The 144179-nt window shown below is 37.2% G+C and overlaps 7 protein-coding genes across 9 annotated transcripts; 3 read left to right on the forward strand and 4 right to left on the reverse strand.

The window, feature by feature from the left end:
- Positions 1–27625: 27625 nt before the first annotated feature.
- LOC140887502 (pentatricopeptide repeat-containing protein At1g71210, mitochondrial) lies at positions 27626–32384 on the reverse strand. Of its 3 annotated transcripts, none has more exons than XM_073294764.1 (4): positions 29636–32384; positions 28518–28850; positions 28020–28425; positions 27626–27919 (listed from the first exon to the last, which is right to left on the reverse strand). In XM_073294764.1, exon 1 carries the CDS (start codon positions 32332–32334, stop codon positions 29683–29685), a length of 2652 nt encoding a protein of 883 aa, XP_073150865.1. In that variant the 5' UTR covers positions 32335–32384; the 3' UTR covers positions 27626–27919; positions 28020–28425; positions 28518–28850; positions 29636–29682. The 3 variants fall into 3 exon arrangements, with proteins under 3 accessions (XP_073150865.1, XP_073150866.1, XP_073150864.1); XM_073294765.1 differs by having other exon boundaries at positions 27626–27924; XM_073294763.1 differs by having other exon boundaries at positions 27626–28425.
- A 2852-nt stretch (positions 32385–35236) lies between these two features.
- LOC140892150 (protein LAZ1 homolog 2) lies at positions 35237–39990 on the reverse strand. Its single transcript, XM_073300916.1, has 9 exons — positions 39764–39990; positions 38512–38719; positions 38375–38431; positions 37306–37414; positions 36829–37010; positions 36665–36753; positions 36243–36492; positions 35879–36112; positions 35237–35664 (listed from the first exon to the last, which is right to left on the reverse strand). Exons 2-9 carry the CDS (start codon positions 38659–38661, stop codon positions 35488–35490), a joined length of 1248 nt encoding a protein of 415 aa, XP_073157017.1. The 5' UTR covers positions 38662–38719; positions 39764–39990; the 3' UTR covers positions 35237–35487.
- Positions 39991–52294: 12304 nt separating this feature from the next.
- Positions 52295–54681, reverse strand: LOC140890913 (pollen receptor-like kinase 3). Its single transcript, XM_073299069.1, has 2 exons — positions 53065–54681; positions 52295–52955 (listed from the first exon to the last, which is right to left on the reverse strand). The coding sequence occupies exons 1-2, from the start codon at positions 54389–54391 to the stop codon at positions 52387–52389; spliced, it is 1896 nt and encodes a 631-aa protein (XP_073155170.1). The 5' UTR covers positions 54392–54681; the 3' UTR covers positions 52295–52386.
- Positions 54682–54939: 258 nt separating this feature from the next.
- Positions 54940–57394, reverse strand: LOC140890914 (photosystem I chlorophyll a/b-binding protein 6, chloroplastic). The gene is made up of 6 exons (XM_073299070.1): positions 57348–57394; positions 57080–57226; positions 56007–56162; positions 55851–55888; positions 55239–55753; positions 54940–55120 (listed from the first exon to the last, which is right to left on the reverse strand). The coding sequence occupies exons 1-6, from the start codon at positions 57392–57394 to the stop codon at positions 55103–55105; spliced, it is 921 nt and encodes a 306-aa protein (XP_073155171.1). The 3' UTR covers positions 54940–55102.
- A 10162-nt stretch (positions 57395–67556) lies between these two features.
- LOC140887030 (probable polygalacturonase) lies at positions 67557–72525 on the forward strand. Its single transcript, XM_073294034.1, has 5 exons — positions 67557–68284; positions 70440–70560; positions 70731–70979; positions 71348–71501; positions 71833–72525. Exons 1-5 carry the CDS (start codon positions 67811–67813, stop codon positions 72356–72358), a joined length of 1524 nt encoding a protein of 507 aa, XP_073150135.1. The 5' UTR covers positions 67557–67810; the 3' UTR covers positions 72359–72525.
- Positions 72526–78913: 6388 nt separating this feature from the next.
- LOC140888254 (uncharacterized) lies at positions 78914–80646 on the forward strand. Its single transcript, XM_073295942.1, has 2 exons — positions 78914–79272; positions 79386–80646. Exons 1-2 carry the CDS (start codon positions 78914–78916, stop codon positions 80644–80646), a joined length of 1620 nt encoding a protein of 539 aa, XP_073152043.1.
- A 45621-nt stretch (positions 80647–126267) lies between these two features.
- LOC140892779 (histone-lysine N-methyltransferase, H3 lysine-9 specific SUVH5-like) lies at positions 126268–129284 on the forward strand. The gene is made up of 3 exons (XM_073301773.1): positions 126268–126275; positions 126367–126767; positions 126843–129284. Exons 2-3 carry the CDS (start codon positions 126416–126418, stop codon positions 129260–129262), a joined length of 2772 nt encoding a protein of 923 aa, XP_073157874.1. The 5' UTR covers positions 126268–126275; positions 126367–126415; the 3' UTR covers positions 129263–129284.
- Positions 129285–144179: the final 14895 nt, after the last annotated feature.

Genomic DNA, 144179 nt, shown 5'->3' on the forward strand with positions numbered 1-144179 from the left:
CGCCCGAGCGGCATAAAACTACCGCCCGCGCGCAGCCTGGTGCTCAGCCTACTGTTTTGGAAAAAAACAGGGGCGCCCGCACGGCAGTTTTTGATCGCCCGCACGCACCCCTTTTTGAAAAAAAAAAAAATTCTTGATCCTTATTCTTTCATTATTATATGAATGATGCTTATTCATTAATTGCCCCTTAAGATTTGAGATTAGCAACCCGAGGCCCCACACCCACGGCTTACCCTTCGAGTTATCGCCAAAAATAATCTTAGGCCCTTTGTAATGTATGATATCGGATAGTAAATCTTTGTTTTCAGTCATGTGTCTGGAGCATCCGCTATCAAGATACCACGTTGACCTTTCTGTTGCACTATTCTTCTCAACTGATTATACTGATAGTACCTATAAGAAGAATGTACAACCATGGTACCCTTATCTATTTGGGTCCAAATTGGATTAGACCTTTTGGAACCCACACCTGAATTACTCTAACGGTTTTACCCGTGTGAGTGTTTACAAAGTGAGTCGGTCGAGGTACACGATGTGAATTTGTGTGTGATATAGGCTTTACAGTGTACTGTTTGAACTTCTGATCTGTGTTATTCAGTCTATATCGTTTTTGAATAGGTTTACAATTGATGTGTTGGTTATGTGTCACTCGATGATTCCTGTACTTCAGTTGACTTGGTTCAAACCTTGATTGTTTAAACTTAGTTTGGTTTCCCATTCTTTGTTCATTCAATCTTGGTTTATTCCATGTCTCTTCTTTCCTTGGGATCTTAGGTTTCACATATCCTATTCCTTCATGCTTACCTTTACCATAGCGACTTGGCTGTTTAACATCTATATCTGGTTCAGCGTGTTCATATATCGTATTAGATCGAACAAATCTCATCATATTGGGATTGTTCCCACTAGAGTACGATTGAGTATTTTCTTTTGAGCCAGTACATTCATTTGATCCATATCCAAGACCGGTTTTATCACCTGCTTGTTTCTGGTTCTCATGTATCTTATCCAAAGAGACAAAAGCCTTATTCCACGCATTGATTGTTTTAAACAACTTTTTATTTTCAAATAAAGTAGCTTGGAATACTCGTTTCATAATATCATTCTCAGTAGCTAACAGATTTAGCTTAGTCTTTAGACCGTCAAGTTCTTTTTGCTGTAAACAGCTAGATTCCATTGATTTATCAATTAGACATGCTTTTCCTATTTTTGCTTCCTCGAATGATATAGAAAGCTTCTTATACTCAGTGACCATCTCATTCAGTGCCTGAATGAGTTCCTCTTGTGTAAAGTCAGATGAGTTAAAGTCAAATACCTCAGTGTCATCTTCTTCATGTATGGAGTTAGCCATGAGACATTGAACTCTCTCTTCTTCGCTTTCCTCGGATGAGCTATCTGTATCGGTTGAGTCAGATTTTGTTTCAGCCCATTTGCTTTTCCCTTCGTCTGCAACTAGTACCTTTTGCTCTTTCTTCTTTCGATATGTTCTTCTTCCTTCTTTACCTTTCTTCTTCTCATAGTGCTTCTTTCTTTCTTCATTCTTGGGTTTAGTACAATCTGCAATAAAATGGCCTTGCTTGCCATAGTTAAAGCATGCGGGACCATCCTCTGTATGGTCTTGTTTGTAGTAAGGTTTAAATTTTTTTATTATTACGCATAAATTTCCCAAACCTTTTGATAAAGAGAGACATAGCTTCTCCACTCATTTGTTCAGCTGTCTTCTTTGTTGTATCCTCGATCAGTTCAGATAGGATAGTTGTCGTTAGTGCCTTGGTGGGGTTTGAAACTGATGGTTCTTCCTCTGTTTGGATTCCAAGTTCAAACTCATATGCTTTGAGATCTGCAAACAGATCATGAAGCTCTAGCTTGTTCAGATCTTATGATTCCCTCATGGCTATGGTCTTGACATCCCATTCTCTGGGTAGTGCTCGCATAACCTTCAAAGCAATTTCACGATTAGTGTATATCTTTCCAAGAGCAATTTCTCTGGTTTCATCTTGACGTTGTCAAACATCTGTATTGCTACACTGAGTTTGTTTTCTTTGGTTTGGTCATTCCCTTCGCACAGTTGAGTGAGTTTCTCCCAAATTTCTTTGGCAGTTGAGCACGCCTTTTTTTTTCTAAACATATTTTTGTCCAGCGTTTTGTACAGCTTATCTTTGGCTACGTTATCAAGATTTGCTTTCTTTTTATCCTCATTAGTCCGCTCCATTCTGGGTTTCTCGATCATCTGTGATTCTCCTCCAGTTATGGCTACAACATTGTTGACTTTGAGAATCTTCATGGGTCCGTCAGTGATAACGTACCACATATCATCATCTTGAGCAGAAAGATGTGCATGCATACGAATTTTCCAGTCAACATAATCTTCTTTAGAGAACATAGAAATTTTATTTAAAGAAGTCATAATGAATATCAGTAGCTAAATAGAAAAACCCTCTCTGATACCACTTGTTAGGATCGATATAGTGTGTAGAGGGGGGGCGGGGGTGAATACACAATAATGATAGTCTTTAAAATCTAATGCAATATGGTTGAGTAGATGTTAGTTCACTCGACCGATTTTCTTTTAGCCTGCTAGAAATATAAGAGCAACTATGATTAGTGGGGAAATAGCTCCCAATATGCTAGATGATATCCATGGAATGATGCAATGCAATAACGTAAGTAGACACAGATATGTTTCTTGGATGTTCGGAGATTAATCTCCTACGTCACCCCTTCTTCCACCTCGGAAGGATTCACTAGAAGACTTTGGTTATTACAACATCTTGCAATACACCCGATCCAAGTTAGGACTTATCCAATGCCTAATATGGAACTCCTAGATTCACATTGATAAGATTTAAAGCTCATATCAAGCTTTTCTTCAGATGGTGATGATGATTGTCTTAGTCTCTCGAGGACTTAAGACTTCTCAAATCCTTGCATCAGGTAGCGTTCTTCAAACGATATCTGGATTTGAGCAACCCTTGAAAAAGATCTCTTTGAAGATCGGATAAGGCTGTTAAAGCTAAGGGTTTTCTCTTTGAGCGGTTGAGTATTCAAGATGGGTTCGAGAGCTCAGATAGACAGATTTTCAATAAGCGTTGTGTTGTGTTCTGTCGTATATTCTATCTAGAGAGGCTTTGATATATATAGCCTTAGTCTTCAACGCCTTTATTCTTTGTCCAACGGTAGGATTTCCCTACTGACAAAGCTTTCTGAATATTTCGTACTGGGAGCGCCTTTAATTGTCTATTCAATGTGTCGCTCACATTAAATGTTATTTAAGGCTTTCTCACTTTATCAGATGAATCCTTAAATGCTTTGTCCTTTTGCTTTTCAGTTGTCTTGTCACTTTCTAAGATCTGGGAAACTGTAACTTCGAGATGTAGCGTATAGCTTTCTGTATTTGAAGTTCGGTAGATATCTCAGTCGGTAGATATGTCTTTGTTCCGTTTGACATACAACTGCTTTGCATTTTTCGTTGGTTGATAAGCTTTAGCTGACGTCGGTAGATGTGTACTTTGTTCGGTTGTCGTACAACTGCTTTTCATACTTTGGCTGCCGTCGGTAGATGTATCTTTGTTCGGTTGACATAGCTGCTTTGCATGCTTTGGCTGACGTCGATAGATATGTCTTTGTTCGGTTGACGAAGCTGCTTATACAAATAAATGGCGGTCGACTAAACAATAAAGTATTATTTTGTTATCACCAAAAGTCAGGATTCAACACATTGAAACGTTTGTGAAATCATTTGAAATCTGAGCATGGCCTAGTAGACGTAGGTCTTTTGACTGAACTACGTTAAAAATCTCGTCTTCTTATTTTTATTCTTCTGCTACATATTTTTTATTGTATACTCCATATAAAGTAAACAACTGCAATCATAACATATATTTCAAAACATAGAGGGTGTTTGGGAGAGCTTATAAGCTCTTGAAAACAGCTTATAAGCTGTTTCAGAGCTTATAAACCCTTTAAGTTTGTTTGGCAAATTTTTTGTCAAACAGTTTAAAAGCTGTCAAAATAAGTTGTTTGACAGATTATAAGTTGTTTTTAAAAAATTAAGGGGGAGGGTATTTTTTTTCAAAAAGATTTTATTTTGATATTTTACTTCATCATATTATACTTATATATTTTATTAAATTCTCACAACGTCCTCTGTCCATTTTTAATACATAATTTATCAAATTTTTTTCTAAATTAAAATTAAAAATATTTTTTATTTTTTTTAATATATGTTTAATATTTATAATAAATTTAAAACTATTTTTAAATGTATGTTACTATTTAAATTATTTTTATAGTATGTTACCTTTTTTCGTAATTTTAACAATAAAAAGATCTTATAATACCAAACACATCAACATCTTTAAGTTGTTTAAAATAAGTTCTTCCAAACACTTTAACAACTTATTTTTAAAATAAGACCTGACATGTTATAAGCTCCCAAAACAACTTATAAGCTCCTGGAGCTTATAAGCTGTTTTTAATAAGTTTAACCAAGCACCCTCTTATTATCCAAAAAAACAAATCCCCTCAACCACCAAACCAACTAGTAACTGATAATTTTGTTTTGTTTTTCCTTTTCATTGTATTTTTCAAATGGGATAAATTATAAAAAGAAATTATGACTTGGGAACCCGCAGTCGTTATCATTTGAAGTGTGCTGGGTAAATTTTAGAACTAACGCAATATCCTGCAAACAACATTAATCAGGTAAATCACACTGATCAAATATTGTGCGACAGACTCATTCGAGAAAAGATAAATTACATATTTGGTATTGTAGCATGCACGTTCGTTTTTGTCTTATTAGGTACCGTTTGGTTTCGATGGTAGCATAAATAATATAGAAATAATTAATATAATGTGATAAAAAATATATAAGAAATGATTGTTGGTATAATATTTGATTTGATTGATAAATTATAGTTTGTTTGATTTGATTGATTAAATTTTATATAAAATGATAAAATGACCATTTCGTCCTTTTAATAAATTAATAAAATATGAATAATATTATTTATAAAGAGTAATATAGTACTTTAAATTCAATGATTTGATTGATGCAAAAAAAAATAATTAATGATTTGATTGATGTAAAATAAATAATTAATATATGGATAAATAATATGACAAGAAGAACATGGGACTGGATGAGATAAATTATGCACAAATTAATAATACAGGTAACCAAACGGTGCCTTAGAGTCAATTCATGGCTTTAGTCCACTTGCACTTTTTTAACAAATTTTTATCCTTTTTTATCACCAAAATATTGATGTAACAATTTTTTATGTCAAGTCGTGATTTCTCAGCAGTATATCAACACTCGTATAAAGAAGACTTAAAATAAGAAAATAATGCAAATAAGCACACAAATACCGTTTGGTTCGAATGATGAGATAAATAATACATAGACAAGTAATATAACGTAATAAAAAATAAATAAAAAATTATAGTTAATATAGTATTTGTGGTATAAGTGTCTTCAAAATTGACTTATTCATTGACTCATGAAAGTAGTTAGTTGTTAGGTGAACAGTTGATGGCCACAGTTAGAATCTTGATTATTCAACTGCTTCATGAGTTAGGAATTGAGTAAGGGCAACCGGGAGCATCAAGTATCAAGTTTGAAAGGAAACTGGTGCATACATATATGGAGACTGGTCTCATAAGTCTGGATAGAAGTAAGGAACCATGAGAGAAATTGAAAGAAAGCAAAAGAGAGGATTGAGGAAATCAGTGAGCTTAGTGTGTCTTTCTGATCTAGAAATTCCATTCTTGTAAAGCTTGTATATTGTTTTGTGGTTGATTCAATAAAGATCATTTCCCTCCCGTGGATGTAGGCTACTATAGTCGAACCACGTAAATTTGTGTGTTTTGCTCTTGAATTACTTTCATCTTGTTTGCTATATTGCTTGAGAGAGTTTTTGATTGATGCTCTTGTCCATCGTGCGTGAGACTGAGTGAAGAACATTTTCATAATTTCAAGAGAAATCAAGTTCATTTAAATTGAGTTCTTAAAGTCTTCATTTATACATCACACAAGTAATCCAACAAGTGGCGCCGTCTGTGGGAAGATCGAATTGCAAGATGGGAACAATGAAGTATGACATCGATAAGTTCAATGATAGAAATGATTTCGGATTATGGAGAATCAAGATGAGAGCAATCTTGATCCAACAAGGCCTCATTGAAGATCTGGAGAAAGACGATGGCTCATCTGGTTCAAAGAAGGATGAGGATCAGGGAAAAGAAAAGGCAAAGATTGATATACAAGAAAAGGCACTGAGTGCGATCATCTTATGCCTTGGAGACAAGCCATTGCGAGAAGTGTCAAAGGAAAGAACAGCAGCTGCTACGTGGCTCAAGCTCGAGAACCTGTACATGACAAAATCTTTGGCCAATCGTCTTTATATGAAACAGAGATTATATTCATTCAAAATACGAGAAGAAAATAATCTGATAGATCAGATTGATGAGTTCATCAAGATATTAGACGATCTTGAGAATATTGAAGTAAAATAGGAAGAGGAAGACAAAGCCTTGATATTACTCAATTATCTTCCTAAATTGTATGAAAACTTCAAGGGTGCAATGTTGTACGACAGAGAACAGTCAATCACCCTAGAGGAAGTGCAATCTGTTATCCAAGCTAAGGAGCTGCAGAGGAAAATCCTCAGTCAAACTGAATCTCAAGGTGATATATTGACTGTGAGAGGCAGGACAGAAAAAAGAACACAAAATTTTAGGAGGGGCAAATCCAAATCCAAGAGCCGTACAAAGTTTAAATGTTTCCAATGCCATAAAGAAGGTCACTTCAAAAGGGATTACCCTGAAAAAAGGAAGAATCCAAATGAAAAACCAAGAGAAAATGCTGAGGTAGCAATTGTCTCTGAAAGTTATGACTCAGCAGAAGCTTTGGTATTGTCTAACCAAGACTCAGAAACTGAGTGGATATTGGACACAGACTGCACATTTCATATGTGTCCCAATAAATCCTGGTTTGAAGGGCTAAATGAATCTGATGAAGGGCTGGTTCTCATGGGAAACAAAAGATCCTGCAAGGTGAAAGGAATTGGATCCATCATATTAAGAACACATGATGGAGTGGATCGAGTCCTACATGAAGTCCGGTACATTCCTGAACTTAAAAGAAACTTAATATCTCTTGGCATGTTAGAATCAAATGGTTATGCTTTTAAATCTGAAAATGGATTTATTAAGGTGTCCAAGGGGTTTTTAGTTGTCTTGAAAGAAGTTAGAAAAAGATGCTTTGTATGTTCTTTTAGGAACTACTGTTGTAGGTGGAGCCTCTTTGTTACAAAACACGGATGAAAAATTCATGTTATGGCATTTAAGGCCAGGTCATGTAGGTGAAAAAGGGCTGCATGAACTAGATAAACAAAACCTACTGTGTGGGGATAAATTACAGGGGATTGATCTTTGTTAAACTTGCATTCTAGGAAAGTCTAAGATAGTACATTTCACAGATAGTAAACACACTACCAAAGCACCTTTTGACTATGTACACTCTGATCTATGGGGACCCTCAAAAACAACAACTCAATGAGAGGGATGATATTTCATATCAATCATAGATGATTATTCTAGAAAGGTGTGAGTTTATGTAGTTAAAACAAAAGATCAAGCCTTTGATAAATTTAAAGAATGGCTCATTACAACAGAAAATAAACGAGGAAGGAAACTAAAGCATTTGAGGACTGACAATGGCCTGAAATATTTTTTCAGAGCAATTTCAAGAACTTTGCAGGTCTCGTGGAATCACAAGACACAAAACAGTACATGGAACCTCTCAACAAAATGGGATAGCTAAGAGAATGAACCGCACGCTCTTAGAGAGGGTAAGATGTATGATTATAAATGCAAATATGTCTAAGTGTTTTTAGGGTGAAGCAGTAACTACAACAGCTTACTTAATCAATAGATGCCCCTCAAGGGCAATTGATTTTAAGACACCAATAGAAAGTTGGAGTGGGAAACCTACTGAATACAAAAACCTTGGAGTGTTTTGTGAGGACCTCGGTTCTAATCCTCTAATCTCGAATAAATACAAACATACATCGGGAAATAAAGGTCCAAAGAAATAAAGAAGAACCATAAAAAAAAATTTATTTACTCAGCCACAGGCCTCGCTCGATCGATAAAGTCTTATCGATCGAGCGAGCAAAACCCTGCCCAAGCTGTCCAAGACCTCTCGCTCGATCGGTAAAACTACACCAATCGAGCGAACAAAACTCTACCAAAATAAAAAAAATGCAGTACAGGCATCCTCGCTCGATCGATAAAACTCAACCGATTGAGCGAGAACAAGTCTGTACAAAACCCAGAACTGCTCTAGTGCTCATTTCCAATATAACAACAACTCAACATGCACGACTCACTTCAATAAACATGCATAAACCAATACAAGATATTTCTAGAGTTATACAATCTCAAAACTAGCAGAACATGCTTCAGTCTAGCTTATTCAATACAATACATCACAAGTTCGAATACAATCTAAGTTCGATTGAATAAACAACTTCTAAAACACCAAGGTCCTCACTTTATCTTCACATCCCAACTATCCATGCAATCTCTTACTCGGTCCTGCCCCACCTGTTTCCAAGCACACATACAAAGACAAGAAAACAGCCGGATAAATCCGATAAGAATAATATTCCCAGTAAAAGAGACAAACATGATATAACAAATATGCATCTCATAATAAAATACATCAACTTCCAGGTATTCAAATGAGAGTAAATGAATCCATGACTTCAAAAGTCTAGATTATCAATCCGAATAATCAAAAGATAAATCGGTTCCACGATTCTTTGGTTGGGATCCTGAGGATGAAATATCACAACAATCACACCGACTTCCACTTTCGAGGTGGACGATGTATACATCAATCCTCTAGACTCTGAGACATTCAATAGAGAGTTAATCGGCCACTGTAGTAAATCGCCCACCAGTGCCACTTGACTATAATCCCCATATCGTCTACTTCAAATGAAACGAAACATTTGGCTCAATATGAATGCATATGAAAACTAAAGCATTCAATCATATAGTTCAATTAATTCAAATAGACATGCAAGTATGTGATTTCTCCAGGACACTCGAATCAATTCGGATTCGAGTTAATCGTCCTATTCCATCCAATGTCGTCTTATACCTTTCTTGATTCAAATGTTTCTCCAAACTGGATTGCTAAAAAGACAAGAATTCCCATCACAATCCAGACGAATATCAATTCAACGAAAAAGGTAAACTCGATAGCAAAACTCAATCGACTCTTCAACGATTCGAACTCTAAGAACTCCGGGTCCAACGATGCTCAAACAAGTCTGAAAAGAGATAATTAAGAACATCAACATCCATCAATCCAAAACCAATCCAAAATTTACAACAAATTCCCCAAACTCTATAATCTCAAACTGGCGGCATAACGGCTAAATTCTGATCAAACCGAAAATGCAAACAGCAGTATAATATCGATACCAACTCAAATCAATACCAAATCATCAATAAAGACTCAAACCCATCAAATCTCAAAACTCCCAATTTTTGAATTATGCTTCAAAAAATCATAACAATTCCGAACGACGTTCTATTTGTGATCTGGCTGAGAATAAAAGATAAGAACTAGTTCAAGAACATCATACCCAAAAAGAATCGAATACCAATTACCTTCAAAAAATAAAATATATCTGATCGAAGAAATACTTACGATAGAACGTAGCTCTCGCAGCCGTGATCGCGAATATGCCTTCAGATTTAATTCTACCGGACGGATCGACAAAACTGGAGAAATCCAAAGCTTGAAGAAACGTTTTCTTGCTTCAATGGAGGGGAGGATACATTGAGGAAGATGGATTGAAGGAGAAGGAGTCAAACTATGCCTAAATATCTAATTAAGTCTAAATTTGCATTTTAGTCCCTGAAAATTCCGAAAATTGCAAAATAGACTCTGATCAAAATCAAATCGATCCTCGAATTCTATAATCTCCAATTATCTCGAATAAACTCAATTAAGATAAATTTGGAGCGTTACAATTCTCCCCCTCTAAGAATAGATTTCGTCCTCGAAATCACTTAAAATCAACACATAAGATAGAGAATAAAGAATCAAGAAACTGAATAAGGACTCACTTCAGATAAATAAGTTTGGACAGTCTCATATCATATTCTGTCTCCCAAGTCGCTTCCTCGACTCCATGATGACTCTACTGAACTTTCACCAACAGAATCGACTTGGTTCTAAGCTGTTTTTCCTTCCGATCAAGAATCCGAATAGGTCGCTCAAAGTGGCTCAGCGACTCGTCAAGCTCGGCCTCGTCAGGCTGAAGATTATGAGAAGGATCGGGATGATACTTTCGCAATATAGAGACGTGAAAGACGTCGTGAATACCAGATAAAAAAAGAGGAAGACCTAATCTTTAGGCAAGATCGCTTATCTTCTCCAGAATCTCATACGGTCCAATGAACCTCGGAGACAACTTAACTTGCTTCTTGAATCGAACAGTGCCTCTGAAAGGAGAAATTTTAAGAAAAACTGGGTCTCCCTGATCAAAATCCAGAGGTCTGCGTCTGATATTCGCATACTTTGCATGTCTGTCTTGTGCCATCTTCATTCTCAATCGAATAATCTTTACCTGCTCAAACATGTCACGAATCATATCTGGTCCCAAGTCAGGAAACTCAGAAATCTCATCCCAGTACAGAGGAGATCTGCACTTCTTTCCGTACAATGCTTCGAAAGGTGCCATGACAATACTCGTCTGAAAGCTGTTGTTGTACGAAAATTCGACCAAAGGCAACAAATCCTGCCAACTGGTGCCAAAATCAAGCACCACCGCTCAGAGAATATCCTCCAGAGTCTGAATCGTATGCTCTGACTGACCGTCGGTCTGAGGATGATACGCCATACTCAAGTGTAAATGAGTACCAAGAGCCTCCTGTAAACTGTGCCAGAAATGAGAAGTAAACCGAGGATCTCGGTAAGAAACAATCGACCTTGGTTCACCGTGCAATCTAAAAATCTATCTGGCATACAACTCGGTCATCTGATCATGACGATAAATCATTTTGTATGAAATAAAAAAGACAGATTTCGTCAGTCGGTCAATCACTACCTATATAGAATCACATCCATGGACTGATCGCGGTAGCTTTGTGACGAAATCCATCGAAATGTGATCCCACTTCCACTCCGGAACGGATAAATTGTGCAACAGACCACCTGGTCGTTTCCTCTCCGCTTTCACCTGCTGACAGTTCAAACATTGGGATACAAACTTCGTAACATCGCTTTTCATCTTCTTCCACCAGAACTGACTCCTCAGATGTTATACATCTTCCATCCACCAGGATGAACACTGAATCGACTTCAATGTGCCTCTCACAGGATACGCTGTCTCAACTCAGAAATATCAGGCACAACAATGCGATTATCCACAAACAAGATATCATCCCTGACCTGAAACTCAGACTGATGTCCCGATCTGACTTTCTCTATCGAATTATGGATACTCGCATTGGATTTCTGTGCTTTTTTTTATCAAAACAAATAATTCTGGCTCGGCTTGGATATCACAAACTCTGATAGACCTCCTATCTGATTCAAATTCCAAACCAGAGTGCAACAGTCCTCGATCAAGTGAGAAACACTGATATTAGAAAGAGATAAAGAATAAATTTTTCGGCTCAAAGCATCAGCAGCAGCATTTGAATTTTCCGGATAATACTTGATTTCACAGTCAAAGTCCTTCAACAAATCTAACCATCTCCTCTGTCTCATATTCAGTTCGGACTATGAAAACAAATATTTCAGGCTCTTGTGATCAGAAAAAATCTTGAAGGACTCACCATAAAGATATTGACGTCAGATCTTCAATGCAAACACAATCGCAGCGAGCTCAAGATCATGAATCAGTTATCGAGTCTCGTGCGGCTTCAGCTGCCTCAATGCATACGCTATCACATGTTCCTTTGCATAAGAATACATCCAAGACCTAGAAGAGAAGCATCGCAATGAATGGTAAAACCTCCAGTGCCTGATGGAATAGAAAGAATCGGAGCACTGGTCAATCTCTTCTTTAGCTCAATAAAACTGGCCTCACACTCTTCAGTCCAAACAAAAGGTGCATTCTTTTGAGTCAGCTGGGTAATCAGCTTCGCAATAGAAGAGAAACCCTGTATGAATCTACGATAGTAACCCGCTAAACCCATGAAACTTCGGATCTCAGGCACAGAAGTCGGCCTACGCCAGTTCATAACCGCTTCGATCTTGCTGGGATCAACAGAAATTCCATCTCGAGAGATAATGTGACCGAGAAAGATGACTCGGTCCAACCAGAACTTGCATTTTGACAACTTGGCATACAATTGCTCAGTTCTCAAAACCTGTAAGACGATTCTCAAGTGCTCTGCATGGTCAGTACGGCTCTTTGAATAGATAAGGATATCATCAATGAAAATAATAACAAACTCATCCAAATAACTCTGAAAGATACGGTTCATCAAACCCATAAAGACTGCTGGAGCGTTTGTCAAACCGAACGGCATGACAATGAACTCAAAGTGGCCATACCTCGTTCTAAACGCAGTCTTAGAAAATTCCTCATCACGATCCCTCAGCTAATGATATCCGGACTTCAAATCAATCTTCGAATAAACACAAGAACCCTACAGTTGATCAAAGAGGTCATCTATTCGAGGTAAATGATACATGTTCTTTACCGTCGCTTGATTCAGTTAGAGGTAGTCGATGCAGAGTCTCATAGAACCATCTTTCTTTCGAACAAAAAGTACCAGAGCACCCCAGGGCGATACACTAGATCGGATGTACCCCTTGGAAATCAAGTCCTTCAACTGCTCCTTCAATTCCTTCAATTCGATTGGAGTCATTCGATATGGAGCCTTGGAAATTGGCTAAGTACCTGACAACAGTTCTATACAGAATTCTACCTCACGAATAAGCGGTAATCCAGGAATCTCATCCGAAAATATGTTAGGAAACTCTCTAACCACTGGTATATCAGTCAACCCAAGGCTAGACTTCAAAACATCCATTGCATAAATCAGAAATCCCTATGCTCCTCTCTGTAACAGTCGAGTCATAGACAAAACAGATATTAAAGGAATTTTGGATCGAGAACCCTTACCAAAGAATTTCCACACCTCTCCCATCTCCGGTCTGAATCTGACTACCTTCTGAAAACAATCGACTGTAGCCCTGTACTTGGTCAAAGCATTTATACCAACAATGCAATCGAAACCAGATAACCCAAGTACAATACAATCAAATTCAATCGCATTCCCATCAAAAAGCAGTTCACAGTTCCTGACTAACCTCACAGAAACAATTCCTCCACCCAAAGGTGAAGTAACAAAAACTACAGCAGGCAAAGGCTCGCAAGGCAAGGCATGCATCAAAACAAATTTCTCAAAAATAAAAGAGTGAGATGCACCCGTATCAATCAAAACATGAGCAGGATAACCAATATCAAACAGTTACTTGCTATAACGTCATGAGGTGCTGCCTGAGCCTGATTCTCATTCAAAGCAAAAACTCTAGCCTGCTGTCTAGGAGGCTGACTCGCGTTCTGTCCACCTCCCTGTCGACTCTGCTGTGGTGGCTGAAAGTAATGTACAGCAGATGCCTGCCTCTCGGGCCGAGCTGACTGTCTCGACGAACTTCCACCATGTGATCTCTCAGGAACATGCTGAGGACAGAATCTCGCGTAGTGCCCAGACTGTTGACAGATATAACAACTCCCAGACACACCTTTACACTGATCACTGGAGTGGCGACCTCCACACTTGTTACAAGCCACTCCCGAGAATCCTGAACTCTGTCCTGAACTATACTACTTCGAGCCACCTGAACTCAAAGAACTGCTCCCAGAATTCTTAAACTTTTTCCCTTGGGACGAAAGTAGTCCTTCTTATTGTCTCCACTGCTACCACCCTCTGATCTCTGAGGTTGGTTCTGATAATGATATGGTTGTGCCTGAAACTATCTCTTCTGTTGCTGAGGTGCAAACTGATTCCCTCTCTGCCTCATCAGTCCTGCCTCAGCACCCTTGGCCTGATCCATTGCATTCGTAAAATTATTGGGCCTCCCAGTATTCACAAGAGTAAAGATATCAGGATTCAAGCCGTTGATGAACTGATCGGCTTTAGCTTCTTCGTTGTCGGCAATGTGAGGTGCGAACCTTAATAAGCTTTCAAACTTGGCAACATAATCCTCAATATTCAAGTTCCCTTGTTTCAGATTAGCGAATTCAGCACCCTTATCTTTTCGGTACAAAACTGGGAAAAATCGCTTATATAAAACTCAGATTTGAAAAGATTCCAGTTAATAGTTGAACCTCGATTTTCAATGGCTCTTTTAGTCGAGATCCACCAGTTCTTAGCAACACCCCGCAGCTGATGAATAACCAACCTGGTTCTAAGGTTGTCAGAATAGTCGAAAGAATCAAAAAGCTGATCTATGTCGTCCAACCAACTCTCGCAGTCAACTGGATTCTTCGTACCCTTCAGAATCGGGGGTCGGAAAGATTGGAACCTCTTTAGTAAGTTCTCCATTGGCGTAGATGTGGCATCCATCTGATCTCTCACTGTACTGCCCTGTTCGTTCAGAGGAGTGAATGCAGGAGGATTCTAATTCGGAAGAATAACTGGTGGTAGGTTCCTATTCAACATTCTTCGAGGACCCATAATCTGATAATCAAGAGTTAGGACACAGATAATCCAATTCCATCAATTCCATTTGGTGCTCAATACCTCTTTCTCGAATAATTCAACCATTTCGAGAAGATTCGAACTCGATCCAGGAATCCAAGAAATTGATATCTCAAGTAAATCATGCTTTATAAATTTAAATCACATAATCATGTAATTCAAATAATTCTCAATTAATAAAGCATGCTCGCATGGTACTTAATAAATCAATTAAATAACTCAAACACATGCGAGAAATCAGTTCAAGCGGACTCAATCTACCCCGCTCACTCTAATTCAGTCCAAGAAACTTATCGCTCTGATACCACTTAATGTGAGGACCTCGATTCTAATCCTCTAATCTCGAATAAATACAAACATACATCGGAAAATAAAGGTCCAAAGAAATAAAGAAGAACCATAAAAAAAATTTATTTACTCAGCCACAGGCCTCGCTCGATCGGTAAAGTCTTATTGACCGAGTGAGCAAAACCCTGCCCAAGCTGTCCAGGACCTCTCGCTCGATCGATAAAACTTTACCGATCGAGCGGATAAAACTCTTCCAAAATAAAAAGGGCAGTACAGGGATCCTCGCTCGATCGGTAAAACTCAACCGATCGAGCGAGAACAAGTCTGTACAAAACCCATAATTGCTCTAGTGCCCATTTCCAATATAACAACTCAACATGCACGACTCACTCCAATAAACATGCATAAACCAATACAAGGTAGTTCTAGAGTTATACAATCTCAAAACTAGCAGAACATGCTTCAGTCTAGATTATTCAATACAATACATCACGAGTTAGAATACAATCTAAGTTCGATTGAATAAACGACTTCTAAAACACCAAGTCCTCACTCTATCTTCACATCCCAACTATCCATGCGATCTCTGACTCGGTCCTGCCCCACCTGTTGCCAATCACACATACAAAGACAAGACAACAGCCGGATAAATCCGGTGAGAATAATATTCCCAGTAAAAGAGACAAACATGATATAACAAATAGGCATCTCATAATGAAATACATCAACTTCCAGGTATTCAAATGAGAGTAAATGAATGCATGACTTCAAAAATATAAATTATCAATTCAAATAATCAAAAGATAAATCGGTTCCACGATTCTTTGGTTGGGATCCCGAGGATGAAATATCACAACAATCACACCGACTTCCCTTTTCGAGGTGGACGATGTATACATCAATCCTCCAGAATCTGAGGCATTCAATAGAGAGTTGATCGGCCACTGTAGTAAATCGTCTACCAGTGCCACTCGACTATAATCCCCAGATCGTCTACTTCAAATGAAACGAAACGTTTGGCTCAATATGAATGCATATGAAAACTAAAACATTCAATCATATAGTTCAATTAATTCAAATAGACATGCAAGTATGTGATTTTCCAGGACACTCGAATCAATCCGAATTCGAGTTAATCGTCCTATTACATCCAATGTCGTCTTATATCTTTCTCTATTCAAATGTTGCTCCAAACTGGATTGCTAAAAAGACAAGAATTCCCATCACAATCCAGACGAATATCAATTTAACAAAAAAGGTAAACTCGATACCAAACCTCGATCGAATCTTCGACAATTCAAACTCTAAGAACTCCGGGTCCAACGATGCTCAAACAAGTCTGAAAAGAGATAATTAAGAACATCAACATCCATCAATCCAAACCAATCCAAAATTCACAACAAATTCCCAAAACTCTATAGTCACAAACCGGCGGCATAACGGTTATATTCTGATCAAACCGGAAATGCAAACAACAGTATAATATCGATACCAACTCAAATCAATACCAAATCATCAATAAAGATTCAAACTCATCAAATCTCAAAACTCCAAATTTTTGAATTATGCTTCAAAAAATCATAACAATTCCGAACGACGTTCTATTTCTGATTAGACTGAGAATAAACGATAAAAACTAGTTCAAGAACATCATACCCAAAAAGAATCGAATTCCAACTACCTCCGAAAAATTAAATATATCTGGTCGAAGAAATACTTACGATAGAACGTAGCTCTCGCAGCCATGATCGCAAATATGCCTTCAGATTTAATTTCTACCGGACGGATCGACAAAATCGGAGAAATCCAAAGCTTGAAGAAACATTTTCTTGCTTCAATGGAGGGGAGAAGACATTGAGGAATATGGAGTGAAGGAGAAGGAGTCAAACTATGCTTAAATATCTAATTAAGTACAAATTTTCATTTTAGTCCCTGAAAATTCCAAAAATTACAAAATAGACCCTGATCAAAATCAAATTGATCCTCGAATTCTATAATCTCTGATTATCTTGAATAAACTAATTAAGATAAATTCGGGGCGTTACATGTTTGGATGCTTAACTTATGCTTATTTCAAGCGAGATAAGCTAGATACTAGAGCATTGAGATGTGTTTTCATAGGCTATCCAGAAGGAGTTAAGGAGTACAAGATATGGAATTTGTAGGCTTATGGTCCAAAGTGTTTTAACATAAGAGATATCACATTTGTTGAAAACAAGACAGGTTTTTCTCAAGAAAAATCTGATCAAATGAGACAGAGTCTGCACAATGATGAGTCTCAAATTGAGGTGGAGTCTCAAGAAAATAGTATGAGCAAAGGAAAGGAAACTAACCCTGACCCTGTTGATGCAAAAAATTATAATACAAGTGAACAACAGAGTGGGGATGATCATAGCACATATATTTTAGGAAGAGATAGGCAAAGAAGAGAAATAAGAGTTCTAAAATGGTTGGCACAAACAGATTTGGTCTCATATGCACTTTTGACATCTGAGCAGATGGATCTTGCAGAACCAACAAGCTACAATGAGGGAGTGACTTGTAAACAAAAGAAACACTGGTATGGAGATATGCAGGAGGAAATGAACTCTTTAATAAAGAAAAATACATGGAAGCTGGTGAAGAAACCTATAGGTCAAAAAATATTGGGATGCAAGTGGATCTACAAGATAAAACATGAGAATGCTAAGGTCAAGGACATTAAATACAAACCAAGGTTAGTTGCTAAGGGGTACCTGCAAATAGAAGGAGTGGTTTTTAATGAGATCTACTCACCGGTTGTTACATTGTTCTATAAGGATGATGCTCGTATTAGTGACCCAACTAGATCTTGAACTAGAAAAATTAGATGTCAAGGCAGCTTTTCTTGATGGTGAAATTTAAGAAACAATTTTCATGGAGTAAGCTCAAGGTTTCATAACCAGGAAGTGAAGGAAAAGTATGTAAACTGAGAAAATCACTTTACGGGTTAAAACAAAGTCCTAGGCAGTGGTACAAGAGATTTGATGATTTTATGTTGGAAATTCAGTTCACAAGAAGTCAATTTGACAGTTGCGTGTACATGAAAAAGGTGGGAGATCAAATACTTTTCTCCTATTGTACGTTGATGATATGTTGATAGCTAATGCCAACAAAACTGAACTCGAGATGTTAAAGAAATATCTTAATTCTGATTTGGAGATGAAGGACTTGGGAGAAGCCAAGAAGATTCTCAGAATGGAAATCTACAGGGACAAAAATTCCAAGAGCTTGTTTCTAAGCCAAGACACTTACATTAAGAAGGTGTTGGGTCGATCAATCAGATGATATATTATTGATATTATGTTTCAGTAATTTCAATTAAATTTAGAGTGCAATCTTATTCTTTTAGTGGAATAGAATAAGATTAATTGGAATCCTATTTTATGAGATTATTGGAATCACATAAAATTAATTCTTGTGATTCGATTTTCTCAGTCTTGGCTAACATATGGTATCAGAGCCAAAGGTTTTGATATTGTTTTGCGTATTTCGAATTAATTAATTATTTTATGTATGTTTTAGTTTAAAGCAGCGTTAGATTTATGTGATTATGGTTTGAATGAATGAATTTATTTTTGAACAGTTTATGGCCCTAGTTTTTGGTGAAATTGTATTTCGGAATTATCGAGTCTGTAACCAAGGGGTGGATTACGACTCCATGTTTCCCCTTGGTGTCTTTCCGGCGAGCTCCGGCGATGATGAGATGGTGTTGGCGGCTGCTGTAGAAGATTAGGGTTGAAGCAAATAATCCGGGTCGCGGGTCGTGAGTTTTGGTCTATGGGTATTCGGGTGATGGACTACAAATCGGGTCGAGATCCATGGGTTTCTATTTTGGGCCTTGGGTCATTATTTTGGACCAAAATAGTTTGGATCATGAAGATTGGGCTGGACAATTACAATAAACATTTAAATTGAAGGATTGAGCCAGTTTGTGGTTTAATTAATTTATTTGTATTCTTGTATCTAGGATGGGTCATAAATTTGTTCTTGATTAATTATTGCTCATTGCTTTAATTATTATGTGTTTTATATGTCATTCATGTATCATGTCATGTAGATTGCATAAACACCGCTTTAGGTACTTCATTTTCATGCATAAAATTTTATTTATTTTCTATTTTTTTATGGAAAATAAATATTTTGATTAATAATTGAACTATTTTATGAGTTAAAATAGTTAGGATATTATTAATCGGATAAAACCCAAAATTATTTTTTGAAAAATATTAAGTTTGAGAGGGTTCATTTTATATGAGCTCATGGTCTTCCTTATTAGTCCATTATTAATAATTTATGTATGCCTTGTGACAATTTTATTGGTCTCCCTATAGGAGGGCTGCATTGTTTCGGTTACTTGATTGGACCCAACACGGTGATAATTTTAAAGTAAAATTAATAATGTTCATCCTATAGATGACATAATTAATTAAGTACTTGAAAAATAATCAATATAATGGTATACACTTAATTCAATGACATTGCGAGAAATTCTTATAGAATATTCTAACAATGTATTTTTGATGGCCAAAATCAAGCAATACAAAATTAATATTGCATAAGATGCTAGATATATTGAATTTAGTGGCAGGATCCCAGCCTAGCTATAAATCGTATTTATTTTTCCTAAAGAAGAGTATATTTTTATTTTGGAGTTGTCGGTCATTGTTGTGTTGTAGTAGTTTTGGGTCTACTCATGCATTTTTCATGCATAACACATGTCATTATATTATGTGTTTCTCATTTAATTTATTTTTAATTTCAGAAAAATATCTACAAATTCACTGTCCATGTTTTTAACTAAAAACCAACTAGTTGGGGAAAATTACATTGATTGGAAACACAATTTGATGATTGTCTTAACTGTGGAGAAACATAAACATGTGCTTACTAAAAAATGTCCCTCGGTGCCTATGGCGGAGTCCACGGCAGAACAAAAACAGGCTTATGATAAGTGGATCTGTTCTGATGATTTGGCTCGTTGCTACATTTGGGATCCATCTCAAACGTGTTGCAACAAAAACATCAGAATATAGAAACCGCGGTAAAGATCATGGAAAGCCTTCAGGAAATATTTGAGCATCAAGGACGCTAGGCACGTCAAGCGACCATTAGGAGCATTATGAACATGTGCATGAAACCTGGGATGCCCGTGAGGTATCATATTCTTGAATTGATCGGTCAATTCAATGTGGCTGAGGTTTTAGGAGCTAAAATCAAATCAAAGACTCAGGTTGACATGGTACTTGAGACTCTCCCTGAGATGTTCTCACAGTTCAAGGTTAGCTATAATATGAACAAGCTAAACATTTTCCTGACTGAGTTGATGAAGGAACTCCAGAATGCTGAAAGTGTTCTTAAAACTCAAAGTGGCGATGCACTTGCTGTTGCTTATATTGGGTCATCCTATTCCAAAACGAAAGGTAAAATTGGAAATAATAGGAAGAAGCCCAACAAGAAGGGTGCACAGCAAAAGGCAAATAAGTTCAAAATAGATGGCAAGCCCAAAGGAAAATATTTTCATTGTGGAGAGAAGGGTCATTGGAAGAGAAACTGCCCAGAGTACCTAGCTTCCAAAAAGCAAGGTGGTGGTGAGTTATCATTTATTGAATCTTGTTTAGTGGTTATTCTACGGATACTTGAATTGTAGATTCTTGAGCCACAAATCTTATAATATGCAATACATTGCAGGGGTTCCAAGTAACCAGAGAGCTCAGTGAAGGGGAACACACTCTTAGAGTTGGCATAGGAGCTGTGGTGTCTGCAAGAGCTGTTGGAATTGTTTATCTTTATTTTTCGAATAAGAAACATTTGGTTTTGAGAAATTGTTATTATGTTTTTGAAATTACTAGAAATTTGATTTCTGTTGCTTTATTGTTTAAACAAGGATATTTTGTCCACTTTTCACAAATGGTGGTTGATATTTTCTTGAATAAAGCTATTATATGCAAAGGACATTTGAATAATGATTTATATGTCTTAAAACCTGTTGACAGCTCATTTTATCACACTCAATCCAACAAACGAATAAAATGATCTCCCACTAATGAAACTTATTTGTGGCACTTGAGGCTTGGTCATATCAACCTTAATAGGATTCAAAAGTTGGTAAGGATAGTCCTTTAAGTGATTTAAAGGTGGAATCCTTTCCTGTATGTGAATCTTGTTTGGAGGGTAAAATGACTAAGAGATCTTTTAAATCCAAAGCATAGAGCCAATGAAGTTTTGGAATTAGTGCACACTGATGTATGTGGACAAATTAGTGTTCAAGATAGAGGCGGATTTGAGTATTTCATCACCTTCACTGATGATTACTCAAGATACGGTTATGTCTACCTAAAGTCTCACAAATCTGAAGCTCTTGAAAAGTTCAAGGAATTTAGAAATGAAGTGGAAAAAAAATTAGGTAAGAGCATAAAAATACTTCGATCAGATCGAGGCGGTGAGTACCTATCCAGTGACTTTATAAAATACTTATCATATAATGGGATTTTATCCCAATTGAGCTCACCATACACTCCTCAACAGAATGATGTCTTGGAAAGGAGAAATATTAATTTTTTGGGCATGGTTAAATCCATGCTAGGTTTCTCTAGGCTCAGTACATCCTTTTGGGGATATTCTATTCAAACTGCAATATACTTATTGAACACGGTTCCTTCTAAGTCTGTCTCTAATACACCCCTAGAATTGTGGAATGGGCGTGTGCCTAATCTAAGACATATTCGGATATGGAGATTTCCTGCGTATGTGATCTAGATCAGAAGCATGTGTGTTTGTTGGATATCCTAAGGGAACGAGAGGATATTACTTCTATAGTCCTCAGGATAAGAAGGTATTTGTGAATACAAATGCAACCTTCTTAGAGGATTGATACATAGAAGATCGTGAATCAAAGAGTGAGGTTATTTTGGAAGAGATTGACAAATCATCTACTCCAGAGATCCGCACTGAACCTACTCAGTTTGACTCCACATGTCTACCACCATTAACCATTGGTTATCGAACAACTGAAATGGTGGAAGATAGTGTTCCTATTGTTCAGTCACCTTGCCATATCTAAATAAAGATTGAGGAACATGGTGAAGAAGGAAACTCAAGGAATATTCGACAATCAACTCCAAACAACCAAGAACCTCCACAACTTAGACGTAGTGGGAGGGTCATCCGACCACCTTCAAGATACTTGCTCTATGGAGAGTCCTTAGAGGCAATCTCTATTGAACAAGAGGAGGATTCCATCACGTACAAAGAATCTATGGAGGATATAGACGATGACCAATGGAAGAGTGCTATGGACTCAGAAATGCAATCCATGTACACTAACTATGTCTGGGGTCTTGTTGATATTCTTGAAGGGGTAAAACCTATTGGGTGTAAGTGGGTCTACAAGAGAAGAGAAGAATAGATGGAAAAGTGGAAACCTTTAAGGCTAGATTGGTAGCTAAAGGTTTTAGCCAACGAGAAAGAATCGATTATGATGAAACCTTCTCACCTGTCGCTATGGTAAAGTCTATTCGGATTATCTTATCCATTGCAGCTCATTTTGATTATGAGGTGTGGCAAATGGACGTCAAGACATCATTATTCTCAATGGAAATCTTGACGAAAGAATTTATATGATGCAACCAGATGGTTTTATCCAAAACGGTCAAGAACATAAAGTATGCAAACTTAAAAGGTCTATTTATGGACTTAAGAAAGAGTCTAGATCTTGGAACATCATATTTGATCAAACTGTGAAGGATTATGGTTTCGATCAAAATATTGATGAGCCTTGTGTCTATAAAAAAGTTTTAGATGACAAGGTGATTTTTCTCGTGTTATATGTTGATGACATCCTACTGATTGAGAATGATGTGGGAGTGATGACATCTGCTAAGAAATGGTTGGCTCAATATTTTGACATGAAGGACTTGGGAGACACAAATTATGTTCTAGGTATTCAGATCCTTTAGAATAGGAAGAACAGACAAATAGCCTTATCTCAATCTTCATACATTGATAAAATATTGGTGAGGTATGCAATAGAAAATTCCAAGAAATGACAAACACCTTTTAGACATGGAATTCACTTGTCAAAAGAGAACAATCCTAACACTCAATGTGAAGTGGAATACATGAAATGAGTTCCATATGCTTCGGCTGTAGGAAGTCTCATGTATGCTATGTTATGCACTCGACCAAATATTTTTTATTTTGTTGGGATTGTTAGTAGATATCAGTCAAACCCAGGACCAGAGCATTGGATTGCTGTAAAGAATATTCTCAAGTATCTTCGTAGAACTAGAGGGTATATGCTTGTTTATTTAGCTTCTGAGTTGGCACCTGTGGGGTATACTGATTCTAAATTTCAAGTTGATAGAGACTCTCGTAAGTCTACATCAGGATCTGTGTTCACATTGGGTGGTGGTGCCATTATTTGGAGGAGTATCAAGCAATATTGTATTGTTGATTCCACTATGGAAGTGGAGTATGTGGCGGCTTGTGAAGCAGCAAAAGAAGTCGTTTGGCTGAAAAAGTTTTTGCTCAGCCTCGAGGTTGTTCCTTCTGAATCAAATGTCATTACTTTATACTGTGATAACAGTGGTGTAGTGACAAATGCAAAAGAACCCATAAATCATCAACGTGGAAAACACATTGAACGAAAGTATCACCTAGTGAGAGATATCGCTCAACGAGGAGATGTTGACAGTGTGAAAGATAGCATCTGCTGAAAATCTTTCTGATCCCTTTACTAAAAGCTTACCTGCTACAGATTTTAAGGAACATATTCAAAATATTGGTGTATTGGACATGTCTCATTTACTCTAGGGCAGGTGAGAGAAGAATGTTTAATAGTATTTTCTCATCAAGTACTTTCTTTTGTATTATGACATTTTGAAATTAGAATAATTTTTTATTTATTTATTTTTAAATAAATTTTTTTGAGCATTGCATATGTCCATTGGATTGTTGTATTATTATAAATTGAGTATTTAAGTTGTTAACACAGAAAGATTCAATTTATAATTCAATCCACATTTTTATTGTCCACGATCAGTAAATAAATAAGGATAAATTATTTTAATAAGATTGTTTCAATTTTATTGAAGTCTATCTTTGGCTTGGTAATAAAATTGGAGATACATTTTGATGTATTGGACTGGACCACGTGAGATTTAAATTTGATTTGACCATACTAATTCAAATCCACTAGGTTATCGTACATATCACCTTAATCCTAAGCGGGTAATAAACTTTGATTACTAACTTTAAGTTCTCTGAAACATCAATGAGTGAGATCGAACTATTGGTCAATATATCGATGTTTTGGGAATCAAAGTGAAATAACAAAGAACATATATTTGCAAGATGGAATCCGTCACCTACATGATCATGAACTCATGAGTTCTTCTAAAAGACAGTAAAATCTGAGCTCAATAATTCAATATTGTCTGTTGAATTAATTATGTGATGCAATCACATGTGACTGTCAAATAGAAGATGAGGGTTGAGTGGTTATGAATATCTAATAGAGGCAACATGGTCATGGTACCCTATTTTAGATGTTCTAGTGGATCGACGGGGTGATATGTTGGGTCGATCAATAAGAGAACATAATTATTGATATTATGCTTCAGTAATTTCAATTAAATTGAGAGTGTAATCTTATTATTTTATTGGAGTAGAATAAGATTAAGAAATTATCTTGATTAATCATGAGTTGATAAGATCAAATTAATTTATTGGAGCTTAATTTAATTGGGTCTGATCAGGTCCCTTCGGTGGCTCGAATATAAACTCGAATAAATTATATGATTTATAATTTATGGAATTCATAGGAATAAATTAATACTATTAGTATCATTATTTATGAAAAGTTTGAATTAAAACTTTATTGATATGATAAGATATGATACGATTTGATAATCTATTAATTTGAAATTATCTCATCTTTCTAGACTAGTTTATATAATGTAGTATGGTAGAAAGTTGTGAATACGCACAAATAATCCTACGTTCGAGTTTGAGAGAACACCGGAGAAGGCTTGAGGGTTTGAAGTTTTGAGGTGCATATCCGTTCCAGACAAGAGATCATTAAATCACGCTTCAAGGGTAATCCCTATTCTTTTGTGTGTTTAATTAATCAATTCGTGTTAAATACGTTGAACATTCATGATCCTGTTTTATGATATTATTGAAATCACATAAAATTAATTCTTGTGATTCGATTTTTTCAGTCTTGGCTAACAAAAGGTGCTTCAGAGATTTAATATGAATGAATCAAAGGCTGTAACAACACCTTTAGGACAGCACTTCAAGTTATCAAGAGAGCATTCTCCTACCACTGAAATAAAAACAGAACAGATGGCTAAACTCTCTTATGCAAGCGGTGTTGGTAGTGTCATGTATGGCATGGTATGTAGTCGTCAAGATTTGTCATATGCCATGAGTGTTATCTCTCGATTCATGACTAATCCAGGTATTAAACATTGGGAGGCTTTGAAGTGGACTTTTTCGATACTTGAAAGGGACAACAAACTTAGAATTATTTTTCAAGAGACAAGACCAAGAGTCCAAACCATTGGTAGGATATGTGGACTCAGATTTTGTAGCAAATCTGGATACGAGGAAATCATTGACAGGGTATGTGTTTACTATGTTCAGAACAACGGTTAGTTGGAAAGCAAATCTTCAGTCTGTGGTTGCATTATCCACGGCAGAGGCTGAGTATATTTCCCTCACCGAGGCTGTTAAAGAAGCTATCTGATTGAGAGGAATAACAGCAGAATTTGGTGTGGTTCAGGATCAATTGAAAATATACTTTGACAATCAAAGTGCTATACATTTATCTAAGCACCACGTCTATCACAAACGGACAAAACACATAGATTTCTTGAGAGACATCTTCTCAAAAAGAGAAATAAAAGTTGAGAAGATAGCTACTTAAAACAATCCTACAGATGTCCTCACTAAAGCATTACCTCAAAGAAAACACTCTCATTGCTTGAGGTTGGTGAGTGCTATAAAAAGGAATATAGACCCCTGAAAAAAAGGGGAAATGAGGGCAGTCATCTTTAAGACAAGGTGGTGATTTGTGGTATAAGTGTCTTCAAGATTGACTTATTCATTGACTCATGCAAGCAGTTAGTTGTTAGGTGAACGGTTGATGGCCACAACTGGAATCTTGATTACTCAACTGCTTCATGAGTTAGGATTTGAGTCAGGGAAACCGAGAGCATCACGTATCAATTTTGAAAGGAAAATGGTGCATACATATATGGAGACTGGTCTCAGAAGTCTGGATAGAAGTAAGGAACCACGAGAGCAATTGAAAGAAAGCAAAAAAGAGAGGATAGAGGAAATCAGTGAGCTTCGTGTGTCTTTCTGATCTAGAAACTTCATTCTTGTAAAGCTTGTATATTGTTTTGTGGTTGATTCAATAAAGATCATTGCCCTCCCGTGGATGTAGGCTACTATAGCCGAACCACGTAAATTCGTGTGTTTTGCTCTTGAATTACTTTCATCTTATTTGCTATATTTCGTGAGAAAGTTCTTGATTGATGTTCTTGTTTGGCTGAGTGAAGAACGTTTTCAGAATTACAGTCATTCAAATTGAGTTCTTAAAGTCTTCATTGATACATCACGCAAGTAATCTAACAATATTTGATTTGATTGATTTATTATAATTTATTTGATTTGATTGATTAAATTTTATATAAAAATAATAAATTATCATTTTATCTTTTTAATAATAAATAAAATATGAATAATATTATTTATAAGAGTAATATAGTAATTTAAATTCAATGATTTGACTTATATAAGATAAATGATTAATGATTTGATTGATGTAAAATAAATAATTAATAGATGAATAAATAGTATGACGAGAAAAAAGTAAAATTGAATAGTATAAATTATGCATAAGCTAATAATACTCGTGCCAAACCATACCAAATTGACTAATGAACGACAAAAAAAATGAAGGAAGGCGCAAGTTGCCGTACGAAAATACCACAAATGGTAATGAATATCTGGAATTATACTTATAGGCGAAATATTATTATAATACTCGTTCCTCTAATGCTCTCCAAGTCTCAACTTCATTTTCATAATATTTTATTAAATGAGCAATCTAAATTTTTGTATATGAAGAAGAACATAATATTTTCATACAACTACAAATTATATGATACGAATAGGGGATATTCACGTACCAATCTCCTTAGTAAATAGTTTCTGCCAAAGATGTGGTTGCCACCGATTTATTAAATATCATTTAATTAATATAAAAATTTACAAAAATACAATAAGATTTTAAAGAATATAGAATTCCTGTGCAATTTAAAACAATCGTAAAAAAATCACATAAAAGTGGAATATACAGGCATGTTGTGTTATTTTAAAATATCTGAAATTATTATAGCATCGTGCAGAATCTTATGTCAAAAAAACCCAACAATCTATTCAATAATAATGAGAGAATCGAAATTTGTCATTTGTAGAATTTCAATCAAAATTTGTAAGACAATTTAAACACCATCATATATAGTGGATGAAGTGTTCATTGACTACTCACAAAAAATATGAACTTCAATGCGAAATCCAATTACAAATGTTGCCCGGATTCGGCTATCGAATCACTTGAGCCCCTCATATTTTACGAGGAAGTCACACCGAAACAAATGGTTGCTTTGAACGGTCACCCAAAATAAATATAATTGTAGCTAATTAAAAAGAAACAGCACATACGGCAACGGCATTATTCGTGTTGTTATTATGTCCTTCGAGTGGCTTGATCCAAAATCGCCCCACCGGTATTTTTGCATAAGGCATATGCTTCTGTTGAGAAAGTTCTTTATTGCCATTTCTCCATCAACTGGGCTAATGCATGGAATACTTTAAACAATGCACGGGAAAAACTGTAACTGTACACATGAATTGCAGGTTGAAGAAGAGAGAGAGAAGAAGGATCTCACATTTCATCTTCTTGATCTACTTTGGAACACTTCTTTGACCCATGTTTCGGGAGCCTTGCTTGTTTTATTCCAATATTCAATCTTGGAACTGCCGTCTTACATTTGGATAGTGAGACAAAAGCATGACCAACAGCCAGAATGCCTACTGCCAAAACTCGATGCACGGATTCCATAATAAATCTTAGGAGAATGTTGAGCCCGCAATGGAAAGATCTCCCATGATCTCAATCTCCTAATCAAGTTCTAGAATTTGTTACTCGTATGTTCCACAGGCTAACTTACATACTTCTCGTCTTTAGTTGGATCAAAATCTCAATGCGACTTCACCAAGTAGCCTATCGAGAAAGATGTGGTTGGTTTCATCCACAAACATGCAATCCAGCGCATCTCAAAACTTCATTGCCAACTGTAAATGTAACAGTAAAGCAAGTATTAGTGTCCTAACACATGATTTGTTTAAGTATATAATACACACAAACAACCTTTTGCATCACTTACCCTCCATGTAAGACAAATTAACATACAAGTGTATGTGCAGATCAAACTGTTCTGCAATCTATCCACGATATCCCTCCCATGCCTTTTTGTTTTCACATCTGGGACAAACTGTAGGAAAGGACAAGACTCATTGGGTGATTTTCATGCTTAGGGATCGCATTTCATTCCTCAAAACTGCTGAGATGTTACTAAGCCAATAAACCCAACCATTCTTGCCAGAGAAAGGGGTGGTGTAAATATTCAACAAATGTAAATGCCTGCTGAAGGTCCAGTAAAGTAGGTAGCAGGCATTTTCTTCCAATAAAGCTCTCAAAACAGCCACTTAGGACCCACCTGCCATAAAAAATAAACATCACCCTCAATATTAACGAATTTCTCAGGAGTGCCATGGCCAGTATGACGTGAAAAATAAAACCTGAAAATGGGACCACTTCTAATGTGTTTATAGAATCACAGGAATGCTAGTAGAATATACAACTGAAAGGTGCAGTGGGGGTTGATTGCAAATTTAACAAAACGAGTAAGAGACTTCAAAGTAAGTTGTTAATAGCAAACGATGAAAACAACTATCGTTCTCCATAACAAAATTAGCAAGTATCTACTTCTTACAGAGACCAATAAAAGAGTGCTACAATTATTAAGTCAGCCCTTTTCCACACTGCTATTTCCCAGCAATTGCAGCACAAAATTTTATACAACAAGAAAGTATTTACAATATATCTTCACTGTACTGGCTCCTAAAAGATAGCATAAATAAACAGCTGCAGATCAGCAAAACCAAAAAAAAAAAAAGTTATTTATATAGCTTGTCATTACAAGAAATCATTTTTTTATGGATATAAGACACCAGCTAATTTTATTGGCAACAGTAACTTCACGGGGCAAATTGGCACTGATAGTGTCGTGGTGAGTTTCATGTGGACGGATATGAACAAGCCGCATATATCAATAACCACCACCTTGTTACAAAACACAAATGCTCGTTATTTATTTATTTTGGATCAAATACTGATCTTGAAAATATATCCAAGTAGCATTCAGGTATTGCCCTTGGAGAGTAACTTAAATATTATAAAACCTAAAAGTTCATTTTTCAGCTCAAATGTGAATAAATTTACCAATATTTTTTGTGGCTGAACGTCAGTGCATTGATTTTCCGATCATGTTACATCATTTTTCCGGTAATCTCGGTTAATTCAAACCCTCTATTTAGCATCTCTTCCATCCATATTCTTGCCTCTGCAGTCCGGCCAACTTTGGCTAAACCATGCACAATTATATCATAAGTCCATTTATTTGGCACATATCCTTTTTCAACTAATTTATCAAAAAATTCACAAGCACAATCCATTCCTTTCATGCTTAATCTTCTCAACAGCATATTGTTAGTATATATGTCAATAGGGAAGCATTGCTCAATCAGCTTTTCCACATCTTCGACGTCATATCTTTCTTCAGCACAGCCAGAAAAAACACCAATCACATGCCCCAACATCCAACTCACAGGTGGTAAATTTTGTTTATGACTCGCGTAAGACCAAGCATCATATAATTTCCTACCTTTCAATGCATGTAACAGAAAAACGTTACCAATAAAGGATGAAATTGGGCGACCAATTCGAGTCATATTATTGACCGTATCTACAGCTTTATCAAAATGCCCCATTTCACAAGATATCTTTATAAGTTCCTCGTAACATTCAATAGTTGGTCTTAACTTGGTTGCCAGCATCTTGTCCAATATTTGTGATGCATGCTCAGGTCTTTTGGCTTTGCAAAGACCAATAATCATGGTGTGCCACAGCTTTCTCTTTTTCCTTCTCGTGGACAAACCATGGAATAAATGGAAAGCATGAGCAATGTTTCCGTTCCTTAGATAACTATTTAACAGCAGGATCTCAGACTTGAAGTCTGGTTTAAGACCAGTTCTACCCATCAATTCATATACTTGCATAGCAAATTCAGGCTTCTTTGCTTGCCCTGCACCATAAATGAAGAAGTTGTAGATTCTCTGTCTGGATGATCCTCGATGAACCAAAAGCATCTCAAGTAGTCGGAAAAATTGCTTCTCTGGGTCATCCATTCGGCACAAGCAGCAAATGACATCTCTAACCAATTTTCTAGCTGGGCTATATCCTTTTTCTTGCATTTCAATAAGTAATCTGGCCGCAACATCTCCTCTACTTGACTTACTAAAGCCATTAATCAGGCTCTCGTAAGCACTCCTCTGAGATGGTTTATTTAATCTATTGAGCAGGCTGTGTATCAAGTATCCTTCTTCAACCCTCCTCACCCTACAAAGAGCCGATATGAACTTGCTCACAAAATTATTGGGCATTATATCCCGGTCTAATGCGAAAAGAACCAACTCCTTCATCTTATCAAGCTGCCCTTCTCTGCAAAGAGCATCACCTATAATGGATAAGGTCTTCAGCCCGGGCAAATAACCCTGTTCTACAGAATTTCTCAACACAGGATACGCTTCTTCAACACCGCCATCACCCAAGAGAGTGTTGATAAGATAATTATACGTCATACTACTAACAGACAGGCCAAACTCCTCCCTTGAATCGTACAAGCCCATCGCAATGTCCATCCTTCCCACCTTGCATAAAAAACACATGATAGCATTCATGGTGATATTATCTGGTGCAATTTCACTCTCTTTCATCTCCTCCAACAAATCGTACACTTCCTCTAGCCTATTCTCCCTCAAAAGCCTACAAATCAGTATGTTATAACGCAAAACATCCGGAACATACCCCTCAACCGCCTGTTTATCTTTCAAAAACTCTAGTGCACCATCCAACTTCCCCACACGGATAAGACTCACTATCCATGTGTCATAAGCTTGCTCCATCGATACGAAACCCATCCTTCGAAACTCCTCAACTATCAAAGCAGCCCTATCAAATTGATGATTCTTGCACAAGGCGTCTACATAGGTAGTCACAGCATCCCCATTCAATTCTGCTCTATTATCTGCAGCAAGACGACGCAAATAAGCCTCACCCTTCTCTAACTCATTCTGCTTACAGTAACTCTTTATCACGATTGAATGAGTGAACTCATTCTGATATCCCCGGGCTTTAATCTGATTTGCAATCGTCTCCACCACATCAAAATAACCCTCCTCTACAAGCGAATTCATAAGCACATGGTACGCGAAGCCATCCAAGTCATAGCCTTGGAAACGCATTCTGCCAAACAGTTGGAGGGCGGTCTCGGGTTTACCAGCTAAAGCATAACCAATCACCAACACATTAACATATCTAACTTTATAAATGTATCTCTGCTTCATATAATTCTGCAAGAAGTCTAACAATACCGACATAAGCTTGGCCTTGGACAAAATCCGGAAGATGGCATTGAAAGTGGTTCTCGTATGGTGGAACCCCGGCTGCCGACCCGCCCAATCGAACAGTTTCAAGCAAGAAAGAATGTCGTTCTTCTGGTAACTCAACAAATCAAGAAGCAGGGCCTCGGAAAGGCTTAAATTCAATCGAGAGAGGGCTGCATCAGTGGAGGCATCATCGTGGGTGCGGAGGATTTGGAATACACGGTCGAAAATGGGGTCCCTCCGGGACATGAACCAATCACGGAACTGAGAGATGATGTCGTTGGGATGTATACTCGATGGGAATCGATCAGAAGTGGTGGGATTAGAAGGGCTGACGAGATACGATGGAGATGCATAATTGGACTGCGGTTGCGCCGCCGATAGGAGAGCTGCGGGGGTCTTCTTGACGGAGGCGGACGAAGGAGAGTGGAGGAAGGCTCGCATCGCCATAGCCGGTTTCCTTCTTTTGCTCAGCATGGCTTTGGCTTTGGCTTTGGCTTTGGCACAGGGGAAATGGGAACCGAGAGCTGTTGGAGTATGAGCTCTCAATTGGATCTTCAATTAGGCTCCGATTCCCCATTTATGGTTCCGAACCGGGTCCAAGATTTAGGCCCAACTAATTTAAATTTAAAATTTATCTTATCCCTCCAATGAATTGGATCAACTCGTGAACACAAGTCAAACGTTATATAACATGTGGTCATTGGGGAGGAATTGTTCGAAAGAAACCGATGAAAATCAAACTTTCGAAAAATACCCTCGGCAAATTTAGTTTATTCTAACTAGTTTCTAGTTTTGACATTTAACCGGTGAGTTTATAACTAACGAACTATAACTCATTATTGTTTTTTTTTCCCCAAAATCGCCTATTGTGGCGGAGGCTTAGAAGTTAGATTCGACAATTCATTACATTTTGGCACAATAGCACAATTTTTTTCGGCATACGAGATATGATTTTCCATTAAAGGTTGACAAGGGAGAAAAATGAATGAATTATTTGACCGAAGTGATGGGATGAAATTACTTGGTTTTTATTCAATAGTTGATCTTGCTCCTATAATTATTTTGAATTTATAAAAGAGTTTTAAAGAATAAGGATAATATTTCTTCAATCTCCAATTTTTCCTTTAAATGTGTATGAATCATAGATGAGAAGGTAACAAAATGAATAAAATATTAAATAGTTTTTTGTCATTACTTTTAAATTCATCAAGTTCCATTTACTATATTTAAGTTTGTATTTTGTACTATCATTTTTTTTTTTTATTTTTTTGAAGTAAAAGAGGAGGTTGTTACAATTAGATCTCGAAGTCGAGACCTCGTCTGCCACTTGAGACATTGGTATCGGATGAGTTTACATATCATCGACATCATCGATCTATTATTATTAGTTCGAAAATTGTGTAAAATTGAGTTAAATATAGTATAAATAAATAAATGTTTCTAAATCTAATTAAATATGGTTTTATTTGCTAGTTGTTTTATGTTAAATATAGAATAAATTACTGTTACATTATAAAATAGTAAAATATTATGTGATATTGTCGACACAGTTTTTCATTTAAATATCAGTACATTATTATAAACTTGATATCAGCTCGATTTGGGTCGATCGGTTGAGTGGCTTTTCATAATGTTTGATCACCCTTGGAAAATGGAGCAACTTTTTTACCATTTCTGAACAAAGAAAGATTTTATGAAGACATAAAAAATAAGGGGGGAAGGTTTAAAATATGTTCAAATTTGATTGGTACTTTAGTAGAAGATGTAGCATTTGGTTTAGTAGAAGATGTAGCATGACATAAACTAAGGGAGTATTTGCAAAATATTATTTTTTTTAGAAGTGATTAAATTTATAAATTATAAAAAAAGTTAAGAAAAATCAAAAGTTGGTAGTGTTTGAAAACAAATGTGAAAATCTAAAAATCAAAGTTGGGTAGTGTTTGATAAATAAGTGCTTAAAATGATTTTAACATTGATCTTTTTATTAAAATCATTTTTGGAGGATCATATTCACAACATGACTAGTTTTTGGATTATTAAGTTAAACATAAGCTAACACATAATTTTAATTTAAAAAACACACAAAAATTATTTTTCTAAGCCAAAATCTAATAATCATTTTTTTAACAATTACAAACACTCTATAACAAAATTTTATCCCAATTTAGCGGCAACCTTTACTATTTGCAGTTGCAGGATTTTATTTTTATAATCACCATCATTTTCCTATTTTTCACTATGAAATTTTAAAGAAAATTATTTTCCTATAACGCAGCACCCGTCTAATAGAAAAAGTCAGCTTTAATTTTTAAATTTCAAAACTCCTTGACCAATTCGGTGACTTAGTCCAACGTCTTCCTTGTACAGAGGAATTAGTTTAGGAGTTTGTTTGTAATCTTTTGTATATAATTACATTATTGAAATGAGAATACAACACACAATTTCACCATTCTCTGTATCTCCCTTGTGGTATCAAAGCCATAACTTTTTTTCCTTCGTCTCATCATGGCAACCACCGATTCTACCCACAATACAATTGCTTCACAAAACAATTTAGTTAGCTTCAATGTTGCTGCCCAAACTCCATTAAAACTCACCTTCTTACCGTCTGCCCGATAGCCACTATATTAATAAATAGCATCTTTCAAAGAAAATTGTTCCATGGCATATGAGTTCTTTTATTTATTAAACATGCATCTTTATGACAACTACATGATTTGCAAAATATATGAAACTTCTTTACAGTGTGTTTGGATGTCTAAAAAATAAAATTTAGAATTGGATTTAGATTTGGAATTGGATTTGGATTTTAAAATCCATGGAATTAAAATTCCATTATGTGTTTGGCAAAAAGTTAAAATATATTTTAAAATTTGATAGTATAAATTTTGGATAAATAATATTTTAACTTTTTGAAATCCTATGAAATCTCACCAAATACCAATCCCGTTTTGAAATCTCCAGTTGCCAAACACTAAAACGATATTTTTAATTTCAAATCCCGTCCAATTCCCGTGATCCAAACACAGTGTTAATATTTTTTAAATGTCCCCGTTATCAATGTGTTCCATTTATTTTTGTGGAAAATAAAATAAAAACTCATATATGGCCTTTCATGTGAGAAAAAGATGACTCTTACCTAATTACATTTTGTGCAAAAAAAAAAAAAATTATATATAAATCTCTCTAATTGTCTCAATTTGTCAAGAAGAGCAACTCATGAAAATAAATTTTGGAACTTCAAATTTACACCTCAGAACCTAAAGAAAGGATGCACAAACATAATTTGAAACGTTATTTCAAGGCAAACACAAAAATTTATCAATCCAAAAACAGTATTCAGTTACAAGGTAAGATGTGTTTTTCTGCTGCAAATTTATAAATTTTGTCTGTAAAATTTAAAATAGTTATTTCAACAGACATTTCAAGTTAAGTTTCTAGCGCAAATATACAGCCTTTGAAACTACACTGAGGATCAACCATTTCCTTATCGCGGCCAGTTAATGCATTTAAGATTTAGAACTAAATTCCCAGAAAATGTTAATTCCTAATTCTGTTTTGAAAATTAGTAGAAAACATATTTGGTTGATTTCAGATAAACAGACCAAACAGAAAGCCGATCAAATTTCAAACTTGAGGTTCCTTGGTGATATTACGTTGGTGCTCTTCAAGAACCTGAACTCCTGGCTTTTCTTTGCCATTGCCAGATACGGCTATCTTGTGGATTCGTTCTTGAATCTTCGTCACGCCTTCATGCACAGGTTCGATGGCCTGATTTATGGTCAACACTACATCCTCAACAACCTGCAGTTCACAAATTATTAGCGTAAAAGTTTAGGTAACAGCACTTTCTATGCAGGTCATGTGACCAGTAGAAGAGCCAGAAATTTGAGTCAGCGAGGCAAAATTCATACCTTTTATCTACGTATATGCAAAGTTATTTGAATCAACTGGAAAATCTAAGAGAATCTATGTGTTCCTAGTGTTTTAGAAATTGAAGGGTGATGGAGGATCTGACCTTTTGTCCTCCTTCGACGACGATGTCCTGAACGCTCTCTTTCACGCTTGTTCCCGGGGCCTTAACCTCGGTTTCTTTCTTTTCAACAAGTGCTGGTTTTTCCTCGTCTCCTTCTTTCACCTTAACAACAGCTTTTGTTTCTTGTGTGGTAATCTTTCCATAGTCGGATGGTAGCACGACATGATATGGTTTTGCGGAGAAGACAAAGATGTGAGCAATAGCTGCAATGGCCATCTGGCCCCAGGACAAATAATGTATATTGAATCTCCCAAACAAATATATAAAATAGCAAATATGTATTCACTTGAATGTTAAATCAGATATCATATCCATATCTTGATATCTTAATTTCCATAGCTAGTACCTCTATGCATATTAGAAAATCTTGCATTCCGGTTTTAAATTTCCCGTCGTTGGGCAAAATTCTGAAAGAACATAGCAAGACAATGCCCACACCTTGCCACCATGTTGCAAATACAATAGCCTTAAAGCTAATGAATTTTGCAAGTGGTCGTATCGGCGCTAGTTTTTCATGTGCTACGTTATAAAATTGAACGAGGCAATACAATGCCCACATCTGACTGAAATTCAATACGACTGTTATATATGGATACCTGCAAGAATGAGAGAGAGTTAGGCCTGTAAACTAGGCAAAAACTAAAAAAAAAATTGAAGAGAAAAAAAAGTAAGCATAAAACAAAGTGCCCCCACAATGAGTTACATACAAGCGACTTAAAAGAACGCCAAATAAATATGATTTTATTAGAGAATGGCAAGATAGCATACCCATAGTACCACTTAAATTGCCCATCGCCATACACTCCGCATAGCTCGAGAACGATGGTCAAGAATGCACATAGAGTCTTCAAAATCATCTGTGCAAGTCGGAGACAAATATAATTATGTCAACAAGGGGAAAAAACAACTGAGAGTATGGCAGGGGCATTTACATATTGTACAAGACCAAATTTTATGATTGTGAACAGGTCTTTCCCAAGCACATGCGGTCGGCGGACAAAGTTGCAATACTTTCTCTGTTCCAGTCGAGGATCCTTTTTTCCCTCCAGCAACGGCTTGCTGATCTGTTTCTTTGCTTCATTTTCAAGAAAATCTAGGACCCTCAGTTCACCACCTATTGCATTTTATGGTGAGACGAGCAAAAGATAAATCTTCAGAGCAGAGTTCAAAATAAATTGATATATCATAACATATCGGACATAAATTTAAGGATTCATTTGATTTACAAGATTAAGTGTGCAAGTTATTTGTTAAATTCAAATAACATTAAAACACTAGCATCAAAGTCATAGAAATACAAGAATTTATGACCAGAATAAGGTAGCAGAAATCTATCAAATGCGAAAAAGGCAAGCGTATAATTCCTGAATTTTCAGAGCTCAAAACCGGTAGAACTATGCCATACTTACCAAGGCATTCAATCAAGTAGCTTCCAAAAGCATAAAGGGCAAATGCTTCATAGCAGCTTCTCAATATGTCACAAGCAAGAGATAGCTTCGGGTAGCACAATGATATGATCTAGAAAAACAGGTTATAGATTGCATAACATAATTAATCAACCAAATATGTGAATAAGCTGATAAATGTGCAAAAACAATAAAAAAATTCACCTAAACAGAATTCCAGTCATTCCATTTTTATTTGTAGTTACTTTTGGATTGAGTTTTCTTTTGGATGAAGATTTGGCTGATTGTGTTTCTGATCTCTACCATTCTTACTTGAATAATGATGATATGTTTCTGATAGTTGTATGGTTACTAGGACATTGCTTGTCAAAGGTGAAAATAGAAAATTAAAAGCAGTAATGACTTGAGTAAACATGAGGTAAGCCTGACTTAAGAAGAATTGTCACGATCCCAACACGACACACTCCTTAATGAACAATACATACGAGTTGCATGCATACATGCAGATATAAAATATAAAGATTGTTTAAACATTTATCTCGATAAACTTTATTTAATTTATTTTTATAAAAAGAAGATCTAGATTCTAGATGTATGGAGTGTAGAAAATATTTCATACTAAAAACTCAAAATTTTGTACCAGATGAACATTCACTGATTGTTAAATTTTGTGTATTAATGATTTCCAAAATTGTTTCTTGTATCATTTATTTAAAATTGAGCTCAATTCAAAAGTCCACGTTTGAGACCCCAAATTAGTTATACAGAATACGGATGTTTTTGCACCCTTGAAGTGGTGATAAATGTATGATAAACATTTGATTCTGTAATTGTACTTCATTATCTTTTTGGTCAAAGTTGGGATTGACCCGAGTTTTGAGATTATGAATTTGGAGTTCTCTTGATATATAGAGAGATATTCATAAATCTAATTACTGGAGAGAAGGAACACCGTACACAAGACTTTACAAAAAAGATGGACTTCTCTCATTCACTACACGCAGGCTTGAAGAAAATAAGAACGAAAAACCAAGTAGTATACCAATAATAGGATAAAAACAGAAAAACTCACTGATTCAGTTGCATATGCTGGGACCATAAAAATAACAGCAACGATCCATTTTTGCTCCTGCAACATAACCAACATGAGATGATGAAAATTTGAAGTAGAATTTATCATTGAAGCAAACAAGAAGGTGAAGAACTAACTGCAGGGTTGTTATATGTTCTGAGGTGTCGAAACGTCAAGAAAAGAGAAAGGATCAATGATATGAAAACAAAGAATCCAGCAATAATGATGGCCGGCACGTGAAGATGTCTATACGGATGTTCAAATGGAAACAAGTAGGTTGATTCCATGCCACATGCATCTTCTGCGGCAGTCTCTTTATACTTGTGATTTCAAGGTTACCATTACCTGGAAAAATCAATACCATTTAACCGATTAAAGAGGCAGAAACTTTTATTCAGAGAGACTCTAAGCCGATCATTGTGACACAGAATTGCTTCTAACGAATGGGCAGCAAGTAGCATATTTACATGACACGAAAAACCAAGGGCAATTGTCAGGATGGGTAAGAAAAATCATCGCATCAACCAAAAAATTCTCGACAAGGTATATTTCTCGAAAAAGTTCTGTGTATAAGACATAAACAACATCACTCATTAAAATTAAAATTCTAAATCCACAATGGAGTGAAAATTCCTCTTGTAATTTTATAATGCAGGTTTTCCCCCTGCATGTAATTCCTATATAACACAACTTCTGCTTAAAACTACATCCTCCGATAAGCAATTATGAATTCCATTTTGGAAGCTAGGCAACTATAGATTTCAGACTTTACAATGTACATAAGAAACTTCAGCTCACTACTTGATGCTGAGAAATTCCTTTATTCTCCGAGACTAGGGGTCGGAACTCATGTCGGGTCTGAATGCTAGTTTAGGACCATTCGGAATTGTCATATGGCATAGAAGCAAAGAAATGAACTGGAAACTACTAGTATCTTGAGATAACAAGCTCTAACATCATCATTGAATTAAGGATCAAGGTCTTTGGAAAAACTACTTGAGTAAAGTAAAAGGAACAGTAGACAGCAAATTTATATAGTTGGCCAAAAACTTTAAATTTTTTTGCATTTCGTCATGAAATCAACTTTAGTCCCCATCGAACTATGGATAATGTCACAATCACAGTTATTATTAAAGTTACAGGCTGAATTTATCCTACAAATTTACACTTCAAAATCATTCAACCGAGATCACATCTTAATGCAGTTAAAACACTATACATTCGCCAAAAGACCAAAATTTCTAACAGGAACCATCAACAAGCAAATAAGCCACTGATTCAGAGCGAATAACACCAAATTGAAGATTGCACGTGGTTTAGTGGCTGCTAAATCTCGATTTACGAAAGCGGAAAACACGAATCTGCCAACATAAATGTACATATACATACTGTCCCAAATTCAGGCAGTGAAATCCCAACAGCGTTCGCTCCAGAAATCTGAAATCCCCTTGATTGCGGAAACTGAGAATTTTGCAGACAGAAACGAAAGCTTGTATGGGTTTTGATCGTTGGTTGGTTGGTTGGTGGTGTCTTGCATGAAAAATCGACACGTTTCGGCAGAGGGGACACGTTGACGTTTGGGCTCCAAATCCCAAAAATGGTGTAATCGGGTCGAAATGTTCTACACAAATCCACGACCAACTCGACTAAACTCGGGACCGAATATGTTCAAATACACACGGAGTATGATCTTTGATTCCCGAATATTGTGGTCACGGGTGGGAAAAAATATTGAATTTTTGGTATATTGAGGTTATACTATCGAAAAAATATCGAATTTATCTTATTTTTTATATACAGTTTTTTTTATACGGTACGATAATGATACCAGTCTTTTAGGTAACAGTATGAAATTTGAAAATTTCGATATATACCGGTATATCGAAATATTATATAAAAATTTAAAAATATATAATATTTTTAAATAATAAATTTATAAATAAGGTTTTTTTTTTTTTTTATAAAACGGTATATACCGATACCGTATCGAAATATCGGTATATCTTAAAATTTCGGTATAATCGATACCCTAGTTATATGTACCGAAATTTTTGGTATTCCAAAATGTTCGGTACGGTATCGGTATAAAAAAATTATATATCGTAATTTTCGGTACAATATAAGATACGATATATATTTTTTGGTACGATACGATATGGTATGACACCCAATGCGTGAAAGTTAGAAGTTACAATTAGAGATGATAGTAATGATAATCATTTAGCCAGTTAAAAAAATTACATATAGAGTAACATTATAGAGATGCAATCAGGACCAAATGAAAATTTCCCGATAATTAATACAAAATGTTGAATCCGATATTTTGGTGATAACAAACAACAACTCATTGTATAGGAATGTGCTGCCAACCATTGTATTTCAGGAATCTACTACAACTTCTACCGGAAGCTTGTCAACCGCCTTTGCCCTCGACCGGCTGAAGTCACAAGCCTATCGACTGGCTATCAAAACCAGCAGAGGATAAATCTATCTACCGGAAGCTTGTCAACCGCCTTTATCTCTCGACCGGTTGAAGTCACAAGCTTATCGACTGGTTATTCAAACCAGCAGAGGACAAATATCTCTACCGGTAGAATGCCAACTGCCTATCTAGATATCTCGAGACAAGTACCTGTGAGAAGATGTTCTTTGCAGGATCCTTTATTAAAAGCAGAACCGGCGTTTCAGAAGATTTGTTGACTCCTGCAAATCAAGACAACAGGTTGTACCAAAATGGCAAAAACACAGAATGACTGCAGATAAAGCATTCGACCGTTTATTCCAGTTTTGGACCCTGGAAGTTGTCTGCAGTGTACGATCCTCATGCAGAATCATCAATGCATTTATGAGCATTAAATGTGCATTCAATGCAGCATCAGAACGTTCAAAATAAAGACGTTGATGATTGACCTATATAAAGGGAAGATTGCTCAAAAAGAGAACAACAACAAGAACAACAACAAGTGATACGAGACAACGAAGAGAGACAAGCAACTCAGAAAAATTTCAATCACTTGACTAATATCAAAAGTCCTCATCTGATATACTTGAGCACACTTACAAGATCATTCATCTGCTGCTCAAATAAACCCTCGCCTACAGTTCACATATCTGATCGTCAAGGATCATCCTAGGGTTTTCAAGCCTCTCGACCGCTCTGCAGTTTGAGAAGCTCAACTCAACTATACTCAGTGTTGAAGAGACTTGAAGCTGCTCTGAAAGCTTCCACCAGTCTGATAAGAACTGAGAATCTTATCTGTGTAAATCTAGGAGTTTCGGATTAGGCATTGGATAAGTCCTAAGTCTGAAGTGGGTGTATTACAAGACGTTGTAATAACCAAAGTCTTCTAGTGAATTCCTTCCTAAGTGGAAGAAGGGGAGACGTAGAAGGATTAAGCCTTCGAACTTCCATAAAATCGTGCTTTAGCATTTACTGCCATTTATCTTACATCCTGCTCATACATTGCATTATAAACTTTGCATCACTAAAACCTCTGAACTATTTCCGCACTATTTAAGTTGTTCAAAACGTTTTAGAAGTTGAGAAAACTGATTAAGTGAACTAAACCTCACTTGATCATTTTAAAGAAGAAGAAGAAGAAAAGTTTCAGAGTGTATTCACCCCCCCTCTACCCTCTGAACCGATCCCAACAAGTGGTATCAGAGCGGGTTCCTTTCTCAACTGCTGATCTGAAGTTTTCAAATCATGACTTCTTTCAACAGAATTCCTATGTTTTCTAAAGAAGAGTATGATGATTGGAAAATTCGCATGCAGGCACATCTTGCAGCACAGGATGATGACATGCTATATGTCATAACAGACGGTCCTATCAAAATTATGAAGGTCAACCCAGCTCTAGCCGATGGTGCAGGACAAATGATTGAGAAACCAAGAGCTGAGTGGACCACTGAGGACAAAAAGAAGGCCAATCTTGACAATGTGGCCCGGGACATCCTATACAAAACACTGGACAAGAATATGTTCAGCAAAATCAAGTCATGTTCCACAGCAAAGGAGATTTGGGAGAAGCTCACTCAGCTGTGTGAAGGGAATGACCAGACAAAGGAAAACAAGCTCACTCTGGCCATTCAAAAATATGACAACGCCAAAATGAAGCCAGGGGAAACCATGGCTGAATTTGATGAACGGTTCAGTAGTATCATCTGTGATCTTATTGCTTTAGGTAAAACTTATACTAACCGTGAAATTGCTGTGAAGGTTATGAGAGCTCTGCCCAAAGAATGGGAGATCAAGACAGTGGCCATGAGAGAGTCAAAAGACTTGAGCAAGGTTGAACTGCATGATCTCTTTGCAGATCTCAAAGCCTATGAGTTCGAGCTCAACATGAGAACAGAAGATGAACCATCTACTTCTCAACCAACCAAGGCCTTAACCTCAACCGTGATATGTCCACCGGTCGAGGAAGCTCCAAAGAGATCAGCTGAGCAAATCAGCAATGAAGCCATGACACTCTTTGTCAAGAAATTTGGTAAATTTATGCGTAAAAACAATTCTAAATTTAAAAATTATCATAAATCGGACCATACAAACGATGGTCCTACTTGTTTTAACTGTGGAAAGCAGGCCACTTCATTGCAGACTGCACCAAGCCTAAGAACAATGATCAGAAGCAATTCTCCGAAAGAAGAAGGGGTAAGGAGGATAAAAGGACGTTTAGAAAAGGAAGAGACCAAAGGGTTCTAGTAGCAGACGAAAGCAAAAGCAAGTGGGCTGAGTCTGACTCTGACAACTCCAATACCGGAAGCTCTTCAGATGACAGCGATGATGAAAAAGTGGAATGCCTTATGGCCGACATCGAAGAAGAAGCTGAGGAGGTATTTGACTTTGGCTCACCTGAATTTACTCACAGTGATTTAGTTACTGCTTTACACGAAATGGCTAATGAATACAAAGCATTATCCAAGGAGTTCGAGGAAGTAAAGGCAGAAAGAGCTGACCTAAAAGATAAGTCAAGCAAATCAAGCTGCATGCAGCAAAAAGAGCTTGATGGTCTTAAGGTCAAGCTAAGTCTGCTGGCTACTGAGAACGACACCTTGAAAAGAGTATTCCAAGCTACCTTGATTGAGAATAAAAAACTACTTGAAACCATTAAGGCTTGGAATAAATCTTCGGTAACCATTGACAAGATTCAAGAAATCCAAAGACCGGTACATGATAAAACCGGTCTAGGGTTTGGAACAAATGAACAGTCTATGGAATCCTGTATTCAGTCAAGCCTGGACAAAGGCAATCTTAACAAAATAAGATTTGTCAGGTCCAACACGATATATGAACACGATAAGTGCAGCTTTGACAAAAATCAGAAAGTATCGAACGAACGAAGCTCTAAGCATAGAGGGCTGGGATATGTGGATCCCCAGACCTCTAATCAAAGAGGAACTTGGATCAAACCAAAACCTAATGAAAGAAGAAAGGGAAACCAATCTAATTTCAAAAGGCCATGGAATGAGTCTAACTACTCTAAGAAAAGATGGTCAAAGGAGAAGCCTTACCAGTACTTTAATTGCAGGCCAGTTCAAAAGAGGTACAGGCTAACTGATGAAAATAAAAAAGGCAAGCAGCACACAGCAACCTCACAAGCACACACATTTACTGCCTATCGACCGCACAGATTTCTGGACACACACACGGGCAAACCTGTAAGGGTGTTCCAGGTGTGGGTCCCGAAAGGGCTAATCCGACCTGGACCCTACTAGATATGGGTACCAAAAGTTCTTCACTCTTTGCAGGTACTAAAAGTCCAAACGGCGAGAAAACCACTTCTATCAAGGACACTACCTGGTATTTAGATAGCGGTTGCTCACGACACATGACAGGGAATCCAGAACTTCTAACAGAAGTGGTGTTGTGCAAAGGACCAAAGATCAGCTTTGGAGACAACTCCAAAGGTAAAAACCGTGGGTAAGGGTAAGATCATCCATGGTAACATCATTATTAAAGATGTGTTACTTGTTGACAAACTATGCTATAATTTGATAAGTATTAGTCAACTATGTGACAATGATCATTCGGTCGAGTTTCACAAACACACTTGCCTCATAAAAAATGACAAAGGTGAGACTCTTATGACCGGTGTACGAGACCTAAACACCTACAAGGTAAACTGGTCTTGCTCACATATTTCTTCACCTACTTGTCTTACTGCTCATCATGATAAACATTGGTTGTGGCATAAGCGGTTAAATCATCTAAATTTTAAGTCCATTTTTAACTTGAGGAAGCATGATTTGGTTTCTGGTCTGCCCGAAGGAGATTTTATAAAAGACAAAGTTTGTCCTGCTTGTCAACTAGGAAAGCAGGTGAGAGCAACTTTTAAAAATAAAGGGTGTATGTCTTCTTCCAAATGTTTAGACTTACTTCACATGGACCTATTTGGTCCTATACCAGTAAGAAGCATAGGGGGAATGAGATATGCTCTTGTTGTTATAGATGACTTTTCTCGATTTACTTGGGTCATCTTTCTCTCTTCAAAAGATCAAACTGCACCTCACCTGATTAAGCTTTTTAAACGCTTGCAAAATGAACAATCTACTGTGATAGATAGAATCAGGAGTGATAGAGGGACTGAATTTTTAAACACCACTCTTATGACTTATCTAGATGATCAGGGAATCAAGCATGAGTTGTCAGCTGCTAGATCCCCACAGCAAAATGGGGTGGCTGAAAGAAGGAACCGTACTTTAAAAGAAGCAGCCAGAACTATGATTGCTGATTCAAATGTTTCTCAAAGACTTTGGGCAGAAGCAGTTAACACAGCTTGCTATACTCAAAACAGATCTATGATTAATAAACGATTTAACAAAACTCCATATGAGATCTGGAATGGCACAAAACCTGATATTTCTTATTTCAAAATTTTTGGGTGCAAATGCTTTATCCACAACAATGGCAAAAACCATTTGACAGCCTTCGATGCCAAAGCAGACGAAGGAACTTTTATTGGTTACTCAGCCGTTAGCAGAGCTTATCGAGTGTTCAATCAAAGATCACTAACGGTCGAGGAAACCATTCATGTTGTTTTTGATGAATCTACTCTATGTACAGAACAAACTCAAGGGAGCATAAATGATCTGAGTCACAGACTGGAAAACACAAATCTACAGGAAGAGAGTGACAGTGATCTATATCCTCCAAAGAAGGATGATCCAGTTCCCTCTACCGGGTATGATCAAACAAGGCCAGAAGTGGATCCACCGGTTGATAACAATCCTCCAGCCAATGATGATCCAGTAAACGAGGACGTTCATCAACCAATTGATGACAACCCTTTAGGGAATTATTTTAGGTGGAACAAAGATCATCCACCTGGGTTGGTCATAGGTGACCCTTCTGCTCCTCGAAAAACGCGTGGTCAAATGATTAATGAATTCTTGCATGCCGCTTTCATATCTCAGGTAGAACCCAAGAAAATAGATGAAGCTCTATCAGATGCCAGCTGGATTGAAGCTATGCAAGAAGAGTTGAATCAATTCACCCGCAACAATGTTTGGCATCTAGTTCCTCGACCGAAAAATCAAAATGTGATTGGAACTAGATGGGTGTTTCGTAACAAGCTCGATGAACATGGCACTGTTGTGCGTAACAAAGCTCGACTTGTTGCTCAAGGATTCAGACAAGAAGAAGGCATAGACTTTGAGGAATCTTTCGCGCCAGTTGCAAGACTAGAAGCAATCCGCATCTTTCTTGCTTATGCAGCCTTCAAGAATTTTAAAGTTTATCAAATGGATGTGAAGTCTGCATTCCTCAATGGTCTACTTCAAGAAGAGGTGTGCGTTGAACAACCACCAGGTTTTGTCAATCCTACTCATCCTCAATATATCTATAAACTTGACAAAGCTCTCTATGGATTAAAACAAGCACCGCGTGCTTGGTATGACACTTTGCTAAAATTTTTACTGGAACATGATTTCCAAATTGGAACGGTCGATAAGACCCTGTTTAAATTTGTAAAAGGTGATCATGTGTTACTAGTACAAATTTATGTTGATGACATTATATTTGGGTCAACTAACCCCAAGTTGTGCTCAAAGTTCTCTAAACTGATGAAGGAGAAGTTTGAAATGAGCATGATGGGCGAGCTAAACTTCTTTCTTGGACTTCAAGTAAAGCAACTTGAAACTGGAATATTCATCAATCAGTCCAAGTATGCCAAGGAATTGGTAAAGAAGTTTGGAATGGAACAATGCTCAACTGTATCTACCCCCATGAGTACATCAATTAAGCTTGATAAAGATGAAGGGGGAATTCCGGTCGAGGTAACCATGTATCGAGGCCTTATTGGTTCACTGCTCTATTTGACTGCCAGTCGACCGGATATCATGTATTCAGTTTGTTTATGTGCTAGATTTCAAGCCGCACCTAAGCAATCTCATTTCATTGCTACCAAACGAATACTTAAATATATTAAAGGAACTACTAATGTGGGTCTTTGGTATCCCAAAGATTCAAATCTTAATCTTATTGGCTATTCAGATGCAGATTATGCAGGTTGTAGAATTGATCGCAAAAGTACAAGTGGCACATGTCAATTCCTTGGAGATAGACTAATTTCGTGGTCAAGTAAGAAGCAGACATCAATTGCTACCTCGACCGCCGAAGCAGAATACCTTGCTGCTGGCAGCTGTTGTGCTCAAATACTCTGGATTCAACAGCAGCTTAATGATTATGGGATTCGGTCGAGTGAAGCTCCAATCTACTGTGACAATACAAGTGCCATAGCCATCACTCACAATCCAGTGATGCACTCTCGGACAAAGCACATTGATGTCAGGCATCACTTTATCCGAGATCATGTCTTAAAGAAGGAAATCAGGCTGGAATACATCTCTACCGATCAGCAAGCAGCAGACATATTCACCAAGCCTCTACCGGACGCTAAGTTTTCATATTTTCGAAATATTCTTGGCTTAGTAGATTTAAGTTAGTATGCATGTGTTTAGGGGGAATGATTGTCAATATGACATTAATAGATTAGCTGTTACGTTGCCATTAATATTGGCATATCATCCGCCTTTAACTAGTCTCTGACAGGCTTCGTACTAGCAGCTTGGTGCTTTGAACCAAATGACATTAATTGGGCGCCGTGATTATGCTCTTCAAAACTTTTTGAATTTCAAAAATACTTTTCATGACATCACCCTATGGCCCATAGGTTCCTATATACTTCTTTACACTCGTATATCAATCTTTCACCTTTGCTAAAAACTTTCATATTGTATTAAACGCTCCATCGAATTACTCTCAAGCTTTTGCTTACTCTTTGCTCGAGTTATTATCTACAGATATCATGTCGATCCAGAAGACTTGCCTCGCCATCAACTTTGATTCCGTTGTTAAGGCAAACAACGCAGGAATAACTGAGGTCTTCACCATGCTTGAAGCCTCTGGACTGAAGAAATTTCTGGAATGCAGCGCCATCTGCGATTTGCCTGTTCTGAAGGAGTTCTTCGCAACCGCTCAAATCGAGCATGGGACTATCAAATGCTTGATCAAGACAGAGGTCTACTCCTTCAATCAGAAGTTCTTCGCCAGCACATTTGATCTGCCCTCCAGGGGTTTGACAAAATGCACGGATCTTCCAGATGGTAACTGCTCTTATTGGTTGAAGGAGTTCTCAACTACTGATGCTCCGATCAAACTGCCGGCCCAGAAGACATCTCTCAAAGCTCCATTCAGGCTACTGACTAATATCGTGGCCAAGAATCTTCTGGCCAAGGCTGGATCTTACGACAAGGTGACGCTGGAAAAATTTCAATACATGGCTTGTATTGCTATCAACATAAACTGGTCAGACATTCTGTTCAATATTCTATGTGAAATGATCAGGGGCAAAGGGCAATCCGAGGGATTTGCTTTGCAAATCTGCCACATCTTGGGCGTCCTTGGAGTGGACTTTTCCAAGACTGAGCCTCTGCATCCCACCAAATGGCTCAACAAGTCTACGATTCTCAAATTCCTGAACAAGAAAGAGACTGCGGTCGACACCTTGCCCTCAACCGCAAAGGTTATTGCTATCCCTCAACCGCTTTCAACGGTTTCGGTCGTGGCCAAACCAGTCCATACCAAAAAGTCTGCCAAGCGTCAACTGATCATCGAATCTGACTCTGAAGATGAATCACGTGAGAATGTTCCACTGATTCAAGCTTTCAGCAGGTCATCCCCTTCGGTCTCCAAAGCAGCTGTGTCATCCACGCCTGCAGGCGAGAAGAAGAGGCAGCACAAGAAGCTAAAGTCTCTTTCTGGACTTGCTCCTACCCTGCCAACGGTCGAGACTACTACCGTTGTTGCTTCTACTGCTCCTCGTCCTACAAAAGGTGTGATAATCCGGGAAGGTGCCTCATCAGCTCCTGAGGTCACTCTAGCTGATCCCAAAGACAAAGGGAAAGGTGTGATGATCTACACACCCAAGGCTCAACCAGCAGCTACGATAGAACTCAATATGATCATCTCTCACGTGCTCCGTACTGTCAAGCGTCATCTACAACGTTTTGACAGATGGCATCACTCCCGCACTCACTTGACACTCGCTCAAATATTTCCTAAATGGAAATCTCTAAACGTCATTGAGCAGAAGATGCTTCTATTTGCTGATACTGAAGACATCGTGGAGGCTCTGGGAAGAAGACATCTCATAGACTTGAAGCTTCGAGGAAGCCTGCTATCACTGCTAATTAATGAGCGTGTCAAGAATTTCAAATCCAAGAGTCCTACCGCTGCCGATGACTTTGTGATTTTGACTGGACTACAGGATAGTCTACGTCAAATCACTCAACTACTTCAGCACTTCCAAGCTCTCAACAATGTCAAAACACCAGCTTCAGCAGCCTGTTTGCAAGCTTATGTGCTGGAAGCACAAGTGATGATGAAAACCTTTCTCACTCAAGATCAGGGTGAAGAAGACGTCTATGCTCTCCCTTCTTCAGATGGGATTCTGACCGATCTCATCACTGCTGACCTCTTTCAATCATATGCTCTAAGATCGAGTGTAGCAGCATCTTCATCGGTCGACCCCTCCTCAACCGCAGTCCAAGCAGTTACTCAACCGGAAGCAGTTGTGATTGCTCACTCCTCTCCCGTGACGACCGCTCACACTTCTCCCGGTCATTCACAAGATGTTTTAGAAGTGGTTGCACAAGAGATACCTGTCACCTCTGTGACAGAGGCTCCTTGCAGTAGTGAAGCAACAGTGCCCCCAACGGAGATATCAAGCACTATTGTATCACCTGCATCTCCAGAACAGCAAGTGACTGATGCTGATCCAGCACTTCAACCGTCTCCATCTACTGAAAAGTTTATGGAAGATCTCATTATGGATGAACCAAGTGCTGATCCTGGTACTCCACCAACCATATTGGCTGCAGTCGAAACTATTACATCTCCAACTGTACCATTATTGGAAGGTCCATCGGGTAGCTCTCCAGCAAGTTCACCCGCACCACATCATCGTGAGTCTAGCCCGGTTTCACCAAGAAATGACTCAGAAGGGCAAATGATTCAGACTGATGATTCTTTAATTGAAGCCATGGCCGCAGCTCTAGATCATACCTTGATAAATCGGCTTCATGAGCTCATGCAAACGGTTAGGTCCTTCTCTCAAGACATAACAAACTCATCCTTATCGGTCGATAATTCACGCCAGACGATGATTCGGCATTTCGAGACCGTGTCTCGAGACCTTGCTCGTCTGTCCACAGAGATCACTAATCATCATCGCACTCAAATCAACACGCTCTCTACCGTCTCCGAACAAGTTATCCGATCCGAAAATCGCCTTCATAAGCAGTTGAATGATCGGATGGACACTATGCAAGCCACTCTACTTGCTCAAATCGATGCAAAAATAGACACTATGCAAGCCTGCCTTGGCACTCAACTCACTGAGGTCATCCTTCGGCTCAACCAAGGTGATGCCAAAAAGGGGGAAGAAGAGCAACGTAGAGCAGCAGAGGCAAGAAGACGTGAAGAAGAGTCCAGAAGAAAAGAAGAAGCCGACAGAAGAAGAAGAGAAGGCGATAGGTCAGGAGGAGCCAGTTGGTTCAAAAGATGAACAACTTATCTCTTCTTTACTTATCACAGCCGCATCTTTTTTTCTGTAGGTGTAATAAAAATGTTTATTGTACTTAATGAAATTCATTCTCTCAATGAAGTTCATTTTAATGCTTTCATATTGTTCTTGGAGCACTTAAGTTTTGTCATCACCAAAAAGGGGGAAATTGTTGAATCCGATATTTTGGTGATAACAAACAACAACTCATTGTATAGGAATGTGCTGCCAACCATTGTATTTCAGGAATCTACTACAACTTCTACCGGAAGCTTGTCAACCGCCTTTGCCCTCGACCGGCTGAAGTCACAAGCCTATCGACTGGCTATCAAAACCAGCAGAGGATAAATCTATCTACCGGAAGCTTGTCAACCGCCTTTATCTCTCGACCGGTTGAAGTCACAAGCTTATCGACTGGTTACTCAAACCAGCAGAGGACAAATATCTCTACCGGTAGAATGCCAACTGCCTATCTAGATATCTCGAGACAAGTGCCTGTGACAAGATGTTCTTTGCAGGATCCTTTATTAAAAGCAGAACCGGCGTTTCAGAAGATTTGTTGACTCCTGCAAATCAAGACAACAGGTTGTACCAAAATGGCAAAAACACAGAATGACTGCAGATAAAGCATTCGACCGTTTATTCCAGTTTTGGACCCTGGAAGTTGTCTGCAGTGTACGATCCTCATGCAGAATCATCAATGCATTTATGAGCATTAAATGTGCATTCAATGCAGCATCAGAACGTTCAAAATAAAGACGTTGATGATTGACCTATATAAAGGGAAGATTGCTCAAAAAGAGAACAACAACAAGAACAACAACAAGTGATACGAGACAACGAAGAGAGACAAGAAACTCAGAAAAATTTCAATCACTTGACTAATATCAAAAGTCCTCATCTGATATACTTGAGCACACTTACAAGATCATTCATCTGCTGCTCAAATAAACCCTCGCCTACAGTTCACATATCTGATCGTCAAGGATCATCCTAGGGTTTTCAAGCCTCTCGACCGCTCTGCAGTTTGAGAAGCTCAACTCAACTATACTCAGTGTTGAAGAGACTTGAAGCTGCTCTGAAAGCTTCCACCAGTCTGATAAGAACTGAGAATCTTATCTGTGTAAATCTAGGAGTTTCGGATTAGGCATTGGATAAGTCCTAAGTCTGAAGTGGGTGTATTACAAGACGTTGTAATAACCAAAGTCTTCTAGTGAATTCCTTCCTAAGTGGAAGAAGGGGAGACGTAGAAGGATTAAGCCTTCGAACTTCCATAAAATCGTGCTTTAGCATTTACTGCCATTTATCTTACATCCTGCTCATACATTGCATTATAAACTTTGCATCACTAAAACCTCTGAACTATTTCCGCACTATTTAAGTTGTTCAAAACGTTTTAGAAGTTGAGAAAACTGATTAAGTGAACTAAACCTCACTTGATCATTTTAAAGAAGAAGAAGAAAAGTTTCAGAGTGTATTCACCCCCCCTCTACCCTCTGAACCGATCCCAACACAAAATATTATGCTGAAAAAATACAAAATATTCAAATTAAAGTGTCACCAGTTGGATACTTGGATTAATTGATTCTAGTGGAAGACTTCAGTTGAGTCGCGAGTTTATTAACCAAATTTTATCTTATTACAATAGGGAAATTATATTTTAGAATATTCGATAGAAATATAGATATTGATCACCTAAATTGAAGCACACGATAGTGAACAAATTGCAATCTGAAATATATCATGAGTAACATCTAGCTGCTAAATTCTTCAAAAAGCTGAATCAATGAATTCTTGTTCAAGCATTCATGCATCTCTCAAAATGGAAAAAGAAAATGGGATTCAGCTGTACTTTTTTTTCTAATCGAGAAAACCATTACCATTTTCTTGCTAGAATCCTCTCCTTTGGATTGAAACAAAATATGATCTATCAAGAATATATCTGCCTTAAACATGCACTTCCTCTATACTTCTTATGGCTTCCCTCATCTCGATCCTGGAATCATGATCACTTTCCGTGCAAGCTGCACCAATGCACAGCATCTTCTCCATTTGATCGACCGGAGCCGAGTCGTTCAAAATCCCGGGATCAATCAGTTCGGCCACTCTTCCCTCAGAAATAGCCTGCCTCACCCATTGCACCACATCAGTGCCACCCTTCTGGTTGTTCAAGTACTGAGAAGGGAACTTCCCACTCATCACTTCAAGAATGACTATTCCCAGGCAGTAAACGTCGTTTTTCGGGGAGAGTTGCTGGTATAGCACGGCTTCAGGGCACTTGTAAGCGAAAAGGGCTTGAACCGAGTGAGTGTTGCTGATCAACGAGTACAAGGCGTAGTCGGTGAGAAGAGGCTCGTAGGTTGATGACAGAAGAATGTTGCTAGACTTGAGGTTTCCATGTGGAAGTTCGTAGTTTGCAAACTCGGTGTGTAGGTATCCCATTCCCCGAGCCACTCCTTTAATGATTTTCAGGCGAATAGGCCAGTTTAGTTCCGAATGCACCTCGCCACGGTCGCCTAGAATTCGAGGGGATCACATTTTCAATGTCATTTGATGCTTTTGAAACCAATGTAACAATGAATCATGGATATATCAAGAAAAGATAACATATGACCTATATCTTACCATGTAGCAGGAAGAGTAAGCTGCCTTTCTCCACATACTCCGAAACCAGCAGCTTCTCTTCTTTCCTGAAATGGTAAGCCAATGGTGGCAAGACGTTGCGGTGCCTTATCCGTCCTAGTCTTCGGATCTCTGTGTCGAATGAATCTTTGTTCAGCTTATTCATGTCTCTCAATCTCTTTACGACTACAGTCACTCCAACTCCAAGATGCGCTTTGTACGCCGAGCCTAAGCCGCCACTCCCAAGTACCTCAGCAGCAGCCTTCATCAAATCTTGCAGCCCGAATACGCCTCTTTCTTCGTTGATCATCACGAGGTCACAATCGGATTTCCCTTGGTTCGAACCCCTCCTTGAGGAATGGCTTCTCGAATTGTAACTTCCAACTTTCCTACTCGAGTTAAGGTTCCTTCTGTTGCTGCTAGGTATGTGCACTTGAACTACCTCATCCATGTTTTCTTTCCCTAGTACACTGAAGTTTTCTTCTGTTTTCTTGGCCTTGAAAAGTATAGTCACCAACAAGAGGGCAACCACTACGCCTAATATCACCCATGTCGCGCTTGAGTTCGACTCTTTTGGCACCGTCGGCTGGTCTGTGCTCGTGCATTGCTTGGAGATGACTGCTCCACAGAGGTCAGGATTACCGTCGAACGCGGTTTTGAATCTTGCCATGGTTGGAGGGATTTCTCCTTGCAGCTTATTGTGTGACAAGTCTATTTGTACCAGAGTATCTTGAGCAAATGGAGGGATAGATCCTGAAAACTCGTTGTTTTGCAGCTGAAGAACCATGAGATTTTTGAGTTTGGTTAAGGATTCTGGAATTTTACCCGAAAACTTGTTTCTTGCAAGCTCAACTTTCTTGAGCAACCCCATATTGTCAAAGAATCCCAGAGGAATCTCCCCTGAAAACTGATTCCCTGATAAAAACAGAGATTTCAATGCCGTGAGGCGATTGAAATCCGGCATTGGACCCGAGAAACTATTGTTCTCCAAGCTAATGGCCCGAAGCGACTCGAGATTTCCCAACGACTCGATATCTATATCTCCAGCATCACCCGCCAGGCCAAGATTCATCAGAAATAAGCCTGACACGGTTTTATAGCCTGTTTCACTACAATCTACACCTACCCATTTCTTCGAACGGTCACACGGATTCGTGCCTCTGATCCATGTCGAATCCAGGGATGACGAAACTTTTAATTCCTCTTTGAATTCAAGAAGAGGAACATCCTCTCCTATGGAAAGAGACCGCGTATTTAAAGAGAAGATGAGGAGGGAAATGAGGAGAAAGTGAACGCCAACCATGTTCGTGTAATGGTATCGAAGAAACATTCCTGTCTAGACCTCCGGCCTGATGAGGCTCCGGCTGCTGTTTGAAGAGCCTGAAATTTTCTCTGAATATTTTTTTAGGAGGGTGTTTTTTGTGGTTTTGTTTGTTTTGGACTTTGGAATAATGTGTCATGATGACTATTAGATGCTGGTCTAGTTTTGGGTTGAAATGAACAAATAATTGGTGATGGAAAATCTTGCAACTTGTTAAGAGAGATCGAATTTGAGCTGTGAGGTACAGTGAGAGGTGAAGCTTGTGTTGACATTTTCAGATGGAGCAGAGAGATTTTCGGTACAAGTCATGCCTATTTTCACTCCTATCTTATTTATAGAAAATTTTCTTTATAAATATGACTTTTTAAGTAAATGTGATCTTATGTTCACCAATTCTCATGAAGTTAGAACACTGAATTACATATGAAGTCACATCCCGGTTGCCGGAGATGACTATATCTTGTGTGCTCGGGGCGTGACAGAACGTGGAGTCCTCGACGCAGCAATGTTTGCCATGTGCTTAAAGAAAAGAGAATTATGGATGAAACCAAGTGATGTAGAGTAAAATTTCAATGATTTTCTTCTTTTTAGATATATGAAACAATATGTTTCCACTAGAAAAAATTTACATAAAATTATTGATTCAGAATATATCCTGTTATATACCACATGAACAATCTCCTTCACCGCTGTGGCCTCAAGAAGTAGGGTATTGTTGTCCTATTGCATTCTAAAAGCCTGGAAACACGAGCAAAATTGCATCAAACACAACAATTTGGGCAAGGCCCTATACCAGTTCAAGTTGAACTGACATATATAACATAGATAATAATCTCTTAAAGGATCGAATTGGTACCGAAAAAAGGTTGCAATGACCAGGATCTGCGATGTGTGCCGCCAAGTTCTCGAGGGGGCCTTGCCCAGTATATACAGCCTGAAAACAGAAGCCGACGAAAGCCAACATTGCCAGTCTCCCATTCTTGATCTCTTTAGTCCTCAACACCATCACCGGCTCAGGCGAGCCTCTTCCCCACATAAGCGGATCGAACCACAATCCACCAGGGTATCCAACGTCAGGCTTCGGCTTAGTCTTATGTGGCAATGTCGGCTCAATGTCAACACATCCAGGGTTCAAAATATCAGCCCATCTCCGCCCCTCGGCCCACCCCATCAAGACCAACTGGACAAACAGTAAGGTTTTCTGATCCGCAAAGTATTCTCGGGCACCAGCATCATACCACGAGTAGTTCTCTATGAATCCGAGACTTCCGAGCCACTCGGGGATGAGGATTCCGGCGACTGCCAGCATCGCCCACCTACCGTGAATCAGCTCTGCTTGTGCAAACCATTTGAGCAGCTCAGGATCAGATCCTATACGGTAAACTGATCAGTCATCCACTTAGCAATAAATTAGTGATCCAGAATATTTCAAAAATATACTCCTAATCAATGTAAATGAAATGCATACCTAATCCAAGCGGATCAAAGCCAAAATCTCCTGGAAGACTACAAAAACAGATTATTCATCACAAGGGTATAGTTCAAATTATTCATATAAATTCGTTGCGAACTCGAATACTCCCGATATCCAACCAATGCATAGAAAATAAACTGAAATACATACCTTCCATCTAGCCACTCAGGAGGTGAGCTTCCAGGGAACCACAATGGCCTATCGGGAGGAAGCGGTTCGCAGACACTGGACACGCTTTTCGTAGCGTTTAAACGGCTTCCTTTCGGCTGCAAGCACGTTGCAATCTTTTCTGGGAAAGATCCTTCCCTGATACATAAATGTTGTGCAGGGATTAAGTTACATAACTTTGCCAACCCAAAGTCAGAAATGCAAGGCAAGAATTAATTAACGTAGTAAAAACTAGCAATAAAAGTTTGGGATTTGGTGACCTTTTTAGAAAGCTTGAAAACAAAGTTGAAGCAATGGATAGAGCCATGAATGAATTTCAAAATTGGTTATTTTGTAAGGCGCATGGATATAAGCAGCCTTATCTACACGATTGGGGTGCAAGTGCTAAAAAGACATATCTTGAGGTTCAAACAACAATTTTATCCAAGAAAACCATTACCCGAAAAAATAAAAAGAAATTATATCTCATGTACCTTAAAGGCTAAAACATTCATAAAATCAAATCACATGCCTATTTGGAAACTCCAAAAACTCATGAGAATACAATAAAGAAGCTTCTTGAAGTCCATAAAAAATAGGACTCACTTTTCTGTTCCTACAAGAACTAGAATGAATCAAGTTAACACTCTATACATAACCCCTTTTCTTATTTGTTAGCATCCCACAAACACATAAAGAAACCAGCATACAGTTATGTCAGCATTATGGCGATGGCAACCGAGAAATATTATTCATATTCATCAAAGAACAAAGCCAAGATCTATGCCAGTATCAAGGCGTGAAATATTATTCATATTCACCAAATCTATGATACTCCAGAAACCATAGCCCTCCGCGTCGGTGTACTCTTTGTGAATATGGTACATGGATTGAGTAATTTTATCCATTTTTTTTTATAGAGTAATGATATTTAAACTCATTCATTATTGATCCAAAAAAATAATAATAATAATTACGTGCCAATAAAATACAAGAGGCCAAGGTCAGTGTATGATCATTAATGTGATTTGTTGGTATACAATAGCTCGAATAATTCATATAAATTAACTTCATACCTTCCATGTAGCCACTCGGGGGATGAACTTCCATGGAGCCGCAGCGGTTCGCAGACGCTGGAAACGCCTTTCGTAGCGTTCAAACGGCTCTGTTTCGGCTGCAACCATGTTGCTATCTTCTCTGGGAGAGATTTTCTCCGCACTTCCCTGATATATATATATGTGTTGCGCAGAGATTAAGTTACACAAATAAATCAAATTAAAGCCAGAAATGCAATATTGCAAGAAAATGTAGTAACGCAAGGAATGTAGTTAAAGATTTGGTGACCTTTTTGGAAAGCTTGAAAATGAAGTAGAAGCAATGGACAGAGCCATGAAAGAATGAAGTTTAAAACTGGTTACTTTGAGAGGATAACAGCCTTATCTGAAAAAGGGTGCAAGTGCCAACAAAACATAATTTAAGGGTCAAACGGCAATAACTTTTTGCATGAATATGTGGTTTTTTTTTAATGTTTTTGTTCATTAAGCAGTAAGGATGCAAACGAGTCAATTTACTTGTGAGCGGCTCGATCAAAACTCGACTCGAGCTCGAGCCGAGTTTTAGTAGCTCAAACCTGTTATCGAGCTCAAGCTCGAGTTTTATATCTTTGTGTTCATGTAACTCGCGACCTACTCAATTATATATATATATATATAATTAATTTTGATATGATGTGCATTTACCGTGCCCATCGGACCATTTAAAAAAATGACATTATGTGGTCTTCAATTTTAATCAATTACTTTAATTTTTTTTTTAAGTCAATGACCTCCATTTTGATTAAAAATCCATTTATCTTAATTTAGACTTAATTAATTATTGTACTTTCTGAAAAAATAAAATAATAAAATAATAATATATTCTAATTAATATAATTAGTTAAATTCAAATATTTTTATATTTTGTCTCTTTCTCTCCTATTTTTTCTGTTGGTACATTTTTTTTCTCTTCTTCACTCCCATTGATTTCTTTTCTTCTCTTCTGATTTCATTCACCCATTGTGATTTTTTTTCTCCATTCACAAGTGAGGTATATATATGTTTTCCCTACTTTTTTTGTAAGTTTGTATGCAGATTTATGATGGTCTTCTTGTTTATAACGTTGGTCTCTTATGGTCATGTTGCTTGTCTTGTAAGTCGCTCAAAGTTTTGTGATTGTAGTGTTGGTTTTTCCATAACATGTAATAGTTAATCGTATTTAGATAATGGTTCTGTAGTTTTGTACTATGATCGGTGTGATTGTATCATGGTTTTTGTGGATGGTCTCCGTAGTTTTATAATGGTATCCCATAATTATATAATGGTCTCCTAGCCTATAATTTTTTTGGAAAAAAAATGGAGATATTCTTAACATTGATTTTGTTGTTCATGCATGATGCTCGTGATAAATATTATATGCAAATATGATGGAGGGTGAGAAATTAATGGGAATGACATTTGTAATTGGAGCATTAGATTGAATTCTCAAATAGTAACCATTACAATGGAAGAATTAAACTTGAATATTGAAGTGTTTTAGAAGTGAACAGAGATAGATATAACTCCAAGTTAAGTTATCTTCCAAATGTTCAGACATATATACAATCTGAATCCAATTTATGTACGTAACCAACCAGCATTGAGATCATATTTATTATTTGGTGATCACCTTAGTAGACCCATGCTCCACGTTGAAAGATCATATAGCAAAGATTTGAAGAAAATGATGTTTTTGCGACCAACAGAAGTACAACATGTAATGAAACGGTAAATCTTCATGTTGATATGAGATATAATGATGTTTCCCATCATGCTGATATTCATTCACCCAATGTATTGCGTGATAAATATTTTTATCGTACTTTTATCGCTGACGAGGATGTAATAATATCTCATCTATCAAATATTGAAGAAACTGATGTTGTTGGAGTGGAATTAAGTCCAATTAATTTGCACGATGAACAAACGACAGAAGATTTAATAGGTGTCGCTGGGGTGGACTTAACTCCAACTAATTTGCATGATGAACAAATGGTTGGAGATTTAGCAGGTGATGTGGTGGAACAAGAATTTATTGGTGATTATAGCAATGCTAGTTATTCTTTCGCATATGGATTAACTCTTGCTGTTGGACAGGAATTTGACAACAAACAGGAAGTGAAGAATGAGCTGATAAAGATCGTGATGACTGCATGCTTTGAGATTCGTGTTTCGAAATCTACAAAAACTCTTTATGAAGTTCGATGTGTGACCAATGCATGTAGCTGGAGAGTGAGAGTTGGACAAATGAATGATTCAACTCATTTTCGTATCAAAACTTATTACAACACACTTGCAACCTTGGTGATAGAAGATGAAGACATAGGCAAACGAGTTCTGATGTTGTTGCCAATATGTTATTGGAGAATTATGAAGGTCAATACATGACACCTACACCAAAATTGATAATGACAATGATGAAAAATAGGGTACTTGATATTTCCTACTATAAGGCATGGAAAGACAAACAAATTGCTCAAAACAAATTAAGAGGTGATTCGGATGATAATTTTATGTATATATCAGTGTATCATATTATATGTCATATATATAAATGACATATTTATATGTTATTATACATACAATATGTTATGACATGTTGTAGCATAAGTCAATATGTCATAGTATATCTACGGATGTTATGATATATGTATTTACGATATCATCTCAATATATCACAATACATATCTATTTATATGTTATTTATATTTATGTACAGTATGTTATGATACGTCTTAGTACAAGACAATATATGTCATAGTATATCTACGTATGTTATGATACTTTTTAAATTTGCTAAAATAGGTTTGTTGTAACAATTTTTATTGGATGAAATAAGGAATGTTTTTGTTCATCCGTTATATTACCAAGTTAATTACTCTAAGGGATTGATGCTTTATTATATAGTATAGATGAGTAGTATGTTTAACAATTAATTGACTAAAACAAATTTAATCGCTATTTTTTTATAATAAGTATAAATTTAATTTATATGTGTACTGTGATAAATATAATAACCCATTATAGCCCAAATAATCATAAATATATATAGACCCATAAATAACCAAGTCCACTAACAATGCATCGACCATTTTGGATGCATAGAGACCATGCGACTTTACAGAGATCATTAAGAGACCAATGTCTAAGGAACCAATGCATGGCGACCATTACAGATGTCCGACGACCATGCAACCTTCACAAAGACCATTAGACAACCTTCGCGAATATCATTAGATATTCAATGCTAAGCATCTATTTACAATTCAAGCCACCATTATGGATCCACAACAACCTTCAACATCAATATGACCATTCATGCCCAACATCTATAATTAAATCAACACGATCAACAAAAATCCTAACATAACAAAATATATAATATGTCTATTTTTACTTCAATGTCCAACAACCATTCCAAATAGATAAATTAAAGTATTTTCTAAAATCGGCAACCATCGTGTTAATACATTTATGCAAGATATCTCCAAAGCATCTAATTTGATGGCATATATACTCCACATTCTCCACTACAATATGAAAAAAGATACTAATGAGTGTGGCGATATATAATCAAAATAACTAAATTTATTTCAATAAGGTGTAATAGATGACAACTAACTTTATTGTTGCTGGGATAAAGATATAGGTTGATCAACATTTTACTTTGTTTTATTTTTAATCATTCCCAACTTTTTCATAAACACAACAATCAATGCTCCAATTGGCCTCATGAACGAGAGTATTTCAATAAGGTGTAATAAATAACAACTAACTTTATTGTTGCTAGGAGAAAGATTTAGGTTGATCAACATTCCACTTTGTGTTGTTTTTAATCATTCCCAACTTTTTCATAAACACAACAATCAATGCTCCAATTGGCCTCATGAACGAGAGTATTTTGCATCTATTGTAACAACTTTGGTACGAATAAAAAACGAGTATTTATTTTTTCCTTCACATTCACCATCAAAAGTAACCAATGATTTGATAAGCTATGAGCAAACATGATACTTTTGGAAAATAGAATTCATGGCAACTTAAGATCTTTTCCGCTCACAAGCTTTATCAATGTGTCAAGATTTTTTTTTTTTTTTTATCATCATTGAACTCGTTTATAAGCCTTTGGGAGAAATAACCATCCATAAATATGAAATATCCTGAGCAATAATTGTTGTATGATTTTTTTCGTAGAACCAGCAAACCCTTGAAATCTTCCGTAATATGCTGAAAATACATTCACCAAATTATTATATGTTATATAAAATTAAAAATTTATAAATAAATTAAGACACTCACATCATTCTCTATCCAAGATCAATGTGTGTAGAGTTTGTTGAGCTACAATTTGTTATAATCTCGCACACATCCCTTTCTTCATAGTTGTTTCCTCCATAATATTCAAATTCAACTCCAGCTGCTCGATATCCTTTTTATATTCTTTATTGTCAAACCAACCTAAAAATGGATTGAAATTCATGACAATCGGTGGAGTGGTGAAGGGTCCACTGGTGAATGGAGTCGAGAAAAACTTTGATTTTTTAACTACAAGTTTCGGGGATGATGGGGTCATCGAATCTGGTTGATCTACTAGCTCTGGACACGGTTTCCATCCGATCGAAGAACATCATCTTTATGTATTAACATATAAACAAAAAAAATATTAATAACTGCACAAAATCATTCAAAATATATAACCCAACATATTATAAAATACCAATTTGTTGTGTGGATGTATGTTGTATGTGCTCGAATATTCTCTTCAATTAAAGAACATCAACTTTATCTATTAACATATTAACAAAACATATTAGTAATTTCACAAAATATTTGGAATGTATAACCCAAAAATTACCAATATGTTGTGTAGATGTATGTTGTATGTGCATTTATCACACACAACAAATAATCAGTTGGCATAATATTTACACAATATGTTGTAGATATCCCCAAATATGAAGCATTTATTCTTAAAATCAATTGTCTTAATAGTTGATTGGAAATAAATAAATCAATAAGACAACATATTTATAATCATAAAATTGATATGCATATACTTTTTTTTTAAAATCAAGCTTGTCTTGATGATATATTATGGAAAATTTTCTCAATACATATTTTCGCAAAAAACATGTTGCGCTTCGTGGGCCCACATTATTTATTCATTCTAGATAGCATGAGGACTCTCTACCAATTTGAGCTAATGATAGTGATATCAAATTTGATAAGTCAATAAGAATTCATAAAATCTTCTGGATCTTTGATTCAAAAACCTTCATATTTATCGATCCAAAAACGTTTTGGCTTCTTCATTGATATGTTTGTGAACTATAAATAGTTTTTCAACTATTTATATTATTTGAAGGTCCAATCCAATCAAATATGCCAAACTCTTAGAGTATTTGTATTAATGATACTTTTGGAGTTTTTTAGCTCTTCTAGAAATATTGATATGTAATATAATATTTACACCAAATCAATATTAACTGAATTCAAAAATCTATATACGTCAATGTTTATCACTATTTTATAATATCAAGCACACCTTCTCCTTTTTTTTCATCTTCAATCAAATGATCTTCAAAATCTTTGAGACATTCATACCAACATACGATGAATAATTTTGGGTAGACATCAACGATATCCACAAACTTGTATATTGCTTGATAGATATCAATAAATTTTTTACGTACTTCATATACGATAAGGATACGAGATACTGATTTACATTTAGTACAATACTTGATTATGATGTGTATCTCAATATTTTGTGTCATTCATGATTCATATCTCTCTTCATATAAGATAATATACTATTCTTTGAAGAAATAATCAATAACAGTGTATCGACTGTATTCATTGGCACTGTCACATTCATTTAAAAAAATTGACCACATTAATTGAACAACTTTCATAATTGTCTTTCCTTTAACAAAATACTATAAATAAGATATTATATTAGAATAATTAAAAAAAATAGAAGTAAATTCTCAAATTCTTATATGCACCAAGTAGATTTTTTATCTTCATTAATGATATTCAATCTATCATGATTTTCATTTCACATTGAATTTTATTCCTACATTTTCAAAACATGTAAGATAATAATATGTGATAAAAAAATACTTTATCATTCATTTTAAAAGTGATAGCTTACAAAATGATTTTGAAAAAATGAAAATTTATATCCACAATCAAAATTGAGGAATTTAAAATCCATAATCAAATTTATGGAATAAACATTTAACAACCAAATATATCCTTAAACTATAAAAATTTTCAAATCAGAAAAATTATCACCAAATTTTATAATCAATATCTCATGCAATATATTGACCAATAGAATAGATTCACAAAATTTGTAGATATTATTTTATATCATCAAAATAATTTATTTGAATCAAAACAAAACACATACTAGAGTTTTTCACAATTTAGTTTTAAAAAAAACTTAATTTATAAAAAAATTAAAATAAAATGAGTTGAATTTGTCATAAATCAATTCATTGACATCATCGTCCATAGTCCACCATCAATTCATCATCGTCGTTGTCCAATATAGATGATGAATTCAACTGATTGAGTTTAATATTTATTTTCTTTCTCGGTTGAATATCAAATCACTTTTCATAAAAAATAATTTGACAAATAATACATCATGCTTTTTCTAGAACATTCACAACAAATATGGTTTGAATCGATATCAAGTCAATTGACAATTTTAGATCATATATCGATATTTTTTGAGAAATTGTAATAAATTTCTCAATTCATAAGATCTCAAAAATCAACCAACCAGAAGATCATTAAATTATATTCTGTAAGAATATTGTCAAATATTGGATCTTATATCAATATTCTTCATGAATATCAACAAATCTTTGATCTTTTGATCAATATTTCTTTATAAATATTGATATATTTTGACATAGATAGATCTATATCTTTCAATAATATTTATACACCTTGGATATCATATCAGATTATATCTTAATGAATCTCTAAGATTATTTATATTATCTCATAATTATGCAGTGTTGTAAATGACGGGAGGCGGTGGCGGGGCGGTCTGTGACCGCCTACCGCCTCTGCCGCCTAGGCAGCGCCTATGCGGTTGAATTTTTTTAGCATTTTTTTTTATATGTAATCATATATAGTAATCATCTTTATTATACAACACCTCATAATCCCAAAAAATATCATTAGACTTTGACTTAAATTATGTAAAAGTATGTTAAATATACAAAACCTAACCTAAAGGCTTACCGACGGTGGGCGGACAGCTGGCCTAGTGGTTGATGGTGGGAAGACTTGAAGCAAAAGTGGAAAACAAAAGAAAGTGGCTAGTGTTTTCAAATAACTAGGTTTTTAAAATTGGTAAACTTTGATTTGGTTTTTAAAATTGGTAGACTTTGACTAGGTTTTAAAATTTAGTTGACTTTGATCTTTGACTGAAATTTATAATTTGTTGACCGCCTTGGCCCCTTCACCCGCCTGAGCGCCCGCCACCGCCCCCTCGCCCACCGGACAGCTTGGGGCCGCCTGAAGCCAAGGTGGGGCGGTCGAGGGACGCCTACCGCCTAGGCGGCTGCCTCGACCGCCATTTAGAACACTGTAATTATGAATCTCTTTCGATATATTAAAATCATAATAATTAATCTATCGAAATTCTCAATATATTATATCATTAATTTCTTCAAATTCTCAATATAAAATTTGTTGTGCTACTTTATAGATATCAACACATTCATGATATTTCATGGACACTGATAAGTACATTTTGTATGCATTATTTCGTGATAGGTTTATGTCTATTTTGTGTGCATTCATATTATTTTTATGTGTTTTTATGTATTTTAGTGCATGTGTGTGTATTTCACTCTCTTGGTTAATTTTGTAGGATAATGGATTTTTGAAGAATGAATTACGGAGCAGCTTTATTAAAAAAATCAAATTTAATTTTAAAAAGATCCAAATCCAATCTTCACCATTCAAAATAAATTTCCAGATGTTTTAAAGCTGCTGTCCAGATTTCAGCTCGATCCAACGGCTAGAAATGAAGATATGAATTTTTTAAGAAAACTGCGCGTAGGAAAAGATGTATGCACGGACCCCGTGCAGGGATCCGAATATGGGTCCGTGCATCTTCGTAAAAAAATCTGCGTTTCCAGTTTAATGCACGGACCTAGACACGGACCATTATCCAGGGTCCGTGCATGTCGCAGAATAAAAAAAAAGAATTTTCGGGAATTAAAACTTTCAACTTCCGGGCTTTATTTCTTGGGTTTTCAAAGACATATAAATAAGAGAGTTCACAACGTGATTAAGGAGTTGGAATCACATAAGAGAGACGGCGGCTAGGAGGCTTGGAGATTGAAGAACGCTTCATTCGAGTTTTTCTTCCTTTCTTCTTTAGATTATTAAACTTTTGTTGAATATTGTTTTCGTTATTTGAGTAGTTTTTCTTCAACCAAGACCGCGAGATTGGGCCAGACAATTTTATGTTGAATATTTGGATGATTATTTAGTATTTTCGGATTTTTGTTAATATTATTGATTGTTGGATTTAAATTATGTCTTGTGAATAAACTGATCAACTATTTACTTTCTTGTTAATTGATTTCAAGTCGACAGAAGAGGAATTGATTTCGATCGCTCCAATAATTGACATATGGTTAAACCGACTAGAAATAGTATTCGGTTTCAGTATGTGGTTTTAGGTGAAAACTGAATTATCACAAATATTGAATGCATTCATGTTTGATTAGAATTATGAAAATTAATCCGTCATAACTTGAATAGGTTTAACATGTTCTAGAAATAGACTGCTAAACAAGATAGGATAATTCTCCGTGATTTAAGATTAAATCTGGATCCTGGATTTGCCACTTTTTTGCATGATTTGTTTGGCACCGTGTGTCTTGGTTGTCTCTATTTAATTGAATTTATTCTTCTTCTATTTTAATTCTTATTTTATTTTAGTAATTAAATTTTTATTTAATTTTTAGTTCTCGTTTTATTATTCTGTCTAGATTAAGCTAAATAATTAATTTTTGAAAATTGACAACAGTCCCTGTGAGATCGATACTTGGACTCTTTGTCCACTTTAATATTACTTGACCTAGTACACTTGCTAGTTGATACCGAATTAAGCGGTCAGACACCAATATATCAACAATTATCATTGTGCAACTTCTAGAGCACCAATGAATATATATCTCATAATATTGAGTATTGACAACACGTTGTGTTATTTCAATAGCATCAATAAAACGAGAAACATTGTGCTATTCTAATAGAATCAATAAAACGAGAATTATTTTTCATTCTCAATGAGATACATCATCATGCTGATAACGTGTTATAAATCATAATAAAAATAGAGAGATGAGTAGAGAAAATTCAAGAGAGTCAATAATGAGATGCAATATTTATTGAACTCAATTGCCCCTATTTATAAGGAAAATCATAGAATATAAATCTTTGCATATATTATTTTTGACATATTGATCTTGATCACAAATCTTTCACATCTAACTAAATAAGATAATCATCTAAAAAATATATATTAATAACATTATTTGATTTTTAGGTTGTATATTATATTATTATCGAACTTTGTAAAAAATTAATTAGATTGAGAATTTATTACCGATTTTATTACCTGACGAGTAATTTAACGAGTCGGACCAGTAATCACCATTGCGTGAATTGGACTCGTGTGACTCAATGAGCCCATGTCCAAAAAGTATGGGCCCAAAAGAACCAAGATCTATAATTATATTATATTATATTAAAGGTTAAAAATCCAAAATTGGGATATATATATATATATATATATATATATATATATATATAATGCCATAAAAATTATGGCAGTAATTTTTTAACAAATAAAATTATGAGTTTTTTTTTTGCGCATGAAATAGTCCATAGTTAAAGGTTCATAAAAAATTTCTAAGAAAAAAAAAAGAATGATGATATCATGTTAATATTATTTTTTTATGCAACCATGATATTTTTTTCCCAACATCACATAAATATGACCTTATATATAATTATACATGCATGAGAATTATATGGTTTTGTATCAAGGAGAGAACTATAATGTCAAAAAAGAAATGCATATGCGCGTTTAACAAATCTAAAATATTTTTTTTAAAATGTATATTTGCGTTCGAAAAAACAAATATGAAATGTTATTGAGACAACACGTGCATTTTTCATCCAATATTGTCTACAACTCAATTTTGTCTTCTTCTTATATATAATTTTATATTTATACTAGCCATCGTACATATATATTTTGCGATTAAAGTGATGAGAGTTTTTTTGGTGATAAAATATGGGAGCATATGTATATATATATGTATATATATATAAATAGAATTATGGGAGTATTGACTTGAGTGCATGAAAAAGTCCATTGTTAGAGGTTGATATAAAAATTATATAAAATTGATATTTTTAAAATCAGAATCACTACAATTTTCAAACCTCCACAACTCTTGCGCAATCTTCCCTTCCCTTGCAATCGACTATACCTCTCTGTGTTTTCGAATTTCGATCTGCACTGATCAATACCCTTTACCTTCCAATCGATTTCCCACCAAGAACACTTTTCCAATTCGTCGAAAAAACCACGTCCTTGATCCGAATCAGTCATATGCTGCATCCCATCCACCTAAATCTCTCAAAATCTCACTGCCCCATTGGAAAAGAACGCTTGATTCGATGCTGGAGACGATAACTCCCTCAGCGAGCCCGTCATGTTGGTGGGCCCCGTCGTCTCCCACCAACTACCACCGCTTCCGCGGTTGGATTCCGATTTCCTTCTCCAGCAATCTGTGTTCTACCCACAAGACTCTCTTCGCAGTCCTTTCGGTTGTTTTCTTATCCACTGTGGTTTATTGGCAGTACCACCCTGCCTCCGGAGGATTCCCGGGTTTCAGACGGGCGTTTCCGTCGCGGGAGTTCCCGACGCTCCGGCGCGTGGCTTTTAACTTGACGGATTTTGGTGGTATGGGGGATGGTGTCACTCTTAACACGGAGGCGTTTGAGAGGGCCGTGATGGCCATTTCGAAGCTTCGTGGAAAGGGTGGTGGTCAGCTCAATGTGCCGCCGGGGAATTGGCTCACCGCGCCGTTTAATCTCACGAGTCATATGACTCTGTTCCTTGCTGAGGGTGCTGTTATTCTCGGGATTGATGTGAGTGCTTCTTTAACGATTCGATTCATTCTTTTTTGGGCTAAATATTTGAACTTTTTTGGGTTTGGATTTGATATTTATTATCTTGGATTTTCGTTATTTGCATATGCTTGGTTTAAGCTTAATCGAGAATAAAAAAAGTTACGATCTTTTATGCTCTTAGCAAGGGAATAATCTTACTAGTGAATTGATTAAGAACTGAGTTTTAGATTGTGGGATCCATTTGGCAGATTACATTGGCAGTATCATTTTATGTCTTCACTCAGTCATCGCTGTATCTATTCTCTTTTGCGGTTGTCTGTTTTAGTCGAGCAAGGCTTGTTAAGCAATCGGAGAATTGTAAATTTTCGTGTAGATTGTAGACATTATGAGCTCAAACTGGTTTCCTCCAGAGTCATAGAAATTAAATATAGTTAACTTGGGCAACTTATATGGATTTTCTGGTTTGAATTTGTAATTCTGGGCATTCTTAATTTTATATACCTCAGAGAAACCTTTGTTTTATTTACGTTACAAGTGTTCATGAATGCGCTAAAATATAATATTTAGCCCCAACAAATGTGGGAGATCAATTTGAATTATGGAATCTTATCCTCTCAATTCCTTATCCTCTCCTTGCACCAGTGTGCAACATGATATGAATTGGTTAGAGTTGGGGAGAGATGCAATGTGCATGAATTTTTCTAGCTGATATCCATAATCAAGAAACTATATGAATGCTTACTTTTTTGAATATATTGTCCCGTATGTCTAGTTGTTCCTCAGTCCATGTGTTGCCACTCTTTCTAGTATCTGCTGTAGACTGACGGTAAATAAATTTTGAATGAAAATGCTTTTGATTAGCAGGGTGTTGGGAGAAACATGTGAAGCATAAAGAACTTGATTACACATTTCCATAAGCTAATGCATAGGAAATTATAGCAATTTCTAATGACAATTCATTAGCATGAGTTACCTTTAGTTGCATTGTAGTTTCATCAGAGATTTGATACATCTAAGAGAACCTGTAAGCAAAGGGTGATTATAATTAGAACCTCTTGTTTTTGTAAGCCATCTAACTATCCTCTAAATTGAAGCCATTAAAATATTAGAAAAGTTTATCTTTATCCTTATTTTCTATCAGTATAAATTGATCACTTTGTTTTCTAAACCATTCCAATGGCCCTTATTTTCGGCAAAGAAGGCACTCGAAATGCTTCGAACAAAACTTGTTCACATCTAAGCATTTTTTAATGATATTAGTTTGTTGTTGTACTTCAAAGGTATGGGTCGCTTTAAACCATAAATTAAGTAAAACTGAAAATCGTGAATTAGTTTAAGAATTGTTAATTTAATATCACTGTGTTTTGCTTCAATGCTATATGATTGATGGAAGATAATGTAACATGTTTTCACAAAATTTTTGCTGTCTGGATGATAAATATTCAAGTGATTAATCTCTTAGTTTGAATCGCACAGTATGTATCATGAACCACGATGCGAGGTGATAGGTGTCGATTGGCTATCTGGTTTTATTTTCAGTTTGTCTTCATCTTATTCCCAGATTTTTATTTTGTTAAAATATCATAGTGCTGTTAAAATATCATAGTATGTCCTAAAAGGTTGGAAAGAAGTCCTGGAAGTCTTTTGGAAGATTTGAAGTTATCTTGAGTCAATTATGCTGTCATATGTGTACAAAAGTATGGTTGATCGAGTTAATAAAATCATCATTCAATTCTCTAATTAAAAGTGTAAAAGGAGATGGTGAGGTTCTCTCTCCAACGAGATTGAACTTGCATTCTTTAAAGTAGGTTGAGAAGTTGCAAGACTTACAAAGGAGGCAGCATCAAATCCCTCAAATAACCAACAAAGCGTGCCATAAATTGATTCATAACTCGGGACCGTAACGGTATAGTAATTTATATAGTCCATTTGGTTTTCAATAGTAAGTGTAAATTTTTTCTTGGACTTTCCTAACTATATTTCTACTTATCATTACTGCACTCTTGGAGAAAAATATTGTTATACCACATTTGACATGATTTCGTAACATCTTTGAAATTTAATCATTCTGGTCTTTGTTCGAGAATTGCTAGAGCCATGTAAGTATCAACATATTATTTATCTCACACATGAAGCTGTTCTTGTCTTTTCACTTTCATTACAATATTTGTAGGATGAGAAGTATTGGCCTCTATTGCCCCCATTGCCTTCATATGGATATGGGCGAGAACACGCTGGACCACGATATGGAAGCTTGATTCATGGCCAACATCTCCAAGATATTGTAATTACAGGTCAGCATTTAGATGGAATTCTTGTTCAAATCCAAGACTAAATAGTTGTAAGATTAGGGGTATAGATTAGGACAAATTAGCTTAAAATGGAGCAAAAACCTTATTCTAATAGACATAAAGTATACCCTTTTTTTCTGAAGTCTGAACACTGGCATGTCGGATTGCAACAGGACATAATGGCACCATTAATGGTCAAGGTCAAATGTGGTGGAAGAAATACCGGCAAAAGCTTCTTAACTACACGAGAGGACCACTTGTACAGATTATGTGGTCTAGCAACATACTGATATCTAACATAACTTTACAGGATTCTCCCTTTTGGACACTTCATCCATACGATTGCAAGAATGTCACCATAAAAAATTTGACCATCCTGGCTCCTTCTTTGGGAGCTCCAAATACTGATGGCATAGATCCTGGTAAGTTTCTTCTTGTAAATTTTACTGCACGGGATTAATGGATGAGCAATATTGCTTCTTCCGACTGTTGGAAAGAAATAATTTCCCCTACTGTCATGTATGCATGCCTGTATGGTACAATGATCAAAACATGGTACTTTGGCTATTGCATGGTTTACAAAATTTGAATTATGCTGTTACTATCAGTTATACTTCTAACAATAGATCATACAGTAGCAACCTCGTGTTGGATCACAAATTTTAATTTTATGATTATGATAATTGAGGCGTAAATGGTGTTTGAGTTTCTATGTGGCCATTGATATGTTAAGTTTGCAACATTTACCTTTGATGATTTATCTTTTGGTTTGTCTGAATGGGATAATCAGATTCATGTGAAGATATGGTGATTGAGGACTGTTACATAAGCGTAGGAGATGATTGCATTGCCATAAAAAGTGGTTGGGACCAATATGGGACTGCTTATGGACGTCCTTCAAGAAATATACTCATAAGAAACCTCATTGTTCGCTCCAATGTCAGGTGAGAAAATACCATTAGTCGCTCCCTCTCCAAATATTTTTTTTAAAAAAAGATTTATGTAAAAAACCACAAATATCTTGTTTACGCATATCATTTTATGTTCTCGACGAGAAAAGGGATTGATTCACGTAAGGTTAGTACTCATGGTCCATTTCCTCGCATAGTTGCATAAACCTTTAGTGCCCACGTCTTCACATATGACCCCTTTGAATGCATCTACATTCTTGTTGTAGAAACAGTTCAAATGTACCATGTTTAGTAATTTATATTTGAAGCTACGTGTTATGTATCCAAATTTGTCTATAACACGAGATATATTTGCTTCTAACAGTGCCGGCATATCGATAGGCAGTGAGATGTCTGGTGGTGTATCAAATATCACCATAGAAAACATCCATATATGGAACTCAAGGCGTGGTGTCCGAATCAAAACAGCTCCTGGAAGAGGGGGATATGTTCGACAAATAACATATCGAAATATTACATTTGATGACCTTCGTGTTGGTATCGTCATCAAGACAGACTATAACGAGCATCCAGACATGGGATTCGATCCCAAGGCGGTCCCAATACTAGAAGACATTAGTTACACCTCAATACATGGAGAAGGTGTACGTGTGCCTGTCCGTTTACAAGGAAGTGAAGAGATCCCTGTAAGAAATGTTACGTTTCAGGATATGTCAGTAGGGTTAACATACAAAAAGAAGCATGTGTTCCAGTGTGCCTTCGTTCAAGGCCGTGTCATTGGGACGGTTTTCCCTTCTCCCTGCGAAAATCTTGATCTGTACGACGAACAAGGACACTTGGTTAAAGAATCGGTATCTCAAAATGTGTCGGATATAGATTATAGTTTTTGATATAGCTGCTGGTCTGATTTTTCCTCGGCCAACTTTCGGATTGAATCGGGCAAAATGCCATGAATGATCAGTGAATGCGTCTTGTAAACCATTTTTAACGGTATTTCCTCATAAGTTCAATTCTTGTACATAAATTATCATTTTCAGTTGATGCATCTGCTGTTTAAGTCCCGGTTACAAACTTTGTTGAAAAGAATTTTGTTTTTTTTTTTCTTTTTAAAAGTAATATTTCTAGAATAACATAAGACATATGGGCTTTAGTTGTTTTGACTTTTGTGCATTGAGCACGCAAGAACGTCAAACAATACAATGATTGATTACCAAAGTAGTTAAACGTCGAATAATGGATACACCCGTTTGATGTTATGGATGGATGATAATTAATAATGAATGATTTTTGTCAATGAACATAGATGGCTCAAACTTTATACATTCGGCATATTTCGGGTATCAAAAGATACTGATCCTTGTATTTCTTGCTAGGATTCTGGAGGTGCTTGCAATTAGCTTGGTCATTTTTTCTGCAGTAGATGAGAGCTCGGACTCGCCCTGTCGGCGGATCGAGTGGCTTGATGTAGAGTTTGAGTAACTGTCATAAGGAGTCGATCCACGGGTTGGTGACTTGGTGGTTCCATCTTCGCCAAGCCCAAGCGATCATAACTCATAAGTTTCATTGTTCAATCAATTTAAATCTGTGGGAAATGATGATGTAGATATTATATGAGTTAGTCACTCAGGTTTTTAAGTATTGACGATGATTTTAATTCTGACATATAATATTATATTCGATCTACCCTATATTAATTGAATAATGTTCGAGAAATTACACATGGTTATTAGTAGTTGTGATTAGGGGTGCAAACGAACCGAACCTGTTCGTGAGCTTTACGAGCCCGCTCGATAAATATTTGATTTGTATTCGAGCTTATCGAACTCGAGCCGAATTCGAACATGTTCGAACTTTTTTTCGAGCCGAGCTCGAGCTGAAATTACTCTGTTCGATAGTTCGCGAATAGTTCGCGAGCCATAATATTTAATTAATATAATATAATTATATAATAAATATATATACATTTCGAACTTTTTCGAACATTTCGAGCTTTTCGAACCATAATATTCGAATAGTTCACGAATAGGTTCGAATATTTCGAACCGAACTCGAACTCGAACTTCATTTCGAGCCGAGCTCGAGCCAAAATATTTTAAATTATCGAACTTCGAATCGAGCTCGAGCTCGATTATACTCTTATCGACAATGGCAGACCCATGATTTTTAGTTTACCCGGCTAAAATTCTAAGCACCCGCATCCTTTAATATTTTGAATTGAACTACTCGGGCTACCAACAAATTAAACCAAAATTATTCAAAAAATTTATATACAAAATTTAAAAAAATTTCGAGCCGACCTGGGCTGAAGCCCGGGTGGAGCTGGCCTTGGGTCCGCCCTTGCTTATCGAGCCGAATTCGAGCCTTAAAATTTTATCATTATTCAACTCGATTCAGTTCGTTTGCACCCCTAGTTGTGATGACAAGAGTGATAATAAATAGTGGTGATCACGTGTGTAATATAATAGATAAATAATAAGGTAGTATTTAAGAGAGTTTTTAAGAATTATTTATCAATTTTTTCTTTAAGCGTTACATGTTTGTAATATATTTTTATTTTTTAGATTTAAATAGCGTGATTTTCTAACTAGAAGTGATTATATATTCAATCAGATAGTGAAGATTGCACTTTTGATTTTGAAATCTTATTGTCTTTTAATTAGGGGTGTGCATTTTGACCTGACCGAACCGAATTTAACGATTTGGTTAAAAACCCAAAAATTTTGTTTTTTGTTTTAACCGAAATTTAATTTTTTATTATTTTATTATTTTTATGTTTATATTTATTATTTTATTCATACAAAAATAAAAAATGATTTAAAAAATAAAAAAGATTAAAACAATATAAAGAAAAAAATAGGTTTTCGGTTAACCAGGAGAAAAAAATGAATCGAACCAAAAAAACCAAAAATCCAAAAAACTGAACCGAATTAACGGTTCAGTTTTTGTTCAAGCGAATAGTCAATTCGGGCGGTTAACCGATCCGTGAACACTCATACTTTTAACAGTGTTCTAAAAGGCGGCGCCTAGGACCTCCTAGACGGTCGGTTGTCCACCGCCCTAATTTTTAGACAATTGAAGTTTTGAGAGTTATTACATTTGGTCGTCTAGACCACCTAATCGCCGTGTAGACTAGAGCTGTTAGATGGGCCAACCCATGGCGGGTCGGCCCACCAAAAACCCATCGTTTGGCGGGTCAAGGGCGGGCCGATCCACTAACCCGATGGGCTGAAAATCCTCAACCCAACCCAATTCAAGGTGGATTACGGGTTAGGCAGGTCAGCCCGCGGGTTGGCTCATTATAAATATAAATAAATAAATAAAAAATAAAATCATTATAATTAATTATTAATTTGATTTCATAAATAAATATTAATAGAAATATATTAATAAAATTTTTAATTATGAATTTCACACGTGTAAATTTTATATAAAGTAACTATGTAGTGTTTTCAACCTCTAAAAATAAGTTATTTTCCTTCATAATTTGTGAAGAACAAATCAATAATAAATCTTTTTTAGAGGTTGTAAACACTGCCTTAATATAATAAAAATTCACAACTTTCAATAAAAAAGACGTACATATACCACCATAGAAGTAAAAAATAATAATAATAAAATCCAGTCCCGCCGCGGGTTGGCCTGCCTAGGCCCGTGACCCGCGTGGGTTGGCCGCCCAGGCCCGCCTTTAGTTGGGTTGAAAAAAAATCAACACAACCTACTTAAATTGTGTGGCGAGCCGGGCCGACCAAGCGGGCCTAACCCAAATTAACGGATCTAGCGTAGACTCTTCAAATCCGTCTAGATTAACATATAATATTTTTTTAATTTTACTTTTAATTTTTTAATGACTCAGCGCTTGCCGCTTTACCGAAAAATATAGCTAGTTGTAGCAGTGCAACTCAAATATTTGAAATCGTACAACAACCCAAGCAACATGGTTCGATCATTCTACTCAACATGGACAATTATTGTACTTCATCACCTATCACATGTGTATAAGAGTATTAATGATTTCTTCTGTTAATCTTGAAACTTTGAATATAGAAATTATTGGTGATCACTATGAATTCTAGAATAATTAAGTGATTTTTCAGATTTATGAGCGAAGATCAAGATGAATGTCTAACAGATAGCGGTATAACACACACACATTCTTCAAAGAAATTTTTTTTGAATTAATATTAGCTGAAAATAATGTTATAAAATATCGGGTGTATAAAAAATTATTGAAGGTCATGAAAAGAGAAAAATCATTAGCAAAAGAGACAAGCCTATATATTGAAAATACACTATATGATAAAAAATCAAAGAGAAATTTTCTTACCTTTAAAGATATCCGCCGAAATGGATATCATATTGAAACATTGAATGCGAAGGATGCTGAGTCTCTTTGCATTACATATATCATATCTAGTCAAAAACAAATAAAAATAAAGATTATGTGCACTCTCTTCTGAGATGTATTACACAATAATAAAAACAATTGAGGCAAATACAATCACAAACGAGAAGTTTGTTGACAATAAAAGTTTCAAATTATGGCACACCCGACTTGGTCACCTGAGAGTTTAATGATGCGAAGAATAATAAATAATTCTTTTGGACATCATTTAAAGAACTAGAAGATTCTTTTACATGATAATTTTTCATATATGGCTTGTTCCTAAGGAAAATTAATTATAAGATCTTCCCAACAAATGTTGATATTGAAATTACAACCTTCTTGGAGAGAATTCATGAGAATATTTGTGGTCATATACACTCATCACGTGGACCATTTCGATACTTCGTGGTATTGATGTCTCTACTAAGTGGTCACATGTTAGTTTGCTGACATCTCGAAATATAGTTTTTTCTAGACTACTTGGGAAATTATTACATTACGAGCTCGGTTCATTGATCACTCAATCAAGACAATCCGCCTTAATAAAGATGCTGAATTAAAATCACAAATATTTGATGACTTTTGTGTGTCAATCGGGATTTCTGTGGAGCATTCAGTTGCTCATGTTCATACATAGAATGCTCTTTCATAATCATTTATTAAACGATTGCAATTCATTTCTAAATCACTACTTATGAAAATAAAACTACCATCTTCAGCTTGGATCCATGCTATAATCCACGTTGTATCATTAATTAGTGTGAGATAATTAAATAATTACCACCATACTCATCTTTGTAATTTGCATATTATCGAGAACCTAACGGACCAAAATGAGTCCACAACATAGACTTGAAATTTAAGTGGGATATGATTCACCATCTATCATTAGATATTTGGAACATTTAACATGTGACTTATTTAGTACAAGATTTGTAGATTGCCATATTTAGTACAAGATTTGTAGATTGCCACTTTGATGAAACTGTTTTTCAGAAATTGGGGGAAGCAAAGTTTTATCCTGAGGAAAAACAAAAAATTTATTGGAATGAGAAAATATTATCTCATTATGACCCATCAAAACAAACAGCGTGAGCAAGAAGTTGAAAAAATTATTCATTGTTTTCAAATAATTGCAAATCAATTGTCCAATGTTTTTACTAATACAAAAAAGGTGACGAAGTCATACATACAAATAGAAAACACTCCAGTGAAAATTTATGTTCCTATGTGACCATGTAATACTTTACCTGCAGATGAATCTAAAATACGTCAAAAGCATGATTGTCCAATTGGTTCTTGGGACACAATACCTAAAAAAAAGGTACAAGATAAAGAAGAAGCCACATCTCCAGAAAAAGTAACATTACATGATACAAAAACACAAATAAATGAAACACGTGTGGATAATGTGATTCATGAATAATCACATGAAAATATCGAAATTTCAACAAATTATTTGATATATTATAAAAATATAGGATCAAATTAGTACAAACACTGATGATATTTACTCACAATGTGACCCTTGATATTATGTGAGATAATGATGATCCCAAATCACATCTGTTAAAGATTTTCAACAAATAAATCACTATCCAAAATGGAAGGTAGCTATACAAGCTAAATTATATTCTCTAGAAAAACATAAAGTGTTTGGACCAGTAAATCAAACACCTAAAATGTAATCCATGTAGGATACAAATGAGTATTTGTACGAAGAAAAATGAAAGTGATGAAATTGCAATATATAAAGCCACACTTGTAGCCCAAGATTTCTCTCTGATACCTGAAATCGACTATGAGGTAACGAATTCACATGTGATGGATACCACCATTTTTCGATTCTTGATTAGCTTAGCTATGTCAGAAACATTGGACATGATAGTTATGGATGTGGTCACTGCATATTTATATGATTCACTTGATAGGTGACATATACATAAAAATCCCATAAAGATTTAAGACATCAGAAACAAGTGATACAACCCCCAATACCATGTTCTTAATAAAACAACAAAAGTATTTATACAGATTAAAGCAATCCAGTCGCATGTGGTATAATCGTCTTATTGAGTATTTGCTACAAGAAGGTTATACAAATGATGTTATTTGTCCATGCATTTTTACAAAAATACGGATGGAGGTTTTGCAATTGTTGACAGTATATGTCGATGATCTGAATCTTATAGGAACTCCCGAAGAGCTCATCAAAACTGCCAACTATTTAAAAAGTGAATGTTAGATGAAAGAATTGAGAAACAAAAAATTTTGTATTGGCTTACAAAATTGAACATTTACAAGAAAGAATATTAGGTTCATCAATCCTTATACACATAAATATATTAAAAAGATTTACATGGATAAAACATATCTAATGATGTCGAAATTTTACCTCGGGTTCGGTCTGGTAGAATAGATCCTCCAACTCATTTATGAAACAGGTCGGGTCGGGCACCACTTAGATCTGCACAAGCAACAGCTAGGTCAAGGGGCGCCGAAGGTGTTTTCGGCGTAACCCCTCCGATGCCTAAGTCAGTGGCTTGAAGGCAGAGGGTATGATTAATGCGAAAACAAGAGAATATGAGTGCGTGAATGTAAAAGTGAGAGTGAATGCGTGATGAATAATGAGTAGTAAGTAATGAATAATGAAACCATAACAGTACCTGTATTTATAGGGAAAAATAGAGTAAGTTACCTAGTCGAATTATAACATGTCCTGAAGTAGGACTCTTCATTCATTGGTCCGTCCTTGAGTTTATCCCTATCTTATTCATATTTGTGCAATGATCAAGCTTATCTTAAATGTATTTGAGTCTTACTTGAACTAAAAAACATACCAAGCCCATTGGGCCCCAGCTCGGATCGGCCCATTAACAGCAGCCCGGGTCTTGATACGCCCTAACAGGTAGGAAACTGGGCTGGACCTTATATATATAATAATAATCCAATAATTGGGCCAACCCTCTTAAACCCATAATGAACGGGTCCGGGTTAAAATAATTTCCCAGGGTATCATCAATTGGCGCCGTTGGTGGAAATTTTAAGAAAAAGAGTTTTGATGGCTAATCAGAATGGAAATCACCCAAATTTAGAGGAGTTAGTAACTCCGGCTGTTCAGAGGGCTTTGGCGGAAAGGGGTGAGGCCAATCCCCCGCACCCCGATCATAATGCCCACCTCGAAGAGATCAAAAAGTTGAAGGAAGAGATGGAGAAGGTAAGGAAGAAGCAGGCCGGGTACCTAGCTACCACAACCAGAAACATTCCTTTTACTCAGGAGATATTGGACGCCGATCTCCCCAAACAATTCAAATTGCCTCACGTCGGGGAGTATGATGGTAAAGGAGATCCTGAAGACCATTTAGCACGCTTTGAGAATGAAGCTCTGTTGCATAAATATTCTGATCAGATCAAGTGCTGGTCTTTCCTTACTACTCTTATAGGACCAGCCCAGCAATGGTTCAATATGCTACGCCCTAGGGAGATCAAGAGTTCAAGGATTTTAGCAAATCCTTTTTGCATCACTTTGCTAGCAACAAAAAGCATCCTACCACTACTTTCAGCCTCTTTGCAATCAAGCAACGAGAACATGAAAATTTGAGAACATATATCCACAGGTTTAGTGCCTTGGCTCTCGAGATACCCATGGCTACCCCAGACCTGCTCATCAGTGCCTTCATGCAAGGACTAGATACAAAGGATTTTCTCAAATCTCTAATAAAGAGGTCGCCGGAGACATACGAGGAATTACTCGCCCGAGCTGAGAAATATGTCAACATGAAAGAAATACAGATCTCGCGAGCAGCTGTGAAGAGGGAATGGCCAAAAAGTCCAAAGAATAATAGGGTTCCAAGCAATAATTTTGGGATAGGACAGTCATTCCGACCCGCACTATTGAGAGAATTCACCTCTTTCACTCCTTTGCGCATGAGCAAAGTTCGAGCTCTTCAAATTTGTGACGATTGGAAACTCACGCAAAGACCTCCATGGACTGAAAAGGGACCTCGAAATAGGGAATCAGATAAGTATTGTCACTTTCACAATGAGTATGGGCATACTACGGAGAACTATCGTCAATTAGATCAAGAGATTGAAAGGATAATACAGCAATACTCTGAATTAAAAAATATATTGACCCGTCAAGAGGGGTATCGCCCGAACAGGGGACATGGAGGAAGGTCAAGACAAAGAGCCAGGACTGTTCCTCCTCACGAAGATTTTAATCATCCAAATCAAGACCAGCCTAGGGATGATCGAGCTCATCAAAGACCGGCCCCACCTGCTCGAGGAATTATCAACATGATTTCTGGAGGCCCTACTGATGGAGATTCCAATCGAGCTAGAAAATCTAGCAACCAAAAATTGATAAATATGGAGATTGACAATCAGACTGCCAACATTGGCCCGACCCTCTCTTTTGGGCCGGAAGATTTAAAAGGGGATTCTAGCAACCATAATGATGCACTGGTAATAAGGGTCATGGTCGCAAATTACGATGTGGCCCGGATATTTGTGGATTCAGGCAGTTCTGTCAATGTTCTATTCCAAGAAGCTATCAATCAAATAGACCTGGGACAGTACAAAATGGAGCCCGTCGTTACATCACTCTTTGGTTTCACGGGTCATGCAATCCGGCCTGTTGGGTTAGTACATCTACCCCTAACTCTTGGGAAAGGCAACGGTCGCAAGACCAGGATTGTGAGCTTTATTATAGTAGAAGCTCCGTCTGCCTATAACGCCATACTGGGTAGACCTGCTATGAGACCCCGTTTCCAATCGTCTAATCTCGAATAAGCAAACAAAATCAATCACAAAGATCCGCGGAAAAACTAATCAAATTTTTTTATTTTTTTTTAAAAGGGGTCGTGCGCCCGCGCCGAGACCTCGCAAAACCAGCGCGCCCGCGCCCAAGCTTCGCAAGAGCTAGCGCGCCCGTGCCAGGAACAGCGCGCCCGCGCTCACGCCTCGCAAAACCACGGCGCCAGAAACAGTGCGCCCGCGCCGTCCATTCAAGCTGCAAAAAAACCAGGGCAAGAGCAATCTTTACAAACTCAAAATCAACAATCCAAGCCACCAAGGTTCAATCCATAGCTCATACATGAAATAAGGGATTCGAAATACCATCAAAACAATTAATAATACAAGTTCGACAACATAAATCGATCGACTAAACAAAACAATACAAGTCCAAAGGCACAACCCTACGACTCACGGTGTCTCACTTCTATCACTTCCAACTCGACCTAATCATGCAGCTTCTGACTCGATCCTGCCCCACCTGCCGTCAAGTACACATACAAACAAAACGACAGCCGGATAATCCGGTGAGAATATAATTCCCAGTAAAAGAGACAAATAAAGCAATTCCAAATAATGTAACAAATCATGCTATATAAAACCACGAGTCAATCAATTCAAAAAGGCATATCAGCACTCAACTCGAAATACATTAAAATGCAATGCATGACTTCAAAACTCGGGATTATCTAATCGGATAATCGAATATCAATAGGTATACAGTTGGGATCCCAGGGTCAAGTTTTCACGAACAAATCACCGACACAATCCATTCGGGGTGGATGTCGCTCAACTCAAACCCCTAGACTTTAGAGAAACTATAAGAAGTATTCTAGCAATTGGAAAATCTCGAAATCCAAAGCCACTTCAATATAGCTCCCTAAATTTTCTAAGTTCAAAACAAATCGAATCTTCGGCTCAAGATGTATGCAAGTAAAAAAATAAACTCATCCAAGAAAAAAAATCAAATAATTCAAATAGCATACAAGTATGTGATTTCTTTTGGGCACTCGAATTAAATCAAATTCGAGTTAATCGTCCCAATCATTCAATTGTCGTCTTCTTACCTTTTCAAGTTCTTCGGGGATTCAAATCTGAAAATAACAACGAACTCAATCAAAATCAAATCGAATCAAAACAAGCCATACAAGAAGTTCAATACTATACCGTCTTCGATCCTCGAATCGATTCAACTTCCAAGTTCGATCCAAACCCGAATCTTTCAACTCAAATCTGAAATGTGAAATACGGATTCGGTATAAATCTTCTAACTCAAACAATACCTGGAAATCAAACCGAATAAACAACCGATAATCCAAAACTCAATTTCGACGGCATAACGGCTATAAACGGTCAATCCAAAAATCAACAACATCATCAAACAACTCAAACCAATATCATATCATCTTCCAATCCATCAAAAACAACCAAAATCCAACAAAATCCAAAGACCCATTTTTGAATTTAAGCCTAAAAATTCATATAAAATCCAAACTTCGATCTTTTTCCGAACCGACTTCGAATACACGATCTATGCTAGCTCAAGAACGTATACTAAAAAATTATCAAATTCTAACAACCCAACAAAATTCAAAGTTCGTGGATCGTAGCAAAACTTACGTCAGAAAGAAGCCCTCGATGCGGTGATCGTGAAACTCAAATCGGAATCAAAATCTGACGATCGAATCGTGCGAATCAAACGGATGAAAATCTTGAGAAATCGCTTTCCATGGCTTCCGGTTCAGAACGTACGAATGGAGAGGGAAAGGAAGAGATTGAGGGAGTGATGAAAGACTTGGTCAACCAAGTTGCATGAGATAATATATATATAAAATCCAACTTTGCATTTCGGTCCCTTAAACTCCCAATTTAATTCAATTCAATCTCGGCTCAATTAAATCCCATCAATTCAATTCTAATAATTAACAAATTCCACTAATCCCAAAATAATTAATTTCAGGGCCTTACACCTGCCATGACCACTTTCATGGCTGTCGCGTCAGCTCTGCATCAGAAAATAAAGTTCCCAGTTTGTAATGAGATCGGTGAAGTGCAAGGTGATCAAGTTATTGCTCGCAAATGCTATGTGGAGGAGGTCAGAATAGAACAAAAGGTGACCAAGACGGATAGAGTTGACAGACCTGGACTTTCTAGCATGGAAAAAGTCAACCTAATAGAAGAAACAACTGTCACCGCTGAAGAAGAAATTGAGGAAATCATGATCTCCCCTCCTTCGGGGATGGTAAAAATTGCTAGCACCCTTGAAACACCGTTAAAGCAAACCTCATTGAAATGCTTGGAAAAAAATAAAGATTTTTTTGCATGGTCAGTTTCAGACCTGGTAGGGGTCCATCGAGAAGTAGCAGAGCACAAGCTCAATGTGGTAAAGGGTTGCCATCCTATTATTCAAAGGAAACGACACTTTGGTCCTGAGAAAGACGCAGTAATAAAGGAACAAGTAGACGAATTACTCAGAGCTGGACACATTGAGAAAATCTATTTCCCGACCTGGTTGTCCAATATAGTTCTGGTACCAAAGTCCTCTGGTAAATGGCGCATGTGTGTGGATTTTCGGGATCTGAACAAGGCATGCCCAAAGGACTGTTATCCGTTACCCAGAATTGATCAACTTGTCGATTCCACAGCGGGGCACGAGCTGCTCAGCTTCTTGGATGCCTATCAAGGATATCATCAAATCCCACTAGCTAAAGAGGACAAGAATAAAGTGAGTTTTGTGACGTCAACAAGAACATATTGTTACAGGGGTCATGCCATTTGGACTAAAAAATGCTGGGGCTACATACCAAAGGTTGATGGATAAAATTTTCGAGCAACAAATAGGCAAAAATATCGAGGTCTATGTAGATGATATCCTGGTCAAGACCCGAACTACGGACCAGTTCATTACCGACCTAACTCAAACTTTTCAGACTTTGAAGCACTATCAACTTAAGCTAAACCCTAGCAAGTGTACTTTCGGAGTCCGAGCTGGAAAGTTTCTTGGTTATATGGTTACGAGAAGGGGAATTGAGGCAAATCCGGAAAAGGTCCAAGCTATTATTTCTATGAGCTCGCCCAGGAATATACAGGAGGTACAAAGGTTAACAGGAAGAATCACAACATTAGCCCGGTTTATAAGCAGGTCTGCAGATAAAAGTCTATCCTTCTTTAAAGTATTAAAAAAGAACAAAACTTTCGAATGGAATGAGGAAAGTGAGAAAGCCTTCCAGGATTTGAAAGCCTATTTAAAACAATTGCCTGTGCTGAATAAGCCCACTCAAGGAGAAGAACTGTTCTTATATTTGGCGGTCACACCTCGAGCAACAAGTTCAGTCCTGGTTAGGAAAGAGGGAACAAATCATCAGCCTGTTTACTTTGTGAGTCATGCTTTGAAGGGACCCGAGCTCAATTACTTAACTCAAGAAAAGCTTGCCTTAACTCTGGTCATCACCGCAAGAAAATTACGTCCTTACTTCCTGTCACATCCCATCACCGTGCTCACCAATAGCATTCTGGGAAAAATTGCAACTAATCCAGGCGCATCGGGGAGACTTATCAGGTGGATTACACAGTTGAGTGAGTACACCATCAAATTTGAGCCTCGGACAGCCATAAAAGCTCAAGCCCTAGCAGACTTCTTAGCAGAGACGGTTCAGTTAGAACAAGAGGAGCTTTGGAAGATCTTTGTAGACGGGTCATCATGTCAATCAGGGAGCGGAGCTGGAGTCGTGATTACCTCACCTTGGGGTGAAGAAACAAATATCTCAATTAGATTGGACTTCAAAGCTTCTAACAACGAAGCAGAATATGAGACATTATTACTTGGACTTAAGGCAACACAGAATCTGGGTATTTCTCGGGCTACTCTATATTCCGATTCCCAATTAGCTATTCAGTAGAGCAAAGTAAAGTTTGAGATCAAAGATGATAAGATGAGGAAATATGCCAAGACATTAGACAAAGCCAAGGAAGGATTCACCGAATTGAACTTAGAGCTCATCCCCCGAGCTGAGAACATCAAGGCCGACCATTTGGCTCGCTTAGCCAGTGTCTTGAATGACCGACCTGATCCCATTGTTGCAGGTCGGGCGCTCGTATCTCAGCTGGAAACTCTTGATGATATGCTAACTCAAATAGCAAAAGGGGATTGGAGATATGATCTACACAAATATCTAACCGCGAAATAATTACCAATTGATAATAAAAAAGCTAAGGAGATAAAACGAAGGGCACTTTGTTTCGTCATGATAGATCAAATTCTGTTCAAAAGATCCTTCTCTCAACCTTTGTTGAAGTGTTTAGGTCCCGACAAAGCAAATTATGTATTACGGGAAATTCATGAAGGGTCTTGCGGAAGTCATCTAGGTAGTCTTGCCCTGGCTCGGAAAGCCCTTCTTGCTGGTTTCTTTTGGCCTACTATGCGGAAAGATTCTTCAAATCTGGTTCATGCATGTTATAATTTCCAGAGACATGCTAACTTATAGTGGAGACCTGCAGAATACATGAAGGCAGTGGTGGCCGCCTGTCCTTTTGATCAGTGGGGAATGGATTGTAGGACCATTCCCTGTTAGCACGGGGCAGAGAAAATTTTTGTTGGTCACGGTCGACTATTTTTCTAAATGGGTGGAGGCCGAGCCCCTAGCTAAAATTACAGAAAATGAAGTGCTCAATTTTCTATGGAAAAATATAGTGTGCCGCTTCGGGATCCCTCACAGGTTAGCATCAGACAATGGAAGACAGTTCTGTGGATCCAAAGTCCGAGCATGGTGTCATGAAATGAAGATCGAACAAGTTTTTACCTCTGTAGCATACCCTCAAGGGAATGGATAGGTCGAAGTTACTAACAGAACGATAGTCCAGGCTCTTAAGACACGACTGGATGCAGCCAAGGGCAAGTGGGCGGACAAAATCCCTTCCGTATTGTGGTCTTACCGAACTACAACTCGATCCGGTATGGGTAAAACTCCTTTCAGTATGATGTATGGGACTGAAGCTGTTCTCCCGGCAGAAATTGGACAAGAGAGTGCTAGAATAATGGCATATGGGGCAAATAATCAAGAACTGCGAGCAATGGATTTAGACTTACTTGAAGAGCACAGGTCCCGAGCTACAATTAGGCTCGCATTCTATCGCAAGAGAATGACCCAGGCCTACAACAAAAGCGTATACCCTAAGGTTTTCCAGGAGGGAGACCTGGTTATGCGAAAGATACAACATCCAGGGGAAAGAGGAAAGCTAGAGGCCAAGTATGAAGGCTCATTCAAAGTGATAGGAAAAGCTGGAATAGCTGCATATTACTTGGAAGATGCCCAAGGAAAAAAGGGTAAAAGGACATGGAATGCTCAGCACTTAAAAAAAAATATTATCCGTAGTAGCTCAGCTCAGGTCTCGTCATACTATCTTACTAAGCTGGTTCTTAACCAGCCGTCTTTTTGCGTTACAGTCAGTCCTGTTTTGTTTACATCAGGGCCAGTCCTGTTTTAGTGTCAATTTTGTTTTTTGAATGTTGCAAGAGTCAGTTCTATTTTATGGAACACCCTGTGATTTTTGGTAACATCCCTTATTCAAAGTCCACATCAGTGGAACTCAAAGCCCAGGCAGGTCTGGCACTCAAGGACCACATCGGTGGAACTCAAAGCCCAGGCAGGTCTGACACACAAAGTCAACCTCAGTGGCCCACATCAGTGGAACTCAAAGCCCAGGCAGGTCTGGCACTCAAGGACCACATTAGTGGAACTCAAAGCCCAGGCAGGTCTGGCACACAAAGTCCATCTCAGTGGCCCACATTAGTGGAACTCAAAGCTCAGGCAGGTCTGGCACTCAAGGACCACATCAGTGGAACTCAAAGCCCAGGCAGGTCTGGCACTCAAGGAGCACATCAGTGGAACTCAAAGCCTAGGCAGGTCTGGCACACAAAGTCCATCTCAGTGGCCCACATCAGTGGAACTCAAAGCCCAGGCAGGTCTGACACTCAAGGACCACATCAGTGGAACTCAAAGCCCAGGCAGGTTTGGCACTCAAGGACCACATCAGTGGAACTCAAGGCCCAGGCAGGTCTGGCACACAAAGTCCACCTCAGTGGCCCACATCAGTGGAACTCAAAGCCCAGGCAGGTCTGGCACTCAAGGACCACATTAGTGGAACTCAAAGCCCAGGTAGGTCTGGCACACAAAGTCCACCTCAGTGGCCCACGTCAGTGGAACTCAAAGCCCAGGCAGGTCTGGCACTCAAAAAATCACATTGATGGTACTTAAAAAGTTCAAGTTTGGATCGATATCAAAGACTGCAGTAAGGCTTGAATAGTTTTATTTTGGGACTCAATTGGAATTCAGCCAGTCCTGGTATATGTAGGTCGGGCCTTTAATGAGTTGCACTTAATAAATCCTTAATTAAACTTTTAGCCAGTCAGAGTACATGTAGGTCAGACTCTCAAATATTTAAATTGGCTTGATTCAATTAGTTCGGTAACATGTAGGTCGGGCTTTAATGACAACATTTATTGTTTATCCAGTCCGGGTACATGTAGTCCGGACTCTTAGTAATTTACTCGGTAAAATTTCGACTCAACTGGAATTCAGCCAGTCCGGGTATGTGTAGGTCGGGCCCTTGAATGATTTATACTTAATAAATTTTGTGGCTGGACTTGCATGCACATTTATAACAGTAAAACCATGTTAGAATATGAGAATTCTTAAAGAAACCCGAATTGGGCAAAAACATTCATGCACGAAACAGTAAACAATGTACTAGCCCGACTTGGGAAACAACCAAAATCACTGACCACGCAGGGTCTACCATTAAGATTATGTTTTTAAACAACACATACAACAAGAACAAAAATAATCAAGGAACGGAGGCATCTTGAGGCTTTGAGCTCTGGTCGGGATCTGCTAGCTTCTCCGGCTCGGCCTCCTCCGAATCCTCATCAGGCATGTCATCGAGAGCCTTGGTACAGTCTAGGAAGAGGGCGGGGTGCTCGGCCTCTGAGTACCCATTAGCCCTGAATTGGGCTAACCCCTTGAAACCCTCGTGAAAGAAGGTAGCCGCCTTCTCGGCTATAGCATTAGCAAAATCGGCGGAATTCAAGAACTCCTTTTTCCCGACCTCCTTCGCAGCCTCAAGCTCTTTGGTCAGGGCCCGCGTTTTGCTCTCCAGCTCAATCTTGTCCACCTCTAGTTCAGCAATTCTACTATTGGCAGTCTCCAGAGCAGTACGGCATGACTCAACTTCAGCACTCATCCCAACCCGTTCTTCCTCATATTCCTTCTTCATCTCACCAGATTTCCGTGTGAGTTCAGAAATCCGTATTTTATTAGTTATATAAGTATGATTTTTAAGAAAATAAATTAAATATATATTTACGGGCAAATTTTCATGAAAATAAAGAAATAAATGAGAATTTTCAAGTTCATGCATCATGTAAGAATTTTTATGATAAGTTTAAATGTATGTTAAGAAAAATATATTTTTATGGAAGTTGAAGTGAAGGTGGAAAGTGATGTGGTTGGAGGCCGGGATACCTGGGCCCAATGACCTTCCAATGATGTATAAGTATGATGAGCTTATGGATCCAGCTGAGAGGGCTGGTGAAGTGGCAGCACAGAGGTGGAAATCCCACCGCCACGTACGTTGGTTTATAGATTGATCAATCGTTTAGTATGATGCCACCGACATGGATACGACCTGTTGAGAACTAAGAAATCATGATAAGTTATTTTATGAGATTTATTAAGTATGATGATATATATTTAGCATGATGATGAAGCATTATAATTATTTATTTATGTTTATATGCATATAATTTTAAGATCATGCACGTATAATTATTATTCATGTATTTTATATGATGTGTGCTTATGTGTGGTTTCATTTTGTTATGTAAGGATAGAACGTGCTGAGTCTCTAGGCTCACTAGATTTAAATGGTGCAGGTGAGCAAAATGTCAATAAGGATAATGTGTTTCCGACTGGCGGCGAGGGCGTATGAGTATCCAAGCAGCTAGTATCCGTGACCATAGCTCATTTATGATATTGATGTTTTGAGAGTAGAACGTTTATTTCCGCATATGTTTTATTATTATAGATTTTCAGTATGTGCATGAAATTTAGATTTGAGTATTTATTTTCTAAGTTTTCATGAATTTTTGTGAAATAAATATTATTTAGAAATTTTATTATGGCATTCTTATAAATTATTATTTAGTAATTTATTTTAAGTATTTAATTGCATGCGTGTACTTTTATTGTATTTTTTTGTGTATTTGTATTTTAAATTAAGTAAAATTATTTTTAAATATGATATATATATGTATGGGCATATATATATTTATATTCATTATTTCATCGTTAGAGAGTTTAAAAAAAAAAATTCCAGTAGAAATTCTAGGACGTTTCATTTGCGCGTGCTTATGTCCTCACTCACACGCACCCTGGAAAACTTTCCAGGGGGTCACCCATCCTATAATTGCCCCAAGTAAAGCACACTTAACTTTGGAGTTTTTATGTGATATGCTCCCGAAAAGAAGATGCACCTTCTTGATATGAATAGTACATATGAAATCTTTTTAAGCCCTCCTCAACCATGTAGTCTCATACCTACACAGTCTCAGAATCCCTCTCATTCCGGCACGGGATCGGTTCATTCATGTATCCCTCCGCCTAGAAGCCTACCAGGAGCCGCTCATTGTCCGTGCAACCTCTTGGCACCGGCGATCACTCCCTGCCTTTTCAGCCCCGGGCGTCACATACCCACCAGCTTCTGCTTGGTTCGTCCCCGAACCATACCGTACTAAGAGAGGTCGTCTCTAATACCATTTGTAACGCCCCACTGTATCAAGACGTGTCTTTTCAGCGTGCTTATGTCCTCACTCACACGCACCCTGGAAAACTTCCCAGGGGGTCACCCATCGTATAATTTCCCCAAGTCAAGCACACTTAACTTTGGAGTTTTTATGTGATGAGCTCTCGAAAAGAAGATGCACCTTCTTGATATGAATAGTACATATGAAATCTTTTTAAGCTCTCCTCAACCATGTAGTCCCATACCTACACAGTCTCAGAATCCCTCTCATTCTGGAACGGGATCGGTTCATTCATGTCTCCCTCCGCCTAGAAGCCTACCAGGAGCCGCTCATTGTCCGTGCAACCTCTTGGCACCGGCGATCACTCCCTGCCTCTTCAGCCCCGGGCGTCACATGTTACATGATTTGTTCGGTACCTGCGTGTGTCTTGATTGTCTTGTTTTAATTAAATTTCCTTTCAAATATTTTAATTCTTATTTCTTAAGCAGTTTTTACTTTTAAATTCTTATTTTATTTAAATCAAATTGCTCTTTATGATTTTGTCTAGATTAAGTAAAATAATTAATTCTTGATAATTGACTGCAGTCCCCGTGGGATCGATACTTGGACTCTCTATCCACTTTACTATTACTTGACCTGGTACACTTGCCAGTAGATTTATATCATACCGATTTAGCCGGTCAACACCCCTTGTGAGACCTCGGTTCTAAACATCTAATATCGAATTAAAAAATAATTAAACATACAAGCTCCAAGATTAAAAGCAATAAAAGAATTTTTTTAAAAAAAACAGTGCCTCGCTCGATCGGTAGAACTCAACCGATCGAGCGAGCAAGTTTTCCAAAACTCACTGCCCAGCTGAAACACCAACACCGCTCGATCGGTAAGATCCAACCGATCGAGCGGGCAACTTTTCTGCAAAACAGAAACATGGCCCAAAGTCTATCGCTCGATCGGTCAAACTCTACCGATCGAGCGATGACATTACAGAATTTTAAAACAGCAGAATTCTTGCCAAAGCTCAAGTCCAATACATTCAAAACATAACAAGGTTCATAATACATGCAACGACAACATTCAATCCACAATATTTGAATAATAGAAACTACAACCATCAACCAAATTCGAGTTCTAAACATGCTTCAAAATATAGGCTAGATTGACATGCTGATTCGACTTCTAAACCGAATCTCACTTCTATCCCTTGATCTCGAAGCTAACCAAGACTCCTCTGACTTGATCCTGCCCTAAATGTTGCCAAGTACACATACAAAACAAAGCAACAGCCGGATAACTCCGGTGAGAAAGATATTCCCAGTAAAAGCAACATAACATGCAAAAACATGTTATCCAGACGACATATACAATGCTAGGACAAATGAAATGCATGTCTTTAAAATCGGGATATCAATTCTGATAAACAGGGAATTGCTGCTATGCTTTTGGGATCCCGAGGATGAGACCACGTAACAACTTAAAGACTCTCCCAATCGAGGTGGTGCCACGTATTTCATAACCCTAGAATTTGGTGCGACTATAAAGAGTATGCTGACATTAGGTGAACTTCTACAACCCAGGCCACTCGCAGTATAGCCCCCAAAACGTTTAAATAAAAAGGGTCGTTCTGCCCACTGAAATCAAAGATTTGGCTCAAGATGAATGCATAAGAAAAACATAAAGCATTTAAGCCACATAATAAAAGCTCAAACAACAAAATACAAGTCCCACATTTTAGAACAAGTATTGATGCAAGTATCTGATTTAAGGGAAACTCAAGAACCAACTGTCTCGAGTATGCTATCCCGCTAAAACGATGACGGCTTGTACCTTTCGATAAGAATAGCTCCAACTCTGGATAAGCTACAATAAAAGGTTATATCAGAAACTAAACAACCTAAACAACAACATCGCTCAAGGTAAACTCTTTATCGCTCTTCGTCCAACTCTTCTACGATCGACTGCTGCTAATTCTGGGATCGACAAACTTCAAACAAATCTATACAGAGGCAAAAGATGATCAACAACGACGAACAACCCAATTTCCAAAGTTCTACGATTCAAACGGTTCAAAATCCCAAAACTCAAACCGGCGGCACAACAACTATAAACTGATCAAACCGGAAACACAGACAGCAGTACAACATTGCAAACAACTCAAATCAATGCTAAAACAACAAAAACAAAAAATCAAATACAACACATCTCAAAATCCCCATTTTTGAAATAGGCTTCCAAAAATCATAACAATTCCGAACGACGTTCTAATTCAAAATCGACTGAGAATAAACGATAAGAACTAGTTCAAGAACAACATAACCGAAACTCAATCGATTCTAAAAACATCCAAAAATAGAAGTACAACTGATCGGAGAAATACTTACTATAGAACAAAGCTCTCGCTGCTGTGATCTCTAATCTTCTTCAAAAATAAATTCTAACGGACGAATCGATGGGAAACTGAAACCACAAAGCTTGGAGAATGGTTTGGGGAGTCTCTAATGGTGGAATCGGCCAAGGGGAGGAGATGGAATGGAGAAGACAAGTCAAAGCTCTTATAAATATCTAATAAACTTGATATTTGCATTTTAGTCCCTGAAAAATCCAAAAATTGAAAAATAGACCCTGATCAAAATCAAGTCGGCTCTTGAACTCTGTAATCTCCGATTATCTTAAATAAACTTAATTAATATAAAATTAGGGCGTTACAATTCTCCCCATCTAAGAAGAGATTTCGTCCTCGAAATCAATAAGAATCACAACTCATAAGATAGAGAAAAGAACAAAAGACAGTAAGAAGAACTCACGTCATCCGAATAACTCAGGAAAATGCTGTCTCATGTCAGATTCTGTCTCCCAAGTCGCTTCCTCGACTCCGTGACAGCTCCACTGCACTTTCACCAAAGGAATCAACTTGGTTCTAAGCTGCTTCTCCTTCCGATCAAGGATCTGAATCGGTCGCTCAAAGTAGCTTAGAGTCTTGTCAAGCTTGGCCTCGCCAGGCTGAAGAATATGAGAAGGATTTGGATGATATTTCCGCAACATAGAGACGTGAAAAACATTGTGAATACCAGATAAAGACGGAGGAAGTGCAATTCTGTAGGCAAGATCGCCTAACTTCTTGAGAATCTCGTACGGTCTGATGAATCTCGGAGATAACTTTCCTCTCTTTCCAAATCTAATAGTGCCTCTGAAAGGAAAAATCTTAAGGAAAACTCGGTCTCCCTGCTCGAAACTCAGAGGTCTACGTCTGATATTCGCATACTTTGCCTGTCTATCCTGAGCTGACTTCATTCTCGTCTGAATGATCTTTACTTGCTATGCCATATATCTAAGATATCCGGTCCCAAATCAGGTGACTCGGACACATCGTCCCAAAACAAAGGAGATCGGCACTTCTTACCGTACAAATCCTCAAAAGGCGTCATACCAATATTCGCTTGTTAACTGTTGTTGTAAGAAAACTCGACAAGAGGCAAAGAATCCTGCCAACTAGTGCCAAAGTCTAGCACTACTGCTCGAAGCATATCCTCTAACGTCTGGATAGTCTGTTCTGACTGTCCGTCGGTCTGAGGATGATACGCTGTACTCAGATGCAATCGAGTACCAAGTGCCTCCTGAAGACTGTGCCAAAAGTGCGAAGTGAATCTAGGGTCTCGGTCTGAAACAATCGACTTTGGCATACCATGCAATCTCACAACGTTGGTAACATACAACTCAGCCATCTGATCGTGATGATACGTCATCCTGTACGGAATAAAGCAAGCAGACTTCGTCAATCTGTCAATCACTACCAAAATAGCATCACATCCTCGAACATATTGCGGTAGCTTCGTGATGAAATCGATCGAAATGTGATCCCATTTCCATTCAGGAATAGATAGACTGTGCAATAGACCACCCGGTCACTTCCTTTATGATTTCACTTGCTGACAGTTCAAACATCGAGATACAAACCTCGCAACATCGCTCTTCATTCTCTTCCACCAAACTGATTCTTCAGATCGTTATACATCTTACGTCCTCCAGGATGAATACTGAACCGACTGCAATGAGCCTCTCGGAGAATACGCTGCCTCAACTTCGAAATATCAGGCACAACAATACGGTTATTCACAAACAAAAAGTCATATCTAAATTGGAATTCAGACTGATGCCCAGATCTGACTTTCTCTACTGAAATCTGAGTGCTCGGATCAGAATTCTGTGCTTCTTGGATCAAAATAAATAACTCTGGCTCGGCTTGAATAACAAATACTCTGATAGTCTTCCTATCTGTTTCAAACTCTAAACCAGAAGTGCAACAATCATCGATCAACTGAGAAAAACCGATATTATAAAGAGACAAAGAACAAAGCTTTCTGCTCAAGGCATCTGCTGAAAGAGTGGGTGCCCGGTTAGCCAACTTGTGGCTAAGGGCTTTTATGACTCTATGTAAAACAATTTTTTGTTTAATATAATTTACACTTTTATAATGGCATTGACTTTATCTTTCTTCATAACGTTATATTATGATATACTATTGTTGTTTTGATAAAGACCTTGAATATACTATAGTGTATGTAAGATATGGTAGCACATGGGGATGGCTATCATGAAACACATCTTATAGTCACTGTATATTCTAAACTGTTCCTAGTCAATTGAGCCGTCCGCAAATAAGGATAAGGATCGCTCGAGATTGAGACTAGCATTTGCGATGCCGAGTACCACGTTTCATTGGTATGGAACATAGAGATGTTCAAAGCATGCAAATGGATATTCATATGATGAATGATCGAACTACCCTATTCGGACTTTCCAAGTGGTTATCACTTATCGAGTGGATAAAGTCCGCGGTTTTGGTTGTACACCATTAGTCCTTATTACTTGAAACATCATTGAGACTCTATATGCTAGTACTGTACTTTGACTCGTTTACCGACTCTATTGGGGTCATCAGGTGTCGGGATTGGGTACAGTTACGACACATATAGGAGTCGATGCTTTGTTGTCAAGGATTCACCACATACTTGCGAGTGTGGATATCCTATGCGATCTGAGGAGATATTAGTGTGACGAATCTCTGGCCAGAGTACATGATGTGTTTTAGGTTACTCGGTTTTCCTAGTAACACATGCGATGTCACTATTTGATCTCCAAGATGTAATGCATAGTTATCGAATCTCGAACGACTCTCGATGCACCAATAGTTGTTGATTCGATCGAGATATTTGGATGAAGGGACTGTACTGTACGCTAACCAAAATCTACTGGTTCTTGCAGGAACTATCAGTAATACCTAGGGAATCATGGGGCGATGTTGCTAGGCGCTCTTACCATGATTCGATGGGTAAGTCGGAAATTGTTGTTCCGAGTCACAAGGAGTTGTGAGCCCACGGCTAGCTGTATTCCTGACCATTGAGGGTTACACAAGTAATGGATTACTAAAACCCCGTAGAGATAGTTAAATTTAAAGAGTTAAATTTAATGAAAGAGAAGTTGGACTTCTTAACTAAAGGAAATGAGATTTCCTAAAATGACATAGGATGGACATTTTTGGAAATCACTGAATTCGGATTCAGAAAAATTATCTTGACTCTAAAAGATGCAGAAATGGTTTCTGTGCACATTGGTAAAATCAGTTTATCAATCGGAGTCACGATGAATTTTATATTAATTTCTAAAACAACGGGCTTGGCTTGTTGGGCTTAAGTTATGGATTGTGGGCCCTAAGGAGTTAGAGTCCTAATGCAATTATAACTTAATCTAGTCTAAAAATTATCTATAAATATATGTACTGTGTTCGAAAATTACACAAGATTTCAATCTAGCAATTTTCGAAAATCAGTCTATATTATTCAAGAGGTTTTTCGAAAATTCCTCTGTCCCTTTTGAGAAAATTCGGACTGTGATTTTTGTGAAAAATTACAATTCGAATTAACAGATCAAATCTGTTTATTCTCTACGTAAAACTTCTGATTGATTTCTAGTGCAGTCAATCAGAGGGTTTCTGTTTTTCGTTCGTGGACCTAATTCCGGTGATTGATCGTGACGCCATCGGTTCCCGGGATTTACAAGAAGAGCAGATTAAGTTCTGTTGGTGTCCATAATCTCGCTTCGAGATTTTAAGGTAAAATATTTAATTGTGATTATTTATTTTACTTACACATATTTAATCGTAAAAGATTTGATACCCTTGATATGGAATCGTTCCATATAATAAAATAAAATTTTAAACTTCCGCTGCACCGGGTATCAATTCTTAATTGATCTGAACACGTTTTCCAACAGTGGTATCAAAGCCAGGTTGCTCAGATCAAACGATTAAATTAATCGATTGTACAAAATTTTTAAGCCTCGGTTTTTGAAACAAAACGAAAATTTTGAAATTGAATTTTAATGGGCAAATCGGGCAGCGATCGTCGCTGCCCAGGGCAGCGAGTCCATCGCTGCCCAGGGCAGCACACGGCGCTGCCCAGGGCAGCGCTGGGCGCTTCCCAGGGCAGCGATCGTCGCTGCCCGCCCTTCCCGGGATTGTTCCGGGCAGCCCGGAAAAATTATTTTTAATTTTTAGTTAAAATTTTAATTTTTTTTTTGAAATTCTAGTTTTTGATCTGATCGAAAATTGTTTTGATTGGTTCACGAGGCATCGGATCGAATTGTTCGAGTTCGAAAATTTTAAAATTGATTTTTGGATAAATTTGAATTTTTGGAAAATTTATAAATTTTATCCGTTAAATTAAATTTTATAAAATTAATTATTTTGGTACAATTGAAGATAAGATATGATCTTATGGATGGATAAGATAAAATATGATTTTATCTTTTAAATTATGATGCCTATGCATGTTTATCCAATTATTTAATTATAGAATTAATTATTGGATAAAGGATGATCGATTGCCATGACCAATGTTTTAGGTGTATGTTAGGTAATTTACATTTGTCTTATTGTTGTTGGATTTTATTAATGGGCTTGGTTTATAGCCCAATATGATTGTCATATATAATAAAAGTGGGCCTGGTTTATGGCCCGTTCCCACTCCTAAAAATGTATCACATATTTGTCATCGAAACTTATTGTAAATTTATTAGACTTAGTGGGAGACAAAGATTTGAAGAAATGGTGGGCCCAGCAGACAATGAAGACCGAAGAAATGTAAATTGGAAGCTCAATGTAATAGGATTGCATTGCATACTTGCATATCACATAGGATTGGATTTAGACTCGTGATTGGCAACCACGGGTCGATTAGTTAATGAGATCGATCATCCTTAAATAATATATGATATTATTGATGTATGCATGTTTAGACTAAATTGTATGAATCCCGCAAGCATACATAAATTGCATGATGAGACAAATTTTCAAAATAAAATCCCTCATTTTAAATATGATTTAAAATTGATATCAAGATAAACAAAGGAAATTTAAATATTGTTTAAATATTCCTACCTTCCATCAACGATCAATGTATGAGATGCTACCTGCGGATACGGTTCGGCTCATATTATTGGGGGGGCCCGTTCGTCGGAAAGCTGTACATTGGATCGACACATGTTGTAAGTTGGGTGGAACTCCCATGGGATTGGCTCATATTATTGGGGGATCCACATGGCGACCGTCCATCACAACTTAATATTGATGGGTTATCTTGACATGTCACAATAAACGGCGTCATATTATTGGGCCCTTATTGGACATGAGGTAAATACATGGGGGTTACTTTGGAAGTAATTGGGCTCTACCTTTTGAAAATTATGGTTGGCTGATATTATTCGGGACTATGATTTTTCAATTGGATTCCATGTTCCCACTAAGGAAAGAAGTTTCCCGTTTTCACTAGAGGGTAGTGAAATCGTTAAAATAGTGGGAGTGTAATTCATAAAATTAAAATTTGCCATATTTTATGTCTTAGTAAATTAATTAAACAATCATCGATTATTGTCTGTTTCATCTCAGTATATCATTATGATGAATCTTCGTAATCCACATGTTTCAATTCTCGAACAAAACAAACTTTCTGGCGCAACTATACGGAATGGTTCAATAAGTTAAGATTGTCCAGAGTTCGGAAAAGATTTTCTAAGTGTTAGAAAAGGCTTCTCCGAAAATAGCCCCGGCTGATGTAACTGCCGAAAGGTTGGCCGAACTAGAGAAATGGTAGGACCATGATCTCAAGGCCAAATTTTACATGCAAAGATGGACAAGTCTAAATAAGTTTGCCATCACTGCAAGAAACCCGGTTACTGGAAGCGCAACTGCAAAGAATGTATATCGAGTAGTTACGAACTACAAAGGATATATTTTATAAATGTTTCACTTAATACTATTTCTTGGGTATTGGATACCAGATGTAGATCTCACATTTGCAATGAGTTGCAGATGATGACAAGAAGTCGTAAGCTTAGGATGGGTGAGACCCAGTTAAGGCTCGGGAATGGTTCCAGAGTTGAATCCAAAAGCTATGGGAAACATTTGTTTAATTTTGCAAAAACAATTTTAAGCTATATTTTGAGAGAGATGTTTTTATTTGTACCAAGATTTCATTAAAACATTATTTCTTTTTCTATTATTGATAGAGAAGATATTTCTTGAAAATTTGCGAATGGGATTTGAAATATTTACAAGAATGAATGTTTGATTTGAAATGGACAATTTAAAAATGATCTATATAACTTAAAATTAAAAGACGTTTGAGTTGATTATGTTGATAAACCGGTAACAACAATTAAAAGGAAAAACGATAGTCAAAACCCGGCAAACCTTTGGCATGCTAGGCTAGGTCATATTTCCTCAAGGAGGATGAACAAGCTAGTGGGAGAGGGCATGTTTGATATGTCTGATATTAACTCTCTACCTACTTGTGAGTCCTGCCTAAAGGGAAAAATGACTAAATCTCCTTTCAAAGGGAAACCTGAGCGTAGTCAAAATCTGTTGGATTTGATCCATACAGATATTTGCGGTCCATTTAGGATTGGTACTAAATGTGGCAACACCTACTTCATTACCTTTACTGATGATCATTCTAGGTATGGGTATTTATATTTAATGAAATATAAGTCTGAAGCATTTGAAAGGTTCAAAGAATTCAAGGCTGAAGTAGAAAACAAACTAGGTAAAAGTATTAAGGCACTTCGATCGGATCGAGGTGGAGAATACTTAAGTACCGAGTTTTTGGACTATCTAAAAGAGAATGGGATTCTCTCTCAGTGGACTCCTCCTATGACACCTCAGATGAATGGTGTTTCGGAGCGTCGCAATCGAACTTTGTTAGACATGGTTCGATCCATGATGAGCTTCACTGAGCTCCCACCTTCGTTTTGGGGCTACGCGCTTGAAACGATGGTATTGTTGTTAAACAAAGTCCACACTAAAGCAGTAGATAAAACACCATACGAGTTATGGAATGGCAAAGCTCCTAAGTATTCGTACTTGAGGATTTGGGGATGTCCTGCTTACGTGAAGCAGACAGTGGGAGATAAGTTGGATAGTCGATCAACCTTATGTTATTTTGTAGGGTATCCGAAGAATTCAATCGGATATTATTTCTATCATACTGCTGAAACAAAAGTGTTTGTTTCAAGGAATACCACCTTCTTGGAGAAGGAGTTCTTATTGGATAAGAAAGGCAAGATGATGGAACTCAAAGAAATTCGAGAAGAACCCGAGATACAAAATAGCGATCCTACACCTCAAGAATCATCACAAGACACGCCTATTACTAGGAGATCCGAGAGGACTTCTAGGCCTCCTATTAGATATGGTCTTCTTCTTGAAGGGGATCAAAGTGAACCCGACATTGGATGTGATCTAAGAAACTTCAAGGAAGAAATTTCTGATGCGGATTCGAATTTATGGCTTGAAGCTATGCAATCGGAAATAGACTCGATGCATTCTAACCAAGTTTGGTCTTTAGTAGATCCTCCCGATGGAATTGTTCCAATTGGGTGCAAATGGATCTACAAGAGAAAGCTTGGACCTGATGGAAAGGTATTGACCTACAAGGCACGATTGGTGGCAAAAGGTTATACTCAAAGACAAGGAGTTGACTATGATGAAACCTTTTCACCAGTCGCAATGTTCAAGTCCATAAGAATCCTTATTGCCATAGCAGCATGGTATGACTATGAGATATGGCAAATGGATGTAAAGATTGCATTTCTTAATGGAAACATTAAGGAAGAGATCTATATGATGCAGCCTAAGGGATACACATCCATGGGAAGCGAGCATAAGGTATGCAAGCTTTAGAGATCAATCTATGGTCTCAAACAAGCATCAAGAAGCTGGAACCAGAAATTTGATGAAACGATAAAGGATTTTGGTTTTATCAAGAACCCGAAGGAACCATGCGTGTACAAGAAAGTAGTTAAGAATGCGGTAACATTCTTAGTACTTTATGTTGATGACATCCTACTCATGGGGAATGATGTAGGGATGTTGCAGTCAACAAAGATATGGTTATCAGGTAGATTCTCGATGAAGGATTTAGGTGAGGCATCCTATATTCTAGGAATTCAGATCTATAGAGATAGATCTAAGAGAATGATAGGACTCACTCAAGCAACCTACATCGACACCATATTGAAAAGGTTTTATATGGATGAGTCCAAGAGAGGACATCTACCTATGTGTCATGGAGTTTCTCTATCCAAGTCTATGTGTCCCAAGACTGACGAAGAGATAGAGAAGATGACACACGTGCCATATGCGTCAGCCATAGGTAGTATCATGTATGAGATGATATCTACCAGACCGGATGTGGCCTATGCTCTGAGCGTCACGAGCAGATACCAAGCCAATCCCGGTCAAATGCATTGGAAATCCGTGAAGGATATTCTTAAGTACTTGCGAAGGACTAAGAATTTATTCATGGTTTATGGAGGGAGAAAATTGAAGTTGGAAGGCTATACCGACTCTAGCTTCCAATGTGACGTGGATGACTCGAAATCAATCTCTGGATTTGTATTCGTGCTCAATGGCGGTGCTGTCTCTTGAAAGAGTTCCAAGCAGGATACCAAGGCGGATTCCACCACTGAGGCAGAATATATTGCAGCATCAGCTGCTGCTAAAGAGGTGGTTTGGATAAGGAAATTCATCCAAGAGTTGGGTGTAATTCCTATAGCAGTTGGTCCAGTCCCGGTGTACTGTGACAACACGGGTGCCGTTGCTCAGGCAAAGGAACCAAGGTCTCATCAGAAGTCCAAACACATACTGAGGAAATACCACATCATCCGGGAGATTGTGGAAAGAGGAGACATCACTGTCGAGAGAGTGGCCTCTACAGACAATATCGCTGATCCGCTTACTAAGCCCTTGCCAGGACCATTGTTTGGCAAACATCGCGAAGCAATGGGATTACGTAGTATGATTAGTTGGCTGTAGGGCAAGTGGGAGATTGAAAGAGTGGGTGCCCGGTTACTCTAGCAATTTTCGAAAATCAGTCTATATTATTCAAGAGGTTTTTCGAAAATTCCTCTGTCCCTTTTGAGAAAATTCGGACTGTGATTTTTGTGAAAAATTATAATTCGAATTAACAGATCAAATCTGTTTATTCTCTACGTAAAACTTCTGATTGATTTCTATTGCAGTCAATCAGAGGGTTTCTGTTTTTCGTTCGTGGACCTAATTTCGGTGATTGATCGTAACGCCATCGGTTCCCGGGATTTACAAGAAGAGCAGATTAAGTTCTGTTGGTGTCCATAATCTCGCTTCGAGATTTTAAGGTAAAATATTTAATTGTGATTATTTATTTTACTTACACATATTTAATCGTAAAAGATTTGATACCCTTGATATGGAATCGTTCCATATAATAAAATAAAATTTTAAAATTCCGCTGCACCGGGTATCAATTCTTAATTGATCTGAACACGTTTTCCAACATCTGCAACTGCATTCGACTTTCCCGGGTAGTATTTGATTTCACAGTCGAAATCCTTCAACAAATCTAACCATATTCTCTGTCTCAAATTCAGCTTTGCCTGTGAAAACAAGTACTTAAGGCTCTTATGGTCAAAAAAGATCTCGAAATACTTATCATAAAGATAGTGACGCCAGATCTTCAAATCAAATACGATCGCAGTGAGTTAAAGATCATGAACCGGATAACGAGTCTCGTGCGGCTTCAGCTGCTTCGAAGCATACACTATCACATGCTTATGCTGCATAAGAACACATCCCAAGCCTCGGTTAGAAGCATCGCAATACACAGTAAAACCTCCAGTACCTGATGGAATAAAAAGAATCGGAGCACTGGTTAGTCTCCTCTTCAGATCAACAAAACTAGCTTCACAATCTGCAGTCCAGATAAAAGGCACATTCTTCTGAGTCAGTTGGGTAATCGGCTTGGCAATAGAAGAGAATCCCTCGATGAATCGGCGATAATAACCAGCTAAACCCATAAAGCTTCGGATCTCAGGCACTGATTTCGGTCTAGGCCATTTCATAACCACTTCGATCTTGCTGGGATCGACAGAAATCCCATCTTTTGAAATAATATGACCGAGAAAGACAACTCGATCCAACCAGTTCACAATTAGACAACTGGCAAACAATTTTTCAACCCGCAAAATCTGCAAGAAGATCCTCAAATGCTCTGCATGGTCAGTACGGTTATTTGAATAGATAAGAATATAATCGTTGAAGATAATAACAAACTCATCCAAATAGCGCTGAAAGATACGGTTCATCAAACCCATAAAAACCACTGGAGCGTTAGTCAAACCGAACGACATGACTATAAACTCGAAATGACCATACCTCGTTCTGAATGCGGTCTTAGGAACATCTTCCTCTCGCACTCTCAGCTGATGATAACCCGACCTCAGATCAATATTCGAATAGACAGAAGAACCCTGTAGTTGATCAAAAAGGTCATCTAATCGGGGTAAAGGATACATGTTCTTTACCGTCTCTTGATTCAGTTGACGGTAATCGATACTGAGCCGCATAGAACCATCCTTCTTTCGAACAAAGAGAACAGGAGCACCCCAAGGCAATACACTAGGTCTGATGTATCCCTTGGCAATCAAATCCTCAAGCTGTTCTTTCAATTCTCTCAATTCGACCGGTGCCATACGATACGGAGCTTTGGAAATAGGTTGAGTACCTGACACTAAATCAATGCTGAATTCAATCTCTCGAATAGGAGGAAATCCAGGAATCTCATTTGGAAAAACATCAGCAAATTCTCTAACCACTGGTATATCAACCAATTCATGGCAGAATTTCAGTACGTCAACTGCATAAACCAAAAATCCCCCTGCACATCTCCGTAACAAACGAGTCATCGATAACACAGAAATCAAAAGAATTCTAGATCGAGAACCCTTACCGAAGAATTTCCACTCGTCTGCCATTTCAGGTCTGAATCTGACAACCTTCTGAAAACAATCGATGGTTGCCGTGTACTTGGTTAAAGCATCTATACCAACAATACAGTCAAAACATGAAATCTCAAGTACAATACAGTCGAATTCTAACAAATTTTCCTCGAAAAAAAGCTCACAGTTCCTGACTAATCTGACAGAAACAATTCCTCCACCCAAAGGTAAAGTAACAACTACTACAGTAGGCAAAAGCTCAGTAGGCAAAGCATGCATCAACACAAATTTTTCAGAGATAAAGGAATGAGAAGCGCCTGTATCTATCAATACATGAGTAGAATAACCAAAAATCAAACAGTTACATGCTATAACATCGTCAGGTGCTGCCTGAGCCTGATCCTCTGTCAGGGCAAAGACTCGTGCCTGCTGTCTCGGAGGCTGGTTCGTACTTGGGTTACCTCCCTGTCTGTTCTGCTGCTAAGGCTGGAAGGAGTGAACCGCAGAAGTCTGCCTCTCAGGCTGAGCTGCAGGTCTTGAAGAACTCCCACTCTAAGCTCGGTCTTTACCTCTCTGAGGACACACCTGAGCAAAGTGTCCTGGCTGCTGACAGATATATCTGACTACTCTGGTGTACTAGACGAGTGTGGTTGCACCCAGAGGTTGATCCATGCGGTGGCATCACTCATGTGGCGCCGGTACTGAGCATGACTTTTCAGATGACCCGTTACCAGTCATCATGTTGCATGCATCATATATATACGTTTACTCATGTTTATGTACTGGGCGTTAGTGCTCACGTCATAGTTGTTATCTTGGACACCCTATTCCATGGGGCATGTCGCAGGATGGACGGAGCTGGTAGTTCAAGGCAGAAGTAGAAAGCAGGAGCCTTGAGAAGTTATTTATACAACAGGATTCGATATAGCTGTATAATGTTTAATTTTAAGTTTTTCGATATGGTTGTATTACTACAGTATTAAGCCTAGACTTGTTTTACTAAGCTGATATGTAAAATATAGATTATGTTTCCGCACGTTTTACTCTGTTAAGCATTTTGCTTTATTAAGATTATTGCATGCTATTAGTTGCCAGTTAGTAGGTGATTCCATGCAGGGTCACTACATTTTGAATCAAGAATTGGATTGTCAATATTTTAGCCAGTTCGGACGGTCCGAAGAGGACTTCGGACAATCCGAACTCAGCATTTCGATAGTCTGTCACTGAGAGTACTGCGACGGTGGGGACATGTATGTCTGACTACTCTGGTGTACTAGACGAGTGTGGTTGCACCCAGAGGTTGAGGTTGATCCGCGCGATGGCAGCACTCATGTGGCGCCAGTACTGAGCATTACTTTTAAGATGACCATTTACCAGTCATCATGTTGCATGCATCATATATATACGTTTACTCATGTTTATGTATTGGGCGTTAGCGCTCACGTCCTATTGTTATCTTGGACACCCTATTCCATGGGGCCGGTCGCAGGATGGACGGAGCTGGTAGTTCAAGGCAGGACTAGAGAGCAGGAGCCTTGAGAAGTATTTATACAACAGGATTCGATATAGCTGTATAATGTTTACTTTTAAGTTTTTCGATATGGTTGTATTACTATAGTATTAAGCCTATAATTGTTTTACTAAGCTGATATGTAAAATATGGATTATGTTTTCGCACGTTTTACTCTGTTAAGCATTTTGATTTATTAAGATTATTGCATGCTATTAGTTGCCAGTTAGTAGGTGATTCAATGCAGGATCACTACATTTTTGGTATCAGAGCATGCATATATTTTGGGAATAGTACTTGGGATTTAGTCTAGTCTTGAATTTTGCGCATTTGGTATTTTAATGTGCAATTCTTTTCAGGATATGGCCGACGAGAGTCATGGTATTGTTGGCCAGGGAGGTGGTCATCATCTTCATCATCGCCATCATGATGATCGATATCGTCCTCATGAGGGTAGACTTCGCTATTCTATCAATAAGTTCATGCAAGTAGGACCGAAACCCTTGGTGGGAGGCGAGAATCCTGAACAAGCGAAAGGATGGATGTCTAAACTCGAGAGTGCTTTTCAAGCTTTCGAGTGCACTGAAGATCAAAAACTGGAAGTTCTAGAATTTGTTCTAGAAGATCGAGCACGCTTATGGTGAGATTCCAAGGCTACTCAGGCACGTACGGAGAGAGGACACGTAACCTGGGGGGATTTTTGTCAGCAATTTCAGAAACTGTATTTTCTTCCAGCAGTTCGACATGCACGATCTATGGAGTTTCTGACTCTGAGGCAAGGATCAATGACTATTGATCAATATCAACAACGATCTCTTGAGACTTTGGTGAACCGTTGGCGTCAAGTGGAGAACAGCAATAGGCGGGCACAGTTGATGATGTCAGGACAGCCTAGTGGATCTCTTGGGCCTAGGGCTCAATCTGTTGTGCAATCTGGACCTATGTCTTTTTCTACTACTACTACTACTTCGTCTAGTTCTCGTGGATCACGAGGTACGTTCCATTTTGGGAAGAAGAAGAAGAAGGAGGAATTTTGCAGTCACTGTGGTGGGAAGCATCCTCCAACTTCGTGTCGGAAGGCTATTGGTGCTTGTTATATTTATGGTGAGCAGGGACATCTACGGAGAGATTGTACTCAGCGTATGGGTTCTGCTAGTGTATCGGGATCACAGGTTGGATCTCAGGCTTTTACTTTTCCACGTCAGCAGCCAGCACCACAGAGTTCTTTTGGTTATCATCCACAGTCACAAGGGCAGGTGTTTGCTCTATCTCAGGATCAGGCTACTGAGGGAAGCGATCGCATGTTGGCAGGTACCTTTTTGTTATGTGGTATTCCTACACTTGTTTAATTGATATTGGAGCATTGCATTCCTTTATTTCTAGTCGCTTTGTTAAGAAGCATAGATTGCCATACATATTATTAGACCTGGATTTAGTTGTATCTACTCCGCTGGAGCAGGAGGTAGTAACTAAGCGTCTAGTGATGAGTTGTCTTCTAGAGTTTAAGGGTCATGTGTTATCGGCTAATTTGATGATATTAGCGATGACAGACTTTGATTGTATATTGGGAATAGATATACTGACTTTGTATCACGCTACTGTGGATTGTTATCAGCGTCTGGTACAGTTTCATCCGGATGAGGGTGATAGCTGGTACTTTTATGGTGAGGGTGCGCGACCTCCAATGCCACTTGTATCGGCTCTGAAGGCATGTCATGTCTTGGAGTCAGGTGGGGATGGCTACCTCATCTATGCAGTTGATATGTCCACGAGTAGTCCGGGTATCGATCAGTTACCGGTTGCCAGCGAGTTTTCTGATGTATTCCCTGATGAGATTCCTGGTTTTCCTCCGATTCAAGAGGTTGAATTTGGTATTGATCTAGTAGCAGGAACGACGCCTATATTCCGAGCACCTTATCATCTGGCACCATCAGAGATTAGGGAATTGAAACAGCAGTTACAGGATTTGCTTGATAAGGGATATATTCCGAGCCTCCCGCAAGGCCTCTGGCCGCGTTGCCTGCGCGCGCGCGAGATGATGGCTCGCGCGGGCGCGAGGCTTTTATAATATTATATATATATATATATATATATATATATATATATATATATATATATATATATATATATTTGGTATATATATATATATATATATTTGGCATGTTTTCCTTTTTCTTTGATTGTTGTAAAATCCGAGCATAGAAGATTAGAAACGGGGTCTCACATGTGAATTCTGGCTTGATGGGGTAGAATTTCTCGGTCATGTGATTTCTAGTGAAGGAATATCTGTTGATCCTAGTAAGATAGAGGCAGTGCTGAACTAGTCTCGTCCGACGACGGTTGCTGAGATTCAAAGTTTCTTGGGTCTAGCTGGTTATTACCGTCGGTTCATCGAGAATTTTGCACAGTTGGCCAGGCCTTTGACTCAGCTTACTCGGAAAGATGTTGCCTTCATATTGTCCTCGGATTGTGATGAGTCATTTCACGAGCTGCGTAGACGTCTTACTACTGCACCTGTGCTAGCTTTACCTTCTGGATCGGGAGGTTATGTTGTCTATAATGATGCCTCTGGTCAGGGGCTAGGATGTGTTCTAACACAGAATGAACATGTTATTTCCTATGCTTCTCGACAGTTGAAGACACATGAGAATAATTATCAGTGCATGATCTCGAGTTAACCGCCATTGTATTTGCGCTCAAGATCTGGAGGCATTATCTTTATGGCAAGAAATTTGAGATATTCACGGATCATAAGAGTCTGAAGTATTTATTCACTCAGGCGGATTTGAATATGCGATAGAGACATTGGATGGATCTCTTGAAGGATTATGATTGTGAAATCAAATATCATCCAGGTTCTGCTAATCTTACTACTGATGCCTTGAGTCGGCAGGTGAGACTTTCTGCACTTCAGACTAGTTAAATATCTCATATGGTTCAAGAGTGTTGTTCATTGAGTTTTACGCTCAAGCACAAGAAAGGGAGGAATGAGATTAGATTGTATACTATTCTATCTGAGCCAGTATTGTATTCTCGGATCAGAGAAGCTCAGATATCTGATGTTAAAACTCAACATTTGGCACGTCTAGACAATGGAGTTAATACATCTGGATTCCATTTTCAAGCAGATGGTTTATTGTGCTTATCAAATCGGGTGTTTGTACCTGATGTTGCGGAGCTCAGGAATGATATTCTTTCTCAAGCTCACAGGAGTCGATTGTCAATTCATCTTGGTAGTATGAAAATGTATAAGGACTTGCGAACTAGATTCTTGTGAAAAGGGATGAAGCGGAGTGTGTATCAATTTGTTTCTCGATGTTTGGTTTGTCAACAGGTCAAGGCTGAACACCGACGACCAGTTGGATTACTACAGAATCTTGAGATTCCCGAATGGAAGTGGGAGCACGTGACTATGGATTTTGTCACCCACCTGCCTATGACTTCACGTCAGTGTGATGCTATCTGGGTTGTCGTTGACCGTTTGACGAAATCAACACATTTTATTCCTTACAACCGATAATATTCTTATGATTGCATGGCATGTTTATACATCCAGGAGATAGTGCGATTGCATGGGATTCCAGTGAACATATTTAGTGATAGAGACCCGCGATTTACCTCACGTTTTTGGGGTAGTTTTCAACAGGCGTTGGGTACCACTCTGATTTTGAGCAATTCATATCATCCGAAGACTGATGGGCAGTACGTTGGAGGATATGCTACGTTCTTCTGTCATGGACTTTGGCTTATCTTGGCAGGATCAGTTACCTTTGATTGAATTTTCCTACAATAACAGTTATCATCGTAGTATTGATATGGCACATTTTGAGGCATTGAATGGTCGACGATGTCGTACTCCGCTATTCTGGGATGAAATAAGAGAACGTCAAGTCGAGGGTCCTGAGTTGGTGCAGCAGATTGTAGACAAGGTAGATTTGATCAAGAGGAGGATTAAAGCTGTTCAAGATCGGCAAGCCAGTTATGCTAATATTCACCGTAGGCCACTTCAGTTTGAGCCTGATGAATATGTTTTTCTACGAGTATCACCTTTCAGGAAGGTGATGAAATTTGGTGTGAAAGACAAGTTGTCACCTCGTTTTATTGGGCCTTTCCAAATATTGGAAAAGATCGGAGATGTTGCATATCGTTTGGCGTTACCGCCATATCTTTCCAGTATACATGATGTCTTTCATGTGTCGTTACTTTGACAGTACATAGCTGATGAATCTCATATTATTCAGCCTACTGATGTTCAATTAGAGCCAGATCTGACGTAAGTTGAACGACCACTCCGTATCCTAGACAGGAAGGAGAAAGTTCTTTGGAACAAGAATATACCACTTATGATGGTACAATGGCAGCGCCGAGGCGTTGAAGAAGCAACTTGGGAAACCGAGAGCCGTATGCAAGCAGAATATCCTGAGTTGTTTGCTTTGTACTTCTGATTACCATGTAAAGATGTAATTACAGATATTGTAATAAAACATGATTTGATGTTTCATATTGTTATCTTGATTTGTCTTTAGATGTTATTTCGCGGACGAAATGTCTAAAGGTGGGGAGAATGTAGTAACCCAGATTCTATTTTAAGATAATGATATGTTAAACATGATTAAGGGTTAGTAATTAACCAATTTCAGGACTTAATCGGACATCAGAATCAAGAATTGGATTGTCAATATTTGAGCCAGTTCGGACGGTCCGAAGAGGACTTTGGACAATCCAAACTCAGCAACTCGGGGGCTCCGAAGATGGCTTGTTGACTTTGGAGTTAAGGCAAGTTCGGACGGTCCGAAGTAGGATCGAACGATCCGAACTTCACCTATGCCAAGTAGGCAGGATTACTCAGCCAAGATTTTTGACAAGTTTCAGGCATTGGACACTTCGGACGGCCCGAAGTGGCGATCGGACGGTCCGAACTCAACGTGTCTTGCATGCAGGCAGTGAGTTGGATCGGAAGATTCGAAACCGAGTTCGGAGGGTCCGAACTTGATCGGAAATTTTCCTATAAATATGGGTCTCCGGAGTTCATTTTGAATACGAATTCCCGAGTTTCCTTCTTCAGTTATATAGTGTGAGTTATACACTTGAGGACCCTATCGGTAATAGTGAGATTCTGGAATAACAAAAAAGTTGTTATAGTCATCCAGAGTCAGCGACATCAAAGGGCTTACTACAGACTAAGGTATGGTTTGGGAATCTATTTAAGTTTTGGGAGTACTTATTAGCTTAGTTAAGGATTATAGAACTTGTGTAGTGATACGGTGAACTTTTGAATATAGGCTTGGAACCTAAGATCCTACTATACTTGAACTAGCCTAGAGGTACGTACACATTGACTGAGATTGTCAGCGAGTATACATGTTTATATGTTGCATTTATTTGGCATTATTATATGGCATGATATATGATTTACCGTTTTCCATATTCATATGTCATGTGCATATACACGTTGAGCCTATACCTTGATATACCTGATTATAGAGCCGCTCAGCTCTATACTCGATACTCTGTCACTGAGAATACTGCGACGACGGGGACATGTATGTCTGACTACTCTGGTGTACTAGACGAGCGTGGTTGCACCCAGTGGTTGAGGTTGATCCGCGCGATGGCAGCACTCATGTGGCGCCGGTACTGAGAATGACTTTTCAGATGACCCTTTACCAGTCATCATGTTGCATGCATCATATATATACGTTTACTCATGTTTATGTACTGGGCGTTAGCGCTCACGTCCTAGTTGTTATCTTGGACACCCTATTCCATGGGGCCGGTCGCAGAATGGATGGAGCGGGTAGTTCAAGGCAAGACTAGAGAGCAGGAGCCTTGAAAAGTTATTTATACAGCAAGATTCGATATAGTTGTATAATGTTTACTTTTAAGTTTTTCGATATGGTTGTATTACTACAGTATTAAGCCTAGACTTGTTTTACTAAGCTGATATGTAAAATATGGATTATGTTTCCGCACGTTTTACTCTATTAAGCATTTTGCTTTATTAAGATTATTGCATGATATTTTTTCAGTTAGTAGGTGATTCCATGCAGGGTCACTACAATTTAGGTTTCCTGAAGACTGTCATCATCGGCAGGATTTTTAAAGATTTGGCTTATGGGATTCCAGCAAGTTCGGACAGGAGCGAAGGATCGTGTCCGAGTTATCAAGATTTCTATTAATGTGGATCCTAGCTTTGGATCGAGTACCAGATGCCAGAGGCAGTGGCAGAGGATTGGTTGGGACACACTTGATGCTTGAATCTATACCGTTCGGCCATGATGACAAAACTGTGAAGATTCTTCACTCGTAGCTGGAGACATTGTCATTAAGATCTTGCGTTTAACGGATCATTTCGGATGTATTTGTGCAGATCTTTAAAGAGATATAGGGAGATTGAAGAAATATACTCTACTAGCATGCTTTTGTCGATGCTCGGAAAATAGAGTAGATACCTCAAGATCAAGATGTGCATTACAATACAGACATGTTTTAAATACTGTATTTTGTTGTAAATAGTATTTCAGTTGTAAGTAATGAATCATCAGACTTTGGTTGTATCATTTCAAATTATTGAGTTGTACATTTTTTCCATTGTATTTTTGGATACTAAAATTGTATTACATGGGATTGTAATAAAGAAATTGTACATAACTCGAAACGATGATACATGTATTGTTTTGAGATTAATCCAGAAATTTGTGGATAATTGCAGTGATTTTGCTAAGTTGACATGGTTCTAGTTGCTTAAGTGTTCAACTGTTGTACTCATAGGTTTTTGAGTAAGTTGATTGTAACTACTCGACATGTGGTTAGTCTAGGTGTTTTTCTAGGATGACCTAGTTAGTCAGTGGACTAAGTTGTGCCAGGGATGAGGTGATTCATCAGGGGGCATGGGAATATTGTTCTAAACTGTTTATTTTAGAACGTTGGGTTTTGTTCTAGGTTGTTTCCTTAGAACAGTAGTTTGTTTGACCTTTTTAGGTTGAGACCTTGTGATGATGGATTTTCATCAGGATACCAGGTCCAGTATATATCAAGATTTGTGAAATATTACAAGGATTGGACGTGAGGAGGCGTGACCCTATGCCGGTGTACCTGGAAGCTTTTGTGATTCAGGAGGTGGCGGTGGAAAGGCTACTCAGTCTAGGGATTGGTAACAGTCACAAACGGGGTATGACCTTGGTGTGGATAGATATCGGATTTGGTATCAGTGGTTTAGTTATCGTTTGGATTTTTTCAGAGATATTGGTTTAGGTTTTCTGTTGTCAGAACCAGTCTTGGAAGGATTTACTTGACAAGTGAATGTTCTGAGCAGGTAGTTTTTGACCTATGAGATATTTCTAGACGGATGGATCTAGTAGGTAGTTGGATTTATAACAGTGATGGCGTGAAGTATTGTTTGATGTCTTCCGATACTAAGCATAGGATTTTCCTTGTGAAGGAAATGATCTAGGTTGATATATCGAGGAAATTGTTTGGGTATAGTATGCCTTGGTGTTCACTTTGAGTGAACAAGGTAGCGGTTAGTAGTTCTGAAATGGCGCAAGATGAGTGCCAGTGACTAATCTTAGCTATTGCCTGATGCTGTCAGGGATAAATGTGTTGAACCAGCGTAATTCTTGTGTTTGGGAATAGTAGAGTTGTGAAAATTGGGTCAAGGTTATTGATCGAGCCATGTAGGTTTTGAGAATCAGTGGCTTCCTAAATGATTATAATTGACAGGCCAAGTGTGAGCCGCAGTAGATCGACGTGGTCGATGAGTAGGTCCAATCAGCAATGATTAGGATATAGTAGATCGAGGAGTACTTGGGATAGAATTTTTGACGCATTGTGCTTAAGATATTGGTACTTGGTACATCTTAGAGCAGTTAGTGATTTGGGTATAATTGGAATCTCTAGGATTGCCAGAGACGGATCTTTTGGGATTGCTCCTAATCAAGGACAATTGCAATTTGCCTTGTAGGTCAAGTTTAGGTGATAAATTAACAGTAGGAACAAGCATGAGAGTTGGTAGTTCTCCAGGATATTACCTTCTTGTTAAGAAGAGATTGATTTGATTCCAGCATTGCTTAGTATTAACAATAAAGAACTCAGGATAAGTGATTGGGATCAAGTAGTCGTCCACTAACGACAATTTCAAAGGCTGTTAGCCGAATGCTTTGCTACGATATTCAGTAAGAATATTTGATTTATCCATTGGGATTAGCTTCGAAGAACATTGTGGATTCTAATGGGCATTAGCGAGTGACTTCAGTTGTCTGATCGTGGGATGAGACAATAGCTGAGACTTGGTTTTTCAGAGTCTAGAAAGATTGTTGTCACTAATCTTCCAGTAAAATTATGATGTGTTGTGCTGATGGAATGCTAGAATGGATTGAGGGCGATTGCCATAATCCATTACGAAGGACAATGCATCTTGTCTAAAGATGAGTCACATCCTTACAGACTGATTGTCAAGGATGTTGTGTTTCAGCAATGGACAATAGTAATATGTGTGACGTGTAGTAAGCTACTTCAAGCATGGAGTATTCCAAGAGTAACTTGGTATCTAGTGACTTGTGATAGCTCCAAAGATGACGTGTTCGTCAGGGATCTTATTCTTTTCCAATTCATGTTAGGGATAATGCATTTCAGCAGGAACATGAGCTAGTGAAAATATTGAATTTGTTGGGATTATTTTCCCTTAAGATCAGTTGGTCAGATCTCGCAAGGATAGAATTAGCGATGATGGTGTCATCAGAGATTCCGAGATGAGTTATTCCAGGTTCAAATGACTATCTATTTCGAGGCAGGATAAGAAGCGTTTCAATATGTCGGTGTACTGTGGAATGTCCCAGTCGAGAATTTTGGTGGAAGCTTGCCTTAGTCTTGATGTGTGTACAGTTATTGCAAGTATGTATAACTATCAGCTTTTAGAGAGATTTGACTAGCCCGTCGATTGAAATTCATGGGTGAGTAGCCTGTGGTTGAGACAATGTAGTTCGTCAGAGATACGATTGGCACCAGAATAGTGTGTGTTGTGTAAATGGTTTCTCAGACCAGTGGACAGCGATGACAATTTTTCATCAATACACAGTGTTGAGTTATACTGAGAAATGTGAACTACGATCAGGACTCGACATGGTGGTTTGGTTCCCAGTGTTTCTCTAGAAGCTTGTTCATGATTCCAAGGGTTATGGGAAGGTTAAACCAGTCTTGAGATCGAACAACAGTTACGTTAAGATATAGCTCAGTGCCAGCTAAATTTTCTTGAAGAGAGATACCGATTTGGATTTCGGCGGACAAAAAGGTGCTAGGATATGTGTTTCCTAACTATGAGTATTCTACACCAAGAGTTTTTGGGAATTACAAGATGGGTAAATCTAGTTAGTGATTTGGAATATGCCATGAACCAGCTAGGGCATAGCTTGAAATTGACTATATGAAATTCACTTGGGATAGTGAATATGAGCGGAAAAGTTTTGTTTGATTTGACCAGCGTAATCGTGATTTTAATGGTGCAAGATTCGTGCCCAGTGGAGATGCAGGAAATGTCGTCTGAGATGATCAGAGATAGATATGATTGATTTCAGTATGAGAATCTGATACTGTTGATCAATAGACGCTCCAAGATGTCTCGAGTTGCGAGATATGATCGTACGAGTGTCAGCTCGATGGAAGAATCTTTAGTGATTCTAGTTGAGGTTGAAAGGTGTATTCAGTTTGGGATACATTAGTACCTATTAAGTTCGACTTGTTCCAATAATGCATCAGATCTAGTTCTTCAGAAACCATACTTATGGGTTTGGAGATACTGAAACAGTTCGGCCAGTGCCAACAGACTTGTGGTCGTGTGACAAGAGTCTAGATTGTCGAAAGTTATTTCGACCAGTTGTTCCGAATCAGAATTTCCCGTGAATGTGGTAATCAAGGGTTGAGAAACATTCTCAGGTATTCCTTAGATTTCGGGACGAAATCTTGTAAGGGGGGAGAATGTAGTGACCCGTATCTAGAATTAATGATTAATGTATAATTAATCAAGTGTTCAGGTTTAGATTAAGTAAAACTAGGTTAATGAAGTCTTAGAAGAGTTCAAGGACATCAGAGATGAACTCAAAATAATCAGAAATGGCCCGAAGGGTGACCAATAACGAATGCAACGTTTGGAGAATGAACGCAATGTTCTGGTCAGCTGATGTCATCCGTGACGTCAGCAATGTGACGTCATTGCTTACGAACTTGAGGTGACAACGGATGCAACGAACTGGAGAACGGACGCAACGTTCTCCGTCTATCAATATGGCTGCAAGAGCCTCATTTCAACTCGCCCATTCCTCTCTTCTCTCTCTAGTTATTATCCTTTCTCGTCAAATCTATGGATTTCTAGGCATCCTATTGGGAATCTGGAAGTAGCGGAGTGATCCCGGCGTCGTAACGGAGCTGAGCCTAAGTTTTGAGGCAGTCGCCATCAGCGGACTGACGACAGACGAAGGTATAGATTTTGCTCCTAAAAATATTTAGAAGTATGCAATAGCTTAGTTAAGGCTTTTAGAGCTTAATTAATGATGCATGAGTATTTGCATTGTAGAGCTGATGATAGGCTTGGAACCTAGAATGGAACTGCTAGGATTGCCTTTAGTAAGGTACGTAAGTACTGACTGAGATGTCCAACATGATATATGATATATGTGTTGCACGAGTATGTGCTATGTGTTTTACCATGTTTTACGGTTTTAGTACATGCATGATTTTACACTGGACCGCAGCTAGTAAGATGTGAGTCATGACAGTTTCCATCGGTGATGAGTTACTCCTTATGGATTCGTGTCTGGGGACGCTCAGCCCATGGTTTTTCTATCACTAGGAGCAACCACGATGGTGTAGTATACGCTATAGTTGATAGGGGGATATACGAGTAACCCGCGGAGTCGCTCTCTTAGCATGGTACTGTGTATTCTTGGTGCCCTAAGCTTATTGGTTTTAATCATTGTTTTAAAGTCATTTATGTGATGCATATATTTTATATATCATTGCTTTCGTATTGAGCATAGTCGCTCACGTCCAGTATTTTCTGTATGTCTGGACACATCATTCAACGGGTCAGGTGCAGGTATAGGTAGTGTTCCCAGTAGCTTGGAGAGGCAAGCGACCAGTGAAGACAACAGGATTAGCTATAGGTTTTATTTGCCTTTGGGGTTAATCATTCGATTGGGTTGTATATTGAATTTGTTTAGTCGGTTGTATTCCGCCGACCAGCATTTAATTAATTCTTCCGTAGCGAATTTATTTAATTTATTTTAATTTCATGTTTAATTATGCTCTAACTCTGATTAGGTAGTGGATCCGGGTTGGGTCTCTACAGTATCTCAACAGCCGAGACAGTTTCAGAATCAGTCATCTCAGTATCAAAATCAACCACCGAGGTATGAGTGAGGAAACAGTGGCAGTAGCAGAAAAGATCACTTTCGATCGAAAGGGAAATAGTTCAAGAAGTCAAGGAACAGTTCTTCTAGTTCCAATGGCTCGATGCAGTTTGGTTCGGGACAGAGTTCTGGTTATACAGGGATGTCTTGCAGCAAGTGTGGAGGTCGCCACCTCAGTGAGCAGTGTCGTGGGATCTTTGTAAGCTGTAATATCTGCCAACATCCTGGACACTTTGCCTGTTGTAGTTGTTGTTACTTCACGTTTGGGTGGAAGAATTGTTTCTGTGAAATTGGTTCGAAACTGTGAACTTCGATTTGAAGGGAATATGATTGAAATGGACTGTATTGTACTTGGATTATCAGATTTTGACTGTATAGTTGGTATTGATGCTTTAACCAAGTGCAAGGCTACCGTAGACTGTTTTCAGAAAGTGGTTAAATTCAAACCCGAAATGGCAGACGAGTGGAAATTTTTTGGTAAGGGTTCTCGATCCAATATTCCTTTGATATTTGTTTTGTCGATGACCCGTTTGTTACAGAAAGGTGCAGAAGGATTCTTGATATTTGTAGTTGATGTACTGAAACCTAGCCCCGAATTGGTTGATATACTAGTGGTTAAAGAGTTTGTTGACGTCTTTCCGGATGAGATTTTTGGATTGCCTCCTATTCGTGAGATCGAGTTCAGCATTGAATTGATGTCAGGTACTCAACCGATTTCGAAAGCTCCTTATCAAATGGCACCTGTCGAATTGAAAGAATTGAAAGAACAGCTCGAGGATTTGATTGTCAAGGGATACATCAAACCTAGTGTGTCGCCTTGGGGTGCTCCATTTATTTTTGTTCGAAAGAATGATAGATCTATGTGACTCTGTATTGATTTAAGGTCAATTGAACCAAGCTACGGTAAAGAACAAATATCATTTGCCTCGAATAGATGACCTTTTTGATCAATTGTAGGGTTCATCTATTTATTCAAAAATTGATATGAGGTCAGGATATCATCAGCTAAGAGTTTGAGAGGAAGATATTCCTAAGACTGATTTCAGGACGAGGTATGACCATTTTGAGTTTATAGTCATGTCGTTTGGATTGACAAATGCTCCGGAAGTTTTTATGGGTCTTATGAACCGAATCTTTCAAAAGTATTTGGATGAGTTTGTGATTATTTTCATTGATGATATTCTTATCTATTCGAAGAGTCGTACTGATCATGCAGAACATTTGAGAGTCTTTTTGCAGACTTTTCGTGCCGAGCAGTTGCATGCCAAATTGTAGAGTGAAAATTCTGGTTGGATCGCATTGTATTTGTCGGTCACATTATCTCCAAGGATGGGATTTCTGTTGATCCCAACAAGATTGAAGCAGTTATGAATTGGCCTCGACCGACATTTGTGCCTAAGATTCAAAGTTTTATGGGTTTATCGGGTTACTATCGCAGATTAATCGAGGGATTCTCATCTATTGCGAAGCCGATTACTCAGCTAACTCAGAAGAATGCGCCTTTTGTCTTGACCAAAGCTTGTGAGGCCAATTTTATTGACTTGAAGAAGCGGTTGACCAGTGCTCCAGTTATTTCTATTCCTTCAGGTACTGGTGATTTTTCAGTTTATTGTGATGCTTCTCATAGAGATTTGGGATGTGTTCTTATGCAGAGGAAGCATGTGATAGCTTATGCATCGAGGCAGTTAAAACCGCACAAGACTCGATATCCGATTCATGATCTTGAGCTTGCGGCGATTGTTTTTGCTTTGAAGATCTGGCGTCACTATCTTTATGGTGAGACTTTTGAAATCTTTTCTGATCATAAAAGCTCGAACTATTTGTTTTCGCAGTCTGAAATGAATATGAGATAGAGAAGATGGTTAGATCTGCTGAAGGACTTTGACTGTGAAATCAAGTATTATCCGGGGAAATCGAATGCAGCTGCTGATGCCTTGAGCTGGAAGATCTGTTCTGAATCCTTATCTACTGTTGGTGTCTCTCATTTGATCGATGATTGCTGTACTTCTGGTTTTGAGTTTGAGACAGATAGGAGATATATCAGAATTTTTGTTATCCAAGCCGAACCAGAGTTGTTTGTGAAGATCAAAGAGGCACAGAAACCTGATCCGAGTATTCAGAGTTCGATAGAGAAATTTAGATCTGGACACCAGTCTGAATTTCAGGTCAGTGATGATGCTTTGTTTGTGAATAATCGTATTTTTGTGCCGGATGTTTTCGAGTTGAGACAACGAATTTTGCGAGAGGCACATTGTAGTCGATTCAGCATTCATCCAGCTGATCGAAATATGTACAACAATTTGAGAAATCAGTTCTGGTGGAAGAATATGAAGAGCGATGTTACAAGGTTTGTGTCTTGATGTTTGAACTGTCAAAAGGTGAAAGCAAAGAGGAAGCGACCTGGTGGTCTGTTTCACAGTTTATCTGTTCGTGAATGGAAGTGGGATCACATTTCAATGGATTTCGTCACGAAGCTACCACGATCAGTCCGAGGTTGCGATGATATTTGTCTAGTGATTGACCGATTGACGAAATTTGCTTTCTTTATCCCGTACAGTATGACGTATCGACACGATCAGATGGCCGAGATATATGTCATAGATGTTGTTAGATTGCATGGTCTGCCGAGATCTATTGTTTCAGACCGAGACCCTTGGTTTACTTCTCACTTTTGGCACAGTCTTAAAGAGACACTTGGTAATCGATTGCATCTGAGTACAACATATCATCCTCAGACCGACGGACAGTCAGAGCGGACGATTAAGACTTTAGAGGATATGATACGAGCCATAGTACTTGAATTTTGCACTAGTTGGCAAGATTCTTAATTTACCTCTTGTTTAGTTTTCGTACAACAACAACTATCAGACGAGTATCGGAATTGCTCCTTTCGAAGCATTGTATGGAAATAAATGTAGATCTCCTTTGTACTGGGATGAGATTTCTGAGTCGCCTGATTTGGGACCGGATATGATTCGAGATATGGCCGAGCAAGTGAAGATTATTCGATTGAGAATGAAGACAGCTCGGGACAGACAGACAAAATATGCGAATATCAGACGCATACCTCTATATTTTGATCAGGGAGACCGAGTATTTCTGAATATTTCTCCTTTCAGAGACACAGTCAGATTTGGAAAGAGATGGAAGTTGTCTCCGAGATTCATCGGTCCATACAAAATTCTGGAGAAGATAGGCGATATTGCCTACAGACTTTTACTTCCTCCGTCTATTTCTGGTATTCACGACATTTTTCATGTCTCTATGTTGCGGAAATATCACCCAGATCCTTCTCATGTTCTTCAGCCAGACGAGGCAGAACTTGATGAGACGTTGAGCTACTTCGAGCGACCGATTTAGATTCTTGACCGAAAAGAGAAGCAGCTCAGAAACAAGTCGATTCCTTTTGTGAAAGTTCATTGAGCCGACACGGAGTCGAAGAAGAGACTTGGGAGAAAGAGTTTGATATGAGATAGCAATTTCCAGACTTATTTATATGATGTGAGTTCTTATTTTAGTCTTTGGTTCTTTAGTTTCTATCTTATGTGATTGAATTGTATTTGATTTCGAGGACGAAATCAATTTTTAGAGGGGGAGAATTGTAACGCCCCGAAATATCTTAATTGAGATTAATATTGATATTCTGAGATTATGAAATTCTAGGTTTGAATTGGAAGTTTTGAAATTTGATCTGGGGCTGAATTGCAAGTTTCAAAGAATTCAAGGGCTTAAGTGCAAAATATTGAATTTTTACAAATCAAAGGAGATATTTATAAGTTGTAAGCGTGAGTATGAGTGTATATTCTTCTCCTTCTCTCCCAAAGCGCCATTTCCATCTTTTCTTTGGTTTTGAGCTTTTAAATCCTTCGGTTCTCACGATCCGTCCGATAAAAATTCGATCTGAAGGTTTATCCGCGATCACAGCTGAGAGGGCTTCGTTCTGCCGTAAGTTTTATTCCGATCTATTATGCTTCTATTTTTGGATGTCGATGGAATTTTATTATTATTGGATATATGCGTTCTTGAGCTAGCCGTGATTGTATATCTAAGTCGGATCGGAAAAATAACGATGTTTGGATTTGTTATGATTTTCTGAAGTTTATTTCTAAAATTTCAATTTCTGGAATTTTTTTTTTGGCACGTTTTTATGAGATTTGGATGGATTGATGTTGTTTGAATTGATTTGGAGATTTGTGTTGATGTTTGTTGATTTTCGGTTAGCCATTTATAGTCATTATGCCGCCGGTTCCAGTTTTGATACCGATTAGTTTGAATTGATTGAGTCGTGTTTCGATTGAGTTTGAATTTGATATTGATCCTAGTATACTTCATTTCAGATTTTTTGAAGGCTGTTAAACTCGGAGTTAATAGAATTCGAATCATCGACGACTTGATCGAGATTAGTAACGAGTTTACCTTGTTGGTTTGAATTGAGTTTGGATGGATTTTGATTGTATCTTTGTGTTTGTAGCTTATCCTGAGTTGGAGCTTCAAATCGAGAAAAGGTAAAAGTCGACATCGAACTGAAAAAGGGCGAATACTCGAATCTGATTTGATTTTCGAGTTCATGTTATTTGAATTACTTGAATTATCCTTGAATGTATTAAGATTTTCATATGAATTCACCTTGAGTCGAATTATTTGATTTCTTATCGAATTAGACGTTTTGGTGACTATATTCGAGTGTCTGGGTTGTTGAGGTCTCCCAGAGTCTGAATACTCCTTATAGTTGCTGCAAAGTCTAGAGGATTGAGATATACATCATCCACCTCGATCGGGTGAGTCGGTGAGTTGCTGTGATATCTTGTCCTCGGGATCCCAACCGAAGAACCGAGTTATCTTTTGATTATCCGATTAGATAATCCCGAATTTTAAATACATGCATTTCATTCTTTTCATCTTTGAATTATGTTGAAGTTATATATCATGATTTTGATGTATTATTTGATATTTCATGTTATGTTGTTTTACTGGGAATATTATTCTCACCGGAGTTATTCGGCTGTTGTCTTGTTTTTGTATGTGTACTTGGCAACAGGTGTGACAGAATCGAGTCAGATGCGACATGATTAGCTCGGGACTGAGAGATAGACGTGGGTCATCGAGTGTAGAAGTTGTCATGTTTAGAACTCTTTTCTAACAGATCGAACTTGTGTTGTTGTAGCAAGTACTGCTTTTGATTGTATCTCGAACCCCGTATATTTTTTCAGACTTGATATATATATGTTATGGGTTGATTTGAAGTATGTTTAGTACTGGATTTTGAGTTTCGGGCAGAGTTCCTCTCGCTCGAGTGCCTGAACCTGCGCTCGATCGAGCCTGGTTTTGGGTTTGAACCTAAGGGCCGGCGTTCGCTCGAGCGCACGATCATGCGCTCGAGCGAGGGACCCTCGGCCCTTTTAAAAAAAACAAAAAAAATGTCCTTGCTTGCTTAGCTTGGCGTTTGATTATCTTTAGATTATGCTTTGAGATTAGATTAGCACTCGAGGTCCTCACAAATAATCTTAACTATTTTTATATATTTTTTATATTTAGCATGATGTATTTTGGCTGAGAATATAAGTTATATGTATGATATAGTTTATTTGGCACTGATGCTCTTTGTGGATGAGATTGGTTGTCATCTAGTGTGATATTTGACATTTCGAATAATTTTTTTGTTTATATGTTTATTATATGATTTAAATTTAAATATATATATCAATTATATTTGCAGCTGTTATCTTTGATGAATAATTGTACATTAAGTAATTTAGGTAATTCATGGTTTGTTTCTCATTTGGTATCTTATGCAATACTTTTATTTTCTTAATTTTACTTTTTATATTTTTAGTGTTTTAATTTACTTATGCGAATATGTACATTGTATTTGCAGATAACAACCCATTAATATTGGATTTATGAGGATGCGGTGCATGAAAGTGCTCTATACTAAACAATTTGCCGTTTTTTTTGTCATGTTAGAATTTGTTGCTAGTACTAGAACTAAATATTTTGTGTATATCTTATTGGTGCATAACCATTTAGAAGTAAGTTTTTCAATTTTATTTTATTTGTGAGATTGGCTCAAATGATCGTTAGGTAAGATAAATATGACAATTATGTATTGCGCTTTGATTTTTAGGAAACTTTTTTATTTATGTTTTAATTAAGTTAATTATCTATATATCAACGTGAATTAGGGTATATATGAAAACGGTTAATTATTTCATGATATGGTATGATAGAGCATTAATACTAAATTTCACGTTGATAAAAGAATCGAATATTCATTAATCAAATCATCCACTCCACAGTCCGATAAATCTCTTAAAGAACTTATTATTTGGACGAGAATAAAAATAGAGTCCCGTTCTACATGTCAATATCGATAACAATGAAACTTATAGTAAGAGAAAAATCCGTCGACTTTAAAAATCATGAGGGTTCAAGTCCCTCTATCCCCAAAAAACCCTATCATTGACTCCCAAAATATTTATCCTATCCGCTTTGTTTGTTAACGGTTTAAAATTCCTTTATCTTTCTAATTCTTTTACAAATGTCTTTGGACGTAAATGATTTTCTCTTCTCATATGTGATATAAAATATGCATTCAAAGAATCCCTATTGAAAAAAAAAAAATACGTAACACTTATATGTGATTGTAAAACTAACATAAATGCATTCCAAAATGTTATTATAAATAACAAATGACAACACTTTTTAATGTTCTTATAAATGTTCTTATAAATTAAGATAAGAGACATTTATATATGCCATAATGGTCTAAGAAGGCACTCAAAATTGCCTTTATAAACGACCTATAGTGATTATTTTTATTGTGGTTGTAAATAAACATATAGACACATATATATGTGTCAATATTGTCGTTATAAATAAACATATAATACATATATAAGTACCATTAAAAATAAATATTTCTGAAATTTGAAGTTGTTTTGAAATCTTTAATTCGTGACACTTTTAAAGTCAATAGTAATATCTTTTTGTGACAATATAAAATGTTATTAAAGCTAAGATAACATTAGAATAGATGATATTTATTGTAAATGTCACTAAAACTTTAATGTCACTGAATATTTCATATAAAGACATTTATGTGCGCTATTAAATACCATTATTCTTGCAGTGTGTTTTTAATGATTTGTCAATGGAGGTTGAATACAATTTATTTGTTGTCTCAGTGGTCAACAACCAAATGTTGCCCGGATTTGTATGCTAGAATATATTTAATCTTTAATAATTGTAGTTAGATGTCCAATTCCTTTCCATTGTCATCATTCTAATTTTTGTATGTGTTCATTGGTTTTAATGAGTTTATTATAAAAATTTTAAGCAAAAGATTTGGCTTCCGTTTGAAAATGTATTTATAAAACATTTTTATAAAAGTATTTTTTGAAAAAAAATTCTAAAATGTTTTTAGAGTTGTTTTAAAAATAAATATTATTTGGACAACTATTCTATAAAAATATTTTAACATTTCAAAAGTTATGTTGTTCATCTTTGCATTCCATAATTTCATTCTAAAAACACGTTTAAGTGTTCTTTAAAAACTATATTTGAAGAAAAAATTTTCAAAAACATTTTACAATAATTTTATCCAAACACATACTTTAAGTTTTTTTCATTTAAAAACGTATTTAAAGTACATTTTCGAACGGAACTTTGTATGTTTGATTGCATTGACAAATAACTGCTCGTTTTATTTTCTATTTGATAGAGAACTTCAATGGGTTTAAAACAATGAAAACCTATACCGCGAGTGTTTTTACATTGACAATTAATGCACTCTTGCAGAGATAAGCTAAAAATAAATATTGGTTCAGACGAAATTGGAGTACTTCCCTTGCATTAAACAGCTAAAAAAAAAAGACTGAAAATCGATTTCTACTGCTCGTAGTTGTCATTAATCATAACTATAAGAATGATCTGGTACTTCCCTTGCACTCCATTCATTTTGGTTTTCTACTAAAATTTATGAGTAGCAAATCGTCCACTAAATTGGCAGACAAAGTTTCATATGGGTTGATTGGACATAATTTTTTTGTATACCTATAATAATAATAACATAATATCACAATAGTTATATGTTAACCTATACATATATATTGAAATTAGTCTCACGTATTATATTACAAACAACGGTTATGCATTACTAATAGATTTGGTGTGGCATATATCGAATTACAATTTCTTTTGCATCTTGGTGAAAAAATACCCTTTTATTTGGTCAAATAAAAAATTCTCTTTCCATTTTCTCCACGTTAGCTCCACCCTATCTCAACTAAACTTTTCAGGTTTTATGAATTATGATTTCAAAGAATTATCAAATATTCATTTTTAAAGGCGGAAATAAAAGATTTTTCAAATTTATCGATCGAATCTTAGGTATAAATATTCAAGAATGAATTTTAAGTTACATTACATATAGTTATTACATATTTTGAAGATATACCAACATGTTTGATGTAAACTAGTTTTGTACAAAATTTGTCAATTTATTTGGAAACAAATGAAGTTTTTTTTTTTTTGAACCAAACGAAAGTAGCGTTTGAAAGAACTTTTAAAAAGTATTTCTCGACCTTTTGTTGTTATGAAATTTTGTAAAATTTTATAAGGAAAAACTGAGAAACACTTGGTGAAAGTACCCCAAAACAAACAATGCCCAAGTTTGTTTGCCACGAATCCATATTTGGGGGACAATTGCATTGTACCGCCCTATATTAGCTTAATGTGGCACGTAGCTCCTTGAACTAAATCAATAGGCTTTTTAGTCTTTCAATTTCTCAAATAAAAGCTCACGTGCCCCAATTACAATTTCGTAATATTTTTAAGAACAAATACGACGACCCATTTTTTTTTTTTACACTGACTACCCTTTTTATATGTGAATGTTTTAGATTAAAAAAAAACCCTGTGAAACCCTACCCACAAATCATAAATAAAACTTCTTGGGAAAAAAATGTCAAGACCATCGATTCTACCACAGATCGTCTGGCAATGAAAACCCTGTGAAACCCTACCCACAAATCATCAACAATCGATTAAACTTTTTAGAGTTTTTGAGGGAAGCAAAAAAGTAAAGCAAGTGCCAGAAGCAAAAGTAAAGTAATTTCAACCAAGAAAGACCCAACTCGGGAAGCAAAAAAAAAGTAAGTATTTGTTGTTCAATGAGAGTTTTTAAAGGAAATTTCGATGAAATCTGAAGAACTATTTTGGGAAAATCTTGTGGATTGACAAAAATATGGTAGTGCCAGAAAATGTTTTTGTTGAACGTGAATGTGATCCACTTGAGCCATATATACTTGGAGATATTTCTGTACCTATTGATCGTGAATCTTTCGGAAAAGAAGCTGATGAGAGTCATAACACATCCATAAGAAAGGGACTTAAACATAAATGTTCAAGATGTCTGGAACTTGGCCACAAAAAAGCATCATGCACCAATCCTATTCATCCCAAGTCAAAGATGTACAAGGTAAGGTTGAAAGCATGGTCACACGTGAATTTCTTATACTATGTATTTGCAAATACATTAATTGAACTTCTTTTTCTTGTAGGTTGATGATCATCCAAGTGGGGCTCTACAAAAACCCACACAACCAACACATACAGGGACAACATCACAAGCATCAAACATCTCTGTTCAGGTATTTAAACTTGTGTTTTAGTGGCTGTAACAAAATATATTTAAAAAATAAATCATTTTGACAGGAGTTGGATGCAGCAGCTAGAAACATCCAAAAATCAGATGGTATTGTAAGTGCGAGTGCATGGTCAAGTGCTATTATATATGCATCGGGTCAAGCAGTATATTCAAACTCGAGCGCAAAGGCTAATACATATCCATCAAGTAAGGCAACAAATGCAAGCTCCAGTGCAAGGGCTGATGGTGGTAGTAGCCATGGTTGAGATGCAAGTGCTGATTGTGATAGGAGCAGTAGTTGAGATGCAAGTTTTGATTGTTGGCAAATTTGATGTTTTTAGAAGTATTAAACTTACCATTATTATTTCATGAAAATATGAATATTGTTATTGTGGAGAATGTAATAGACCACGAATGTTGTTATTTCACACATGTTTTCAAATTTTGATTATTATATTTTGATGATTATAAAGTATATATGGATGATAAATTTTATGCATTTTCAATTTTTTGATTTTTTGTTTGATATTTTCTGATTGAACCGATAATTATAATTAAAAAAAAAAGATCAAGCATGTGTTTGTTTAAAGACACCTCATAAATATGATTTAAAAACAAATTAGAATATACCCAAACTTTTCTCGACATGTTCTAGTAAAGAAATGAATTTAAACAAATGTCCATTCAGCTCATGTGAGTTCACCATTAATTTGATAAAAATATTATTTTACTCTTGGGCTTAAGGGCATTTCCGTATATTTATGAGATGTGAGAGGAAAAAAAAACACCAGATGCGTTTCAGGCGCGTGCATATAAAATGCAAGATAGAGAGTGTTGTCAGCCATAATTTTGAAAAATAAAGGACAAGCTAGCCTATTAATTAAATACAAGGGTTATTTACTACTTTTTCCTATTACAGGGGTCCCTTGCAGCCCCCATATTTGGAGACAAATTGAGTGAGTATGTATGCCGCTTAAATATTTCATAATATTCAAATTATTTTCTTTTTTTCAAAATCTTTGCAAACTGACTTCGAAGTTTGGGATCACAGAACAGAAGAATTCATTAAACGTCATCTCTTTCAAGTTCCTTCACGGTTAATGGCAGCGGCGGAGAGTTCTCCCAAGAAACAATTACCCGCAAATGGTAAAGGGAAGTTCAAGAGCCGCCCAAAGCCTTGTGCTGTTCGGGATTTCCCCAGAAACTGTGGCCCCTCGAAACCTAACACTGCGACCCATTCGCTTTGGTTCAAGAATATGGAGACGCCAAAGATTTTAGATGATATTTCTAAGGAAATGGGCGGACAGAATGAGCAGAAACTTGGTTTACTTGAAGCGGTTTGGGAAAATGCTTTAGAGAAAGTAGCAGAAATTATCGCTTTGGCCCGTGAGTTTTATTGCTGTTTTGGGGAAAATGCTTTAGAGAAAGTAGCAGAAATTATCGCTTTGGCCCGTGAGTTTTATTGCTGTTTTGGATTGTGAGTGTTCTACTTTTAAAAAAATTTAACAGATATTGTTGTTTTTGCAGTGCAAAAGCCATTACTGGAGGCAATGAAAACTGTAGAAGATGGGGTCGTATCCAAGATTTTGTTTGAAGGTGTTGATGGACAGTATTTCGGTGAAAAGTTTTCTGAAATTGGTGTTGGGGTCCAAGAAAAAAATAATACTGAAGGAGAAGGGGTGGTGGGCGAGGTTTTGTTTAAATCTGTTTATGGAAATAATATGGAAGAAAATTTTGGGGAAGGTGGTGCTAATATGGATTTGAGAAGGGTTCGAGAAAAAGTTAGTACTGGAACAGAAATGGAGTGGGATGATCTTGGAGATGAATTTATGGAAACTGAAGGAGAAGGGGTGGTGGGCGAGATTTTGTCTAAAAGTGTTGGTGGACAAAATATGGATGAAAAAGGTTCAGAAAAAGACCCTGAAGGTGGTCCGGATATGAATTTGAGAAGTGTTCAAGAAAAGGATAATACTGGATTAGGACTGGAGTGGCAAGATCTTGGAGATGATTTTTACGTTTTATCTTCTCAAGGAGTGAAATTTGGGGGACCGTGTTTTGAGAAAGGATTGCGTGCCAAAGCTTTAATGACCGAAAATCATGCCAAGTTGGACGGAGACGGTGCTGATGTAGTAGGATATCAAGGAACTGATATTATTGTTTTGGAGGATGATGATTGTGATGGAGAGGTTTCTATTTCTGAAAGGAAGGGAAAAGTTTGTCGGGAAAATTTGCAGGAGCCTAAGTTTGTGGGTTTGGATCGGTACGAGGTTGAAAAGGAACAAGATGAATCCATGGGTAACTTTACAACAGGTGATAATCTTGCATGTGTTGAGTGTAAGGATTCATGTAATGATCAGCCTAAATCCTATCGAACACTAGAAGAATTAGTCAATTCGTGTATTGTGAAGCATGATCGACCTGAGGGATGTAAGGTGAGGGAAGCTTTACTGAAGTTTGAAGAGTATTTTAAGGCACTACAAAGGGAGCGGAAAAAGCGAAAAGCAGAGATGGGAGAAGAAAAAAAAGGTAAAAATAATGCACATATAGAAGCAGCAGGGCGTGTCAAGGCTGAAGGAATGTGGATTTCTGTTCGGAAGCCTTTTGGGCATATACCAGGCATTGAAATTGGTGACACTTTTCGATTCAGGGCACAACTTGCGGTTGTTGGTCTACACCGCCAGATGATGTGTGGAATAGATTACGTAACTATTGGGGATGAAAAGTTCGCTACCTGTGTCGTAGATTCTGGTCGTTACGAGAATGAGGCTAAACCTAATGATTCTTTGATATATTCGGGTCAAGGTGGGAATCCGAAGTTAGTTGACAAAGCTGCTGATCAAAAGCTCATAAAGGGAAATCTTGCTATGGTGAATAGCATGGAAATGAGATATCCAGTAAGAGTTATCCGTAAAAGAATGACTGGGATGGAATCTCATGTTTTTGGCCATTTTAATGACTCGAAGTATTTATATTTGTATGATGGGCTTTACATGGTAACTAATTATTGGCAAGATAGAGATGAAAATGGTAGTTTGGTGTTCAAATTTGAATTAACTAGAATGCCAGGCCAACCAAGACCTCGCCAAACTGTAGCTAAGTATGGAAAATTTTTACCTCGGAAGGAAATTTGCATTATATATGATGTATCTCAAGGACTGGAGAATCGTCCAATTCGGGTTATGAATGGAATCGATGATCTTAGACCCCCACCTTTCGCATACATAAACAAGATCATTTATCCGGAATGGTATAGGGGTGTGGAATCGGTTGGCTGCGACTGCGTAAATGGTTGCTCGGATTCTCATCAATGTCCATGTGTTGTGAGGAATGGAGGAGAGATTCCATTCAATGAAAAGGGTTCGATTGTTAGATCAAGAACCATAGTTTATGAGTGTGGCCCGAATTGCAAATGCCCCCCTTCTTGTATGAGTAGAGTCAGCCAACATGGCCCTAGAATCCAGTTGGAGATTTTTAAGACGAAAGAAAGAGGGTGGGGATTAAGAACACGAGACTATGTGACATCCGGTAGTTTCATATGCGAATATATCGGAGAGTTGCTACAAGAGAAGGAAGCGGAGCAAAGAATTGGTGAAGATGAATACCTCTTTGATATTGGTGATGGTCATGAGGAATATGGGGAATTGGAAGGCCTTGTTGATTCAGGAAACCACGATGTCTTTGCTATTGATGCGGGTAAGTTTGGAAACGTGGGAAGATTTGTTAAACATAGTTGTTCTCCTAACATGTATGCTCAAGAGGTTCTTTATGATCACTATGACAAGAAAATGCCACACATTATGTTTTTTGCAACCAGGAACATCCCTGCTTTACATGAGCTTACATGTAATTACAATTATAAGATAGATCGAGTTTGTGATGTGAATGGAAATATTAAGAAGAAGCATTGCTTTTGTGGTTCACGCAATTGCAAAGGAAGAATGTATTAGGAAAACGTTATTTAGGGCTTATGTTTTGTTTTCAGAGAAATTTGTGTCTATGATGCTGGTGGTTCTAGTTCTTAGGCTGGTGATGTTAATCTTTACTTTCTGTTGTATGCATTATATTGTTGACTTGTTGTGTTGTATAGTGATAATGAGCTCGTTTGGGAACGGTTTATAGTTTAGAAAAAACACTTATTTTTTTAAAAAAGTGATTTTCTTAAAAAGTTATGTGATTGTAGGGGTGTCAATTCGGGTAGATCGGTTGGGTTCGGGTCGGATTGGCGAAAATAAATTTTAAACATTTCTCAACCCGAACCCGAGCCAACCCGAAAATGGCCAACCCGAACTCGAACCCGACTAACCTGACTAACCCGATCAACCCGAACCAACATGATTTTTTAATTTTTTAATTTTTTTAACAAAATAATTAAATAAAAATTCAAAACACACAATAATAATAGTAATATTTAATTTAATGACATAAGAACAAAATCTAAGTTTATATAATATTTAAATTTGAAACTGTAGTTGTAGAATATTTAAAGTATATACTTACTACAAAAAAAAATAAAAATTGTACAAAATAAATGTTAAATGACTAAAATCTATTATATTAACTAGTAAAAGTGCACATGCTATGCGAGTGAGGTCAATATAACATAAATCAAATTCATTTTAGTTTCATTCAATATGGGAGAAGTGGGTGCAGTTATTAATAATGTGGTAGAATGCAGTTCTCAAAATGCAAGGTAGTTTTTTTTGTTTTTGTTTTTCACCTATTTTTACCCTCTTTTTTCAATGTAAATATATTAAATTTTAAATAACTATCAAGGGTTAAATAGTAAATATATTTTGGTGTCATCAAAACGCACCAAAGTAGTTTTTAAAGGTGGTTCAAGTTTTATAAGATAGTAAGATATACAATAAAAATTTTTCAAACATAAGAATGTAGCAAATCTTTCTTACTTTTATATAAAAATAATAATATTAAAAATATTTGTGTCATCGAGTTGACCCGAACCCAACCCTAACCCGATTAATTTTTTTGGGGTAGCTTTCGGGTCAACCTGATTTGACCCAAACCCAAAAACCCCCAACCCTAACCCGATATTTTTCGGGTCGACTCGTGTCGGTTTGAGTTTTGACACCCCTGTGTTTGGTTACAATAGTCGTTTTTGAAAAATCATTTATTTAACCCAAATAAGTGATTTTTTAAAAGCCAGAAATTTTGGTTTTTTTGCTTATGCTTATGTTTTTATTTTAAAAAATCACCTTTTTAACATTTATCCAAACACTAAAACTGCTTCTGTTTTTTTTAATGCACTTTAAAAAGCTGGACGCATTTAAGTGCTTTTTTAAGCCAATAATTTTGTGTCCAAACTGGCCCAATAAGTGTGTTGCGTGCAGAGAAGCAATCGGTTACAATTAGGTAATGTTTGGAGAGCTTTTAGGAAGCACTTCTCAGCTTCCCTTTCACGAAATCACAATTTTGTAAAGAAAAAACTGAAAAGTGTTTTTTAAAAACTCTTTGAAACACGGTTGAGTCGATGCTACCCGCAGGGTAGTGCCCTGCGGGTGACGTGACGGCTCATGATTGGTTAAAATCAGTGGGCTCCACGTGGGACCCACTAATTTTGACCAACCATGGGGTTGCATGTCATCCGCAGGGTAGTGCCTAGCAGAAGGCATGTACTAAACCGTCAAACACTACCTTGGTATGAGAATGACGGTTACGGTTTTGTCTATGCTATCCCATTTGGGTAGTGCCCGAATGGAGATCCAACGGTCCATGTTTTTTTGGACTTGATATGATTTCATTTAAAATGAGATCAAATCAAATCCAAAAAAATATGGGTCATTCGATGCAGCACATTGGTAGTACCCATGTGCTAGCATAGACAAAGCCGACGGTTACATATTAAATATGTATGAAGTACAAAATGATTTGATTAATTTTTTTAACAATGAATCAATCCGTTGACACGGTGTAAACTTTGTGATTAAAAAAGTGTCCAGCATATAGAGGCGAGTGAAAGCAGGCAGGATCTATGCCATCTTTTAGCCCAACCCAAGAAAGTCAAGTGGGGCAAAAAATTTTGTAGCCTAGCCTACTTCGGATTAAAACACCACCTTCGAAAAAAAAAAATGGTTTGTATTGGATTCTCACAGGTTGGCCTCGTTATCTATATTTTAAATCTACAAATCTTCAAGTGTGTAGTTGTACACATTGTCAATTCTTTAAAAATTTCAATCTTTTTTGAAAACTGAAACATTATCTAATATGTATATATTGTCAATTTTGACCTTATCATAATAATTGATTTTACAAAAGTATTCTCATAGAATTTATCAAGTATGTACTAACCAAGGACAAAATTAAAAATACACAATGAAAAATTTTCACCTTGGTTCACATTTTTATAATTGGTATAGATATAGATAAGTAATATAATATATTACTTTTATGTCATAACCAATATTTAAATTTTACATTTATATTCTTATATGTATTTATTTTTAAATAAATTTGTGTAAAATAAAAGAACAAAGTTGTAGATTCACAATTGTAAAACTTTACATTTTATTCATAATTTTAGATAATAATAATAATAATAATATATAGATAGATATATATAGATATAGTTATCTTTAATATTTTTACCATTTTATAAGAGTCTTATAATAATTGAGATGTTTATAAGAACTAGTAGCAAGCACGTTGAACGTGAATAACGAACGCGGTAGAATAGATCGAATTTTTGAGATCATATCTAGTATTCAAAATTTATCTCGATTTGGTACCACTCTCGCTGCTTGCACCGAAATAGTGCTCTACCTCTAAATGTTCATTCAGCTGCTGCGCGTCAATGCATTTTGGGAAGAACCAGCTAACTCTAGATTCGAGTGGTATTTCACCCCTAACCATGATCAATCTTACACATGACAACTCATTTTTTAAAAAAAAATTGGAGTAGCTGAAAAATATTATATATTGGTTGGGTGTACAAACCAAACCGACGGAATACAACTGGTGACTAAAACCGAAAACGAAAAACTATTTACACAACCAAATCAAAAATCAGTATCAACACCATTGAACTAACGAAAACTAACTGCAACCACAGCTCTAGCTCTCAACCCTGCCTCGACCCACCGACGTCGTCCAACTTGAGACATGTCCCGTCGAATAGGGTGTCCAAGAACAAAACAGTACACGTGAGCAACTACGCTCAATACATTAAGCACTAGTATACAAACCTTGTGGCGCCTAAAATCCAATCTACTAAATCACATGCATTAAATTTAATAAATATTAGGATTATTACTTTTAGGTTTAATTGATCTAAGTTCTTTATGTAAATTATGTGTTAATAAAATATTTTATTATTTATTCAAATGATTTTTATTGTGCTAACTATTTAATTAATGTTTTTAATTGTTTAAGTTTATTTGTCAAAATAATTTTTATTGTGCAACTTAATTGTTTTAATATTTTAAAAGTTTAAGCTTGCGTATTTAAATGATTATAATTGTTTAATTTATTCATTTAAAATATTTTAACTGTTTAGCTTATTTGTTTAAATATTTTTGAGTGTCCAACTTATTTATTTTAATAGACTAAGTTTAGCGGTTAGTTATTTTAAATTATTATTTTTTACTATTTTAAGTGTCTAGCTTATTTGTTTAAATCCTTTTAATTGTTCAAATTATTTTAAAGATTTTTATTTTCGCTTGAGTATTTATTTAAAATACTTTTAAACGTTAGTTTAGTTTGTTTAAAATTATTTTAATCGCTCTGCTTGTTATTTAAATATTTTACTCGTTGTCGTGCCATCAAAATATTTAAAGTGTTTAATTCTTAAATTTTTCAAACTTTGAGCATTTTCGAGAATTTGGGCCTGACACTTTTACACATACTATTTAAAATACTACCTATTATATATTCTGCATTATATTTCTTGCACACTTTAAAATATATGCCGGCTCGGCCCAATTTCTATTTTTTTCCCTATCCCAGTTCACGTCCCATTAAGAATTTTCCTACCTAATTACTCGGCCTTTTCTATTTTCCCCTTCTCCAAGCTTTGGCTGATAGAATCCTTCATTTTCTCTCCATTCCACTCCCCTGTGACGGCTTCTTCTTCCCTGGGAGCTGCAGCCGCTGCCGACTTGTGCCAGCACCACCGTTCACCGCCAGCCACCAGTTCCAGCGTAGCCCTTCCCCTAGGCGAGTCGTCCGTGCTGTTGCCGCGTTTATTGGGCTCGTTTCAGCTCACTTGAGCTCCTTTTCTCTGATTTCTTCTAGTCGAGGCAAGAATAATGGCATTCTTTGGCCACCAAGTAGATTTAATATGTCTTGTGTTGTATGTGTGTACGCATTTCAAAATTTTCAGAAGTTTTCATGCCCTATTCGAAAGTTTTCAGTTGATATTTTGTTACGTTCTTGATTTGGGAATTAACTTATTATGATTTTCCTTGTTTTGAAATGTATTGAGATTATTGAGCTATGAGTTTTGAATGAAGTCTTCATTGATGCCATGTTTCGAAAATTTCAGAAAAATATATAATGGAGCATTTTCTCGGTTCGATGTCTGCTCGTGATGTTATTTGTGTTGCTTGGATGGTGATTTAGAGGCTACCATGGTTGAGATGTAGCTCACATGGTAGCGCTTTGAGTGTGAGACTTGGCTGGCACAAATGGGATACGAGGAACTGTCGGAATGGGTCTTGAAAGGAATCAGGTTTTGAGCTAGGATTAGTCTTGAGGAGGGGCTGTCTCGATGTGGGAAATGGGTTCGGGGCAGGGCTATTTTGAGTTAGGAATTTGATTTGGCTTGTGAAGGAGTCGGTCTTAGGGGCTGAGGCCGAACTTTTCTAGGCTTGAGGAAGGGCTAGTTCTAAGGGTGCGAGTGAGTCTAAGAGGTGGTCTTGGCCTTGGTTTATGAGTTGGGATTAAGGGTGTCCAATGGATTAACTTTAGAAGGGAGAATAGATTAAGGTAAGTGGGCAAAATTTTGTAAGGATTGGGGCTGCCCGGAAACAAGTGTGTGAATAAGGGTATAAATAAGAATTTGGCTAAGGGCTCGGGACAGGAATTAGCCTAAGATGTTAGGAATATGTCGGTTCAAGCGGAAACGAATTTGGTTAAGTGTAGGTGGAGTTTTTGTCTATTGATTGGATAGGTGCAGAATTTTGGAGTTTAATGAGGTTACTGTCCGGAAATAGATTTTTCATAAAATGATTTAATAGGAATAGTACTCTGAGAATGACTTCTTAATTTATTCTAAGTATGTGGGAGTCGTGATTTCAAGCGGAACTCTTTTTGAAAAAAAATTGAGTGAGTTATAAGTTTTACGAGTGAACCGCTCGAAATGTCCTAAGCGCAAAATTATGGTTTAGATTCTCATCCTTGGTTTGATCCCTAAATCACCATCCCAGTTAGGCATTTTTAATGGACCGGTTTGGCCCGGAACCAAACCGGAACTGGCCCATTAAACCCGGAACCGGACCCGGTATGTAAGAATCGGACCCGGAACCAAGTCCAATCCATTAAGTAATGGATTGAACCGGTTCATCCGGTTCCGGTTCCTGGACCGGATCCGGCCCATAACCGGATCCGACCCGGAACCGAACCAGAACCGGTTAAAAAATTAAAAAAAAAAGGGGAAAAACAGACTGGAAAAACAATTAAAAAAAACAATGCAATTGGGCCAACGGCTTTGTAGCCTTTGGCACAATTGCACATGCATTAGCCGTGTCAAACGGCTAATGCATGCATTTATTAAATATTAATATTAAATACTAATTGCAAATTGTAAAAAAAATATTGTTTAAACTCTTAGGCACCGTTTGGTTTGAGTGATAAGATAAGTAATCAATGGATAAGTAATATAATGTAAATTAAAAATAAATAAGAAAAAATAGTTAATACATTATTTGATGGATATATTATAATTTTTTTAATTTAATTGATTTAAATAATTAATTAATAAATAGATAAATAATATGACGAAAATAAGGCGAAATTGACTGGGATAAGTTATACATAGATTAATAATATATCAAACCAAACAATGCCTTAATACATCTACAAATACTAGTTAATTTTTGAACATTTCACACAACAATTTATCTTCATTCTCTAATCTACTTTCTTCATAATGTTAAAATAAATTTTATATTATCATGTACTATTTGAGTTCAAAATTAATGCAAATAAAAGTTATTCTAAAAAAAATGCAAATCAAAATTTTTCATTATAAAATTAAAATAAGTAATATATATTTAAAAACAGTTTTGGAACCGGTTAGAACCGGACCGGAACCGTCCGGTTCATATCGAACCGGACATGGGTTCGAATCGGTTCCAAGGTTACTTACTTACCTTGGAACCGGAACCGGTCCGAAACCGGTTAAACCGGTTCCGACCATATTTGATTCGGAACCGGATCGAAACCGATCCGGTGGAACCTTTAAGCATGCCTAATCCCAGTCATCCATATTTGAGTCTTTAGCATGATTATCTAGTAAATATTTACAAGTACATTACATCTACATAAACATGCTAAGTCCATGAATTAAGAAGGAAAGAAAATATTTTGAACGAAGTGAGATGGTTGTGACCACAGAAAGATGTGTATGGACGAGCTGGGAGACGTCCTGACTTCCCATACCATCAGACGTGTATGGACGAGTTTTGTAGAAATCCTGACTTCCCATACCACAGAAATACGTGTATGGACGAGTTTGGATGAAATCCTGACTTCCCTTACCAAGTACGGGCAAGACGAGTTGGGAGATATCCTGACTTTCTTGCGGCATAGTGCACTGCAGCCATGATCATGATCGAAATCACAGAGTCACAATTCAAGGATCTAAGTTCACAGTTGCAGTTCAAAAACATTTATGACTATGTTTTAGTATAGTTTACTCAGTTACATTGATTATGTTCTACTTAGTCATGCATATGCTTCATTCATGTTCATGTTTTTTATAGAAATCTTTTTCTTAAGTTAAGGGCACAAAAGTATTTTATTACAAGCTATTTTTAATCTGCGTGTGCATGTATTTATGTATTACTCGTTATTTTTCCCATATTCTTGTTGGGCCTCTAGGCTCACTACATCTACTTGGTGCAGGTATATGTTATCATTGAGATTGAGGGGCATGACTATCGAGTGAACTGTGATGCGGGCACGACAAATCCCTCTTACCATGTCAGTCTTCCGCAAAAGTTTATTTTAACACTTGAAAGACTTTTATTTTGTTGTACGGCTAAATGTAAAGTATTGACTTGTAGAATTGATTGTTGCCATGTAACAGTATTATGTGGAATATTTTGGGCATTTGCAATGTCAAATATTTTTCTCTAGTTCTCGTTCCTTTTTCGGTCTAGTTTATTTAGTATTGTTGTTCGTATTTTTAGTTGCTGTTTGTGACAGGCGGGTTTGAATATAAATAGAAAGGTCATGCTGAAAATTAAAAAAAATCCGTATTTTATTTAATTATTATTTAGTATAGGTAAGGGTCGTTTAAGTTGATATCAGAGCATGGTTTTGGTTGGGTTGTGCCTACTGCCGGTTGCAAGAAACTCGAGAAGTCTCGCCTCAAAGTCTATAAGTTTAATGGATTTTATATGTTAGTCATATTTGAATTGATACTTTAAATGTTTTGATGTCATTCTTTTCAAAATATTTTCAAAACTAGATTTTTAATTTATTTAAGTGTGTAGTTAAGTGTTTATTTTTGTTTAAAAACTTCTTTTATAGTTTAAAGTGTACTATTTGACTGTTTATTTTTATAGCATGCGGTTCCATGTTTAACGGAGTTAGTGTATCAATATTCCCTCCAGTTTTGGGCAGTACGCGGATGTTGTTTGAGTTATTAAGTAGAACTAATAATTTTGATGAGTTTGTAGGATTTTGCTGGAATGTATTAAACTTGCGTATTATGAGATATTAGATGATCTATCCTTGCTGTAATTTATTCTCTTACGTATTGCATTTAGTCGGATAAAACTTAGTGAATAGTTTTCTTAGAAATTGATAGAGGTATGTTTGTCAGTTAAGTTACTGAATCGAACTCTTGTGAAGACTTGGGTTACGAACTTGGTTTTATATTATTATGGATAATTTGAGTTTTTTTTGTTTATTTGGGCAAGTATGATTTTTGGGAATAGTGAGTCGGTTACTATGAGCATTTCAATTTTGTGAACTATTATTCCGATCATTATTTAGTTATTCTTCAATTGTGCTTCTACCCATTGCAACATATACTTTTGAGTATTTGAAATTTCCTTGCACATCCTTTGTTCATTTATGAATTCGTATGATATCAGTCAACGTTGTATTTAGCTACTTTGGCATTTGTTGAACATCTTAATAAAATCTTGTTCATGTTTTACACTTCTTGAAATTTTTCATTGGTTCTAGAGCCACATGTTGATATGAGTAAGATTCACCTTGACTTTCTTTTTAGGATCTACTTATGCTGTGGTTGACATTCGGATATGTCTTAGGACCGTTTTTTCTCTGATTATTAATGTAACGCCTAGAATTTTCTCGTGCGTTAATCATATGCATAATTAGGATAATTAATATTTTAAATATAATAATAATAATTATTATTTTAAGGTTTATTTTATAAAAAAATGTAGGTTTTATAAATATTTTAAATATAATAATAATTATTATTATTTTAAGGTTCCACTCACTTGCACACACATCACAAAATATCAAGTAAAATTTCAAGATTTTAGCGGAAACTCGATCACCTCGTCACGAGCTTCGTTTTCATACCCTTATTTCTCGATTTAGGCATGTTCGATTTTTTTTTTCTATCGCCATTTAGATCGTAATATGTGTTTTTGTTGATTAAATCGGTGTTGTGGCTTGTGTGTGTGGTTTAAGCTAATGATTTTGCGATTTATGCACTTGTTTACATCATTTTCTTTTCTTTTGATGGCTGGTTTGACTTGGTTGCTGGTCGGGTGGCTGAGTAGTGACCTCGTAGGGGGGGGGGGGGGGGGTTTCGAAGGAGGAAGGGTAGTCTGATAGTGGTTCATGGTCGGACGAGGCTGAGCTAGAAGCCGAAGGGATTGATGTCATTGGATGAGAAGGGTGCCCTGTGCGTGTGTTGCGTGGGATTTCTTTGGCCCTTGGCCGAGCCATGTATCCCTTAGCTCGAGTTAGGGTTGGGTAAGGTTAGCTCGGTAGGACCCTGGGGCGGTCTTGCCGGCGCGGCTCCGGCCGACGAGAAGGTTAAGAGAGTGGTGTGCAGACATGAATCGGTAGATGGAGAGTGGGATGTTGGTTGGGCTGGAACAGCTAGCGTGTCATGGGCTCGGCCCTGGTGGGTTGGGTCCGAGTCGGGCCGGGTTTGGGTTAGCGGTTCAAGTTATGGGTTAGTGGTTCAAGTCATGGGTTAGAGGATTGGGCCGGACTAAATTAATTTAGAGTCCATGGGGTTAAATTGGTTATTGGGTTAAATATTAATATTGGGATTAGCTATATTTATTTGGATTTGATTCATTTATTTAATATGGGCTTAGGAATATAATTAAGTAGATTCATTAAATTAAGTTATTTGGACCCAATATATTTGATCTGGGCTTGCTGATTAGGCCTACTTGGGCTTAGAAGATTTATTTAGTGCTTGAGATTAATCATTTAATTTTGGACTGTTGAAGGAATTAAGTATTTGAGCCTAAAGTATAGTGGGCTTAATTAGGTAATTGGGCTTAAGGTATTATTAGAGTCTAAGTTAAATATTAATTGGGCCAGACTTAGTTTCAGGATTTAAGGTAAGGGGTAGTAACTCGAATCAGCCGTGACAAAATAACAGTCTGTAAATATATATTCAATATATGTAATATTTTGATACGAATATTATTTTTATAAAAAGGAATTAAATATATATTTACGGGCAGAGTTTTCAAGAAAAACTAATGTTTTTAATTCACGATACATGCATTTGTTTCATGTTAAATTGTTGGCATGTGAAGAAAAATAACTTTGGGATAATTGATGTGATTTGTGACAAACACGGGACTGGAGGTTGGGATACCGGACCCGATGACCTTTTCACTTATGATTATGAGCCTATGGATCCCCAAAGGTTGGGTGAAGTGGCATAGGGAGTTAGGGGTCACACCCTACAGGCCGCCACCACGTACGTTGGATTTAGATTGATCAATCGAATTAGGTTACACTTCACTGATATGACCCACAATAAAGATTTTATGACTATGACATGCCATATTTATGTTATGTGATTATGATATGATTATTTTATGATTTATTATTACGCATATGATTTTACGTTCATGCATGCATTAAAACCCTCAAATTATTTTTATACGTCACGTGCTTGCATGTGGTTTTATTTAGTAGTACTCGTTATGTATATTATAGAGCATGCTGGGCCTCTAGGCTCACTAGATCTAAATGGTGCAGGTGAGTTTGATTTCGTAGCTGATGATGTGGTCCCGACTGGCGGCGAGGACCTCTGAGCATCCACTGCTAGCTTGTTTGCCCGTGACCATTGCAGTATTTACTTCCGCATTTCTCCTAGATTTGACTGAGGACTGTATTAAGCTATTTACAATGCATGTTTTTCTTTTTACTACTCATGCTATGATTTGACTATGTTTGGATATTTTAAACCATGTATTTTCGCATTTTGCGATATCGTATTTCGCGCACTTGCATTTTCTTTAAATTATTTAGGCGCTTTAAAATTGCTAGAGTTCAATCAATTTATCATATATTATTTTATGTGGAATAAAAACTATTTTTAGTAGTTACGCATATATGTATGGGCATATATGTGATGTTTAAATTTATAATAAAAAAAAAATCCCTCGAGTTTTCGGTCGTTTCAATTAACTTGTATGAACCTCTCTCAACTGAAGTCACACTGACTGTCTTAATTGTGTTTTGATTGTTGAGCATGATTTCATTACCCATGGGTGAAGATCACGAGATTTGTATCTTGTTGGCTCATATTCATTATTTATGGAGCCTCTATTATTATTCATTCACCACTAGAATTGAATTATGAGTGAGTTGTTTTCACTTACCTAGATTTTTGTTTTCATCTCGTTTGTTAGTAATGCTTGCACTATTTCATTTTGTATTGAGTTGTTTAAAATTATTTTAATTGCTCTTCTTGTTATTTAAATATTTTACTCGTTGCCGTGACATCAGAATATTTAAAGTGTTTAATTCTTAAATTTTTCAAACTTTGAGCATTTTGGAGAATTTGGGCCTGACACTTTTACAAACACTATTTAAAATACTACCTATTATATATTCTTCATTATATTTCTTGCACACTTTAAAATATGTGCTGGCTCAGCCCAATTTCTATTTTTTTCCCTAGCCCAGTTCACGGCCCATTAAGAGTTTTCCTACCCAATTACTCGGCCTTTTCTATTTTCCCTTTCTCCAAGCTTTGGCCGATAGACTCCTTCCTTTTCTCACCATTTCACTCCCATGCGACGACTTATTCTTCCCTGGGAGCTGCAGCCGCTGCCGACTTGTGCCAGCACCACCGTTCACTGCCAGCCACCAGTTCCAGCGTAGCCCTTCCCCTAGGCGAGTCGTCCGTGCTGTTGCCGTGTTTCTTGGGCTCGATTTCAGCTCACTTGAGCTCCTTTCTCTGATTTCTTCTAGTCCAGACAATAATAATGGCATTCATTGGCCACCAAGTAGATTTAATATACCTTGTGTTGTATGTGTGTACGCATTTCGAAATTTTCAGAAGTTCTCATGCCCTATTCGAAAGTTTTCAGCTGAGATTTTGTTACGTTCTTGCTTTGGGAATTAACTTATTATGATTTTCCTTGTTTTGAAATGTATTGAGATGTATTGAGCTATGAGTTTTGAATGAAGTCTCCATTGATGCCATGTTTCGAAAATTCCAGAAAAATATATAATGGAGCATTTTCTCGGTTCAATGTCTGCTCGTGATGTTATTTGTGTTGCTTGGATGGTGATTTAGAGACTACCATGTTTGAGATTTAGCTCACATGGTAGAGCTTTGAGTGCGAGACTTGGCTGACATGAATGGGATACGAGGAACTGTCAGAATGGGTCTTGAAAGGAATCGGGTTTCGAGCTGGGATTAGTCTTGAGGAGGGGCTGTCTCGATGTGGGAAATGGGTTCGGGGCAGGGCTGTTTTGAGTTGGGAATTTTATTTGGCTTGTGAAGGAGTCGGTCTTAGGGGCTGAGGCCGAACTGTGTTCTAGGCTTGAGGAAGGGCTAGTTCTAAGGGTGCGAGTGAGTCTAAGAGGTGGTCTTGGACTTGGTTTATAAGTTGGGATAAATGGTGTCCAATGGATTAACTTTAGAAGGGAGAATAGATTAAGGTAAGTGAGCAGAATTTTGTAAGGATTGGGGCTGCCCGGAAACAAGTGTGTGAAAAAGGGTATAAATAAGAATTTGGCTAAGGGCTCGGGACAGGAATTAGCCTAGGATGTTAGGAATATGTTGGTTCAAGTGGAAACAAATTCCTTTAAGTTTAGGTGGAGTTTTTGGCTATTGATTGGATAGGTGCAGAATTTTGGAGTTTAATGAGGTTGGTGCCCGGAAATGGATTTTTCATAAAATGATTTAATATGAATAGTACTCCAAGGATGACTTCTTAATTTAGTTCTAAGTGTGTGGGAGTCGTGGTTTCTAGCGGAACTCTTTTTGAAAAAGAATTGAGTGAGTTATAAGTTTTACGGGTGAACCGGTCGAAATGTCTTAAGCGCAAAATTATGGTTTAGATTCTCATCCTTGTTTGATCCCTAAATCACCACCTCGGTCATCCATATTTGAGTCTTTTGCATGATTATCGAGTAAATATTTACAAGTACATTACATCTACATAAGCATTCTAAGTCCATGAATTAAGAAGGAAAGAAAATATTTTGAACGAAGTGAGATGGTTGTGACCACAGAAAGACGTGTATGGACGAGCTGGGAGACGTCCTGACTTCCCATACCACCAGACGTGTATGGACGAGTTTGGGAGAAATCCTGTCTTCCCATACCACAGAAATACGTGTATGGACGAGTTTGGGTGAAATCGTGACTTCCCTTACCAAGTACGGGCAAGACGAGTTGGGAGATATCCTGACTTTCTTGCGGCATAGTGCACTGCAGCCATGATTATGATCGAAATCACAGAGTCACAATTCAAGGATCTAAGTTCACAGTTACAGTTCAAAAACATTTATGACCATGTTTTAGTACAATTTACTCAGTTACATTGATTATGTTCTACTTAGCCATGCATATGCTTCATCCATGTTCATGTTCTTTATAGAAATATATTTTTTTAAGTTAAGGGCACAAAAGTATTTTATTACAAGCTATTTTTAATTTGCGTGTGCATGTATTTATGTATTATTCATTATTTTCCCCATATTCTTGTTGGGCCTCTAGGCTCGCTATATCTACTTGTTGCAGGTATAGGTTATCATTGAGATTGAGGGGCAGGACTATCGAGTGAACTGTGATGCGGGCACGACACATCCCTCTGACCATGTCAGTCTTCCGAAAAAGTTTATTTTAACACTTGAAAGTCTTTTATTTTGTTGTTCGGCTAAATGTAAAGTATTGACTTGTAGAATTGATTGTTGCCATGTAACAATATTATGTGGAATATTTTGGGCGTTTGTAATGTCGAATCTTTTTCTCTGGTTCTCGTTACTTTCTAGGTCTAGTTTATTTAGTATTGTTGGTCGTATTTTTAATTGTTGTCTGTGACAGGAGGGCTTGAATATAAATAGGGAGGTCATGATGAAAATTAAAAAAAAAATCCGTATTTTATTTAATTATTATTTAGTAGAGGTAAGGGTCGTTTAAAACCTACTATGATGCATGCAAATTACTCGGTACTGGTTATCACAAGTCCTGCTCAATATAGGCACCAATGAGTATGTAGTACCATCTGAGGTCAACTCCACTGGGTATCCACACACTCGTCAAGATCACCGTAGTGTCAATCCTCGTCATAACGACGTCTCCCGATGCCAGACAATATACCAAGAAATATAGGGTTGAGCGACCCTACTACATAGGCTATCTCGATGGAGACTCGGCTCAACACAAATATGCACATGCAGTATAATATTTCAAAGCAGTAAAACCTGTATCTTGGCACATAAATGCAACATATAAACATGCATATTCGCTGGCTATCTCAGTCAATACTTACATCTCTCACTAAAGTAGTCCTAGTAGTACCAGTATAAGGTCCAAGCCTATAAGACAATATTTATCATATCACTATTACTGATCTAAAAGTCTTAACTAATATAATAGATACTTCTAATATTATTAAGGATATAGGGTTATACGTATCTGCATCCGTCGTTAGCCCTTTGTTATCGAAGCCTTAACTCCAGGGCACCGCTTCTTACGACTTCGAAAGCGTCTTGCTATCGCCCGAGCCTCGCCTAGATGGTTGAAAACGCCCAAAAAACACCCAGATTGGAGAGAAACGTAGTCAATTGGCAAGGAAATTATGAGCCTCGCATGCCCTATATATAGGCTACAATCGAAAGCTCCGATCTTCGAATGCCAGCCACATTCCTAGACTGTCCTGATCGGAATCTCCGATCTCATCTTCAGACATTCCGATCACATGCATACTATTGCATGTCTAAAAACTGGTGACACCTCACTAAGTGTGCATGCCTTAACCTTCGGAAGGTTTGAACTCACCCTTTGCCGTCGATCTACAGTTGCTATGGTTTGGTGTAGTAGCCCGACTCCTAATTAAGTTAATCAACTCTCTAAACTTTACTAGTAAGAAGTACGTTCCTCGCACGTGAACAACGTATTAGTCTATTAAATATAACATAAAATAAATTTAAATTTATTCAAATTTATAATAAAAATAAAATTAGCAATAATTAAAATTTCAAATA

This window comes from Henckelia pumila, chromosome 3 (genome assembly GCF_033568475.1).
Source record: "Henckelia pumila isolate YLH828 chromosome 3, ASM3356847v2, whole genome shotgun sequence".
In the NCBI taxonomy this organism is placed as follows: domain Eukaryota; kingdom Viridiplantae; phylum Streptophyta; class Magnoliopsida; order Lamiales; family Gesneriaceae; genus Henckelia; species Henckelia pumila.

What these genes read in the sequence shown, in the direction of transcription:
- LOC140887030 (XM_073294034.1), top strand. Translation starts at nt 67,811, where the DNA reads ATGCTGGAGACGATAACTCCCTCAGCGAGCCCGTCATGTTGGTGGGCC. An exon ending in CTGTTATTCTCGGGATTGAT is followed by an intron (nt 68,285 to 70,439) that starts GTGAGTGCTTCT and finishes CAATATTTGTAG; the next exon opens with GATGAGAAGTATTGGCCTCT. An exon ending in CCAAGATATTGTAATTACAG is followed by an intron (nt 70,561 to 70,730) that starts GTCAGCATTTAG and finishes GGATTGCAACAG; the next exon opens with GACATAATGGCACCATTAAT.
- LOC140888254 (XM_073295942.1), top strand. Translation starts at nt 78,914, where the DNA reads ATGGCTAATCAGAATGGAAATCACCCAAATTTAGAGGAGTTAGTAACT. An exon ending in TCTGATCAGATCAAGTGCTG is followed by an intron (nt 79,273 to 79,385) that starts GTCTTTCCTTAC and finishes TCACTTTGCTAG; the next exon opens with CAACAAAAAGCATCCTACCA.
- LOC140892150 (XM_073300916.1), bottom strand. Translation starts at nt 38,661, where the DNA reads ATGGAATCAACCTACTTGTTTCCATTTGAACATCCGTATAGACATCTT. An exon ending in AATTTGGTCTTGTACAATAT is followed by an intron (nt 36,754 to 36,828) that starts GTAAATGCCCCT and finishes CGACTTGCACAG; the next exon opens with ATGATTTTGAAGACTCTATG. An exon ending in ATTTTCTAATATGCATAGAG is followed by an intron (nt 36,113 to 36,242) that starts GTACTAGCTATG and finishes TCCTGGGGCCAG; the next exon opens with ATGGCCATTGCAGCTATTGC.
- LOC140890914 (XM_073299070.1), bottom strand. Translation starts at nt 57,394, where the DNA reads ATGGCTCTGTCCATTGCTTCTACTTCATTTTCAAGCTTTCCAAAAAG. An exon ending in CCCGAGTGGCTACATGGAAG is followed by an intron (nt 56,163 to 57,079) that starts GTATGAAGTTAA and finishes TTTATGTATCAG; the next exon opens with GGAAGGATCTTTCCCAGAAA. An exon ending in CCTGAGTGGCTAGATGGAAG is followed by an intron (nt 55,889 to 56,006) that starts GTATGTATTTCA and finishes CTGTTTTTGTAG; the next exon opens with TCTTCCAGGAGATTTTGGCT.
- LOC140892779 (XM_073301773.1), top strand. Translation starts at nt 126,416, where the DNA reads ATGGCAGCGGCGGAGAGTTCTCCCAAGAAACAATTACCCGCAAATGGT. An exon ending in AGAAATTATCGCTTTGGCCC is followed by an intron (nt 126,768 to 126,842) that starts GTGAGTTTTATT and finishes TTGTTTTTGCAG; the next exon opens with TGCAAAAGCCATTACTGGAG.
- LOC140887502 (XM_073294764.1), bottom strand. Translation starts at nt 32,334, where the DNA reads ATGCTGAGCAAAAGAAGGAAACCGGCTATGGCGATGCGAGCCTTCCTC.
- LOC140890913 (XM_073299069.1), bottom strand. Translation starts at nt 54,391, where the DNA reads ATGTTTCTTCGATACCATTACACGAACATGGTTGGCGTTCACTTTCTC. An exon ending in CTTACTCTTCCTGCTACATG is followed by an intron (nt 52,956 to 53,064) that starts GTAAGATATAGG and finishes CTCGAATTCTAG; the next exon opens with GCGACCGTGGCGAGGTGCAT.